At 37.5% G+C, this 121,896-nt stretch overlaps 1 protein-coding gene across 1 annotated transcript; it reads left to right on the forward strand.

Moving 5' to 3' along the window:
* On the forward strand, window positions 39,925-117,634 carry TANK (TRAF family member associated NFKB activator). Its single transcript, XM_021075290.1, is given in 9 exon segments — window positions 39,925-40,073; window positions 63,596-63,743; window positions 81,880-81,988; window positions 83,037-83,169; window positions 83,984-83,987; window positions 106,262-106,335; window positions 107,137-107,252; window positions 112,784-113,349; window positions 116,788-117,634. Coding segments are annotated over 8 exon segments (1,278 nt in total). The 5' UTR covers window positions 39,925-40,073; window positions 63,596-63,644; the 3' UTR covers window positions 116,965-117,634.

The raw sequence follows: 121,896 nt of genomic DNA on the forward strand, positions 1-121,896 counted from the left end.
AATTCTACAGAAGAGGCAGCCCCAGAATTAACTTTTGAGAACAGTTTTATCCAGTCCCATCAATAATTCAGAAATATGAAAAGTCTCAGAAATGCAAAATATTAACTGTGGAGTGTTAAGCCTGAACTAATCTCTGAATTGGACTATTTGAAGTTATGACTATTCCAGTTCCACCTGGATTTAACTCAAATAAAAGCTCAAGTACCATGCAGCTCATTGAATTCTCTTGGGTATCCAGGCTTGGTCCAATCTGACTCTTCCCCTAAAGTGCAAAGGCTTTCAGGCCTGAATCAGCAGCTATAGAATTTATAGAAATTCTGAGAGTTAGGCCAGCTATTAACTCTTCAGCTCCATAGGGAGAGAAGGAGCACTTCATAGGATGGGAAAAGTCGAATATTTACCAGAAAGAATGATGGAAGTTGATAGGAAGTGAGAGGAACCAGATCACAGTCCACTGCCACAATACAGAACACAGCTGGACAATCGACCTAACACTTGTTTCAAATGCAGCTTAGTGACGGGTGCTTGAAGAAATACTTGTCAGCCATCCCTGTCAGAAACATCTTTATGGATATCAAAAGTCGTAGTCTAACAGGCACTTCTGCCCTCTGGAGAACACAGCATGTGTGCCATACAAAGACCACAGACCCTGGAGACAGCCATACCTGAATTCAAACACTGATCTGCCATTTACTCTCTATGTCCAAGTTACTTAGCCTCTTGGGGCTTGCTTTGTCTTCTGAAAAATGTATAATTCACAAGATAGTTGTGGAAAATGAAATGAGAAAGTCTAGTCCAGAACAGAATAGGCTCCTAATAAAAGTTAGCTTCTCAAGAATTATATCTATATCTGTATATACAATTATATATACATATATACAATCATATATATATACCTATAAATATGAACTGAATTACTATGCTATAAGCCTGAAACTCACACGGTATTTTAAAACAACTATACTTCAATAAAAAGATAAAAAAGAGTAGTCTGGAGAAAAAAGTAGCTTCTTGCTCCTTTTCCTCAGAGGAATTTGAAAACTAGGTGTTAAGGTAATAAAGAGTATCTCCACATTTCCAAGATTAGCCTTTTGTGGAGCTGCTCAGCTTCAAGGCAGTCTAATTAACACCCACTCTTCACCTTCACCCATGTGTTCATCAGTCTCAACACGGTTAATCACTAGCAGGAGGTCACAGAGCAGATCCAGGCTTCCTGATTCTTAATCCCAATTTAAACTTCGGAATATCTGTCTGTGACAAGAAATTTAGATAAAGTACAAATTCTTTATTTGCAGTTTTAGAAAAATATAGAGCACTTCAAATTCATGCCCCCCCCACTCCAAGTTCTAATGCAATAAAAAGATATTTCTAATTAAATGTTTAATTTTTATATTTATGTAGTATATATTTATGCTATAGTGGAGCTGCTTTTTTTTACAGAGTGTAAATACTTATTATTTTTTCCCCCTGCAGATCTTTATTTTAAAGGTCTTTAAAGAAATAAAATATCAAAGACTTTGCAATGATGTTTGAACAGAAAAATAAACAGAAAAATTTTAAAATACTGATACTCTGGACATACCTCAGACCAATTAAATCAGAATCTCTTGAGGTGGTACCCAGACACTGGAGGGTTACTAAGGCTCCCCAGATGATTTTAATGATCATCCTGAGGGAAGTAGGATGGGAAAAAAATGACTGCTTCTCTCTCCCCTTTTATTATACCTCTCGCCACTGGTTAACTGCCAAGTCCCAACTCCAGCCAAGGCATTGGTTGGGATTTAAGAAGGACCGTGTCATCTCTTCCCAGGAAGTAGCCCGATGAGTTTGCACTGAATTTCCAGGCACAGGCTGGCAGCATTTCCTATGACACAGCTGTTCCTTTCAACACCTGATGACTGGGCCTTGTCCCATGTCCCTGCTGCACTGGGCCCCTCTTTTAAACTTGTGCTAAAAATGCCTCATCTTATAGTCAAGGTAGACTTTGCTCTGTCTGATAGTCCTTTGGGTCCTGGTTTCCTTGACAGAGCAAGAATCACCCAGGGATCTTGTCAAATGCAGAGCAGGGCCCTAACATCCTGCATTCCTAATAGTCTAGTGGTGCTGATGCTGCTGATCTGTCAACCACACGTAGGTGGCAAGGACATGGACGGTCTTTTTCATCTCCAAATTCTACAGAAGAATGGCAATTCTGTTGTGTCAAGACCCTTTTTCTTTTGTGGGATATTCTGTTTGCTATTTCTGGTATATTTGATGTTGAGTCTTTGGGTAGAAATGTATCCCACAATTAAAGCATGGCTCCTATGGAAAAGCACAATCCAGTTTACGAAAACCCACTTTTAAATTCGGTACACAGAAAGCACTATGGTGAGAAGAAAGAGCTTTTCTCTATAAATTAACTGATAGCTAGAATTTGGAGTAGTATGTGCTAAGTATCAAATGAGCATATTGACCATGTTAGTGAATACACAGCCACCACAAGTATATCCCACTACCTTTCCTCTGGAGCCTTGGCAAATATCAACGACCATTCATAACATTCTTTCTTTCTTTTTTTTGGCCATGTCTGTGGCATGTAAAAGTTCCCAGGCCAGAGAGCAAACCTGTGCCATAGCAGTGATCCAAGTGGTGGAAGTGATACTGCTGGATCCTTAACCCACTGCACCACAAGAGAACTCCATAACATTCTTTCTTTTTGAGCACGTATTTAGCCTTAGAATCCTTCCTAATATAGCAACCTACCACTGTAGCCAATATTTGCATCCCTCGTATGGATATAATGAGAGTTTAGAGGAGGAAAAAATCAATTCCAAGAGGAGCATTTCCCAAAGGGAGTTGATTTTGATTTAATCTGACCAGATAATTCAATAGCATCTCTTTGTATGCATAAGTGCATAGAAGTGTTTAAGAACACTTGTGATAAAGATCTTTCTAAGAATGATACTTGCATGCTGTATTGCTATATAAAATAATGGGAGTGATATTCAATTCACTGTACAGTGCATAATTATTTAACATTTGTAATAAAAATGTTTCTAAGAAAAAAATAGCATCTCTAGGAGTTCCTGCTGTGGCATAATGGGCTAAGAATCCAACTGCAGCAGCTTGGATCTCTGCAGAGGCTAGATCCCTAGCAGGTACAGTGAGTTAAAGGATCCAGCATTGCCCCAGCTGTGGCTTGGATTCAGTCCCTGGCCTGGCAACTTCCATAACCTCCATATGCCATGTGTGGCCATAAATATATATGTGTGTTCATATGTATTTATATATATATATATATATAGAGAGAGAGAGAGAGAGAGAGAGCCTCTCTTTGTAACACCAACATGACAGTGATAATAAATAGTATGTTTAAATGTTCCAACACTTAAGATAACATTAAATATTCATTTTATCTGTAACCATGTAACTACAGTTTGTGCTTTATCAATACTTCTCATGAAATCCTTGATTTTTGTCTTCCTGACTTACTATTAACAGCAACAAAACAACAGCAATAATTTCAAATAGTACTCAAAAATAGCTTTGATAGAAAACCAATAGATGACATTTATGATGGTCAGCAGCTCCTACTCCTGACTTAGAGAATTGGGTCTGGAATTTGATGCCACTTTTTTCCACATTCTGTTTGCTATTCTCTCTCTCTTTCACTAGGTTTCCTGTTTCTTTGTCAATTGGCCTATCACTCAATAGTGTGGCTTAAATCAGAACTTTCCAAAATGTTTTGATTTTATATACTACTAATATTTTCCAAAAATATTTTGGAGACTAATAATATAAGGTTGTTCATCCATAATTTGTTAAGCAAAAATATAAAAACAAATCATTATCATCCACTAACATTATTTTATTTTTAAAAGCACATATTAATACCAAAAAAAAAGGAGGAGGGAACAAATCTCAGAATAAAAAGCAATTCTTTAAAGCATATAAATTTAGGAGTTCCCACTGTGGCGCAATGGAATCAGTGGCATCTCTGGAGCCCTAGGATGCAGGTTCAATCCCTAGCCAGACATAGTGGTTTAAAGGATCCAGCGTCAGGTCAAAACTGAAGCTCGGATGTGATCTCTGGCCCAGGAACTCATATGCCATGGGACAGAAAAGAAATTTAATTTTTAAAAATAAAGTGAATAAATTTAGATTTAGAGGGAAAAAAAATAGCTACATTAACCTTCTCATTTCACATAGTCTGTTAAAAACTTTATCATAGACAATGGCCCATATGGGTACCACAGGCTTAAGTAACGGAGCTTTGGGCAGCAGGTAATATTTTCTTAATCAACAACAAAGACTAAGGTCTTTGCTCAGGGAATGAATTGGTTTCTTTGAACTAAGCTTCAAAATCAGTCCCTGTCTGAAATAGTCCTGTACTTATCATGCTTCTTGTGCTCTGGTGGAGGACATCCAGCTATCCCTGGTAGACCAGTTTCTGTATCCATCTGCCCCAGCTCAGCTTCCTTCCCTCACCAGCTTGTCCATATTGATAGGTTCTATCCTGTCCAAGAACGGCAATCCTCTCTCCCTTCAATTGAGGAAATGCCAGGTTATGGACAGAAAGAGTTGTCCTTTCTTTGGTTATTCCAGAATGTGAATCTCTGATTTCTATCAAGTTGTTTTACTGTGTGGGCTGCATTTATGAGCCTGTTTATAAGGCAGCCCACACAGTGTAAATACTTAGAAGAGAACAAGTCTCTGAGTCTCTGTCAGGTCTTAGTTCTGCCATCACTTTTAAGAAGTTGTGTTGGCTTTGAAAATAAGGCAAAACAACTATGTTTTCTCCCATGTTTTAAACTGGCTTCAATGACAGTAAAAATAAAATCAAAGAAAAGATTTGGGGGATTAGAGGTTTGTTAACTTTTGAAATCTTTACTAGCAGGCAAGCTGTGAAAACCGTGGCAGGATCCTTCCTGGTGAGTCACAACAATGGGATGAATCATAGTCAAGCAAATTCAAGGCCACAGACACCGGAACTCAAGCAAGGGAGAAGCAGGAATCAGGCCAAGACTGTAATTTTAAGATTGGAAATATGATCATTGAAATAAGAAGTAAAGCAGAAATAGTACAGGCCACAGGCTGAGTCTGGTGATCACGCCAAAATTAGGAACACAATAGATCAGAATTAGATCATTATTTGAGATCAGGAATATAAAAGACCAGAGGTAGATGGAGAAAGCCCCTTGATTCCCGCTTTCTGGAAAAGAAGGCCTAAGGGACTTTAAATAGACCTAGGAAATCTCTTCCATCAGCTGTAGCCTAACAAAGTAACTCTCATTTGCTCAGTCTATTCATGACCTGTCTTGTGGGAACCACCCTGAAGGAATGATGAAAGTCTCTCAGACTAATTCTACACACCAAAATGGTTCAACCATGTTGACTAAAGCAATACTGCAAACAACTCCATAAATTAAGCCATTGTGTTCTAGTGCTAGATATAGCCTGAATCTACACTTTGAGTTTAAATCATCTCAAAAGTATAATTCCTGACGTGTGTAGAGGTAAAAGTAGCCTTGTTCCTGTTGACTCTAATTTTCATCTAAAGACCCAGAGCAGAGAACAATAAGAGCCCCCATTATCTATAAATTTGCTCAGGTGTCACCCAAATAACTAATCCAGAAAAACAACCGCCAAAGTAAAAGAAGGCAAGATGATGAATCCTGACAAGATTATAGTTGGCCCAGGGTTGGGGGGCAGGGGCGTGCAGGACAGGAATTAGTCAATGAAAGTAATCATTTGTTAAAAGTTTCAAAAGGGAGTGATGACAAAAAGACAAAAGATAAATGCTGGCATGGATATAGAGAAAAAGGAACACTTGTGCACTGTTGGTAAGAGTGTAAATTGGTATAGCCACCCTGGAAAACAGTATGGAGGTTTCTCAAAAAATTAAAAATAGAAGTACCATATGATCCAGCAATCCCACTTCTGGGAATATATCCAAAAGAAATGAAAACACTAACTCAAAAAGATAGCTGCATTCCCATATTCATAGCAGCATTATTTACAATAGCCAAGACAGGGAAGCAAACTAAGTGTCCATCAATGGATGAATGGATAAAGAAGTTGTGATATACATATTACATATAAATATAATGGAACATTAATCACCCATACAAAAATGAGGAAATCCTACCATCTGTGACAGCATGGGTGAACTTTGAAGGCATAATCCTAAGTGAAACAAGTAAGACAAAGAAGGAATAAAATCTCACTTATATATGGAATCTAACTTAAAAAAAACTACACCAAACTCATAGAAAAAGAGATCATGTGCTTACCAGAAGCAGAAGGTTGGGGAGGGAGGATTAAAGGAAGGAGGTCAAAAGATATAAACTTCCAGTACTGGGGATGTAATATACAACATGAGACTATAGTTAATACTGCTGTATGACATACAGAAAAGATGTTAAAAGAGTAGATGTTAAGTTCCCGTTGTGGCTCATCAGGTTAAGAATCTGACTAATATCCATAAGGATGTGGGTTCAATCCCTGGCCTGGCTCAGTGGGTTAAATGATCTGGCCTTGCTGTGAGCTGTGATGTAGGTCGCAGATGCGGCTGGGATCTGGTATGGCAGTGGCATAGGCTGACAAGCTGTAGCTCCAATTGGACCCCTAGCCTGGGAACTTCCATATTCCGTAGATGAGGCCCTGAAAAGGAAAAAAAAAAAGAGTAGATACTAAGAGTTCTGTTCTCATCACGAGGAGATTTTTTTTTTTCCCTTTTATTTTTGTTGTATCTGTAAGAGATGATGGATGTTAACTGAACCTATTTTGGTAATTATTTCACGATATTTGTAAATCAAACCATCATGCTGTACACCTTAAACTTATATGAGAGGTATGTCAATATTTCTCAATAAAACTATCGGGGAAAGGAATAATGATTAAGATACATAGGAGTTCCCTAAACTCATTGGGTTAAGGACCCAGCATTGTCCCTGCTAGAGTGAAGTTTCGATCCCTGGCCTGGTAATTTCCCCATGCTGCAAGAGGGACCAAAAAAAAAAAAAAAAAAAAAAAAGTACCAGCTTCTATTACAGTCTCCTCAGACTTTCAGTAGAATTTACCCTCTTAATACTTTATGAGTGAATGAAAATCCTTGCCAGATAGCCCCTGTGGGTGATCTATTGCCCCCAGAATATCAACTTCCATAAAACTGAGCATCTCTTCCCCACCACCATGGATCTGTTCTCTCTACATCCTTCATCTAGGTTGTAGTGTGATTATGGAGATTCAATGAAATAAGATATTGGCATGCAGCAGCTAGAATGGTATCTGGCACAGAAGTTACTCTCAGTCACTGGCACTACCATCTTTCCAGTCATCCACTTAGAAACCCAGTAACATTGTCAACAACTACCTTTCCTTAATTCCCCACACTTGATCAGTCCCCATATTCTACCGATTTTAGAGTCAAATAATCATTCCTGATGGGTCCCCCTGATGGGTCATGCCTCTAATCTCTCTTCTAGACTAGATCATGATGCTTTATACTCTCTGTATCCCACATACTAGTACAAAGTATATTTTAGTACCATTTCCTCTCAATTCTCAGAAATAGTGTGTATATACAAAAGTTATCACCTCTAGATGGCAGAAAAAAAATTAAATGTATTGGGAAATCCCAACAAATAAATATTTGAAGTACTTTGCTTCAAAAATTTACAAGGCTCCAAAGCTATCCCAGCTGTGGTGCCACCTGTTTCCAGATCACGCCCCTTCACTTTGGCACCCAACTGGAAAAAACATTTCCCAGCACCACCCCTTCCTGCTGGGCAATCCACTGGATTAAAACCGTGGCTCTTATCTAGGCAGCTTCCCTGACAAGTGCCCACTATATTCTAGCCAATTTTATTCAAAGCTACAAATCCAAGCCCCAGGGAAATATTCTCACTTTCAGAGGAGACCCAAGTCATACACCTAGTCTAAGTAAGTGAATGTTCCACTCATTCGGATAAATATAGATTCTCTCTTTAAGAGAGACTGTGTCATGTGGTAGAAAGAGCCTGGGCTCCAGAGTTCAGCCTCAATTCAAATACTGGTCCCACATTCATAACTGTGTGACACTGCCATCTCTGTTTCTTCATCTGCAGTGTGAGAACAAAAATCTACTTAATAGTGTGGTTGAGATGAGTCATTAAGATAATGTATTTGTATATAGCAGCTAGTATGTCACCTGGCATAATGAAGTTTCTTAATAAATGTATTTTTTATCTTCCTTATTAATATTTCTTTTTGGCTCTCTTGTCTTGTGCCTTGAATTATTTTAAGCATCTTGGGGAAAAGCTTGGAGTCCTGCCAGTCATGACTTTAGCTTGTATGGAATATTTTCATAAAATTTCTTTGTTTAATATCTTGGAATTAATTCTCATAAATGGTCAGGGTATGTCCAAGGTATTCAATTGGGTGGTTTCCATAAGTTTCTGGGTTGGACTCAGTTTAAGAAAAGAATGAATGCCCAAACACTTTATCCTCTTGTTAATGTGAATAAGAGTCTTGTTACTATAGGAAGTTTTTCTTAGCATACAGTGCCAAACAGTAAATTCTTCTTTCATATGTATCATTGACTTTTAAGTGCTTAGCCCTGGCATAGCACTTCTAGATGGTGAGGGTACAAATTATGGGCAAGACATGGCCTCTGCTCTCAAAATACAATGAATAATTATAGAACAATGAAGACATATATGATATATCTAAACCGTCAGAAGAGACAGAAAAGTTTCCCTAATGGTAGAGGAAAGTTTCAGCTTAGGACAAAAAAAGATTTCTAATTCAAGAACAGAATGTCCACAATGAATTTGCCATCAAATACTAAATTCATTGTTTTTTGTTTTGGTTTAGTTTGAGGTTTTCTTGTTTGTTTGTTTTTGCTTTTTAGGTCCACACTTGCTTGCATATGGAAGTTCCCAGGCTAGCAGTTGAATCAGAGTTGTAGCTGCTGGCCTACACCACAGCCACAGCAACGCCAGCTCCAAGCTGCATCCTCGACCTATACCACAGCTCAGAGCAACACTGGATCCTTAGCCCACTGAGTGAGGCCAGGGATTGAACCTGCATCCTTGTGGATAATAGTTGGGTTAGTTACCACTGAGCCACAATAGGAACTTCCTAAAATTCATTATATTTATTTCAAGTTGGATAGTTTCATTTTTCTTCTCTAGAACCCCAACCTCAGCCTTGCACACTGGGCAAGAGTTCATCTCTGCAGCCCAACATGCATACAACCACCCTTTGCTCACATTTTCATTCCCCACCTTTACTGCCACTCCACCTTCTTTTCCTCTCAATCTTCTCCTGCGTCCTATCCCCTCATGAACAAGCTCTGTGTAAGAAATGTTATCATGCTAAGGGATAGAATCGAAAGTCATTGGTGTGTTAGACATGGCTGGCATCTTAGCCATCACAGATTACCCTTCCTTCATCCATCATATGTAGTTGAGGATTTTCCATCTTCTACTGTCGTTCAGCTATTCATAATTTCACTTCAAAGATATCTAAGCCACTCTGTCATATGCAAAGTTCCCAGGAACTGTATTTACTACTAAATTTCCCTTATCCTTAAGAATCTTACCCCTGCCTCTTCTCTATGTAATCAGTTTAGACAAAACAGAGAAATGGACAAAACTGTCTTTTGTGCTCCTAGTCTCTTCATTCGTAGCCCATGTTCCTCTTCAGTGACCATCTCCATCCTGGTTCCTCAAAAACTTCTCATTTCCCTTATCAGTAGTTATGGTTAGAGTCTTCAGTCATCTTAAGGTTTGATGGACCATAACACTGTAACGTTTCTTCTTCATGATCATTCTATTTTCATTGGAGTCAAAGTCTCATATTACAAATAAAGATCTAACCTATTTTGGATATCAGTCAGAGGATCTGAGGAGCCCCAAGATTTTGGTAGGGACCACACCTGAAGAGATATTTTATAATTAACACCTGTTTTACCTACCTTCAAGTAATCTAGATAATATACTTAAATAAAAGCTACTGCTGACTATTGACATCACAGGGTAAAATGAAAACTAATCCCCTGATTTCAAACGTGTGCCAGCTAAACCCATATTTCCTCCTAGTTCTGAAGCCATCTTTGTTGTCTGCCCTGGAAAAATGGAAATGGAATGTTGAAAAACTTGTTTGCAATGAGCATGATGTCAAGCTTTGTCAGTATGGGGAAGTGGAGAGACACTGAAAGAGGAACCGGGCTTCTCTTACTGGTTCTGGCATTTTATATTTGCCTCTTGTTCTTATCTCATGGCTGCTGGCTTCATGTTCTGGATTCATCCAGGGGCGCTCATGCCCATCAAATTTCTGTGGCACATGTACAGATAATTTCTCATCACATTTCATTAGCATCCCAATTGACAGCTTCCCAGTGAATCTCATAGGTATCTCAGAAGCCAGTTTCCCAGCTTTGGCCCACCTGCACTTTGGAGGAGTGGTTCCTGCTTGGCAAGTATCTGTGGTTGAAAAAGTTCTCTACAATCCAGTGGTCCACAGCCATACATTTTCAAATGTGGCCTGAATCTCAGCCTTGAAGAAAAAGGGCTCTTTTCCTCATTTGTTCCTTCCCGGGGTACCCTCCCTTAGTCCTAGAATATTCTTTTGAGTTACCTTTACCCTTCAAAATCACCATCTCTTATAGTAATAATTTATGTAAAATTTTCTCTGTTTAAATTACTCCATGGTAGTTCTCATCATGGCTCAGCGGTTAACGAGCTCAACTAGCATCCATGAGGATGCTGATTTGATTCCTGGCCTTGCTCAGTGGGTTAAGGAGCCAGTGTTGCCATGAGTACGGTCAGGGTCACAGATGTGCCTCGGATCCTGCATTGCTGTGGCTGTGGCATAGGCAGACGGCTACAGTTCCAATTCAACCCCTAGCCTGGAAATCTCCATATGCCACAGGTTCAGCCCTAAAAAGACAAAAGACAAAAAAACAAAAATTAGTCCATGGTGTCTATTTCCTGATTGGCCTCTCAACTGCTATAGAAGGGAGAAAGAAAGATCTTCATTCCTGAGGAATAAACCTTCAAAGCATTTGTTTAAAAATCCAAAGAATGCAAAGAACCAGAGAGATAGTTTGACTTGATTACAATAAACGAGATAGAAAAAAAGGGCAGTGAATATTCAAATATTAGGAAAAAATATTCTCATATTAAACCTGCAACAAAATAAAGCAAACTAAAAAAACAAATATCTTGATTACAATATCTCGATTACAATATCTTGATTACAATAAATGAGATAGAAAAAAGGGCAGTGAACATTCAAATATTAGGAAAAAATATTCTCATATTAAACCTGCAACAAAATAAAGCAAACTAAAAAACAAATTTAAAATTCAAAACTAAATCCGCAAGGCCTTAATCAGTTGTCAAGTTTCAGTATCATTGTGCCCAAATGATTATCTTCTGTATTTAGTTTTAAAAATTATCTGGGGAGATCAAGGAAGAGGAAGACTTACTAATTAGGCTTTCACACTTGTTTTCTGCAAAAAATATTAGCACAAAATAGGTCAAAACAGGCCTTGCTGGCAGCATAAGGCCCTGTAGTCATGATACTTTCCACATGTGTTCAGAGTTTCACCCTCTGATTGGTAGAGAATAAGAATCATAATACCCATCTCATGGGGTTATTATAAAGTCAGTACCTAGGAGAGTACTTGCCTTGTAGTAACTTCTCCAAAAGTCCATTTTTTGTGGCTATTGCTGTTATTCATGACTTCTTTTTTTACTCTATTGATATTATAGCAATAAGATTTCAGTTGTTAGTAATAGAAAATCCAACTCAAACTAGCCTAAACAATTAAAAAATGGCTTTGAGGACTATATAATAGAAAACTCAAAAGGTAAAGGGAAAGTGAGCTCTGTATTCCAACCAGAGTCCTGGAAATCACCCAGGTTAGGTTGGCTGGGGTCACATGCTCACCCCAATAGCAAAGTTCAGGAAAATGTAATGTATTGACTGGCTTAAGCCAATCCTACTTAACCCATGGAATCAGGGATGGAGTTTTACCAAACAGCACATAGGCTATAACGGGGAAGAGGAAAAAATAACATGGATGTTGCATAGAGAAACAAAAAGATCTTCCTTAAATAATTTAACTTCCTTCTTCCTAGTTTTCCTATAATGCTTATATAAATTCACACCGTGATTTTACAGAAACAGTGAATAAAAATATAACAAAGAATAAACAACAAAAATCTCATATCATCCCATTATAGGCTCAGTGTTGTAAATGCTTTAGATATATACTCATTCATTTAATCCTCAAAACAACCACAAGATTTAGGCCAAGGAGCAATGCAAGAATGGAGTCAGGATTTGGAACCTAGGCAATAAGGCTCCAGTAACTGCATGCCTAACCCTTCTGCAAGACTGTCTCTCAACAAAGAGGTGATTTTTTATTTCTTCTAATCTGCTACAGAAAGGACGTTGGTTCTATAGCACTCTGCATGGAGGTGATCAGCATAGAGAAATTGATGAATGAGGACTAATGAGTAAATGAATGACACAGGAAGGAGGTATTCCTAGAAAGTTTTTTTTTTTTCCCCATTCGAATGACATTTTAAAACCTGTAACCCAGGAGTTCCTGTCGTGGCACAGTGGTTAACGAATCCGACTAGGAACCATGAGGTTGCGGGTTCGATCCCTCGCCTTGCTCAGTGGCTTAAGGATCCGGCGTTGCCATGACCCATGGTGTAGGTCGCAGAGGAGGCTTGGATCCCGCGTTTCTGTGGCTCCGGCGTAGGCCGGTGGCTACAGCTTCGATCAACCCCTAGCCTGGGAACCTCCGTATGCCGCGAGAGTGGCCCTAGAAATGGCAAAAAGACAAAAACGAAACAAAACAAAAAACTGTAACCCAAAGACAAGAGACTAAGCACATAGGCCTTTTGCCAATAGAGTAGTCTGAAGTTCTCCAGTCATGGAATCACTCAGCTCTCAAACCTTAACAGCATCCTCAAATTATAAAGTCAGAGATGATGAAATACTTTGGATCTAGGATCTCTAATTCCAGTGGAAAGATGTCAACACCATCAATCAGCTGCCTGATATTGAGAAAATCAATCTGAGTCTCAGTCTCTTCCTCTTTGAAGTACAGGAATATAACAAGGTTATCTAAAGAATAGCATGTACACACGCGCGTGCACACACACACACACACACACACACACACACACCCCTATACCTCTAGCACTACCTCAGTTTTTCCCATTAAACAATAACTTGTGATTTTACTTGGAACCCATCTTTATGGAATTTTTCATCATGGCTCTGGCATCCCACCAAACATGATGGGATTTTATTTATTCTTCTGTTTACCAGTAAACAGAAGAATAAATAATACACAAGGAATCTTGAAATCTTTTTCCAAGATTCAGCAAGTTAATCCTCCCAACATCCCCCCTGGAGTCAAGCTAAATCGCTTTCAAAGGTCAAACCTTTGAAAGCTTGACGTATTATATTTAAGCCATAGAAAAACCCAGAGTTTATGAATTATCCTTTCTGTCTCTCACTCTTTTCTCCTCTCTAATTTCTCTCTTACTGTCACTGTGTCTTAGAGGTTATAGATGGGCTAACATGTTTTTTATCTGATTTATATAGAATTACAAGTATGAATTATTAATCCTGCCAAGATTAGAAACTATATCAGGACTAAATTACTGTGCTGTGTGCTCTCACATAAAATTATTGATGACCTTAATCATCTCATAGCAATTTCAATTTCATGAATTTATAAATCTAAAATAAATATGTTTTAGATAATGCAAAATTTGTTTTCCACAACTTATAAATTCCAGACCTCTGTGAAGGATCCAAGTAATTTCTATTTTCTTCATTCTAAAATATAAACCACTTTCTGGGTTTCTCTGTTCAGAAAGAAAATGCCTGTGGGACTCATTCTTTAACCTTAAACAGGAGCAATTCTAGTCCATAGATCAAAATAAAAGGGCCATTTGGGCAATAAACTAAATGTATTGCTACCTTGATCACTAAAAGAGAAAGTAGAATGCATAATACTTGAAACAAACCTTTCCATGATGAGGCGCCTTCATTCCCTGATGAAATTCTGTTACCTTATAAAGATTTTTTATGTTCACCTTGTACCCCATGGAAAGTATCACGGTTTTTTTTTTTTAATGAGACTTAGTAAGCTATCTATAACAGATTAGAAGGGGAAAGAATTGAAGGCTAAGTAAATCTACAGAAATAAAATGTGCCCTGCCATCTTCCTCAACTAATGGCAATTGAATCTGCACCAAGGCTTACCTTTTTTCCTAAACTGGCATTTGAGAAAAGGCAGCAAGTCTCATACCTCCTCCACTTCTCAACATAAGCCTCACTTCTGTACCATCCCGTTTTCCCCTTCTCATTCTCCTTCTGTCTCCGATTATACCATTCTTGGATGCCAGTCCTAAGGCCAAACAAAGTAGATGGGGTATTGTTTTTTTTTTCATCCTTCGGGAGGGGAGGGAGCTAGGGGTACGTTATTGTGATTAACACTCCTCTGATTCCTGCTTCTTTGATGTGTTTCCTCAGTGTGACTAACTAAAATGCTCTTTTTTTCTTTGTTTTAGGGTCAGAGGCATCCCTGCCACATGGCACACAGATTTAGGACTCCTGGCAAAGTTTTCAACAGATAAGACTCCTTCACTCCAAAGTCCATCAGTGTGTGTTATCTGAAATATAGAATGGTGAATGGTGTATGTCTGTCTGCTTGTCTTTTTTTCCCAGGAGACTCCGAAGCAGAGTCAGAAAGAGTTCCTACAGTTCTGAAGCTAAAGACTGGCTCACACAGTTTGGTGCTGCATAGGGGCACTCATGCACCCTTTTTTTTTTTTTGGCTCTTTAGGGCCATGCCTATGGTATATGGAAGTTCCCAGGCTAGGGGTTGAACCAGAGCTGCTGGCCTGTGTCACAGCCAAAGCAACGCCAGATCCAAGCCGTGTCTTCAACCTACACCGCAGCACACAGCAACACCAGATATTTAACCCACCAAGAGAGACCAAGGATTGGACCCACATCCTCATGGATACTAGTAGGGCTGGTAACCACTGAGCCACAGCAGGAAATCTACTCATGAACTTTATTAACTGACATAGTGTCTGCATTGACACAGGTAGCCCAGGAAAAAGAAATAGTGTCTATTGTAACTTTTACTTATACGCTGTAAATGAAAAGGTCATAATCCACAGATTTGATGAAAACACACTACTTATACGGACAATCCTCTGTAATGTTGCAACCGAAGAGCTCCACTCAGAGAAAAAGAATGAGTCAAACAAACAAAGAGGACTAGATCTGGGTTTAGATTTGAGGGTCTGAAAAATCCAAGGAACAAAATAAAATTTCTGATTCCATATCTGGGATCTAGGTACATGATCTGGGACATAAATCAGAATCTTCAACAGCTCTATTACCCTGCCCTACCCCCAACCACTCTTCTCAAGGAGATAGGGCATAGATGGGGCTTGAATTCTTTCAGGCCCTATGAATGCGACTGAGCAATTTGCTTCTTAAGCATCTTACATAAATAACAGATAAAATTCATCTAGGTGCCCAACTGGAGGCTTGCAGTTCTAATGTTCAAAGTCCCTATGACAATGCCGTCTGAAAAATATTTGACTTGAAGCCAATGTAATGACACTCAACCCACTCTGGTGAGCAATTTTGTAAAAGGCATCCATTTCAGAGACTCACTCACATACTAGAGAAACAGTATTGTACTACAGTCTGAGATACCACAACGATTTGTAGCAGAGTTCTGGTATGATGTTAACCTTTGAATTACTCACTCTGGGAAGAGGCCAACTGGCCTACAGAATGCCTGAAGATGAAAAGCTACCCACCATAAATAGGAAAGTACACCTGCCTTAGTAACTCTGAAAAGATGCTCTTGAAAACCAAAAACCATACCAGGTAGCTGTTAAGCAGGGGTTGGAGATGGCCTATTCTCAGTTTGTTAACTTCTTGTCAGGCTGCAAACTTTCAAAATTGGACATGAGAAGGAACACACAGTGATAGAAAATATCTAGATTTCTTTTCACCACCTCTAAATGCTTTCAGTGAATGAAGGAATGAAGAGAATGAAGGAATCTGTATTCGATAAAGTACATTTTAATGGACTTCCTACCTGCACTATAGTGAAGTTGTTAAGAGCATGGAGACAGATGCTTAGGTTTCCATTTACTGGCTACACGTACTTGGATAACTTAGTTAACTTCTTCATGCTCCAGTTTTTGTATCACAGAGTACCTTCCTCATAGGGCACCTATAAGGATTTTTTTAAATTTTTTTATTGTAGTTGATTTACAATGTTCTATCAATTTCTGCTGTACAGCAAAGTGATCCAGTTATCATATATACACATTCTTTTTTTCACATTATCCTCCATCATGTTCCATCACAAGTCATCAGATATAGTTCCTGCCGGGCTATACAGATATTCTGCTGGGCTATACAGCAGGATCTCATTGCTTATCCACTCCAAATGCAATAGTTTGCATCTACTAACCCCAAACTCCTAGTCCCTCCCACTCCCTCCCCCGCCCTCTTGGCAACCAAGTCTGTTCTCCATGTCCATGAGTTTGTTTCTTTTCTGTAGATAGGTTCATTTGTGCTAAATAATATGATACATGTAAAGCACTTAGGGTTGTGCCAGGACCACAATAAATGTTATATAGGTATTAGGCAATATTATCTCCTCTGAGATTTTGGAGACTTTCAATATTGCCAAGCAGTATCCATTTATCCTATGCTTGATGTCCCCTGGAACATGGAACTCATTATGTCCCAAGTTTGACTTACTATTATTCTTACTATTATAATGATCTTTCCATCATTTGTTTTCCTTTTAGCTGCGACTTAGCAATCTGACGTCTACCTTGGAGCTATATAAAAGAATTTAATTGAATTTAAATATTGTTATGTCCTTCTCATTTTCAAGTTACACATCTTTCATTCCTACAATCATACACATGTAACATGGATGAGTATTTAATAACTAGTTTGTCTATGGTCTTTTTAAAGAGTGGTACCTGGAAAGATGGATCTGAAAGAAGAACTAGTGCTTCCCTTATTCTCGAGGTAATTCAAAAGTCCTATTCATCTTGGAATTTTTTAATATCCCCATATTGCCACCTCAAGTAAAAGAAGTTATTTTTGTACGACCACTACAAATTGCATCTCCCCAGCCTTTTCTGGGCTTATGCAATTTTTTTTTCATTTTTTGTTTGTTTGTAGGGTGGTGGATGGTTGTAGGATGATTGTAGGTTGTAAATTGCAATAACAACTATACAACTTTATAATTACTGTTGTTATGTTTAATGTGACATTAGCCCATAACATGAGTTTGTCAAGCTATTTTTGGATGTAGCTCTATTAATCTTCATTTCATCATATATCACAGAATGTCCTCTTTTTTTTTTTTTGATAGCCAAAAATATGTAGCCATCATACCATGAAGATGACAGAGTACTGGGGAAGCCAGAGTCCTCATCTCAAAAATAACAGACCTAATATATCTTTTAAGTCCTCTGGCTATGGGTGTAGCTCACAGCTTTGTTTTTTAAGGATAGATGCCCAAAACCCTAAAATGTTGTCTATCTAACTATCACCAAGACTATCAATAACCCTCAATAATGTTGAAAAAGCAAATTAAGACTTTAGAAAAAATTTACTTATAAAGCTATGCAAATGAGCAAAAAGCAACAAGTTTAGCCTAAAAGAAATCCGAGTAAATTTACTGAGACTATGCAAAAAGGTACAACATTGATTTTTAACCCTTGATCCTTTGGCTTATTCAGTTCCTGAATGTCTGGGCATCTGTTCATGAGTCACTCCAGTGCTAAGAACTGCTTCTCTGACAACACAGCACCTTGTACGAATCTCTGCTCTCATCTTTAGCAATGGCAGAGGTTGTTTGCCTGTCTGTTCCTTTATAAAGATCACGAGCTCCTCAAAGGCAAGGAAAAGCATTTTAAGAAATCCTACACTCAGCATGGAATCTAACACATAACAGATAATACATGATTATTGTGTAAATAATTAAGCCAGCATGCAGATGACAGGTCCCTACTGCTACACGGCCCATCATTAACTTAGGTTACAGCTTAAGTAGAAGAATTGCAAGGAATAAAAATCTTTCCCCTTTCCTATCTCCTCCTTACTTCCACCAAATCCCCTTTCCTTGTTCACTATGGCCCAAAACGCAATTAAATAAGAACACTTTAATTCTACAACTCTTTAAGACTTAAGACGAAAATATCCCAGCTGGAGCCATACTTTGGCATAAATTTGTCTTAAGTTGCAAAGTAGTGATACCAACTACTGCCCCCAGTGAAGTTTACAGAGATTGGAGGGGTAGCCTAAAAAAGAGTATCTATCGCACCCACAAGTCTGAGCCCTGCTGTGGCTATGAGCCAATGAAATCCTGGAACATCAGCCCACTAGCAAGTAGAGGCTAGAAAATTCTGCTCCTCCCACAAAAACCATCCCTACAACATGGATTCATACTGCAGGTGTCCTTGTGATTGACTGAACCAAATTTCCCAATTAAACACCTACCCCACAGAGCCCGGCTGTCTAACTAACTTCTTGGCCATAGTTACAGACACCTGGGCCCCCTCCTGAAGGAGGAAGCCTATCCCTGCATCCCAGTCAGCAATGAAGAACACTGGCTTTTGTGCTCTGCACTGTCCCCAGGGAAGGGGAATTCTTCTTAGGGAGGCCTTTCACCCAGAACTGCCTTGAGAACTTTGGTGTCCCACGGTGGTGATTTCTTCATTCTTTATGCACTTCTGCCTGAATGAAAACCTAGCTTTTGCCTCCCATCCTCTAATTTGGGCTTGGAACTCTCCCATCCCCTGTATCCCTTCTTGTTCTGACCATTGTGCCCTAACCCTTGCCAATCCTGGCTCAGTACCAATTTGCTCCTTCCTCTCCCCACAGAAATCTCTGTAGATTTATCTGCCCCGGTCACATGGTTTATGACTCTGAGAGGAAAAAAGGAGGAGGAGGGAATAGGAAAAGGAACCACCAAGACAACAAAGATAAAACTTCCATCCACCTCCCACGTTTTGCCTAGAATTGGAACCAGTCCATGGCATAGGTTTTTAATTCCATGCACACAGCCAAAATTTCCTCAAAAAGTGTCTCTGCTTCCCTGTCTTGGCCTCAGGACCTTCTTGCAAGTGGTGATCCACCAGCCTGAGGATCAGCAAGTTCTGCCAGAGTTTGGACTTATGCCAAGCTGACATGCCAAACTAAATAGACAAGGGAAGAGGCCCAGAATGGAGAGAAAAAGGGGCATATCCCTGTCAATACATCAGCACTGCTTTAAAAATACAACTAAACAAGCAAACAAACAAAAACCGAAAAATTGTTTAGTTTTTTGTTTGGTTTTTTTTTTGTTTTTGGTTTTTTGCGTTTTAGGGCTGCATCCATGGCATATGAAAGTTCCCAGGCTAGGGGTACAATCTGAGCTACAGCTGCCAGCCTACACCACAGCCATAGCAACACAGGTTCTGAGCCACATCTGCCATCTACACCACAGCTCACAGCAATCCCAGATCTCCACTGAGGGAGGCCAGGGATTGAGCCCACAACCTCACGGTTCCTAGTTGGATTTGTTTCCACTGCGCCGCAATAGGAACTCCCCCAAAACTGTTTTAAAAATCATGCTCATTCAAAAATGTAAATTCTTGAGAAGAAAATTTTCCTTCCACCAATTGCTATCTCCCTTTTTTGTTTTGTTTTGTTGTATTTGCAGTATCAAACAGGTTTTTATTTTTCCATTACATATAAGAAAATTTAATGTTTGATATCAATAAGCTAATTATAAAATACAAGATGCTAAAGGAAATTAATACATCTTATAGATTTGATAAGTAAATGGAATGTTTTTAATTATAAGCTTGGTAATCACTTTAGATTAATTCAGAGGTACTTCCTTTTTATAGAATAATTTCTTAATGATTAGAAATAGCTCAAGTTTAACATCTAATTTAAGAAAGGTTGGTGTTTTAAAATGGGAAAGAAACCAGACAGTATCAAAAGTTCTGAATTCTAGTTCTTCATGATGGAGGATAATATGAGAAAAAGAATATATGTATGTTTGATTGAGTCCTTTTGCTGTACAGTAGGAATTGACAGAACAGTGTAAATCAACTACAATGGAAAAAAAATTTAAATTTAAAAATTTTTTAAATAAAAATAAATTCTAGTTCTTTATATTAACCGTGAGCCTTTGCATAGATCTCAGAGTCCTCATCCACAAAGTGCAGGAGTTGAACAAGGAGACTGATCAATAGCTACAATCCATTTCCTGGTCAAGAACTTGATACCCTGAGAGAAATACATTCAGACACAAAAGATGAATGTGAATCTGGGTGCTGCCTCTAACATTCTTTGTGTCTTTGAGCATTTACCCTCTCCTGTTTCCTCATCTGTAATAAAAAGGAAATGGAACAGATGGTGTCTAAGGACATTTCCCAGCTCTAAAATTTTATAACAAAGAAAAATGGTTGGGGTGCATATGCCACCTTCCATTTGCATGTAGAACTTGATGTTTTGCTCCAAGTAGCCTGAAAAAAATATGTGCATTCGTAATTTGTTTCCCCAGTGTGCTGGCATATACAGTTCTTCACATAAACAGCAAATCTTAATTCTCAGGGAAAAGACTCTTGAGCTTCACCCCTCTCTTCTAAGTACCTGGCTCTGGAATTCAGCATAAACTCTATTACTAGGAGACTTCATCCAGTGGCCTCTATAGACCATGAAGCCAAGACAATTACACTCAAATCTGGTCTTCACCTCCTGTTGATAAATGTACTGCTTAGGTCAAAAAGTGACTTCTTAAAATCTATAAAAGTCATTTAATCAAATAAGCTTACTTTTAAAGGTTCTTACATGAAAATGTGTTTAATCCAAATATATTTGAGGGTTTATAATTTCTGGATTTTTGTGAAAATGTCCTAACTCTTCAAGTAAAGCGTCTTTGCTTCAAAAGGAAGTCAGAGCTACAGTCACAGTGGTTTACAGAATATTTTCTGGTAGTCTTTGCTTCATTTCAATATCTAGCCATGATTGGCTGTTGATAGTTACAAAAAAGGAAGTCTTCAAGTCAGGGGATTTCTCAGTGGAAGTTCCCAGTTTAACGCAAGGGAGATCTGAGGACCGTCTGGGCAGCACTGCTAGAGCCTGCAGAGAAAGCTTCCAGACCCTTTACTTTTTTAAGGAACAATATAGTCCATGAAGGAAGACTTGTAACCTGGAGAAGAGGTAATCAAAACTTTAGTACTTTCTACTGATTCTCAAATTAGCAAGGTGGCCTGGATGTCTTAAACTGCAGTGTTGCAGATTTGTCCTACAATTGCTTCTGTTAAGTGAGTAATTTATGACATGATATAATGCCTTTTATTCATTGCCATAGCTGCCATAATTAGAAATTTGGCCTCTAAAAATGGGGTCCCTAGCCAAGACTAAGGGGAAAATTTCGATACTGTGATCTTTGTGCGTTCTTTTCAACTTTTAAGATAGAATTTATGTCTCTATTTAAAATGATTTTTTTAAGTTTGTGTCTGGAATATAGCCTTTTCCAATGAGTATTATTTACAACATAGACTTAAAAGGGATATATTTGGCATAAGTTAAGTTGTATATAGTTGACTAGGTTGAAAAGCAAACTAATGCTACATATACTCATACTTTTTTGGTTAAATTTTTAAAGATCAATTCCAGCCTGATCCAGGGTATTTATTCAAACATTAACTCACATTTTGTATTTTTCCATCTTCTAAGAAATACATGTTAATGAATGTTTCTTTACAGTAAAATATCAACCTTAAAAATGTTGCATTTTCTATCTTGGAAGATGTAAATTTACACAATAATATAAATCCATTCTTATTTTATTGCCAATTGGCCTTTATTTTCACAAAAAGTACATATTAAAAGTTGTGTAATATTTTCTCAAGAATAATCCTAGGAAAAGTTGACAGTTCAAAAAGATTAAACTCCAAGAATCATCACTATTGTTACATTAATAGCTGCCATTTATTGAGTGTCTGCTGGAGTAAATAGTCACAGAATCTTCCAGCTAGTCAGTGGTAGAGCCAGGGCTTAGCTGTAAATCCACATCACTTCTTTTTCATGGCTCTCTGTTACCACTGCTCTGCCTTCTCATAAAATTTGAAAAGTGTTTTGAGAGATCTTATCCCAAAGGATGAGGGGAAGGACAATATTTGGTCAGGGTCACAGAGAAACCAAGTCATTCAGAGAAACTTAGAAATCATATCTAGGGCTCTGTTGTCTTCACTCACCCTCCCCATGCCCTCCTTCCCTCCAGGGCACACTTACACCTGTGCACAGGTGCATATATCAGTCTGTCTCCATGCAGAAGGGGGAACCTGAAGCTGGACACCACATCCAAACTGACCTAAATTCCTGCTGGCAGCCAACTAGGGCCCTAAAGCAGCGTCCAATTATTTCTCTTAAACACTTGTTGACAATGAAAGAAATGACCAACTGGAAGATTTAAAATAAATCTCAAATCCTTCCCCAAAAGCACCAGTTGGAATTTTTTGAAACATAAAAGTATTAATTTGAAGGAAACCATCATCCTTACAGTACAGAACCTTCCTATCTGCAAACATTCTTTCTCTTCGTGTATTAAGGCCTCAGGAAACATAGGTTGTTTGTTTATCATAAAATGTATTCCAAAATATTTTACCTTCTTCATGTGTGAATAGGGATGCTATCTTGACAGGGACATTCTTTTCACTGTATATTATAACTAATTACTGCTGACATTTAGGAAATTTTTTGATATCCTAATTTTGTCTTGTGTCCAATCATTATACTGATACTTTCTTTATTCTAAATTATTTTAGGTGATTCACATGTGGTGCCTAGATAGGAAAAATATAATTTTGTCTTCTTTTTTTCTCCTCAACACATTGGCCAGAACTTCTTGAACAGTGTTTAATAACAGAGGAGATAGCAGCCAACCTCGTCTTGTTCTGATCTCAGTGGGAATTTCCCTAGTGGTTAACATTAAGTATGACGTTGGCAGTTGGTTTGAAATAAACACATTAATCATAAAAACCAAATAGCTACCAAATATACTTCTAACCCTGGTTTGCCAAAAGTGTATCAAAACTTCACGTTAAACTATATTTATTGTTTTCTTGCTATCACCAGAGACAGCTGTATGGGTTTTTTGTTTTTTACTTTAAATTATAAACTGCTCTCTGTTACACAATAGAGTAAATGCACTTTTTAAAAGATTACATGTTATTAGAGTTTCCTAGTGGTTCAGCCAGTTAAGGATCCAGCACTGTTGCTGCTGTAGCTCAGGTCACTGCTGTGGCATGGGTTCAGTCCCTGGCCCATGAACTTCCCCATGCCACCAGCATGGCCAGAAAAAAGAAGAAAAGTCCACGCAATAAAGGATTAATTCTTTCCCAAAAAAGTACATGTTATTAAAAATCATCCCTCGGTAATAAAAGTAGGTTTGTAGTTATAAAGTGTATTTTGTTATTGCTCTGGTTAAGTAAATAAATCGGTTGATCAAAATAAGCTAAACTTACACGTTTCCACATTTTCTCTTCAATCCACATGCTTAAACGCCTCTCCTCTATTATTTTGGCTTCACAATTCAGTTCACAACTCAAATTAACAGAAAAGAATGAAAACAATGTGGCAGAGCCAAAGAACCCTATCAAGGCAGAGCAACCAGACTCTCAAACAAAGCAGCTGTTCCTACATATTGTGCAAAAAGCTTTCTCCCTATTTTAACAGTGCTAGTTGACCACAATTCAGTTACAACAAAGAGTGGTATGTGAAATAGGTGTCCAAATTGATTAATCTTATACCAATTAATGGTGAGAAAATATATGTCTGGAATTTATTGAGAATTTTTGCATCCATATTCTAAGTAAAATTAATCTGTATTTTTTATTTTCTGATAAAAATACGAAAACTTTCCATGTTCTAAAAAAGTTTAATGGGAGTTATCAGCTCCTTGAAATGTTTAAAGAGCAAATCTTCATACACTTTGTCCTTAGCATCCAATTTTGGAAGTAATCTTTAAAAGTTTTTTCAGTATTTTCAGCTATTACCTATCCAGGTTTTACGCTATTTTCAAACAATTTAGGTTATTCATGTTTTTAATAAACAAAATTTCATCAAATTTTTCAAATGCACTAATATACATGGTTTTTACTTTTTTGCCATCTTCAAAACCATATGGATAACCCTTTCATTATTAATTTTGTCCTTTTTTTTCTCTCTCTTTTTAATGACTGAACATATCAAAAGGTTAATCTCTTGGATGTGTCACTTTTACGGTTAGCTCTTTTAAATAATTGGCTTTGCTTTTATCTTAATTACTATTTTCTTACTGCCTTTCCCTCTTTTTAGACTACTTTAGTTTTCTCAGTTTTAGAGATGAATGCTTAGCTTGTTCATTTTTTTTCTTTCTTATTTTGTAGTGAAAGGCTAGGAATTTTCTGAGTACCATTTTAACTGCTGTTACGTTTTTGATATGTCGTTTTCACATTATTATTATTTGATTTTTTTAATTGCAGTTTTAATTCCCCTTTGATCCAAGAGTTATTTAGGACAATAAAGGGTTTTGTTTGTTTGTTTGTTTTAGTTCATAGACTTTATCTTTTTAGAACAGGTTTAGATTTAGAGAAAAATTAAAACACTACAGAGAGGTCCCATGTATCACCCTGCCTCCTTCCTGTCCCCCACCCCTCAAAAGACACAGTTTCTTCTATTACTTTTTTCCAATTTTATGTCTTTTTTTGTTATTTATTTTATTTTCTAAGTTTTATGGAAATGTAGTTGAGTTACAAGAGTTACAAGGTTATGATAATTTCTGCTACACAATAAAATGATTCAGTCATACATACCCTCTATTACTAACATCTTAATGTATGGTACATTTGTGACAAATTGAGGGACAATATTGATACATCTTTATTAACAGTTTATAGTTTATGCAGAGTTCTTTATTTTTTTCCTTTTTTAAAAAATTGAGGTTAAAATTCACATAATGAAATTAAATATTTCATAGTGTTCACTAAATGTGAACAATTCAGTGGCATTTGGTACACTCGCAATGTTGTGCAACCACCACTTCTACCTAGTTTCAAAACATTTTTATCACCCCAAAAGGAAACCCTGTACCCATTAAGCAGTTGCTTTACATTTCCTGCTCTCCTCAATCCCTGGCAACAACCAGTTTGTGTTCTGTCTATATGAATATACCTGTTCTGAATATCCATATAAGTGAAATCAAGACTTTGTCTAGGTTTTTTCACTTAGCATCATGTTTTAAGATTCATCCATGTTGTAGCATGTATCAGTACTTCATTCCTTTCATTGTCAAATAATATTCTATTGTATGTATATACACAATTTGTTTATCCATTCATCTACTGATGGACAAGATAGTTGGGCTATTTTCACTTGGCTACTGTGAACAGTGCTGCTATGACCATGCATTACATTGTCTGAGTATGTGTTTTCAATTCTATACCTAGCAGTGGAATTGTGGGGTCATATGGTAATTCTGTTTAACTTTTTAGGAACTTGCACTGTTTTCCACAGTGGCTAAACCATTTTACATTTCCACAGGCAATGTACAAGAGTCCCAATTGCCCTCCATTCTTGTCAACATCCGTAATTTTCTGGGTTTTTTAAATTATTATTATCATAGTCATGCTAATGGATGTGACATGATACCATATCATGGCTTTGATTTACATTCCCCTAATTACTAATGTATAGAGCATCTTTTCATAAATTGTTGGCCAATTGCCTTTTTTTTTTTTTTTTTTTTGCCACACGTGTGGTGTGTGGAAGTTCCCAGGCCAGGGGTCAAACCCACACCACAGCAGTGATACGAATTGCTGCAGTTACAGCGCCAGATCCTTAACTGTGCCTCAAAAGAACTCCTGTAGATTCCCTTTGACGACATCTATCAATGCACAAAATTTATTTTTAAAAATTTTTATGAAGTCCAATGAATTTTTTTCTTGATTTTTTTTTTTTTTTTTGGATTTTTAGAGCCACACCCAAGGCATGTGGAGGTTCCCGGGCTAGGGACTGAATAGGAGCTGTAGCCACCGGCCTACTCCACAGCCTTAGCAATACTAGATCTGAGCCTTTTCTGCAATCTACATCACAGCTCATGGCAATGCCAGATCCTTAACTCACTGAGCAAGGCCAGGGATTGAACCTGAGTCCTCATGGACACCGGTCAGATTCGTTTCTGCTGAGCCATGACGGGAACTCCTTCTTGATCTTTTGTTCATGATTTGGTATCATACCTAAGAATCCATTGGCAAATTCAAGGTCATGATGACTTACCTCTTATCTAAGAGTTTGATAGTTTTAGCTCTTATATGTAGATTTTTGTTCCATTTTGAGTTAATTTTGTACATAGTTTTATTACTTTGTGGATATCAGTTGTTCCAACATCATTTGAGGAAAAGACTATTCTTTCTCCTTTGAATGGTCTTTGTACCCTAGCCAAAATCAATTGATCATAGGTGTAAGGATTTATTTCCAGACTCTCAATTCTATTCCTGTGTTCCATATGTCTATCTTTATGCTGGTATCACACTGTTTCAATTAGTGCAGCTCTGTAGGTGAGTTTTGAAATTGGGAAGTGTGAATCCTCCAATTCTATTTTTATTTTTCAATATTTCCTGGCTATTCAGGGCTCCTTGCAATCCCATATGAAATTGGGGATTTGCTTTTTTTAACTTCTGGGGGAAAAGAAGCCGTTGGAATTTTGATACAGATTACATTAAATCTGCTGATCATTGTCATCTTAACAATATTAATTATTCCAATCCATGAACACAGAACGTCTTTCTATTTATTTAAATCTTCTTTAATGTCTTCCAGCAATGTTTTGCAGTTTTCGGTACACAAGCCTTATTGCCTCTTTGGTTAAATGTATTCTTAACATATTACATTCTTTTGGATATTGTTATAAACTAAATTGTTTCTTTCTTTTTTTTTTTTTTTTTTTTTTTGCTTTTTAGGGTGGTACTTGTGGCATATGGAAGTTCCCAGGTTAAGGGTCTATCAGAGCTGCGGCTGCCGACCTACACCACAGCCACAGTAACATGGGATCCAAGCCACAGCCAACTTACACCACAGTTCAGTTCACAGCAATGCCGGATCCCCAACCCACTGACTGAGGCCAGGCACCAAGCCTGCATCCTTACTGCTCATTACCGCTGATCCACAATTGAAATTCCCTTAATTTCCTTTTTGAATTGTTCATTGGTGACATTGAAATACAACTGATTATTGAGTGTTGATCTGGTATCCTGCAACTTTGCCAAATTCATTTATTAGTTCTAAACAGCTTTCTTTTGGATTCTCTGGAATTGTCTACATGTTAAATAATGTTATCTATAGATAGAAATAGTTTTACTTCTTCCTTTTAAATTTGGACGCCTTCTATTTCTTTTTCTGATATAATTGCTCCAGCTAGAAATACCATGACAATGTCGAATTGCAGTAATGGAAGAACATGCCCTTGTCTTGTTCCTGATCTTAGGAGGAAATTTTTCACCATTCAATATAGTATTAGCTGTGGGTTTTTCATAAATTCTCTTTGTGAAAGTTTCCTTGTATTCTTAGTTTTCTTTTTTTTTTAATCATGAAAGAGTGTTGGATTCTATCACATGCCTTTTATCAATCAATAGAGATTATCACATAAGGATGTTTTTCCTTTAGTCTATAATGTGGTGTATTGCATTGAATGATTTTATGTTTACCCACCCTTGCATTCCAGGGGTAAATCACACTTGGTCATGACGAATAATCCACTTAATATGCTGCTGGATTCAGTTTTGTGGAGAATTGTTGCATCTTCATCTATGAAGAATACTGGTCTTTAGCTTTCTTTTCTTGTAGTATCTTTATCTGGCTTTGGTATTACAGAAATGCTGGCCTCATAGAATGAGTTAGGAAATATTCTCTCTTCCTCTATTTTTTTAAGATTTTTGAGAAGGATAGTGTTTGGTAGAATTCACCAATGAAGCCATCTGGTCCTGAACTTTTTTTTGTTGGGAGGTTTTTGATTACTATTTTAATCTCTTTATTTGTTATAGGTCTATTTAAATTTTTAATTTCTTCTAGATTCAGTTTTGGTATTCTGTGTACCAGGAATTTGTACATTTCATCTAGCTTATCTAATTTGTTGGCATATAATTATTCACACTATTCTCTTATAATCCTTGTCATTTTTATTTGGGATTATAATGTTCTCACTTTCATTTCTGATTTTAGTTATTTGTTATTCTCTGCCCTTATAAGTCTAGCTAAAGTTTTGTCAATTTTGTTGATCTTTTCAAATGACTGACTTTGATTTCATTGTTGCCATTGTTTTTCTATTCTTTTTTCACTCGTCTCTGCTCCAATCTTTATTATTTCCTTCCTTCAGCTAGCTTGGGATTTAATTTGTTCTTTTTTTCTACTTCCTTATGATGTAAAGTTAGGTTATCGATTTAAGATCTTTCTTTTTTAATGTAGACATTTACTTGTATTAATTTCCCTCCAAGTACTGCTTTCATGGCCTATAACTTTTGATATGATTTTTTTTCATTCATCTCTAAGTAAATCTAATTTCCCATGTGATTTCCTTTTTAAACCATTAGTTGTTTAAGAATGTGTTATTTGACTCTGTGTATTTTTTTTCTGTTTTCCTTCTGTTATTGATTTCTAACTTCATTCTATTTGGCTGTAAAAGATACTTTACATGATTTCAATCTTTTAAGTTATACTCGTGGCTTAACATTTGATCTATCCTAGAGAAGGTTCTATATCCACTTGAGAAGAACGTGTATTCTGCTGCCGTTGGGTGGAGTTCTCTCTATATATATTAGGTCTAGTTGGTTTATGCCATTATTCAAGGCTGCTATATCCTTTTTTGAGCTTCTGTCTTTCTATCCATATTAAAAAAGGTATAGTGACGTCTCCAACTGTTAGTGTAGTACTCTCTATTTCTCCCTTCAGTTCTACCAGTATTTGCTTCATATATTTGGGAGCTCTACTGTTTTGGTGTTACATTGCAATATCTTCTTGATAAATGGTCTTTTTTCTTACATAATGCCTTTTTTTGTTTCTTGTGACAGTTTTAATTTGAAATCTATTTTGTCTGATATAGCCACCTCATATCTCTTTTGTTTACTATTTACATGGAAAATCTGTTTTCATCCTTTTACTTTCAACTTTCTTGTGTCTTTGGAGCTAAGGTAAGTCTCTTACAGACAGTATATAGTTTAATCATGTTATATTAGCCATTCTGCGAAGCTTTGCCTTTTGATTAATAAATTAATCTATTTACATTTAATTATTGATAAGGAAGTGTTTACTTCTGCCGTTTTGTTATTTGATTTCTGTGTACCTTATACCATTTTTCTGGTCCTCACTTCACCCATCACCACTTTCTCTTGTATTTAATTGATTCTTTGCTGTGTATCACATTATTCCCTTCTCATTTTCTTTTATTTATTTATTTTTTTTTAGATATTGTCTTGTGGTTGTCATGAGGATTGCAACAAGAAACTTGAATTTATAACAATCTAATTTGAATTAATGCCAACTTAGCCTCAATTATATAAAAAAGTATACTCCTATACAGCTTAGTTCCCTCCTTTACATTCTTGTAATCTCAAATTTCATCTTTATACATTGTGTGCCCATTAACATAGATTTATAGTTATTTTTAAGCAGTTTCCTTTTAAATCATGTAGGAAATAAAAAGAGGAGATACAAAACAAAAATACAATCATGCTGGCTTTTATATTTACCTATACAGTTGCTTTAACCAAGTGTATTTCTTTGAATGACTCTAAATTATTGTCTAGTGGCCTTTCATTTGAGCCTGAAGTACTCCCTTTATAGGGTAAGTCTATTAGCAACAATCTTTCTCAGCTGTGTGTGTGTCTCATAATGTCTTAATTTTTCCTTTATTTTTGAAGAATAGTTTTGCTGGATATAGAATTCTTGGCTGACACCTATTTTTCTTTTCAGCATTTTAAATATGTCATACTACTGCCTTCTGGCCTTCATGATTCCAAAGTGAAACTGGCTGTTAATCTTACTGAGGATCCCTTGTATATAATGAGTTTCCTCTTTCTTGATGCTTTCAAGATTCTCCTGTTGTCTTTGGTGCTCAACAGTTTGATTACAATGGGCCTCAGTTTGGATATCTCTGATTTTAACCTACTTGAGCTTATTGAATTCTGGGCAGATTCAGTCTTTCATCAGATTGGGAAGTTTTCAGCCATTATTTCTTCAAATATTTTTTTCACTCCTTTTCTCCCACTTCTCCTTCAGAACTACCATAATGCATATTTTGGTTTGCTAGATGATGTTTCACCAGTTTTCTAGGCTCTATTCACTTTTCTTTATATTCTTTTCTCTTTATGCTCCTCCATCTCAACAGTTTTAATTGTCCTATTGGCACATTCACTAACTTCTTTTACCTGCTCAAATCTGTTGCCAAACCCCTCTAGTGAATTTTTCATTACACTTACTATACTATTCAGCTACAGAATTTCTATTTGGTTCCTTTTTATAATTTCTATTTCTTTATTGATAATCTCATTTTGTTCATACATAATTTTCTGATTTATTTTGGTTCACTGTCCAAGGTTTTCTTTAGCTCTTTGAGCAAATATAAAACAATTTAAAGTAAGAGATTTTTTGACTTCCTGTTGTGGAACAGCAGGAACATATGTGACTAGTATCCATGAGAATGCAGGTTAGATCCCTGGCCTCACTCAGTGGGTTAAGGATCCGGCATTACTGTGAGCTATGGTGTAAGTCACAGATGCAGCTCGTATCTGGCATTGTTGTGGCTGTAGTATAGACCACCAGCCACAGCTGTAATTTGACCCCTAGCCTGGGAACTGCCATATGCCACAGGTGTGGCCCTAAGGAAGAAAAAAAATCAACTACATGTAGAACCACCTACTTAAGTTACAGATATTAACTCAACAATTGACCTTGAACAACATGGAGTTGAATTGCATGGATTTTTTTTCAATAAATATGTACTACAGTACTGCACAATCTGTGATTTTTTTGAATCTACAGATGTAAAACCATAGATGTGGAGTTATATCTGGATTTTCAACTACTTTTTGGGGAGGGAGAGTGTTCGTACTCCAATCCTCATGCTGTTCAAGTGTCAACCATATTAGCTAATATTTATTGGGTTCCTCCTATAGTCCAGGCCCTGTTCATATATTATCTCATTGCACACAAACACACACATACACACACACACACACACACACACACACACACACACACAAACTTTGAGGCAAGTATTATTATAATCTACACTTGACAGAAAAAAAACTAAAGCTCAAATTTAATAAAGACATAGGATTAGAAAATGGTGATACCAACATATGAATGCAGCAATATTAATGAAAACTCTCATTTATAGCCTACATGCATTAACCTATATCAGCTCGAGTTCATCTTTGCAAGGGCAATGACCATCTAGGCTTCAGACTGATGGTTGCAAGTTTCTTTAATATCAGTTGCCATCCTAACTTCAAAAGCATTACACTTGGGATTTCAAGTTAATGCAAGTCATAAAAGTAAAAGGATGGGGTGAAATAGGAGCCCATAATTATAACCTGGAAGAGAAGTCAAGTAAGGCCCTTCCTGCTTAGAATCAGACCATTCACCTGAGGCCTCAACAAACCAAGCAAATGTGAAGGGATCATGTTCTAGGATTAGAAAAACATATTAGTAAACACTTGAAAAGGGAGCATTTGAGGTATTGAAGAAATCAGAAGAGGCAGGATATGAGTCTAGAGAAATAAGAAGAAGCCTTATATTATCTTTAGAGTTTGGATTATATCCTAAGATTAATAGGAAGTGACCTTAGGTGCTAAAGGAACATAGTTACATTTAGAATTTGACAAGAGAAAAGGATAGGAGAACAGTTAAGAGACTAGTATGGTAAATATGAATTGATGATGGCCTGAACAAAAGGCGTCAATAGAGACAGAGAGTGACAGTGAGGACAACGTGTGACAATGGGGACAGAGTATATGCATGCAAGAAAATGTTGCAGAGGAATACTCACAAGAGCTACCTTATTGGATGACTGAATAAATGCGAGAAGGAGGAGTTTTACTTCTTTGTTATGTAACAAAGCAATATTTTCTTTTCTCTCTTTCTCTATTAATATAAAAGAATAAACACACAATTTTTAATTCTACTTGTAGTTATTTACCTTTATATTTTTAAAAAAATCTAAAATATGTAAAATTATCAGTAGAATGAAAGCCTTTCTATAATTTCCTTTTTTCCAGATATAGCAGATAAGAAAAAGAATATATTAGAGCTTTCTTATTCCTGCCACCACTCTTCGACCCTATTGAGGGTTTTTTGGTCTTTGTTTTGGTTTTTTTGATCTTGCCCATGGCATGTGGAAGTTCCCAGGCCACGGCTGAACCTGAGCCACAGCAGTGACCCAGGCTGCTGCAGTGACAATGCCAGATCCTCAACTTGAGAACCACAGGAGAACTCCTATTTCTACTTTCTTATCTTAGTCTAATATCTTGTTTTAGATTTTATCTCTTGTGTCAGAGAAAATACAAATTGGATTCTTTCCATTTACCTACGCTTCTGTCAAAGCATTTTCTGAAGTGTTCACTTTCTCAGGATTTGGGGGGACTTTGTTCTTCTTCCTTCATGGAGCACAATCTTTTCAAAGCAATACTTTGTCTTATATTACACACATATTCCAAGTTTGTATAGCCCCTGTTAACTAAATGTGTGGATTTTATTTGATTCTTCTCATTATCTGCCTGATTTCTACTAGTTCCTTGGCACAGATCTTGAGTTGGGAGACATATGAACATGCATAGTTCACAACTTTTGGACTTAAAGCTAGCATTTATCAATTTTGTCACTACCTATTGGCCTGAGGTGAGGTCCCTCACCTTTATTGCCTAGTTATTTTACTATGAGGAGGAGAATTCCCTGTTAACCAGAAAAAAATCATTGTTCTTTTCCTTGAGAGGAGCCATATATGAAAGATTAAACTCCCAGAGGGTCAGAGACACAGCTCTGTCTGCTCAGTTCCTCTATTACTTGCTTCACATATCCTTAGATACCGAGTATCACATCTGTCCACTCTCAGTGGAGTCATGTGGTATACTCCAAACCATAGCTCCAAAATGGACAATAAAAAGAAGTACTGATGGGAGTTCCCATCGTGGTGCAATGGTTAACAAATCCGACTAGGAACCATGAGGTTGCGGGTTCGATCCCTGGCCTTGCTCAGTGGGGATCCGGTGTTGCTGTGAGCTGTGGTGTAGGTTGCAGACGCAGCTCGGATCCCACGTTGCTGTGGCTCTGGAGTAGGCCGGTGGCTACAGCTCCGCCTCGACCCCTAGCCTGGGAACCTCCATATCTCGCAGGAGCGGCCCAAGAAATGGCAAAAAGACAAAAAAAAAAAAAAAAAAAAAAAAAAAAAAAAGTACTAATGGGAGACAATGGGGCAACAACATGTAAAATACTATCTGTAGGTTACATATAGTGGTGGGGTTACTGTCAATTTCACTGGTAAGTGCCATGAGAGACAGCCTTTCTTCTTCTTTTTTTTTTTTTTGGCTGCACTTGTGGCATGTGGAAGTTCCTGGGCAGGGGATCCAACACAAGCCACAGCAGCAACCAGCTCCTTAACCTACTGGGCCACAGGAAACTCTACAGATAGATTTCTAACTCTGCTTCAGAGTGGCAGATTTGCTCACCTTCAAATCTTCAGACAACAAAGTTCATGTCCATTTCAGCCCTGCAGTTCTTGCAAATTCTGTCAGTAGGATACATATTATCAGGGTTACAGCTACTCTGGAAGACTTAAGCCCAAGGTGGTGAGGCTTGGCAAGTGAGCACCTACGTCAGCTGGGTGCCCTGGACAAGGGCACAGCTTCTCAGCCATACACACTGGGCCTGGTCATCAATCTGCCTTTTGATGCTATTATGAGTTATCATATTTTCTTGATTTTTTCATTAGGCATTGAATTTAGAGAGTCTGAGACACAAACAGCTAGTCCAGATGTCATCCTATATCAGAAGTCAACCAGAATCTATTAATAGTGATATTTCACATCAAAGATTTGACTGAGATCATTGATGCATACCTGACATTCCAAGTTGTAGTAAGTGTTTATACTGTCATCTTTCTGTGTTTCTAGATTTATATTCAGAACTCTCTCTAAAGTATTAAGCAGTTTTGAAAATAAGTCCCAAAATAATTTTAATAAGCCTGCAGTTCTCATCTTCATTCCACTTTACCCTCCAGTACTGCTTGTTATAATGATAAGAGAAAAACTGGAGTAACATTATGTCATTTTGAAAGAGTTATTCCTCAAATAAATGTCTCAACTCAATTTCTAACCTTAATAAAAACATACTGCACAAAAACAAATAAAATAAAAAAAAAATAATGAGTTCCTGTTGTGGCTCAGTGGGTAGCGAATCCGACTAGGAACCATGAGGTTGCGGGTTCAATCCCTGGCCTCGCTCAGTGGGGAGCTGGTGTTGCCATAAGCCATGGTGTAGGTCACAGACGAGGCTCCGATCCCACGTAGCTATGGCTCTGGCGTAGGCCGGTGGCTACAGTTCCGATTAGACCTCTAGCCTGGGAACTTCCACACGCCACAAGAGCAGCCCTAGAAAAGGCAAAAAGGCCAAAAATTAAAATAATATAAAATAAAATAAAATAAAACTATATGCAATTATAAAAAGTCATCATTTTTTTTTTTAAAAAAGGAAAATGTTTGATGCCGTTGTAGCACAAAACTTATCCATGTACCCCACCCAGGCATTCATGCATGTTTCACACATTGGAGAAGTATGCAGTCACTTCTCTTCATGACTTACAACATCATGGGAGTGGAAAGAAATACAAATATACATTTAAGAAATGTGTATATTTAGGAGTTCCCCCTATAATGCAATGGGATAGGCGGCATCTTGGGAGCATTGGGACACAGGTTCAATCCTTGGCCCATAACAGTGGGTTAAGGATGCAGCATTGCCACAGCTGCAGCTTGGGTGGCAACTGTGGCTCAGATCTGATCCCTGGCCTGGGAACTCCATATGCCATGGGATGGGAAAGAAAGAATGGTAGGAAGGAAGGAATATTTAATTTGCTCTTTCCTTATTCAAAGTGTTTAGCACTTTTATATTTCAAAATGCTCATGACTTCATTTTTACATTCTGAGTTTTTTATTAAATTCTACTATTTTAATCAGAAATAGTCTGTGTTCTCATCGTGGTGCAAAGGAAACAAATCTGACTAGGAACCATGAGGTTGCAGTTTTGATACCTGGCCTCGCTCAGTGGGTTAAGGATCCCACGTTGCTGTAAGCTGTGGTGTAGTTTGCAGATATGGCTAGGATCTGGTGTTGCTGTGACTGTGGCGTAGGCTGGTGGCCACAGCTCCAATTAGACCCCTAGCCTGGGAACCTCCATATGCTGCAGGTGTGGCCCTAAAAAGACAAAAAAAAAAAAAAAAGAAAAAGAAAAGAAATAGTTAAGACAGCTCTTTCAATTTGCTCAAAAGCAGTGCTTAGGTAAGTTAGACATCATTAAAATTAAATTTTTCTGCTGTGCAAGACACTAGGAGAAAATACTTTCAAAAGATATATCTGGTAAAGGTCTGCAATCCAAAATATACAAAGAACTCTTCTAATTCAACAATAAGAAAACAATCCAGTTTTAAAAATGGGCCAAAGACCTTAACAGGTATTTTGCAAAAGAAGATATACAGGTTGCAAATAACCATGTGAAAAGATGCTCCACATCATATGTCATCAGGAAAATTAAAATTGAAGCACAATCAGATATCAGTACACTCCACAAAATCCAGAACACTGACAACACCAAATGTTGGCAAGGATGTGGGGCAACAGGAACTCTTATTCATTGCTGGCGAGGATGCAAAATGGTACAGAAACTTAGGAAGACAGTTTGGAAGCTTGTTACAAAATTAAACATACTCTTGCCATGCAACAAAACAATAATACTCCTTGGTATTTACCCAAAGCAGTTGAAAACCTACATGCACACAAAAATCTGCAAACTAATGTTTGGAGCAAATATATTTATAATTCCTGAAAGTTGGAAGCAACCAAGATGTCCTTCAGTAGGCGAATGGATAAATAAACTTTGGTACATCTAGACAATGGAATATTATTCAGTATTAAAAGGAAATGAGCTATCAAGCCATGAAAAGACGTAGAGGAAATTAAAATACATTATTGCTAAGTGAAAGAAGACAACCTTAAAACGTTACATATTATATGGTTCATGACATTCTGGAAAAGGCAAAACTATGGAGACAGCGAATAGATGAGTGATTGCCAGAGATTAGGGGGAAGAAGGGATGAATAGGTGGAGGAGCACAGAGGATTTTTAGGGCAATGAAACTATTCCAGTATTGTAAGATACTATAATGATAGATATAAGTCAGAGTATACAGAGTGTACTAGTACACTCTAGTATCATATGATACTATAGTTATGAACACGCCATTATTCTTTGGTCCACACTCTCAGCCAGATATAATCATGTTCCAGTCAACATGGAGAGTACAACACCAACAGTGAACCCCTAATGTAAACTATGGACTTTGGATGATAATATGTCAATGCAGGTTCATTAATTGTGACATATGTACCACTTTGGTGGGAAATGTTGATAATGAAAGTCTTATGCATGTTACAGGCTAGGGAGTCTGTATCTTCCTCTCAAATTTACCGTGAACCTAAAATTATTCTTTAAAATTCTTTTACAAAAAATTTTGTATTGTTGGGAGTTCCCGTTGTGGCTCAGTGGAAACGAATCTGACTAGTAACCATGAGGATGTGGGTTCAATCCCTGGCCATGCTCAGTGGGTTAAGGATCTGGCATTGCTGTGAGCTGTGGTATAGGTCATGGACGCGGTTCAGATACCGAGTTGCTGTGACTGCAGCCTAGGCCGGCAGCTGCAGCTCTGATTTGACCTCTAGCCTGGGAACTTCCATATGCCTTGGGTGTGACCCTGAAAAAGAAAAAAAAAAGTGCAGGGAGAAAGTGAGGCAGTCAGAACCCCATCCTCCTGAGATATTATCCTAGGAGGAGCAAGATCCTGAGACAATATAACTAGAAAAAGAGCTCAAGACTCCAAAGCTAGGCTTGAAACTTTCAATATGGAAAAGTATCATGGACGGACTGAAGAACTGTCTAGGCATGGTTTGGCCAAGATAGCTAGGACAGGGGTGTTCTCAACTTGGGAAATTTCGTCTATGGCTATAGAACTCCCTTCTAAAGCAGGCTCTTCCTGACAATGATACATAGTATTCATGGTTATTTTATCTTGGCTATCAAATTGCTATTTAAACACCCTTAGTACATTTGTGCTTGGTGATAAAGCCTTTTGCAAACACCATTAACCCCTGTCATATATATGCAAAAATAGTGAGAATTTTTTTCTTTTTTTTTTTTTTTTTTTTATTTTCCCACTGTATAGCAAGGGGGTCAGGTTATCCTTACATGTATACATTGCAATTACAGTTTTTCCCCCACCCCTTCTTCTGTTGCAACATGAGTATCTAGACAAAGTTCTCAACGCTATTCAGCAGGATCTCCTTGTAAATCTATTCTAGGTTGTGGCTGATAAGCCCAAGCTCCCGATCCCTCCCACTCCCTCCCCCTCCCATCAGGCAACCACAAGTCTCTTCTCCAAGTCCATGATTTTCTTTTCTGAGGAGATGTTCATTTGTGCTGGATATTAGATTCCAGTTATAAGTGATATCATATGGTATTTGCCTTTGTCTTTCTGGCTCATTTCACTCAGGATGAGATTCTCTAGTTCCATCCATGTTGCTGCAAATGGCATTATGTCATCCTTTTTTATGGCTTAGTAGTATTCCATTGTGTATATATACCACCTCTTCCGAATCCAATCATCTGTCGATGGACATTTGGATTGTTTCCATGTCCTGGCTATTGTGAATAGTGCTGCAATGAACATGCGGGTGCAAGTGTCTCTTTTAAGTAGAGCTTTGTCCGGATAGATGCCCAAGAGTGGGATTGCAGGGTCATATGGAAGTTCTATGTATAGGTTTCTAAGGTATCTCCAAACTGTTCTCCATAGTGGCTGTACCAGTTTACATTCCCACCAGCAGTGCAGGAGGGTTCCCTTTTCTCCACAGCCCCTCCAGCACTTGTTATTTGTCGATTTATTAATGATGGCCATTCTGACTGGTGTGAGGTGGTATCTCATGGTAGTTTTGATTTGCATTTCTCTTATAATCAGCGATGTTGAGCATTTTTTCACGTGTTTGTTGGCCATCTGTGTATCTTCTTTGGAGAAATGTCTATTCAGGTCTTTTGCCCATTTTTCCATTGATTGATTGGTTTTTTTGCTGTTGAGTTGTATAAGTTGCTTATATATTCTAGAGATTAAGCCCTTGTCAGTTGCATCATTTGAAACTATTTTCTCCCATTCTGTAAGTTGTCTTTTTGTTTTCTTTTGGGTTTCCTTTGCTGTGCAAAAGCTTTTCAGTTTGATGAGGTCCCATGGGTTTATTTTTGCTCTAATTTCTATTGCTTTGGGAGACTGACCTGAGAAAATATTCATGATGTTGATGTCAGAGAGTGTTTTGCCTATGTTTTCTTCTAGGAGTTTGATGGTGTCCTGTCGTATATTTAAGTCTTTCAGCCATTTTGAGTTTATTTTTGTGCATGGTGTGAGGGTGTGTTCTAGTTTCATTACTTTGCATGCAGCTGTCCAGGTTTCCCAGCAATGCTTGCTGAATAGACTTTCTTTTTTCCATTTGATGTTCTTGCCTCCCTTGTCAAAGATTAATTGACCATAAGTGTCAGGGTTTATTTCCGGATTCTCTATTCTAGAATTTTTTAATAGTGTAGAATTAAACAAATAGTAGTTCATCACCATGGAAGCTTCTAAAAGTGCTACATGCATTCAGCCAGAAGCAATCATGTTCCAGTCAACTTGGAGAGTCTCAGCCTTCAGTGCTCTCGGGAAGCTTCCACATATACTATGGATTTGACTGCTCTTTTCCTGAAAGGGGTCCTAGAGATGATCTTGGTGGTGGGAAGAGGCCAGATTGACAGGAGTGATTCCAGACAACACTTTTCACTTGCAGAGCATTCTAAAGTTTACCACGACTTTTGTTTAAATTTTCGATTGATTCTGCAACTGTCCATCCAGTGAAGAAGTTTTCATGGTCCTCATTTGTCAGATTTTTAAAAATCAAAGTTCATTAGGTTAAACAACTTGCCCGAAGGAGTAGTTATCAGAACTAAAACTTTTCTGAAGCTATCTGTGTAAAATTTCTATTTTGGAGAATATTCAAGCACAGTTAGGAAACGGAATAATGGGCGAGTTGTAAGTCATGGGAAATTTTCTCATAAAGATTTAGTTGCAATTCATGGAGCACCTTTCAACTTCAGCAAGTACATTTAATGAAGTGTTACTGGTTTGTGAAAAATCGAATGGGGGTGTGTGTGTGTGTGGTTTTTCTCAAAGTGTGAACCTCAATCGCCTCAATCACATTCACATGAGGATCTGTTGAAAATGGGGGTTCCTGGGCTTCACCCCAGTTGCTCTGAACTCTGGGAATCTCTAGGGGTGAATCTACATGTTCAGCAGGCCTCTCAGGTAAATCTCAGTTTACATACTGTGTGGTATTAGACACTGTTATTTAATGTTTGGCAGAAATTTTGCCAAGACCCCCAGGTCACCTTTAAACTTGACAATGGAAGCCTTTTCTGTGGCTGTGGTTTTCCCCGAGAGGCAGGGCGGAGTTGCGCTGGGCGGGGCTTGAATGGGCAGGGCGGGCGGGAGGGGCCAGGTCTGGCGAGGTGGAAGGTGAAGGGTTAATGGCTCCGCGCGCAGGCGCTGCCCTCTGAACTGGAACGGAAAACAATTTCCGGTTGGATTCCCCCGGCCGGGTGCCGGAGCCCTGTGGCGTGCGAGGCCGGTGCGGACGCCTTGAACTGTGAGTAAGAAACTTTGTGAGCGAGCTGGTGTGTCCGAATCCGTCGGGCACGGCGGCGGCGCACTTGTGTGTGTGTGTGTGTGTGTGTGTGAGCGAGAGGCATGCGCTGTCCATATGGGCGCCGCAGGGAGAGAAGCCGAGGAGCTGCAGAGACAACCGGTTCTTAGAGTGGGGAGGGACTTACTGTTAGTGAAATGACCTAGGTCAGCGTCCCAGAGAGGACCCGGAAGGGGCTTTCCGGGCCCGCAACGTCAGCTCAGCAAACAACTGCCCCCTCTGCGTCGGCTCAAGGGGAGGGATCCACCGGGATTCCGCGCCGTGCTAATCTCGGGGACTTGAATTCTTGGCGGGCCAACTGGGGAAGCAGGGCCTGCGATGTCAGGGGGAGTGGTGGACCCCGCGCGAAATGTCCCAGCCTCCGGTCCTCACAGGGGCTGTCTTCCTCAAGCTAGTACTGCCGTTGTTACTCTTTCGAAAACTTCCTAGGTTCTTTCTGTTGTTTTTCCCAGGATTATTGCACAGTTCCGCTCTCAGCTTTCCTGCAGAGTGTCATCAGAGCCTTGTCAATGAGAAGTTAGGAAACTTCCCCGAGGGTCACGGAGAGAATGGGTGGGTGGCTGAGGCGGAGAGAGCTGTAGCACACCCTGCCCCCACGGAACTGGGAGTTAGACGGAATCCCCAGCGCGGTGTAAACTGACTAGCGAAGAGTTACCGGTATAACAAGCCGTGCTCGTCACAAAGTGAAGAAAGAAGGGGGAAGATACCCAAACCAGAGTCTTTGTGGCTCTTAACATGCTATAACAAGCAAAAGTAGAGCAGTCTTGCTATCGAAGTGTCGTTTATCTCAGATTCCTTTGACAAGTTATATCTTAAGAGGGAAGTGGTGGTGAAGGAAGTGAAGTGACATGAAAGTAAGGAAAAATAGTGATCTCCCTCCCTACCAAGGTTGGAATGCACATTTCAGTCGAAACGTAAGAGAGAAGCAAAGCTATGTATTCTGCTGGAAAATTATCTTGTCCCTTTCATTGGGGAGGGGAGGAAAACCCTAAAATGGTAGAGACTTGTATAAAGCAGAAAATGAAACTCCTTTGTAACCCTCTCCCCAACCATAGGTGCTCCAACCTTTCACATCTCTCTTATGTGTAGGTAAACATACTGTTTTGCCTTCTTATGAAAATGAGATTTTATATGCATACAGTTCTATTATATGGTTTTCAGATAAAAAATGTGTGGTGGAAATCTTACCATATGTAGCTCTACTTGATCTTAATGTCAGCATGGTATTGCTTTGCCTAGACCATATGCCTTTACCATAACTGTAGTTAACCTTTGGCCTGTTTATATATTTGTCCTTGTTCTTCAAAATTATTTGTATTTCATTATGATACAGATATATTAATCCTTTGTGAATTACATGGCAAATACTTTCAAGAACCATCAGTCTTTGTTTTTAAATGCTCAGGCTTTGTATGGCCTAAGAATCAGTCACCACTGAAAAATTATTAAAATAGTTTCCTATCTTGTCTGTTACTTTTTATAGTTTTGCATGCTTTACTCATAAAACTGTATGCAAATTATTTTTGTACATTGTATAAGATAGAGATTTAGTCATTTTTCCTGAAATCATTTGTTGAAATCAGTTCTTTCCCAAATGACTGGAAATACTATCTTACTATAGTAAATTTCCATCTGAACATGGGTCTTTTTTTGGATCTTCTGTTGCTTTGCTCTGTTGTGTCCTCCTATATACGTACCAATCTCGATAATTAGGCACTTTTTAGTAATTCATAGAGCAAGTCTCTCTTCATTTGCCTTTTTCAAAATGTCTGTGATTATTACATTCCCTCTCAGGTAAAATTTAAAGTAAGCTGTTGAATTTGCTTTCATTAAAATTTAAGTCTTTGGGGGGTTTCAGCTACTCACTAATAATGTTTTGTTACTGATATGTAGATGATTTATATATCTGGCCAACTTTCTAAACTTATTAGTCTTATTAGTCTTATTAGTTTTAAATTCAAAATTCTTTTGAATTTTCTAGGGAAACAATCATCTGAATGTAATCTTACTTTTTTCTTTATATTTCTTTCTTTCATTGATTTAATAACTATCTAGCTTCTCCAGAACAGTAATAGGTAATAATAGTGATTCTGGCCTTCCTTTTCTTTCTTTCTTTTCTTATTTATTTATTTATTTGTTTGTTTGTTTGTTTATTTATTTATTTTTTAATGGCCACACCTGGGCCATATGGACGTTCCCAGGCTAGGGGTGGAATTGGAACTGCACCTTCCAGGCTATGCAACAGCCACAGCAACTCCCAGCTGCATCTGTGACCTATAGCTGTAGCTTGTGGCAATGGCAGATCCTTAAACCACTGAGCAAGGCTAGGGATGGAATCTGAATCCTCATGGATACTAGTTGGATTCTTAACCTGCTGAGCCACAGTAGGAACTCCATGGCCTTCCTTTTCTTATTTCTTAGTTAATGGATGTTTTTACTGTGTCATCATTAAATAAGAGTTTTTCAATAAATTTCAAATAATTTTATTTATCAAGGAAGTGTCTTTAATATTTCTAGCTTACTGGAATTTTTGCGGAGAATGGATTTTGGATTATGTCTAAAGTTGGGGGGTTTTTTGTTTTGTTTTTTCTTTTGGTCTGTACATTGGCTAGCACTTTGAGAGCAATTTTAAATAATAGATGTTGAGTGTTCATTTCATGCATGTATTTCTTGTTAAGATGAAGTCTTTTCATTACTACTTAACTAGACATTTTCATCAGGAGTAGAAGTTGAGTTTTATCAATGGTGCTTTGGCATCTGTCATGGTCTATCGTGTGCTTTTGTTCCTTGACCTATTGGAGTGGCAAATTATTTTAGCAGAGTTCTGGTTTTTGAACCAACCTTACACTTGGTCGTTGTGTAATATATAAGTGTATAGGTTTCTTTTCGGTAACGTTTTTCTTTAAAATCAGTAATTGAGTTTCATCCTTAATCGTCTTTTTTCTGTGTTATCTTTGCCATAGTTTGATATCAAGATTATGCTGGTTTTCTATAAAGAACTCAGAACAAGTCCTTCTTTCTCTGCATAGAGGTAGTTTACATAGCTTAAAAGCTCTCTGTTCTTTGAAGGTCTGAAAGAATTGATGAAAACATTTGAAAGTATTGTGGTCGACCCTTGAATAATACCTCAGGGTGAGGGGTGCCAAGCATCCCAGTGGTTAAAAATCTGCATGTAATTTATAGTCAGCCCTCCGTATCTAAGGGTCTGCATCCTTAGATTCAACCAACTGCAAATAGTGTAGTAGTGTGTTTTTAATGAAAAAAAAATGCCTATAAGTGTATTGTACAGTTAAAACCTATGCTGTTCAAGCATTAGCTGTACTTTTTTTGTTTTCTGGCCATGGTATGCCACAGCTTGATGTGGGATCTTAGTTCCCAGACCGGGGATTAAACCTGGGCTGCAGTGGTGAAAGCACCACGTCCTAACCACTAAATTACCAGGGGACACCTGTACATTGTTTTTAAAACAGCAGTAATAATCAGCAGAAAGTTCCATAACTTTAAAAAGCTAACAAACAAAAACTCCTTAGAGTAGATGGGTGTGGGGAGTTCCTGTTGTGGCTTAGTGGTAATGAACCTGAGTAGTATCCATGAGGATTCAGGTTTGATGCCTGGCCTTACTCGGTGGGTTAATGATCTGACGTTGTTGTGAGCTGTGGTGTAGGTCACAGATGTGGCTTGAATCCCGCTTTGCTGTGGCTGTAGTGTAGGCCAGCAGCTGCAGCTCTGATTCAACCCCTGAGAACTTCCATATGCTGGATGTGCCCCCCGCGCAAAAGGGTATGAAACACCAATCATGCTGAGAATGAAGACCTGCGTCCTCATCCAGGTCATTTTTATCCCCCACTGTTTTTTTTCCTTTTTTTTTTTTTTTTTTTTTCATATTCAGGGAAAATGCTATAGGTAGGTTGAAACTGATAATAGTGTTTTACTGTTTTTTCTCTCCTTTATTCCAATTTATGAAAGAAAGGGTGTTGCTTCTACATGGGCAAGCTTTTCTATGCCCTAAAAGAAACCAAGAGTGGAGTTCCCTTCGTGGCTCAGTGGTTAACAAATCCGACTAGGAACCATGGGGTTGCAGGTTCGATCCCTAGCCTTGTTCAGTGAGTTAAGGATCCGACATGGCCGTGAGCTGTGGTATAGGTTGTAGATGCAGCTCGGATCTGGCATTGCTGTGGCTATGGTGTAGGCCGGCGGCTGCAGCTCTGATTAGACCTCTAGCCTGGGAACCTCCATATGCCATGGGTGCGGCCCTAGGAAAAAAAATACCCAAGAGTGAAATTCAGCTGAGAAAGCATTGGTTTCACTTTGTTGTCATCAGCTTCCCAATTTTGCAGGGAAATTTCTTGCTTTAGAGGTAGTAACCAAGCTGACATTCTACTCTAGCCAAATCCCCATTGGGGAGTTTTGAAATGAGTGGGTGAAGAAATATGCAAGCTCAGCATGCTTTTACTTAATTTAATATGAAATGAAAATCATTAGCACAGTCCAGGTATGTACATGGCCTGTGCGCACACATAAGAACATGGCTGACTTCTAAGGAATACAGACTATCTAACCAAAGCCCACTGTTTTACTCAGCTAAGGGTTTACTGTTAATATGTGGATAGTAGTATATTGTGTATTCTTTGCTAGAATTATTAAGTTTTATAAATGATTATTTCAGATATTTTCTGATTACTTTCAAAATTCTGACCTTAGATAATACAGTTTAAGAGTATACATCTGTGAACTGTGGAGACTTCAAGACATTCATAAATGTTATTTACAAAGGGTTGTGGGCATTGTGTCATTGCTTGAATATTTGAGTATCTTAATTTATTGTCTGCTAATCTAGAAGAAATAATTATTGACATAATTTGAGGGTGTGCCATGTAACAGAGACTTTGTATGTTTTTTAAATCATACCTATTATCTATAAGGAAATGGTAAATAAAAAAATAGATAGCTGTTGATATAAAACTTCATTATTCTGCCTAGAGTTGACCTTTGATCAACACAGGGGTTAGGGATGTCTATCCTCTATGCAGTTGAAAATCTGGGTCTAATTTACAGTTGGCCTTCTGAACCCAGGGTTCTTGTTCCGCCACATGGGCAGTTCCACATCCAGGGATTCAGCCAACCAAAAACATAGTACTGTAGTATTTATTCTTGAGAAAAACCCATGAATAAGTGGACCTGTATATTTCAAACCTGTGTTGTTCTAGAGCCAACTGTGTTTTCATGCTTTAGCTTAGTTATTCCTACTATTTCTTTATCCTTTTGTTTTCTAATACCTTTCTAAGCATGAATATTACTGTTCAGTTTCAACTTGCTTGTATTTAATAATGTCAAGCCACATTTTAGTTTCCACTTTCTGTAGGATTTATGTTGTGGCTACCATTCCTCACATGTTATCTCTTGTGCTTGCTGCTCTGGTTTTCAATCATGGGTAGAGAAAAAGCAGAGGCCATTATCTAGAGCAGGTAACAAAATCTCTTTATAGTCCAGAACCAAAATTCTGAATTATCTTCAAAAAGGATAAGAGAGAATATGAATTGAACTGCCTTGTGACGGGGTGGTTATTTAGTGTATAAAGCCTTTTGAGGAGTTCCCGTCGTGGCGCAGTGGTTAACGAATCCGACTAGGAACCATGAGGTTGCGGGTTCGGTCCCTGCCCTTGTTCAGTGGGTTAACGATCCGGCATTGCCGTGAGCTGTGGTGTAGGTTGCAGACGAGGCTCGGATCCTGCGTTGCTGTGGCTCTGGCGTAGGCCGGTGGCTACAGCTCCGATTCAACCCCTAGCCTGGGAACCTCCACATGCCGCGGGAGCGGCCCAAGAAATAGCAACAACAACAACCAAAAAGACAAAAAAAAAAAAAAAAGCCTTTTGAACTACATGCATTGTTTGACAGCTGTTCAAAAAGTTGAGGCGGGAGCTCTCATTGTGGCACAGCAGAAATCAATCTGACTAGTATCCAAGAGGACGTGGGTTCCATCCCTGGCCTCGCTCAGTGGGTTAAGTATCTGGCATTGCCATGAGCTGTGGTGTAGGTGGCAGACACAGTTTCCATCTGGTGTTCTGTGGCTGTGGCATGGGCCGGCAGCTGTAGCTCCGATTTGACCCCTCGGCTGGAAACTTTCCATATGCCATGAGTGTGGCCCTAAAAAGCAAAAAAAAAAAAAGGTTGAGGAGGATTGAAACAGGCAGTGGTACTAGGTCCTTTGCAGCTGAAAACAAGCCTTTGGGTCTTCTATAGTGCCTGTGTCATAGTTTTTCAGTCTCTAGTCTATAAAAACACTAGTCTATAAAAACATTTTTTAATTGTGGTAAAATACATATAACATGAAATTTACCACATTAGCCGTAGTTCAGTTGTGTTGAATGTATCCACACTGTTGTATAAGCAAGGAAAACATTTCTTAAGAAATTTACTTTTTTTTTGAGAAAAAACTTTGAGAGGTAAATAATAATGATAATGGTCTCATGGGAGAAATGTCCTAGAGAAAAACCTGAATTTTGGGAGTTCCTGTTGTGGCTCAGCAGGTTAAGAATCCAGCATAGTGTCTGTGAGGATGCAGGTTTGATCCCTGGTCTCCACTCAGTGGGTTAAGGATCTGACATTGCCGCAAGCTGTAGTATAGGTCACAGATGTGGCTCAGATCTGGTGTGGCTGTGACTGTGGTGTAGTCCTGTAGCTCCATTTCGACCCCTAGCCTGGGAACTTCCATATGCTTCACCTGCAGCCATAAAAAGAAACCTGAATTTTGTTCCTTTTACCTTCAAAGATATACTCTATATGATGATAATTATCATCACCAAATTATGAGAGTAAACAGTTTGAGCACCAGTGATCTATAATAGCCTTTAACCACTAATACTTTTTCTTTGCAAAAAAGAAGAGTCTAGTGAAAACAGGCTGTCTTTCAAATTATTATGGGAAGGAATTATTAGAAATTGAGTGGATTAAGAAAAATAATAATGAATTCCATTTTGATGGTTACTTAGTAAGTTGAAGTTATAAGAATCCTTGAGATCTTTGCAATAGAATGAGGTATGGAGAATTGTTCTCTTGAGCAGCAGGTAATCAGGCAATCAGTAGTAGTTTCGCTATAGAGAATGACTTGCTATACAGACGGAAAGCAGGGACTCAGGTTCCTTCAAGATAATATAGTCTTTTAAATTGCTTGAAGAAAATCAACTGTTCTTGTGGGATAATTAAATAGTTTTGCTGTTTATAGCCATTTATAGGTGGCTTTTACTGTAATGTAATTTCATGACTTTATGTATTTACTATCCCTAAACTAGAAATGCCTTTCCCTTGATATTAATGGTTTTCAACCTTTTAAAATCTGGTATTTCCTTTTTGATGAACATTAAAACACCACAAATCATAGGAGATATTCATATGTGCCCTTCTTTCACACGGAAGTCTTCTTTTATACCTCCTCATAGTGAATGTAAATTTTTTCTTGTAGTTCCCCCATCCAAATATATTCTGTAGATCCCTAATTTATATGATTTATGAGACAGATTTTTAATATTAAGTAGCCATTTAAACTGATGACTCCCCCTCCCCCATCTTTAGACTCTCAACACTGCCCCTACTCCGAGGAGAGGATACACCTTACATGGCTGAGCAAGCTAATTGGGCAGTGCAGTGTTTATGTTTACCTCAGATGAGTAGAATATCACATGCCTAACTTCTCTTTTGGTGTTATACTATTTAGTTTTGCACGTCAATCCATAGAATTTGATAGTTTGAGAGAAAGAAGTACTATTGAAGGAAAAAAGGAAGTTAGGCAAAGCTGAGACTCATGGGTGTGGTCTTTGTCTGTAAAGTCTTCTTTCAACTCTTAGAAAATAGCACAAAAAGTTTCACCAAATTCTAATACCAGCAAAGTGGAGAACCTGGTCTGGGGAGCTTTTGTTTTGATCATGGGATTGTCTTACCTTGTTTATCCTGATGCATTTAGTCAACCAGCTTATTTTAAGCAATTCAAAATCCTAATTCTGACACTGCTGGATCTATGATATTTAAGTTTCTTTTATTTCAGCTGCCTGGTTGGAACACAGTAACAGTATAATGCAGTGTGCTATGAATATATCCATAACTGAGATTTATAACCTGGAAAGCGAGAATAGAAATGCAAGCTGTCATTTTGGGGAATTGGCTTCTTGTGTTTATGGGACTCTTAAAAGTGGGAAGTGATCATAAGTAAATGTCAGGAGTGACAGTTCTCTTCCATTTCCTTTCTTTAAGTAAGGAAAACACATTTTTTAGTGTCTTTAAAGGTTTGCCTTAACCATCTAAGACAGAGGGTGTTCTTTTATTTATTTTTATGTGCTACATTATTGACTTAATTTCTTCTTTTTGCTTCTGTTACTTTTTGTGAGTAAGGAGGCGAACATAGAGCTACAATATAGAAAAGACAGGGTGTATCTCCAACTCACTTATTCACCTCTTTGTTTGCTCAGATGGCAACTTTTCTGAAATAGAATGTGAACTCTTATTATTATTCATACCCCAAGGGGTTGGGAAAAGCAGGTGATTTTCTTTTCTTGAGCACAGTGGAAGAGGTAACAGTTAACGCTCAGTGATCCTTCCCCCATCCTGAAACTGCTTTAGATTTAAACTGCCTCTTACCACAAGTGTGAACACTGGCAGAACACTTTACCCAGAAGCAGAATAGTCTCAGCAGTGGAGGGGAAAAGCCCAGCAGAGGACCCTTTCATACCTCTCAAATCACCCACACTTGCCTCTACCACCCCACAAAAAGTAGACCTTATTAAAGAGTTATAAATCATTGTCAGGGTGGAGGTAATGGGAATCCACTTTTAAGCCTGTGATTTTTTTTCAAACTTGAAATCCCAATGTATACAACTAGTCAGAGTTGAACTGCTCTAGTAGAATTGGGCAGTTGGTGGTAGAACATTGTTTGGCTCACACAGCCACAGCCTCAGTGGAGCTCCCAAGGTACCAGAACTTTGCTTGATTAATACTTTATTTATTCAGGATCGGTTAGTTAACTATCGCTTGGTAGCATAATGCTGGTTGCCAAAGGCAACAGGCTTAAGATATTTTTATCTATAAAATAAGGAAAAAAGTTTGTTTAAAAAGGAGGAAGGTGGAGTTCCCGTCGTGGCACAGCAGAAACGAATCTGACTAGGAACCATGAGGTTGCAGGTTCAATCCCTGGCCTCGCTCAATGGGTAGGTAAAGGATCCGGCGTTGCTGTGAGCTGTGGTATAGGCCAGTGGCTACAGCTACGATTGGACCCCTAGCCTGAGAACCTCTATATGCAGTGGCTGTGGCCCTAAAAAGACAAAAAAATAAAATAAAATTTAAAAATTACAAAAAGGAGGAAGGTGGGAAGAGTACCACTTAAGAAAATTTAATGCCTAGATAATAGAAGTCCCAGAAAGGGACATAAAAGGAATGAAATCACCCAGAAGTAAATCAGGAAAATTTGCAAGAACTGAAGTTTGAACTTGCACATGGGTTAAATATAAGATCAGGAATTAAAATGGCTCTGGACTTCAGCAAAAACAAATAGGAGCTAGAAGAGAACACAGCAAAGCTTACAAAATTCTGAGGAAAAATTACTTCCAACCTACAATTCTTAACCTGGAAAACTATCAGTTAAGTCTAAGGGTTAAAGATATTTTCAGTTATGCAAAGTCTCAAAAATTTACTTTGCAGACAGTTACCAGGAAGTTACTAAGGGGTTTACTCTACTAAATTGGGGAGTAAAACAAGAAGGATGGAGATTTGGGATCCTGAAAATGAAGGATTCAGCTAGAAAGAGATGAACAAGGGGAATCATCAAATTCAAGTTGAAAGGTCTCAGGATGAAGGCTTTCCTCTAGGCATAGAAATCAACAAGCCAAGGCTCGAGCAAGTCGGAAAGCTCAAGGAGAGATTCTTCTAAGAAGATGAAATGGATAGAATAATTGAGGTGTCCAAATGGATTGAGGTGTTGTATTAAAAATAATAAACAGATAATAAGAGGTAAAGCAAACAAGGTTTTTGGTTTTTTTTCCCATGGAAAATTTTTTCAGGAAAGGAAAAGGAGCCATGGTATATGGCTCAGCAGTGAATAGTAATAAGAAAGTAAAAGTGAAATGCAAATCTAAGCAAAAATAGGGTATAACTATATTAGGAGAATGAGGAAAATATAAAGAGAGGGGAGATTTTAGAGAGTTGAATCCTTATTTTGCATAGTAGAAGGACAAGTAAAATTGAAAAATCAGTAGTGTCAATATTAGCATGTTACTTAGAGATACAGAGATAAATACCAAAAAGAATCAACCAAAAGAGCTGAAAATTGTTGCCAAGGTGAAGCAGGAAATGGGGGGGGAGGAGAGGAGAGCAAGGGACTACTGTTTTTCTTAAGCCTTATAAAGCTGTTTGATTCATTAAAATATAAATAGGCTGTCTTTTGATTAAAATGAAATAAAAACCAAATTAGGGTGAAAAGAGCTTAACCTTTTGCAGCGTAGTTTCCTTATCTGGAAAAGGAAGATAATATAGGCCTCCACAAAGGGAAGATAATAAGGTAATTTATTTAAAGATGCTGAAGTAATTTTACCTCAGTAAGTGTCAGTCATTACCGCTGGCCCTAATGTTTCCCATGAAAAAATAGGGACCCACCACTATTGTTGGGATGTTTACTGTTCAAATGCAAGACTAAGATTGTCCTTGTGGTCCTTAGCTGTGTGCCTGTTCAGATTGAATTCATGTCATAGGGATCTGTGTCTTTTTTCAACTATCTGTAGATAGAGAATTTAAGTAGAAATTCGATAATTTAGAGTATTGATAGGGGGAACCTCAAGTTATAAGGACCACTTGGTAGGAGAAGAGCTGTGGTCACACTTAAATTTCTCTTTCAAGGAGTTCCCATCCTGGCACAGTGGAAATAAATCCCACTAGGAACCATGAGGTCGCAGGTTTGATCCCTGGCCTCACTCAGTGGGTTAAGGATCTCCAGCATTGCCATGAGCTGTGTTGTACATCACAGATGCCGCTCGGATCTGACGTGGCTGTGGCTGTGGCATAAGCTGGCAGGTGTAGCTCCGATTGGACCCCTAGCCTGGGAACCTCCATTTGCTGTGGGCGTGGCCCTAAAAAGCAAAAGAAAAAAAATTCTCTTTCAACATGAACTTCAGTGCAAATGCCGTTAATGTTGTCTGTTCCATTAATTGAGAGAACAGGTCTTTTACAGACTGATGAGATGTAGAAATTTCCTGGAACCAAGATCAACATAGTGCTAATCTGGATCATCTACCAAATTATCAAAATACTTTTTATTTTTTTAAATAACATCTACCTTAGCAACTGCTGTTTTTGTTTCTAAATTCTATACACTTTGGGAACAATTCAAAAAGCAGATCACTGCGAAACAGAAGGACACTTTATGAAAGCCTATTTCCCTGCCTTGGTGCATTTCTTTTACAGAGTACAGTGCTTTCCCAGTTATGACTTTACCCTCTGTGGCATTGATTCTAAATCTCTATCTAAATCTAAATCCCTCTTCATCCCCTCACCCCAGCCCCAACCAAATTATGATCCAAGACAGGATTTGCTGATCTCTTTTCTTTTAACCACACTGGATTATTCTAATGCACTGACAATTTGGGAACCCATATCCTATAGCATGCTATACCCCAGGCATTCTGAACTGGGGCACATGAGGGAACTGAAGTCCACAGAAAGGTTATGGTTTGTTCACTCTCACTTATCAACAAGCATATCTGTCTAGACTGGACATGTGTTCTGCACTCCAACCTAATTTTTTCTTTGGTTGCCTAGGCTTTTGAATTTTTTTGTTTCTTTTTAGGTCCACACCTGCGGCATATGGAAGTTCCCAGGCTAGGGGTCTAATCAGAGCTGCAGCTGCCAGCCTACACCACAGCCACAGCAACACTAGATCCAAGCCACATCTTTGACCTGTGCCGCAGCTCTTGGCAACATCAGATCCTTAACCCACTAAGCGAGGCCAGGGATCAAACCTGCATCCTCATGGATACTAGTAGGATTCTTAACAAGCTGAACACAGTGGGAACTCCTGCCTTTGAATTTTGATTCTCTGATTTGTACCATGAGGAAACTAAATAATTTTACACAAAATATGGTTTGGAATCTTTATAGCGTTTAAAATTTTTTTCTAGATGCAAAAGGAAATGAGATAGCAAATCAAAACTTTTAATAAACTGTTGCTTTTTCATAGTAGGACAGCATAGCAAGTGTTAGGATTTACTTGATCTGAATATTCACATTTGATAAAAACTGGTGTGGTCCTAAAAAGTGGAAATTTGGGTAATTTTGGCACAGAGGCAGTTTTGAAAAGCTGATTTGTTAGGCTACCTAGGGATTTTTAGTCCTGTCTTAAGGAGTATTCAACAGTTGGTTTAAGAGAGTATGTTGCATGGTTTAAAATATTTTATCTGGTTTTAAACTTTTATCATATTATACATTTAAAGTCATACCTTAAACACCTTGGAAATGACTGCAAATGGAGATCTGGAAGTCTCTGAAACCTTATTTATTTTCTCACTGGAGTTGTCTCATTTACTTCTAACAAAACAAGTTGTGACTTGCAAACATTTGCCAAACAGCCTCTAGGTGTCCTCAGGGAAATTAAAAGCAGGGGTATGAAGAGCTGTAGAGTTCTGTGCCAGTGATTAAGAGCACAGACTAGAGCTTATAACTATGTAGGCTTTTGTCTGTTCCCATTTCTCATTGGCCATATTCTCAAGGCTAAATGACTGCTCAGCAATTTAAACTGCAATTTAAGGGAAAACAGGCCTTTTTGTGAAAAGGTTCTCTGTCCCTCTGTCTCCTAAAGTTTTATTCTCTTTTCGTAGAAGAGCTCTCCCCTTTTATAATAGTTCTGATATAATAAATGACACAGTTTGGTGGAGGGACCCCTAATCTGTTAATTCATGAGATTTTAACTCCTTTTTTTTTTTTTTTTTTTTCCAAAAACAACTTTGTCCTTTATGAATCTGGTGCAGCCTTTGACATATACTACTATTGTCTTCTGACAGTGTCCCCCAGGAGATCTTTTTAAGATTACTGAAAATATTTTTTCAAACTTTTCCAGTTAAAACCAGAAGATAGGTACAAACTGTTCTACTCTTGTGAAAGGTCATTAATAATACCATTTCATTATCATAAATTTGGTAGAGTAGAAGAGAGAGACATAAGAAAAATCACACATTCAATCACTCTACCACAAAGTAATTTTTCTTGTTATTTAATACCGTATAAAGGTCAACAGAACAGAGTGTTAGATAATGTAGCAGACTTACACTAAAATGCTTTACTATTTTATACATGTCCTAGTTTTTCATCTTTTTTTTTTTTTTTTTTTTTTGTCTTTTTAGGGCCGCACGCATGGCATATAGAGAGATTCCCAGGCTAGGGATGAATCAGGTCTGTAGCCGCCAGCCTGTGCCATAGCCACAGCAACGTGGGATTCGAGCAGTGTCTGCAACCTACACCACAGGTCACGGCAATACCGGATCCTTAACCCACTGAGCAAGGGCAGGCCTTGAACCCGAGTTCTCATGGATGCTAGTCTGTTTATTAACCGCTGGGCCACAATGGGAACTCCCCTAGTTTTTCTGACATCGTCAAGATAGTAAGTGGGCCTCATCTCTTTTTTGATTTAAATTTGAGAGGAAAAAAAGTGTACATCTTGTGGTATAATAATGAGTATTTCTTCTTTCTCTCTCCACTATTTTCTTTTCAAAAATATAGGGCTTTTTTTGTTGTTGTTTTTGTTTGTTTTTGGAGGGTTGTTAATATTTTGGCCTGGTCGACTGTCAGCCAATATCAGAAGACATTAAAAAGAAGACTAGGAATATAAGCAGGAGGGAAGGCATACTTAGCCATCATTTTTTCTCTAGATTTTGTTATCACACAATTTGTCCATTTTTCCTGCCTATTAATTATGTCTCTGTTAGTGCTTTTGTCCAAAACTGAATTTATTATCCTCTCTTTTCCCACTCAGTTGTTCTTCCTGTTTGTCTGTGGCTGGCTAACATCACTTTTTGCCCAATATTTTGAAAAATATGGCTGGTGAACCATCTCTAACAAAAAAACACTTTACTTATTAAAATAGATTCCAGGTCTCCATCCTAGGTCAGCTAATTAGGAATCACTGGGGCCTGAATGCTTCCTTCTTGTGTATTGTACAGATCCAATTGGCCAATGAATCCTGTTGATTCTGCCTTTAAAATGTCTCTTGAATCCATTTGGCTTTCATTTCTCCTACTGTAGTTCAAGCATTCATCTTTGACCCAGAATAAAGCAATAGTTTTCTATGAATTCCTCACTTTGTCTCCCTCATTAGTTTATATTCAATGCTGATATCCAATTTATCTTTCTAAAACATATCCATATCCATCTCCTGCTTGAAAATCCTCCATTATTTCTTAATGTGGGTAGGTTAAAGTCTAAATTTATTAGAATGATATTCAGAGTCTACTGCAGTCTTAGTATGGTTTATGTAGTTAGTATATTCTGTAACTCTAGGGTGCTTCATTCCAATTATGGTCTACATGATGGTGCCTGTAGGATTTTTTTCAGTGCAGTGCAATCATGTATGGTGGCCCTGACTATCCTGTCTTAGCACCCTGACCTCTCCATCCTCTCTACACATACACTAGACTTACATTTTAGTGGTAGAATACTAGCTACCAGTCCCCAAGTGCACACTATACTAGTGATTTCTCGGGGCCTCTTCTTTCAGAGTGAATATTCTTTCCCTTCTTATTCTGTACTTGTTGAAATCCTTCTCATATTTCAGGGCCCAGTTTAAGTATAAGATCCTCTGTGAAGCCTTCCACAGTTCCTCTCATTTTAATTGTTCCTTCTGTTGAGCCTTTTTCCTGCCTATAATTTAGCAGTTCATTTTCTTCTTCTTTGGAGGTAAAAAAATACAACGAAAGGTACAAATCTTGAGTGAAGTTTTGGGTGAGTTCTTACAAATGCTTCTGCCTGTGTTTCCCAGACCTTTATCAAGATATGCTCATAGCATTTTACCCATTTATAATTGACCTGCTAATGTGATTAATCATTTTCATGTGTTTTTGCCCAACTAAATTATAAGCTCTAATTAGAGAAAAAGTCAAAGACTTTGAGTTTGTCTTTTCCTATGGGAAAAAAAGGAGCACCTACTATGTGTTCAACACTGAACCAGTGTTGAAGATTATACCAGTTAGGATACAGCTGAGCTCCTCTCTTAAGAGACCTCCCCCCCAAAGACAGTGGCTTAAACAAGACATGTTATTTCTCTCATGTATTATAGTTCAGATTACAAGATATCCAGATCTGGCAGCTCCACAATGTCAAGGACTGGGCAGCTTCATTCTTGTACCACCATTCTGGAAGTGTTGCCCTCCTCATAGTGTTTCAGGTGACTCACCACAATATTCTGTTCAACTGGGAAAGGGGAAAGGGTGAAGAGACCCTGTCTGAAAGTTACACTTACTTGCTCATAACCAGAACATAGTTACATGAACATCAGCTAAAAATCAGGAATACTAGGGGAGGAAAGAATGGATATTGAGGAACATTTAACATATATGCTTCATGTATGACCTCATTTAATCTTCACAATAACCCTAAAAATTATGTATAAGAAAACTAATACTGAGCGAAGCTAAGTAAATGGCTAGAAAATGACAAATATTAGATCAAAATTCAAAGTCAATCCTTTTTTTCATTCTACCTAGTAAAAGTAGTAAAGTTTTAGGAGGGAATATGTAATTGTTATTAAATAAATAAAGTCATTAATTTTTGCAGTTATATCACATTTTCATATCACATATTTTCACAGTATTGTATCATCTCTTCTAGGACACCCTGTATAACTTCGCTTCCAACTTCTCACCATCTTGAAATGAAATGCCATATCATCTGGCTTATAATTTAAATCTATTATATCATTTATGAGGAAAAAATAAATCACTGTATTTGCCAAGCAAAGACTTCTATATGCTGTATTGTTTAGAAAGGCTATCTAATCATAATGGTGAAGGAGATATATCATGTAACTCCTTTATTTTAAAAGCAAGGAAAGTAGAGGTCCAGAGAAGATAAGGATTTATCCTATATTTTATTACTACTCTTGCTTCTTCTCAAGCATCATGGGAAAACAGTAGCCTAATTAATCATTTCTATAAGTAAACATCATGGTTATACTTAAGAATTGGCTCAGGTTTGCAGAGGTGTCCTGATCTGGAAGTTCAAACTCAATAATGCTTAAGAGGAGTTCCTGTTGTGGCTCAGCGGTTAACGAATCTGACTAGCATCCATGAGGACGCAGGTTCGTTCCCTGGCCTTGTTCAGTGGGTTAAGGATCCGGCCTTGCCCTGATTGTGGTGTAGGTTGCAGACACAGCTCAGATCCTGTGTTGCTGTGGCTGTGGTGTAGGCTGGTAGCTATAGCTCAGATTCGACCCCCAGCCTGGGAACATCCATATGCTGTAGGTGCAGCCCTTAAAAGCAAAAAAAAAAAAAAAAAAAGGTTTCCTTTTTCTGGAGTTCCCATTGTGGCGCAGTGGTTAACGAATCCGACTGGGAACCATGAGGTTTCGGGTTCAATCCCTGCCCTTGCTCAATGGGTTAAGGACCCAGCGTTGCCGTGAGCTGTGGTGTAGGTCACAGATGCAGCTCGGATACTGCATTGCTGTGGCTGTGGCATAGGCCGGTGGCTACAGCTCCCTAGCCTAGGAACCTCCATATGGCGCTGGTGCATCCCTAGAAAAGACAAAAAGACCAAAAAAAAAAATAATAATAATAATGCCTAAGAAATATATATACTCCTGGCCTATTTTAGTGAAGAATGGGTATTATCATTATCAAGCACTGGAAAATATCTTTATAGCTATCAGAAACCTGTTTTAGAAAGGATGACTGGGGAGTTCCCATCGTGGCTCATTGGTAACGAACCCAACTAGGATCTTATGAGGATGCAGGTTCAATCCCTGGCCTTGCTCAGTGGGTTAAGGATCTGGCATTGCCATGAGCTGTGGTGTAGGTCCCAGACGCAGCTCGGATCCTGTGTTGCTGTGGCTGTGGTGTAGGCCAGCAGCAGTAGCTCCGATTCGACCCCTAGCCTGGAAACGTACATATGCCTCCATTATGGCCCTAAAAAGCAAAAAGAAAAAAAGAAAAAGGATGACTGCTATTTGATAGTCAAATAAAAGGAATAGGTAAAGTCATTCCTACCAATAATTCAAAACCCAAGTCAAATGCCATCTACCTGTCAGAGTCTTTCCTAAACCTCATAAATAGATGGGACCTGTTTCCTTTCCAAACTCTTATCCATTAGTTCTCTCCAGGTACTCATATATGTGCTGTAAGTTGCAGCGAATGGTGCCTTAGTGAGGGTAGGTTTCACTTCTATTTGGTTCTCAATGCATTGGTCCAGGCTTTGTTTTTAGTTGGCACTCAGTAAATGTTTTATTGAATGGAATATCCATCATGGCATTCTAGGAGAATACTGTGCTGCTAGCTTTAGTAAACAGTCCTTGAACCCAGAATTTCGAAGTGTTGGTCCCAGGCATTCACTTTTAGCTTGGCAGCTGTATGCAGGCCGTTCGTTTACCTCTTCTGAGCCTTATCAGTCAAATGGGAATATGAATAATAGGAGATGAAGAGCTAGTGAAAAAACTTTGTAAAAGGAACACAGCTCTAAGATCCCTAAAGCCCCTTGCTGCATCCCTCACAGTGCCTTACAGGTATTAAGCAAACAAGTACTTCATTTTTTCTAATTTAGTTGCATAATAATGGTATATATTTTATTAAAATCAAAGTTCGGCCCTAGCAGTTGACAAACCTTTCTTGGGGCTAGAAGATTTTACCAAGGTAAAAGAAAACAATTGCCCTTGTGCAGGCTGACTTTCCTACCTTAGGACAGTTTCATTATTTAACCAAGAATCAGTGAAAGAGAAAGCAGCCTGATGGCCAGGGATTTTCTTAGTGCTTCCTCCTGGACAGCACATGCTGGACCTGAGAGGCAGAACAGGAACTTGCTGCCCTCCATTTTCCCTCTTACCAGAACTACCCAAAGGAAAAAAAGGAGCTACTATCAGAGGAATAGAGGTGGCTGAGACAGGACTATCCTGGCTTCTGGAAGATTATTTTGGGGGTGGGATGCTTTGTATTCTGCTCACCCAGTTACCTTCTGGGGCATCAAGGAATTCGTCTTTTCTTTGTGTGGTATGAGGAAACTAGCAAACCAAACCCAGAAGTAAAGAAATAAACGCTGAAGACTTTCCTTAAAATACATTTAATAGAGTGACATAACCAGAGGAGTGTTTCCAAGGCAGAGGTTGCTCTAGCTTGGACCTCCTGAGTTTGGGGGATGAGAGTGTCCATTAAATTTGAGTTTGAACATGTTTATTATAAATAAAACTATTTCCCTGGAGCCTGGCAAGTTTTGCAGAAGGCATACCAAAATGTAACTGAAATGTGGCTGCCTCTTAAATTGTGAAATTAATTTTACACTTAACAAATGCTTAAAAAAAATAGTGGAACAAGTGGTTTTAAAGTTCAGGGTGTTAATATTTGAAATATGTCCAATTTAATTAGCTGATCCCAGAGACAGTTTCCTTTTTCTCTGGTCAGTGTCATTGATGTAACACCCAATTTTCTTCTTGGTTGTGAGATAGGAATTAACTGTATCATTTATTTAGTTATATTGACCTGAATCATATCTTTCCAGCATATATTCTTGTTTCAGGAAATAAGATGCATCCATGTGGAATTTACTCAGTAACTCTTCCTAGTGACATTTGTGTGATCTAATTCAAGGACCTGAAATGAAGGCTTACGATTTATTTGCATATGATGCAGCTATTTTTAGTACTGTATTTACATTTTTAAAAACAAGAATACACCTTCTTGATGAAACAGACAGGCATTTTTAGATTCACAGACTCAAGAACAGTAGAACAAAGAAGTTTCTTAGAAATCAAATCCAAACATCTTTTTTTTCTGGTATTGAAGAGATAAAAATGAGTCCAGAAAGATTTAGTAGCCCCGAACTAAGGTCTCAGGGTCAGTCAGTGGTAGGACAAAACAAGAAACTAGATGGGTTCCCAGATCAAGGCTCTTGTTTGTCCCAGATTTTTAAATATAGGTATGGTTTATATTGGCTTCTTTTTTTTCCTCTCCAGGGCCTCACTTGTGGCATATGGAAGTTCCCAGGGTCAAATCGGAGATGCAGTTACTGGCTCACACCACGGCCACAGCAACACAGCATCCAAGCTGTTTCTGCAGCCTACACAGCAGCTCTCGGCAATGCCAGATCCTTAACCCACTGAGTAAGGCCAGGGATCGAACCTTCGTCCTCATGGATGCTAGTCAGATTTGTTAACCACTGAGCCACGACTGAAACTCCTCCTACATTGGCAATTTTTACGACATCTGCAGCTTGTTAAGACAACCTAGCCACTTAGCTACTTAAATCATTTAATTTCTGAATGAGCATATTATAGTATATCATAGTCCCTGTAGCTAGGCCACCAGGAAACTCCATTATATATTTATTTTTAATTTCATGTGTGTTTTTCAAACCACCCTGAGTCCTTTGAATGATAATGGTATCTAAATAAATACTCAAAGTGGTGCTTTGTATTAATGCTAATTACTTATGTTTCCATAGTGTCCATGGCATATCAGAGATCCTGGCAATGTTAATTATCCTTACAATATTTCATCTTTTCAATCTATCAAAAGTAGCAGTGAAAACAAACTTCCTAAGTGGAATGCCTTAAAGAGTTATCATTCTTTCATTGCTGTACAAAGTAAAGACACTGTGATTCCCATGGTAAAAACTTTGACATTGTTTTTATTAAGCCTAGAAAATGATGTAAAAGTGTATTTAGTATCCTAAAATCAAAAACTGGCTGATAGGATTGAAATATTACCTAGGTATTTAAAAGAGTATTGTGGTTCATAGTCAACTGATTTTCAAAAAGAGTACCAAAGACATTTAGTGGGGAAAGAATAGTCTTCTTAACAAATGATGCTGGGACACATGAATAGCCATGTGCAAAATGAATCTGAAGCCCTACCTCATACCATATACAAATTAACTCAATATGGATCAAAGATATAAAAGCTAAAATTATAAAATTCCTAAAAGGAAATATAGGTGAAACTCTGTGTGATTTTGGATTAGGCAGTAGTTTCTTTGATATGACACAGGCAACAAAAGAAAAAAATAGATAAATTGGACCTCATCAAAATTAAAAACGTCATACACCTGAAACTGACAACTTTCTAAGTCAACTGTACTCCAATAAAAAGGGTTTTTTTTGTTGTTGTTTTTTTGTTTTTGTTTTTTTTTGTCTTTTTAGGGCCACACCTACAGCATATGGAGGTTCCCAGGCTAGGGGTCGAACTGGAGCTGTAGCCACCGGCCTAGGCCACAGCAACGCCAGATGTGAGCCACATCTGCAACCTACAACACAGTTTATGGCAACACCAGATCCTTGACCCACTGAGTGAGGCCAGGGATCAAACCTGCGTCCTCATGGCTACTAGTCAGATTCGTTTCTGCTGAGCCACAATGGGAACTCCCTAAAATTTATTTTAAAAAAATTGAAGGGAGTTCCCTTCGTGGCTCAGTGGTTAACAAACCCAACTAGGATCCATGAAGTTGCTGGTTTGAGGATCCACCATTGCCAGTGAGCTGTGCTGTAGGTCATAGATGCAGCTCGGATCCTGCATTGCTGTGGCTGTGGTGTAGGCCAGCAGCTACAGCTCTGATTCAGCCCCTAGCCTGGATACTTCCATATGCCTCAGGTGTGGCCCTAAAAATAAAAAAAAATAATTAGTTGATTAATTAATTAAAAACTTCCTTGTCAAAGGACACTATCAAAGAAATGAAAAGATAACCACTATCAAAGAATGGGAGAAAATATTACATACATATATGTGTATATATGTATACATACACATATATGCACATATGTATATGAAAAGTGGGCAAAGGAATTGATTAGACATTTCTCCAAAGAAGGTATTCAAATGACCAGTAAGCACTATTAAGATTCTCAACATTGGAGTTCCCATCACGGCACAGCAGAAACGAATCCGACTGGGAACCATGAAGTTGCGGGTTCGATCCCTGGCTTTGCTCAGTGGGTTAAGGATCTGGCACGTTGCCATGAGCTGTGGTGTAGACTGCAGACACGATTCGGATCTGGCATTGCTGTGGCTCTGGTGTAGGCTGGTGGCTACAGCTCCAATTAGACCCCTAGCCTGGAAACTTCCATATGCCGCAAGCGGGGCCCTAAAAAGACAAAAAAAAAAAAAAAAAAAAAAGATTCTCAACATCAAAACTATGATGAGGTACCACTTCACACCCACTAGGATTCTAGCACATAATTTTTTTTAACTCAGTGAATTTTACTACATTTATAGTTGTACAGTGGTAATAATCACAACCCAATTTTATAGCATTTCCATCCCATAGCACATAATTTTAAAATGGACAGTAATTGTTGATGAAACTGGAGAAATTGGAACTCTTTTACATTGTTAGTGAAAATATAAAATGATACAGCTCTGTGGGAACTTCTGGAACTTCTATAGTAGTTCCTCAAAAAGTTAAACATAATTATCATCTGACCTAGCATTTATCCTCCTAGGAATGTATCTAAGAGAACTGAAAACATAGTTTCATACAAATATGTATACACAAATAGTAGCTTTATTCAAAATAACCAAAAAATGGAAACAACCCAAATGCCCATTAACTGAGGAATGAATAAACAAAATGTAGTATGTCTATAAAATGGAATATTCTTCAAACATGAAAAGCAGAGAGGTACTAATATATGGTACAACATGGATAAACTTTGGAAAATTTATGCTGCATAAAAAAAGACACAAAGGCCATATATTTTATTACTCCAAAGTAGGCAAATCCTTGGAGTCAGAAAGAGGATTAATGGTTGTCAGGTAATGGGGGAAGAGGGGAATTGGGATTAACTGCTAATAGGTACAGGGTTCCTTTCTGTGGTGATAAAAATGTTCTATAATTAGATAATGGTAATGGTTGCACAACATAGTGAATATACTAAAAACTACAGAAGGGTATATACTTTAAAATGGCAAATTTTGTTATATGAAATGCAAAATACTAAAATGATTTTAAACATGTGAACCCAAACATAAAGATGTTATGAGGAGTTCCTGTTGTAATGAACCTGACTAGTATCCATAAGATGTGAGTTCAATCCCTGGCCTCACTCAGTGGGTTAAGGATCCAGCGTTGCTATGAGCTGTGGTGCAGGTCACAGATGTTGCTTGGATCTGGTGTTGTGGCTGTGGCATAGGCTGACAGCTACAACTTTGATTCATCCCCTAGCCTGGGAACTTCCATGTGCTGCGGGTACAGCCCTAAGAACCCCCCCCCCAAAAAAAAAGATGCTATGAAAGATTAGAGATGGGAAAAGGATTTCCAGTCACAGAAAGAAAGAGTAAGATCGTATCCCTCAAACGGCCTAAGAATGATGGAAATCCTTTGTTCAAAGGATTAAGAGGCTCTGTGATGTGGTTTTTACAGCTTAAAGGGAAAAAATCAGGGTCATTAGATGACCCTCTGCTCAGAGTCAAGGAATGTCTTTAGAGATGTTATGCAAATTGAGATGGTAAAACCAAATTACCTCCACTGAGTAAATCAGCTGTAGTTCAGAAATAGCAGAGAAATTGGAAAACTTAACAGAGTGGGGGTAGTACTGATGGGATGTGATTTTTCTTTTTTAATGTACAATCCAATGGCAACTCTCCCTAGATTTTGTGCTAAAATAAGAGCATTTTCACACATTTTAATTGCTTTGTGATAACAACAGTGTGAACTCCATCCACAAACATTTATTATCTACTTAATTTTGCTCTAATTTCATTATAGCAAGTATTCACCTTGTAAGTGGGAGTAACTCTCCATTTAGTAAAAAGAAATCTCTTCTCACATTGCTAATGCTGTGCATTTCTGTAATAAAGGATTAATAACAAATGGCCTTTTATATTTTTCCATTTTTAGGTTGCATTTATAGAATACTATTTGCAAAATAGCATCTTTAGGAACTAGAACCCCAATTGCTCCTTAAACATTAGTAAAGAATATTTTAAAATTGTGGAAGTTAAGGTTTCATAATATCTCAGATCAGGATTTTATTTATCTATTTACTTGTGGCTATGCCCACAGCATGTGGAAGTTCCTGGGCCAGGGATGGAACCCTAGCCACAGCAATGACAACGCTGGATCCTTAACCAATAGGTCACCAGGGAACTCCTGATCAGGATTTTAGATGAGACTTTTTTTGCCTTTATAAAACTTTATAGTAGTTTATTCTATAATGTTCATGCTAAACCATATAGAACTGTTCTGTGGTACCTTTTTAAAATGAGATTTATATAACACAATAGCTACCTAAATTGTTCAATTATTTTCCAGACCTGTCATTTACTCCAGTGTCCATAGTGATGCTACAGGACAGAGTGGAATGGATAAAAACATTGGCGAGCAACTCAATAAAGCTTATGAAGCCTTTCGGCAGGCATGCATGGATAGAGATTCTGCAGTAAAAGAACTACAGCAAAAGGTATGTGTTTTTGATTTTGAAAAGTTATTTATTCTGGTAAATGCAAAATATTGTTAGAAAGTGCTCTGAAGAACTAAAACACAGGGATATATTAATAGATGAAATTTAAGGATTTTATTTGCTATCTTTTAAAAAAAAACCATTGTGGAGTTCTCTTATGGCATGGTGGGTTAGGGATCCAGAGTTATCACAGCAGTACTGCAGTGGTGTGGGTGGGTTCTATCCTTGCCCTGGGAACTTTTTCATGCCGTGGGTGTGGCCAGTAAATATGGAAGTAACCATTGTGACCAACAGGAAGAATTCTTTTTTTTTTGTCTTTTTAGGGCCACACCTGAAACATATGAAAGTTCCTAGGCTAGGAGTTGAATCAGAGCTGCTGCTGCTGACCTATGCTACAGCCTCAGCAATGTGGGATCCAAGCTGTGTCTGTGACCTATGCTGCAGTTTACAGTAATGCTGGATCCTAAACCCACTGAGTGAGGCCAGTGCATCTTTGTGGATACTTGTCAGGTTCTTAACCTGCTAAGCCTCATGGGAACTCCAAGGAAAAATTCATTTTAAGGTGATTGTATTGAGGAAAGATAAGAATGTTCTCTTCCATAAATAATTTTTAAATAAAATGACAAATGGAAAGTCAGAAGTGTCACTGTCTCAGCTAGTTTTATTTTTACATTTTTATTTGGCTGACAGGAAGCCTGTACAAATCTTAAAATATCCTGAAACTAAGTTTTTATTAATTTATAATAGTCTTCCATTATTTAACTGTAACAGTTAAAAATAAAGTGTTTCAGTGAAATCCTTAATGACTTACCAGAAGTTTAGCTTTTTAAAGTTATTCCTGTACATATAAAATGTCTATTTAGTAATTTCAGTTTCAAAAGAAAGTAAATTGTAGGAAAGCTATACCCAGACAAAAATTATTTGGTCTAGTTCCCGGGCACATGTCTGTTATTTGTCCATGATGAGATTTTTCTCTGCTCTACAGCAAAATGAGAAAAATGAAAATAATGAGGTTTTTTTTTTTTAGTAATGAACTTCTTATAATGCTAAATTTATCCGATTTAAAATTCTGTCCTTGGAGTTACTGGTTACTCAGCAGGTTAAGGATCTGCTGTTGCCACTGCTGTGACACATGTTCCATCCCAGGCCAAGGAACTTTGCATGCCTCAGGTACAACCAAAAAAAATTTTTATTTAAAAATAAAATTCTCTCCCTTGTCCTAATATTATTCCCATGTTTACATACTGTTAGAATAAAGAGCAAAATTTTATTAACATATACAGTCAAATGATAATCTTGGAGTTTTTGTTTGCTTGTTCAATATCATTACTTTGTGTTTTGGAAGTCCTCGATACCACTTACACATTCTATGATTCTCTAGAAGGACTCAACAGGACTTAGTATACTGTCATACTCATAACTAAGATATATTACAGTGACATGGTAAAGATACAGAGCTAGATCATTAATGTAAAAGATGCCAGATGGATCTAAATAGATCCATGTTCAGATTTCCTATACTCTTTCCCTCCTGTGAAGGGTCACACAATGCACCCCTTCTTCAGCTTCACTCAATAGGAGTTCCTGTCATGGCTCAGTGGAAATGAATCTGACTAGCATCCATGAGGATGTGGGTTAGATCCCTGACCTTGAAAAGTGTGTTAAAGATCCGGTGTTGCCATGAGTTTTGGTATAGATCACAGACACGGTTCAGATCTGGTGTTCCTGTGGCTGTGGTGCAGGCCAGTGGCTACAGCTCCAATTTGACCCCATTTCTGGGAACTTCCATATGCCACGGGTGCAGCCCTAAAAAGACAAAAAAAAAAAAATCATTAAAAAAAACTGCACTCAACAAACAAAAAGTGTTTTGGCATGGGGGACCCTATTTGAGACTCAAGAGTTTGGGATTTTTATTAAGGGTTGGTTACATAGGCACCTTCTGTCAACAAAAATTTTAGATTCTCAGAAGGAAAGTAATTATTCACCATAAATCTCACTGTGTAGTCTAAGTAGGCTGGCACAGTACTTAGAAATTACCACTTAGGAAATGTTTTTGAATATTAATTTTCAGCCAGTGGTAAGCAACTAAAAATGTCTGTAATTTAATCTCTTTTTGGCGTGGAAAAAACCTTTACTGACAGCAACAATTATCCTAAAGAAGGGAAAGGGAAGTATTTTTTGTATATCTCAAGAATAGGCGAAGAAAGGAGCTCCCGTTGTATATCCAGGCTTTACCATGAATTTTAGGTGGTGCCAGACTTGCCGATTATTTTTTTCAGCAACTTTCTTTATATAGAAGTGGAAGAAAGCGTTGGCGAAATCCAAGATTAAGAGATTATAGAGTAGTTGAGAGTAGAAGAATTTCTGGTTAGGTAGCCAGAAAGTAATACAAAAGCTATTGAAATTATGTGCTTTGAGATATAAGCTAAAATCAGATAAAAGTAGTGTAGGAGTCTAATAGATTAAGAATAAAAAGAGTATGTATGGCTGAAGTGTTCATGAAGTGAGAGAAGCACATACAGAAAAGCAGAAGAATGTGAGAATTCAAAAGAATGGTTATTGTCAATGAGTAAATATTAATGTTTAGGATCTTCTGTCTTCATAATGAGTCGTGAAAGTGGGTAGCTGGAATGAGATTGAAAAATTCCAGAAACTCTTTTTAACACTAGAGCAGTTCTCCTAGAATGGTGGAAGAGCATTTAGAGAGACTGTTGTGAAAGGAAGAGCAAAATTCTTGAATGTGAGGAAATGACTAGTATCTTGGGAGAAAACTGTTTTGAGGAATGACTGTTATAATTGAATTCCTTGTGGATAGCCTTTTGCTTAAGTTTAAAGGAGTAATGGCCCAGATTGCAATGATGAAACAATATCATACTTATCTTTTTGTTCTACCGCATCTAATTCCATCACCCATTCCTTAGTAGGTTGATAGGACACTAGAGAGCTTCATATGAGGGTATTTCAGAGATATCTGTATCCTCAGAAGACAACATAGTTATTCCCATTTTAATGTGAGATGCCGGGCTTGGTGAAATTCAGACTTACTAGCCGTTATATTACTTATAGTACAATGAAAAAAGAGTTCTAACACCTGATCTTATTCATTATATTTTTTAAAGTCAACTTTTTTCTGAAATATTTTTGTGAGAATAATGCATACTTTTTGACGTTTTTAAAATTTTATGGAACATTATTGTTTTTTAAATTATAGAATTATCAAATGTACTAAGTGTAAATCACTAATTTGTCCTCATCTATCTACTCCCAGAAATGAGGTTGAACTTTGAAAAGTTCAATCAAACTAGGTATTCCTCATTTAGAATCTTTAGTAATAAGATGACATATACAAGTTATCAGACATCTTGTGTGAAGATAAATACAAATACCATTTCTACCACTTCCAAGATTTTCAGCCTGGATGAATGGAAGATTGATGATGCAACCACAGAAATAGAGGATGCTGATTTTGGTAAAGGAAGTTATTATTTGATTTGATTTAGATATTTTGATTTCAAGTATTTAGAAGATCACTGGGGAAGATGTTCAGCAGGCTATTGAATTATGGATCTTTGAAGTAAAGTACTAGTTGGAAATACAAATTTGGGAGTCATCTCTGTAGAGATGATACTTGGAGTGATAGGAAAAGGAGTACCAAGGGAAAAGAAAAAAAAAATAAAGGAAGAGAAGAAGAGAAGGAAGACAACAACCTTGGTTGGAGAAGTTGCCTGGCATTCTGATGGCAGAAAAGGCCCCAGGTAGTATACTGTGAGTGAGCCTAGCTGCCCTTCCTAACAGTATGCTTCAACAATTGGTGTATTGTTGAAAGATGGCCAACTAGGAAGTTTCAGGCCCTTTTTCTTCCACAAAAGCATCAAATAAACAACTACACAAACTGAAATAACTTTTTAGGAGCTCTGGAAATGACTCAGTGATCTGCACCAACCAAGGAAACACTTAGTGAAGAAAAAGCTACATTGTAAATGGTAGGAAATTTCATAGCATTCTCTTCGCATTTGACCCACCTCCTTCCCAGTGTGGCATGGTGCAGTTGGGAGGAAGTAACCCAGTTCCTGGTTCCCTCAGGAAGAAGGAAAGGAAGAAGCAGAGTTTTTGTCTCACTTTAATTGGAGCTCAGAGTTGAGAATGGCAGCATAGTTTGGGTCTCAGGCTAGAAGCTGTGGAAGGCAGTGGTGGGCATCATAGCACATGGAAACTGCAGGGAGGGGACTGCAGTAAACATTTGGTATAAGATTTTTGGGAGAGGGATACAGTGGAACATCTGAGCCCTGAGACGAAACTGGGGTTAAGACTGGGAAATTAGGACAGTTCCAAACAGCTGGGGAAAATCAGGAGAAAAAAAAAAATCATCCACACAGGCCCAAACACAATTCACACCCAGAAAATACCTGAGAAAATGTTAAGCCTTTACTGTGGATTAATCTCAAGGCTAATGGGCCTGCTGATTAGTGAATATCACCCACACCAGGCTGCAAACTGGAAGAGGTGACTCTTTGTTCAGATGCCTAGTTTTCAACAATTACAAGGCATACAAAGAAATGAGAACATGGCACTTTGAAAGGAGCAAAGTAAATTTCCAAAATCAGTACCTGAAGAAACACATGTATCTGACTTACTAGACAAAGACTTGAAAATAACTGTGGTAAATATGCTCAAAGAGCTAAAGGAAAACAGAATCAAAGAACTAAAGAAAATTAGGAAAACAATAATACGAACAAAATGAGAAAATCAAAAACAAGATTAAAAATATTTTTAAAAAGAACCAAATTCTAACCGAATAATACAGTAAATGAATTGAAAATTTCACTAGAGGCATTCAAGATCACAGAAGAAGGAATCAGTAAACATAAAGATAGGTCTGTTGAAAGATTGGAGACTGAGGAACAAAAAGAAGAATGAAGAAGAATTTGCAGAGCCTAAAGGACTTAAAGGACACTTTCAAGTGCAGCAATATATGCACTGTGGGGGGAAGGAGAAAAAAATTCTTTTGAAGAAATAAATTGTTTAAATAAATAATAAAAACTTCTCAAGTTTGAGGAACAGCAAATATACAAATTCGAAAAGCTCAACAAACTTCATGTAGGATAAATCCAAAGAGCCCTACATCAAGACATAATATAATCAAACTGTTGAAAGACAAAGATAGAATCTGGAAAGCATCAAGAGGAAGGTGACTTATCATGTGCAAGGGAGCCCCAGTAAGACCGTCACTAGATTTCACAGCAGAAACTTGAAGGCCAAAAGGCAATTGCATTATATATTTAAAGTACTAAAAAAAAAAAAAAAAAAAAAAAGTCCTTCAAAAATGAAGGAGAAAGTAAAAGTGGAAGGAGTTCAATACCCTGGACCTGACATACAAGAAAAGTTGAGGAGGAGTACCCCTTGTGGCTCAGCAGAAAGAATCTGACTAGTATCCATGAGGATGCAGGTTCAATCCCTGGCCTGGTTCAGTAGGTTAAGGATCTGGCATTGCCATGAGCTGTGATGTAGGTCGCAGTCATGGCTCAGATCCTGTGTTGCCATGGCTGTGGCTTAGGCTGGCAGCAGCAGCTCTGATTTGACCCCTAGCCTTTGAACTTCCATATGCCACAGGTGTGGCCCTAAAAAAAAGGCAAAGAAAAGCTGAGGAATGCCCTTCAACTTGAAATGAAAAGAGAGAGTGTGCTAGAGAGTAACTTGAAGCCAAGTAAAAGTATAAAGTCCTCAGAAAGGTAAATATACATACAAATATAAAAACATATTATTGTAATTTTGGTTTATAATTCTGCCTTTTATTTTCTATAGGATTTATAAGACAAATATATAAAATAATTTTAAGTCTCTACTAATGGGTATGCAGTCTATGTAATTTGTGACATCAATAATGAAGTGGGAGAACAGAGCTATAAAGACAGAGTTTTCGTATACATTTGTAGTTATGTTGGTATCGATTTAAGATATATTGTCATAACTTTAGGATATTATTTGTAATCTCAGTGGTAACCACAAAGAAAATATAGAATATGCACAAAAGGAAAGTAGAATCAAAACATGTCACTACAAAAAATTAACTAGGTACAGAGGACAGTAGTAGAAGAAATGAGGAACAAAAACTATTTGACATACACAGAACAAGATGAAGAAAGTAGTTACCTATCAGTAGTTACTTTAAATGTAATTCAGTAATTACTTTAATTGAAAGACATAGATTAGCAGAATAGATTTTTTAAAAAAGGATCCACTATATGCTGTCTATAAGACTCATTTGAGATTAAGAACATGCTTAGGTTGAAAATGAAAGGATAGGAAAAAATTCAATACAAACAGTAACCAAAAAGAGCATGTGTAGCTATACTAATATGGGACAAAACAGATTTATGTCAAAAATTGTTACAAAAATAAGGAGAGACGTTACATAGCAAAAAAAGATCAAGTCATCAAGAAGATACAACAGTTATAATCATATATGCACCAAACATTAAGACTTCAGAATATATGAAGCAAACACTTATAGTATTAAAGAAAGAAATAGCTAGCTCTACAGTAACAGTAGGAGACTTCAACATCTCACTTTCAACACTTCTAATAATAGATAGAACCAGACAGAATACCAGTAAGGAAATAGAAGACTTGAACATCATAGACTGGTTGTAAATAGCAGATATATAGAGAGTATTCCACCCAACAATAGCTGAATTCACATGTTTCTCAAGTTAACATGAAGCATTCTCTAAGATCAACAGTACTTTAGGCCATTAAAAATGACTCCATAAATTTAAAAAGATTTAAACTATACAAAGTGTCTTTTCTAGTCACAGTTAAATGAAACTAGAAATCAGTAGCAGAAGGAAAACTGGGAAATTCATACATATGCAGAAATTAAATATCACACTATTTATTTATTTATTTTGCTTTTTAGGGCTGCACTAACAGCATATGGAAGTTCCCAGGCTAGGGTTCCAATCAGAGCTGTAGCTGCCAACCTATGTCATAGCCACAGCAATGTGGAATCTGAGCTGCAGCTGCAACCTACACCACAGTTCATGGCAACACCTGATCCTTAACCCACTGAGTAGGGCTGGGGATTGAACCTGCATCCTCATGGATACTAGTCAGGTTCATTGCCACTGAGCCACAAAAGGAACTCCCAACACACTCTTAATTAACCAATAGATCAAAGAAAAATCACAAGGGAAATTAGAAAATATCTTAGAGACAAATGAAAATGAAAGCACAATACACCAAAACTTACGGGATACAGTAAAAGCACTACTGAAAGGGAGAAGATCTCAAATCAATAACCTAACTTTACACTTTAAGAAACTTAAAAAGAGCAGTTATTTCTTTTTTAGGAACCCACAGCTATCAGGAAGAAGGAAATAGTAAAGATGAGAACACTGATAAGTAAAATAGAGACTAGAAAACTAATAAAGCCATTGAAACCAAATTGGCTCTTCTAAGAGATCAACAAAACTGACAAATCTTTAGCTAAATTTCATAAAGAAGAAGACTCAGACAACTAAAATCAGAAATGAAAGAGAGGACAATACTACCAATTTTACAGAAATAAAAAGAATTATAGAAGTACTATATATAGGATTTCTTGCTGTGATGCAGGGGTTAAGAATCTGACTGCAGCAGCTCAGGTTGCTGGTGAGGTATGGGTTCAATCCCTAGCCCAGTGCAGTACAGTGGGTTAAAAAGGTCCAGGGTTCTCGCAGCTGCAGCTCAGGTCCCAGCTATGGCTGGGGATTCATACCTGGCCTAGGAACTTTTGTATATCTCGGGTGCAGCCATTAAAAAAAAACAAAACAAAAACCAAAAAAATAACCTGTAAACAATTGTATACAATCCACTTGGATAAACAACATAAAATTGACAAATTCCTAGAAACACACACCTAACCAAGATTAAAACATAGAGAAATAGAATATCTGAAAAGATTTGTACCTAACAAGGAGATTGAAACAGTGACCAAAAGTTGACAGCAAAGAAAAAGGCGAGAACCTAATGGCTTCACTAGCGATTTCTAGCCAACATTGAGAGAAGAATTAGCACCAGTCTTTCTAACATTCTTCCAAAAAATTGATCAGGATGGAATACTTTTAATTCATTCTATGAGGCCAGCACTACCCTAATTCCAAAGCCAGACAAAGACACTATAGGAGAACTACAAACTGATATCCCTTTTGAATATTGATGCAAAAATCCTCAACAAAATATTAGCAAACCAAATTCAGTAGTGTGTTAGGAGGATTGTATACCTTGACCAAGTGGGATTTATTCCTGCAATCCAAAGATGGACAAATCTGTCAGTATAATACACAAGTTTAACAGAACGAAGGGTGGTGGTATTCAAAACCACATGATCATCTTAGTTGATTCAAGAGAATCGATAAAATCCAACACCTTTTTTGATAGAAATGCTTAACAGACTAGGAGTAGAAGGAAACTATTTCAGCATAATAAAGGCCATATATGGAAAACCCACAGCTAATGTAATACTTGGTAATGAAAGACTGAAAGCTTTTTCTCTGAGATCAGAAAAAAAAACAAGGATGTTCACTTTGACTACTTCTGTTCAACATAACATTGTAAGTCCTACCCAAAGCAATTAGTCAAGAAAAACAATATCTGAATTGAAAAGGGAGAAGAAAAATTGTTTGTTTGCAGATTACTTAAAATTTATGTGTAGAAAATTCTGAAGATTCCATCAAATAAACTGTTAGAACTAGTAAACTCAGCAAAGTTTGAGATACAAAACAAACAAAAGTAAGTTGCATTTCTATTCATTAACATTAAACAAACTGAAGAGGAAATTAGGAAAATTCAATTTATAATAGTATCAAATGAATAATAATGTACTTGGAATAAACTTTACCAAGTAGGCAACAGACTTACATCCTGGAAAACTATGAAATGTTGCTGAAAGAAATTAAAAGAAGAAACCAACACACAGGAAAAATCTGTGTTCATGGTTTGGACCCTTACTTTTCACTGTATAAAAATTAAACCAGATCGAAGACCTAGATGCAAGAGCTAATACTATAAAAAAAAAAACTCATATAAGGAATCATAGGAGAAAAGCTTCATAACATTGGATTTGGCAGTGACTGCTTTGGTATGACACCAAAACCATGACAACAAAAGAAAGGTAAGTTGGACTTCATCCAAACTTTTGTGCATCAAAGGACACTATCAGCAGAGTGAAAAGGCAACCCAAAGAATGGGAGAAGATAATTGCAAATCATATAGCTGATAAAGGATTAATATCTAGAATATATAGAGAACTCCTACACTCAACAACAACAATTAAAACAACCTGATTAAAAAATAGGCAAAAGGGCATTCTATAGTGACCTAGTGGTTAAGGACTCTATGTTGTCATTGCTCTGGTGAAGATTGGATCCTGGCCTAGGAACTTCCACATGCCACAGGCACGGCCAAAATAATGTTTAATTTAATAAAAAAAAAAAAAAAACGGAAAAAGTATTGGTGAGGATGTGGGGAAATTAGACTCTTGTACATTGCTGATGGAATGTAAAGTGGTGTATCCACTGTGGAAAATAAATAGTGTTTCTTCAAAACAAAACATAGAATTACCATATAATCAAGCAATTCTGCTTGTAGGTATATACCCAAATTAACTGAAAGCAGGGATTCAAAGAGTTATTTGTACATCCATATTTGTAGTAGCCTTATTTACAATGAACAAAAGGTAGAACAACCCAAGTGCCCATCAATGGATCAGTGGATAAACAAAACACAATAAATGTGTATAATAGAATAGTTGGATTCATAGAGACAGAATAAAAGGGTGGCTCCTAGAAGCTGGGGTAGGGGTAAGGTAGTGGGGCCTAGTGATTAAAAGGTACACAGTTTCAATTAGGGAAAATGAAAAACTTCTGGAGATGGATGGTGGTGATGGCTGCAAACAGTATGAATGTACTTAATGCCACAGAACTGTACACTTACATATGGTTAACATGGCAAAATTTGTTACATATATTTACTACAACTTTAAAAATATCTATTACCAAAACCCAAAATTAGTATAGCCTAGAATTTTTCCTACTAGTGATGTTTATTGCTCTTCACTGGCATTCTTCAATTTGTACAAACTCATCTGCCTTTTACCATTTAATTGTCCATAATCTAGCCAGTTCTTCTCACAGTGTTTCTTCTAGTTTATTGCAGTTTAAGACTCAGAAGCTCCTCTTTGAGAAGTCAGTGTGCTATTCATTTAAGAACATTGTGTCAAGAAAAAGGTACCCAAGTATCCCAAATCAATAAAGGAGGCAGAGACAAATAAGGCAGGTAAGTGATGTTTTAAAATATTGGCGAAAATTACAAAAGCAGCACATGCTTATTGAAAAAAATGCAAATAATCTTAAGATATACAGAGTATCTTGGGGTCCTCTCCCTCACTCCCCAGAGGTAACTATTGTTAGTAATTTAATATATGTATATCCTTCTAGAATATGTGAATCATATTTTTCAGAAATGGAGTTATGCTTCCATAAATGAATCATATTTTTTCAGAAATGTAGTTATGCTTTTATGAATGTTTTAGGATTATGAAAATATATAATGGAAACCTGATTTAAAGTGGAGCTGGGGGAGTTCCCATTGTGGCTCAGCGGAAACGAATTCAACTAGTATCCATGAGGACATGGGTTCGATCCCAGGTCTCGCTCAGTGAGTTAAGGATCTGGTGTTGCTATGAGCTGTGGTGTATGTCACAGACGTGCTTCAGATCTGGCATGGCTGTGGCTATGGCGTAGGCCAGCAACCACAGTTTTGTTCGACCCCTAGCCTGGGAACTTCCATGTGCCTCAGGTGAGACCCTAAAAAGACAAAAAAAATTTTTAAAAGTTAAAAAATAAAATGGAGCTGGGAAGCCATGTAGGGAGAGTTTCCCCATAGCTACCCGTGGTCTCAATTTATATAGCCAGCAGGAAAAAGATTTCCTCAGTCCTCAGAGCAAAATATCCATCCCTTGCAACCAACGTTGCAACCCTGAAATGGCTACAACCCTGAATTCTCCTCCTCTAAACAAAACAACTTCCTCCGAGAGCCTAAAAAAAGGAGTTTTCCCTTTGGAAAAAAAGAAAAAGAAAGGAAGGAAGAAATGGAGTTGTGCTCATTTGAAAAAAGCTTTTTTTTTTTTTTTTTTTTTAATTTTACGACCTCACCCACAGCATATGGAAGTTCCTGGGCTAGAGATTGAATCCAAGCCGCGGCTGAGACCTACGCTGCAGCTGCGGTAATTCTGGATCCTTTTAACTGATTGCACTGGGGTTAAACTCACAGCTTTGCAGTGACCCAAGCTGCTGCATTTGGATTTTTAACCCACTATGCCAAGACTGAAACTCCAGGTTTTTGTTTGTTTTTGCTTTTAGGGCCACACCCGCGGCTTGTGGAGGTCCCCAGGTTAGGGGTCTAATCTAAGCTACAGCTGCCGGCCTATGCCATAGCCACAGCCATGCCAGATCCAAGCCGTGTCTGTAACCTACACCACAGCTCATGGCAGCACTGGATCATTAACCCACTGAGCGATGCCAGGGATCCAGCCCCCATGCTCATGGTTCCTAGTCAAATTCCTTTCCGCTGCGCCATGACAAGAACTCCTAAATTTTTTTTAATGTCTTTGTCTTCACCATCATCATCGTCACTAAGATTTATTGAGGCTTATGTTTGCAGAAGTGCTTTACAGTCATCTGATTTAATAATTGTATAGATCTTATGAAGAAGATGAGGAACTTTCCAGATGAGGAAACTGAAGTGCAGAGAGGTGAAGTGACTTGCCCACAACCACACCACTAATAAGTTGTAGAACTATGATTTGAAAAAAATTGCTTGACCATGGATTTCGTATCCTTAAATATGAAATCACAGTGGCTGCTCTGTTTGTTATCATTTCCCTGCCAGTAAGAAGAGAGAGAGAAGTGGGGAAGAGCAGACAGTTTCCTTTTAATGATGTAGTCCAGAATTTCTAAAGGTCAATTATTTTTTCGCTTTTTTTTTTAGGGCCGCACCCACAGCACATGGAGGTTCCCAGGCTAGGGGTCAAATCAGAGCTGCAGCTGCCAGCCTACCCCACAGCTACAGCAATGCAGGATCTGAGCCACATCTGTGACCTCCACCACAGCTCACGCAGCGATGGATCCTTAACCTACTGAGCAAGGCCAGGGATTGAACCCGCAACCTCATGGTTACTAGTCAGATTCATTTCCGCTGTGCCACAATGGGAACTGCGAGAGTATTTAAGATTAAAATTTGACATGATGATTGATTGGCAATAGAACTAGTAGATATTAAGGGTGGTTATAGCTTTCTAGATACATAGTGGTGCCATATACTCAGAAAAGGCATTCAAGAAAAGGATCTGATTTGTAAAGGTAGCAGGGGCTGAGGGCAGGATGTTAGTTGAGGGGCGATCATGAGTTCTGAGAAAGTAAAACTTGAAATGTTTTTCGATAGCACTTGGCCACATAGAAATAGAGTTCAAGAAGAGTTCTGCTAGGAGGAGAATTTAAGAGACTGGCAAATAACCAACCACTGGCGGTGAGATTGCCTAAGGGAAGAGTGTATAGCAAAAAGAGAAGCTTGGTAGAGCTAGATAGACTCACATGATGACTGGTGGTTATTTAGGGGCTTGAGCGTTGTGGTCAGGCAAACTCGGATTCAAATCCCAGCTCTACTACCTACTGAGAAATCTTGAGCAGGTTATTTCATAACTCTTTGTGCCTCACTTTTCTTATCTATCAAATGTGAAGAATAACCTCAGAAGTATTAAGTTAGATAGTGAAAATAAAGCCTTTGAGTCTGGTGTGTAGTTAAGTAGTCAAGTGAAATGATCATATGATGATAATGTGTTGAAAAATTTGGTTGCAGAACAGTTCACAGTTTTAAAGATACATATTCATGTACACAAAATTTGAAAGGGCAAATACCAAAGTGTCAGTAGTAACCTCTAAGGAGGAATGGAGTACAGAACAAAGCAAAAGACTGTCGCTCTTTACTTTGTACATGTCTTGGTTTTGTTATGGTGGTGATGGTGGATATTTTGTTGGTTTTTGCACTATTTCAGTAAACGTGCTACTTTTATAATTTTAACAACCATTTTGTTTCTTAATCATTTTTTCTCTTCGTAAACTTTGAACAACTAGATTTTTTTGTTGTTTTTTTTTGCTTGACAGAATGTTTTTGATTCAATGAAGGTACCACACTGATTTCTCAAAAAGAAACTTCTGAGTCCTCAATTATAATGAACTAGAAGAAGGACTGGTTTAGAGCATGAGGCGAATGTGTGGTAAGTCTGGTGACAAACTGCCTCTGTGCAGTGGTAATCAGAGCTTTAGGTAATGAATGTATGCACTATATGCTGTGGTAATAGATATGATGTAGAAACCTTGTTCATTATCAAAGGAAAGGAACTAACATTTGCAAAGAGCTTACTATGTGCCATATATTTATACATGCCATCTCCTTTAATCCTTCAAGTAAATACTATTTCATTTCAAAGAGAAAGAAACTAAGGCTCAAGAAGCTGAGTAAATTAATCAGGTCTGAAACACAAGCTTGTAAATAAAATTAATTTGTCGTAGATTACAATTTGGCATGCAGAGAAATTGGTGAGAGCACTGTTACCTAATAGTAGATAATCAGATTGATAATCTGTCAAATTTCAGATCTCTTAGATAAGTCTTGGTATCAAGAGGGTGAGAGAGGACAGGGTTTATAACTCAGTAGTTATTGGAGAATATAGCAGAGAGTGGATAGGAATGAGCTGTGTAAACCAGCTATTGCTATCCTATACAGTCTCATTTTTAACCTAAAATGAAGTTGATACTTTTAGTTTACCAAAGTTTCAACATAAGACAGTTTGTTTCTAAAATGTTGTGTATTGGGATAATTATTATTTAATTATCTTCCTTCATGAACTGTGGATCTTCTATTGAGAGCTTTCATGGTAGATAAGCAGATCCTTGAATAAAGCTTTGTACTCTTTGGTGATCTCGGAACAGTTTGAAAGGTTTTTAAACCAAGGCTGTTTCTTTTAATCCATTCAACATTTACTAAATTTCTGTTCTTTTTATATCTGGAGGAAAAGAATGGTAATTTTCAGAATATTGGAATTAGTTCTTGAGGAAGAGAAGAGATAGTGTTCGACCTATTTAAAGTATTATGGATGGCTTAAGGACACTTGAACCTTTTTTTTCCCCATCTAGGAAATAAGTGGTTGGAAAATATGAAAAATGAGAATTTTCAGTGTCATCAATAGGAAAAAAATCAATTTATAGAACTCCATTTTAATATTTATGAACCCGTGAAAACTTGTACAGCTGTATGTCCAAAATTATAGAGAATATGCTGCCTTAGATCTGAAGATGGATTGAAATTTTGCCTGGATAAAAGGACATTTCTTAAGATAAGCTTTTTGCTTTATTTATGATAGTCAAGAGTGTATATGAATAACCATTTTAGTAAATTAAAAATGTGTACTATATTGATCACTATTGTTGTAACTTTTGTTTCTGAACACTGAAAAGAATAGAGAGTACATTATGGCACAAGTACCTAAGTACCTGTTTACCTCTTTAGATGCTGGTAGACCACTTGTTTTGCTAGTCTTTGGAATTGGAAGGAGTGTCAATACACAGAAGCCAGAGTCATCTTGGCCAGATGGTGTTTGATACAGATGGATGGTTAGTTGTCATGCAGATCTCCTAGTTGGTAACTTGTTGCTGCCATCTGACTCAAAGAATCATTCACACACACTGGCTGTCAAAAGCATCTTCTCTTCTGTCTGTTTTAGCTGTCATGTCTGTGCTCTGTACAGAAGTGTTGACAAGACATTGCTGTTGTACATTTTCAATGTGGTTGTTAGTGATTTTTCTGTTTTGTAGGGTCTTTGGTAGTGCTGGAATGTACTTGCTTTGTAACTATATTGTTTTGTTTTGTTTTTTTTCAAAAATACTATGACAGTGCAACAATTATCTGATCTTTTAAGAAGATTTTTTTAGATAAGTTTATTAACATCTGTTCAATGAACAAAATCATTTAATAAAAAGAAAAAAAAAAAAACTTCTTGTTTCTGCTGGTTTCCAAACACTGAATTCTGCTGGTTATTTCCCAGCATGATGTGATATCCTCTTCTGGACTTTCCTCTCATAGCCTGTGGTCAAAACCTTTATACTATTTTCTGAGTATGTATTTTCTCTTCTCAAATTACTACCTTTTTTCTGATGGTGTAAGCTTCCACTTTTTCCCCAAAAAGAAGAAACATCTTCAGACATTGCCTTTTTTTTTTTATCCCTTTTCTGAAACTTTTCCTTTGTCTTTTTCATTTACTGACCAACTTCTCTTTTTTATTTCCTTTACAGAAATATAAGCAAAGCCTTTTCTCCATTCCTTCAGGTCATTTCTGAAGACATACCTATTTCTCTTATATTTCCTTAACAACTTAGTTTTATTTAGTCAACTGATATTTATTGAGTATCTCAGTATGTGCCAGGTGCTCTGCTATATACTTCAGAGAGACCAGGAGAAAATAGTCTTTGCCCTTGAAGAGGTCATAGTCTAAAGGGAAATCATACATATAAATAATTGGGCCAGAATGCTATAATGATATAATGTAAGTATGTGGAAAGAGTGGTAAAAGAACATGGATCATTGCTATTCTATTCCCTGCTATACTTCTAAGAGTATTTGTTTTTAAAGTATTACAGAATTTGCTTAAGTTTGTAAACCACTTTATTAAGTGGCTTGAGAAATAGCTCAAAACTTCAACTTGAAATTGTTGTTGATCTGTTGATTTTTTTTCCAATAATGAATACTTTTCAGCATTATTCATTTATTATGATACATTATATGCAGATGTGCTCAAGTATGTTTTTAAGCCTGAACTAGAAGATGAAAATTAACTGGCAGAGGCTTTCTGAGTAGGTTCCAAAAGGAAATATAGGCCATTTGGTTTTTCATTAAGGTGAGGAAATGTGTGTGTGTGTGTGTGTGTGTGTGTGTGTGTGTGTGTGTGTGTGTGTGTGTGTGTGTGTGTGTAGTAGTAGTAGTAGTAGATGGAGAATGGGCTGAGGCTTAAACAACAAACATTTACTCTGGGCCTGTCTCTAACTTATCAAATTTTTTTGTACTGGTTACTTAATGCTGGATAGAGATACCTATCAAAAAATAGTGAAAGAATGGGTAATTATTGGTTGATGTTTATGAAAAACTTTGAATTCTTTAGAAAAAGTTCTAAATACACAGAAGTAGAACAGACTGTAACATCAATGTATGTGCTGATCCCTGAGCCCTGATGGCTCTATATGGCCAAGTAAATTTAAAGTATTACAGAATTTGCATTAGAGGCTTAAATCTTTCTAACAGTCAGTGTACCCAGTCCTTTCTAGGGCTTGGATATAAATTTATGTAGGAATAAGAAATCTTATTCTGGGAAACCTGGCCTTAGCCTGGAATTTGGTATCTACGTTTCTGTTCTGAGACTCTTAGTCATAGGACATAGATACAGAGGGATTCACAAGATTCATTATTCTATTCATAACAATAAAATTTACTTGGATTTTCTCTTAATTGGATTCTTTATTTGTCTTTTTTTTTCAATAAGCACATACTGAATACCTCCAATGTATAAGTTACTTTGCAGAATTCTGTGGGATATCTGTATAAGACTTCCCTCAGGCAAGATGCAAAGACAACATACCACTTGGGTTACTGAACAGCTTTGTCAGTTACTCATGTTTTAAGTATAATACTTAGATTCTACCTTTTACTTGGGAAAGTGTATTTTGCTTCCATTTCTTAAGCTAATTTATTTTGGAAACTAGGAATAACTATGTAATTTTAAAGAACTTTAGGCTTATTGGTCTCTGAAAATAATAGAGTTTACTAATTTTGAACCTCATTAAGAATCAATTCAAAATCAAATATTTAGTATCTACTGAAGCACATTTCAAAATATTGACACTATTTCATATTTCAAGGAATTTACAACTTAGTTATTATTAACTTGTTATTCTAGTGATAGAAGTCAGTAAAGAATTCTCTATTATTTTTGGTAATATATTTTTAAGACTTGTACTAATTGATAATCATAATGGAACATTTCAGATTGCAGGTTTGCAACATTTGTATTCCCTGATAAAAGCTTGTGCCTTCTATCATTGCTTAATTCTTACAGCCATTGAAATAAAATAGCAAGATGAATGGATTAGAAATATAAGGGAAATCGTGGTATTTAAGATATCCACTAGAAATTAAATGTGTGTTCTCTTGACTTCTTAAAACTCAATCTTAGAAATTTCTGATCAGTATAATTTTGTAATTTGTACTTGTCCTTTGATTTTCATAGTGTTTTAGTTATAGCTACTTACTTCACTTTTTTGTACTCTAAATTCAAGGTATGTTATTTAGGGAGTTCTCTTGTGGCACAGTGGATTAAGGATCTAGCATTGTCACTACAGCGGCTTGGGTCGCTTCAGTGGCATGGGTTTTATCCCTGGCCCAGGAACTTCCACATGCTACAGGTACAACCAAAAAAATAAAATACCATGTTTTTGTAAAAATGTTTATTTAAAAGACATGAAATCTTAACTTTAAGTTAGTGGGTATCTTTATAAAATAATATAGCATCCATTTTATCATTCATGGTTTTTTTGGTCATCATTAAGGATTAAATTCTAAATTACAATTTTTATCCAAGAAATCATACATTGAACTCTAGTGACTAAAACGTCTTGAGATGATTTTAAAAATTTATGGTGTTTTAGGTGTTGAATTCCCTCATAGCTCAGTGGGTTAAGGATCCAGAGTATCACTGCTGCGGCTCTGCTTACGGCTTTGGCACAGGTTCAGTCCCTGGCCTGGGAACTTCTGCATGCCATAGCACGGCCAAAAAAAAACACTTACAGTGTTTTAAGTGTTTTAAAATTACTTAATGTTTGTAATGATTATAAATACATTTCTGGATCATAATTTTCAGTTCATAAATAAATGCTCCAGTACCTGGAAAATGGTAATAGGGGTAACTCATATCTATATGTAATTATTAATGGACAGTAAATACATTTACGTGTCTGTCAGTAAATATCAGGCTAACTGGTTTTTATGTCAGCAGACTGAGAACTATGAGCAGAGAATACGTGAGCAACAAGAACAGCTGTCACTTCAACAAACTATTATTGACAAGCTAAAATCACAGTTACTTCTTGTGAATTCTAGTCGAGGTATGTTCATGTTAAATTTTTATGTATTTCTTAAACCTCTTGGAGAAGAAAAATATGGAAGTCAAGTTTTTCTGTTTTATTTCTCTATTATTTCTCACTAGTACTGATATTTTAATAACTGTAGTACAGTTACATAGTATGTTTATTTAAGAAATGAACACTTGAAGGAAATGGCAAAATGGACAATCACATATACTATATGGTGGAACTCGAAGTTGATAAAACTTCTTAGTCAACACTTTGCTAATAAATAGAAAAGGCTTTTAAAATTCCTATTACCTTTTAAACCAAAAATTCAAATTCTAAGAATGCATCGTAAAATATTTCTTTAAGTACTCAAAGACATGTATGTAAGGATGCTCATCACAGTATAATTTCTAATAATGGAAAACTAGAAATAAATGTTCAGTTATAGTCATTCATATAGTGAACAACAGGTAAGTATCCAAAAAAAGTGATGATAATAGGTGTTCACTTCCTAACAAAAGATGATTCTTATGTGAATTTGTATACATTGGAAAAGAAAGTTTCTGATAAAATATAAACCAAAGTGTCAACAAGAATAATTCATAGATGATAAAAATTGTGAGTAGCTTTTAATTTTCGTTTTTCTTGACATGACTGTATTTTCTAAGTTTTCTATAATCAGGGAGTACTTATGCAAATAATTTTCTTAAACAAGAAATGCTTACCTGGAAATATGACTTAAATAAAAGTCTAATTGCTGTTGCTGGTGATAAGCTACAAAGAGCATACTTCCAGTGTTCTAAATTTTACGTATTTTATATACTACTGATATTGGAAGAGTAGGGGTTTTGTATGTTTAGTGGGAATGAAAGTAGAAAAATATGAAGCAAATATGCCGTAATCTAAATGAGCAAATCTAAATTGTCAAAGAAACTATTATCTAAAGAATTTTTAAAACTTAGCAGTTTAAAAATCACTGCTCTTTAAAACTAGGTGTTTGGATTTGTGTTCTCTTTACTTTTCCAGGTGGTACCAAAAACAAGAATTTTCCACTTATGTCCATGAGGTTTTTGTCTTTCAGATAACAGTTATGGTTGTGTTCCCCTGTTTGAAGACAGTGAAGCAAGGAAGAATAATTTGACTCTTGATCAGCCACATGATAAAGTAAAATCAGGAATACCAAGAGAAAAGAATCAAAGGTAGACTGCGCTGCCGTTTATTCTCTAATGGAGATAAATGAGAATTAGGTTCCACAGACTTATTGAATTATTTAGTCAGTATTCTATCACAGTTGGGATGGGCAGGAACAAGGGGAAAAGTGGATAAGATTCTTTTCAGTCCTAACACTGCTTTTGCAAAAAAGCAAAATTTGAGTGCCCATACGTAGCACATCTTGCTCATTTTATTTTCTTAAAGTACACACCCCACTAGAATTCTAAACAGAAATCCTATATATATAAAGTGACTTGCGTGTTCCTAAATATCTTTGAAGCATTATTTCCAAGTAAAATAAAGGCTTAAATAAGTTAAATAGTAAGACACAGATGATACTGAGCTAGAAAGTAATATTCTAGTTTTTTTATTTGCCTATGCTGAATTAAAAAACAAAATCTATTTAACTAGTTCAAGCAGAAGTCTTCATTGAAGCAATATGGAAAGGAATATTTTATATCTGTAGAGAGACATGTTCAAGGATGTTCATGCTACGTTGGTCAGAAACAACCTAAACATCAGTAGCAGAGTGGTACATTTTTACAGTTAAATATTTTAGGAATATTAATATACCTAAATTTCAAAAAGTGTTGAATAAAAAAATAGAAATTACAAAATGATAAAATGGGGAAATGTATGCAGATTTTTAAACATATAAAACATTATGACATCATTTATAAAAACATAAATATGGAGTTAAAAGTATAGAAACATGCAGGGATGTTCATTAGAAAAATTAAGTTGAGGGGAAGAGACTGTGATTCTGGGAAAAGAATAAGAGTTTCAGTTGTATCTGTAACTTTCCGGTTTTGAAAGAAAAGTTCTGAACCAAATACGGCAAAATTGTAATGCTTGTTAAATCAGAGTGGTGGATATATAGACACATTATTCTCCATGTTTTTCTGAATCATTGAAATTTTATATGTAAAAATGAATTTTTTAATGAGACGAGTTGGGTTTTTGTGGGATGAAACGGCTTTTGCATAAAATAAGGTCTTCTAGCAAATGAGGACTCAACATACACAAGACAATTATGTGAAGCATGTAATATTTCATTTCCCTCTAAATAAGGTAGGAGATTTTAACTTTGTGTGTCAAGGTTATTCAGTTACCAGTCCCATAACTAATACTATCTTAACTTGTTTTTATTTAATATCAAATCTGAGAAATTCAGAGAAGAAGTTCTCTTTTTCTTTTTTTTTCTCTTTGTCCACACCACAGCATGTGGAAGTTTCTGGGCCAGGGATCAGAACCTGAGCCATAGCAGCAACCCAAGCTGCAACAGTGACAACACTGGATCCTTGACCCTCTGAGCCACAAGGGAAATCCTGAGAAATTCAGTTTGACACTTTCCCCATAAATAAAAATTTAAGAAATGGAAAATTCCCTACAGTATCTCCCAGTTCCTATTCTTTATTCAGAATTAAATTGGTTTTTTATTTGACTATTCAGCTCTCTTCACCCTTACTCCAATTTCCATTTATCCAAAAATGTTAATAAACACAAGAAACCACACCACTGGAACATGTTTAGGTTTATTTGCAAAAGACAAGATTCAGAAACAGTGATTCCGACTTAGAATTTCATATTTGAGCCTATTATAGTAAATTTAAAAATGATTGAACTATAAAATGCTGACATAAATTTAGTGCTTATGCAAATATTTGCAGCCCATTTTCCTGTTTCAGTGACTTCTTGTTTTTTTTTCAGTGACTTCTAAATTTCATTATTTACCATTAATTTTTAGTCAAAATTATTTATTCCAATTATAACATCTATTTGAAGATAATAAAATATCTCCATCTCAGAATCATAGGTATTTTTGAAAATAGCAACCTTGATTAGAACAAAAGGGATGACGTGAAAGGCTTTAGGTATGTTAATAATTTAGATTATTCTAAACTTTGATAATTTGTTATTTTTGAAAAGTTTAGAGTTTGTCAATTAGTGTTCAAAGGGAACCTTCAACAGAATTCTTTTTTAAATTACATTTGCTTTAATTTTATAAGATGTCTATATCTCTAAAATATATATTTGAGTACCTGGGCTGAAATTTAGTGTAAATAACAGAAATCATGTCAAAGATGGCTTATTTCCAAAAAATTAATAATGTTGCATCAATTATTATTTCATGGAAGGCTAAGAAAAAATATATAAAGCTCCAAGTAAAAAATAAATCTAAACTCAGCGAGAAGTTCCCGTGTAGCACAGAGGAATCTAATCCGACTAGTATCCATGAAGATGCAGGTTCAATCCCTGGCCTTGCTCAGTGGGTCAGGGATCCTGTGTTGCCATGAGCTGTGGTATAGGTCACAGAGGCAGCTCGAATCCTGCATTACTGTGGCTGTGGGGTAAGCCGGCAGCTGTAGCTCTGATTCACCCCCTAGCCTGAGGACTTCCATATGCCATGGGCGCAGCCCTCAAAAGCAAAAAAATAAATACATAAAATAAACTCAACGAGTTCTCTATCTTTACTAATGGGGAAAGACTTATTTAACAGGTACATATTTAATACTTTGAATAGCTCATCAACTCAGTCTTCTTGTACTATAATAAAAATTAAGGAGTTCCCGTCATGGCTCAGTGGTTAACGAATCTGGGTAGGAACCATGAGGTTGCAGGTTCGATCCCTGGCCTTACCCAGTGGGTTGGGGATCCGGCGTTGCCGTGAGCTGTGTGGATGCGGCTCGGATCTGGCATTGCTGTGGCCTTGGCGTAGGCCAGCAGCTACAGCTCCAGTTGGACCCCTAGCCTGGGAACCTCCATATACCACAGGTGTGGCCCTAAAAGAACTAAAGACAACAACAAATTAATTAACAGTCTTATATTTCAGCTTTTTTGTCTTACCATATATATCTAAAGCCAAAATGCTAATGAGCACTAGACATAAAAAAATTAAAGAGAAGAAGAAATATCTTCTAAAAGAATGGATAAATTGGATTTATTGAATATTTAAGAGCTGGCTGTATATTCATTGTAAAAAATTAGGCCTAATTTAGAAAACTACTGGCTGGTTGAAATTAAAATATTTTCCATTGGCATATATGTTGATCTGTGCTCATTAAGTTATAATTAAATTCACTTTTAGCTAATACAAGTGAAATCCTTTTCTTAAGAATTTTGAATGATGTGGATATATTAAGGTTTTTCCAAAATGAAAAAAAAAATTTCATATTGGTTGCAGTTTTGTAAAAGCATGCATGTATACACAAGACATGCATGTATACGCTAGAAAACTGCTACTAACCACTTATATTCCTTTTCTCCTCCTGTTTAGTGGGTAGTTTGAAGATTTCTTTTAAACTATCTCATTTAGGACTTGGTTAGATTATTTGAGAAGGGAAAGACCCCTAAATATTCTATCAAATGACAACTATGGCTTCTTTGGAGAATGAGACACAGAGTAGAGGGAAAAGGAGTATGTTGAAGGGAAAGAGGTCCTTTTAGAAAATTATATTTGAGAAATATGAAATTTATAGTTCTGTTCACGATAATCCTACACAAAGAGTATGTTAAGAGTCCTTTGATTTCAGCATTGCCATGAGCTGTGGTGTAGGTCACAGATGCAGCTCAGATCTGGTATTGCTATAGCTGTGGTGTAGGCCAGCAGCTGTAGGTAGCTCTGATTCAACCCCTAGCCTGGGAACCTCCATATGCTATGAATATGGCCCGAAAAAGACCTAAAAAAAAAAAAAAAAAAGAATAGAAAAAGTCCTTTGATTTCTAAAAGGACATAGAGAAGTCAGGATAGCAGAAGTTGTATCACTAAATGAATCCTTAGTACTGTTTGTAGGTTAGAGACATTAGAGGAGAAGTACTCAGTTTAATGGAATACCTGAGTTTTACCTCCTGTACACCACAGCAGTTTGCACATTCTTTTTTTTTTTTTTTTTTTTTTTTCCTGTCCTTTTAGGGCCGCACCAGTGACATATGGAGGTTCCCAGGCTAGGAGTCTTATCGGAGCTACAGGTGCTGGCCTACACCACAGCCACGGCAATGCCAGAGCCAAGCTGCATTTTCGACTTACACCATAGCTAACGGTAACACCAGATCCTTAACCCACTGAGAGATGCCAGGGATTGAACCCGCAACCTCATTGTTCCTAGTCAGATTCATTTCCGCTGCACCATGATGGGAACTCTCGAGTAGTTTGCACATTCTTGATGAGATAGGACTCATTGTATTATCTGTCATATAACAAAGGACCCCAAATTTACTCCAATACTTAGCAAAACTATTTATCATCTTACCTTTTATGAGTCAGAAATTCAGGAGTGACTTAGCTGGGTGGTTCTGCTTGGGATCTCATGTGATCGAAGTCAGGATGTGCGGGCCAGGGCTTTCAGTCATTTGAAGGCTTGACTGTGGTTGGAAGATCCACTTCCAAGATGGTTGTTGGCAGGAGACCTCACCAAATGGGCTCTCCTCACAATGTACCACCTATCTTCCTCTGAGTAAGAAAGTAAGAGATCCAAGGAGGGAGCCACAGTGCTTTCTAGTCTAGTCCCTAAAAAATCACATACCTGGAGTTACTGTCATGGTGCAGTGGTTAATGAATCCGACTAGGAACCATGAGGTTGCCGGTTCGATCCCTGGCCTTGCTCAGTGGGTTGTGGATCTGGTGTTGCCGTGAGCTGTGGTGTAGGTTGCAGATGCGGCTCAGATCCTGAGTTACTGTGGCTCTGGCGTAGGCTGGTGGCTATGGCTCCGATTAGACCCTTAGCCTGGGAATCTCCATGTGCCTCGAGAGCGGCCCTAGAAAAGGCAAAAAAAAAAGAAGACAAAAATAAAATAAAATAAATAAAAAATAAAAATCACATACCTTTGCTTCTACTTCATCTGTACATTGGAAACAAGTCACTGAATGCTCCAGAGACAAGAAAATAAGCTCTCGAAGACTATCAGAGATTTCGTAGGCATATTTTTAAAGCATTATAAGGATTGTAGATTGTGGTGTACAGAGGAGAGTACCAAAAAATCCTGTTAGTATTAATTGCAGATGAAATAAATATCATAGCTAATTATCTTGAGAATAATTTCAACAATTCTAATATGAATATAGACTTTCCAGAGGATATTAACGGAGCAGTGCTTTTTTTTTTAATTTAATTTTTTTTTTATGGCCTCACTTATTGCACATGGAAGTTCCCAGACCAGGGACTGAATCCAAGCCACAGCTGTGACCTATTCCAGATCCTTTAACCCACAATGAGCAGTGCTTTAGAGAACCAAGAAACTGTTGCATGTTATTACTTACTCTTTTTTATAACCAATTTTAAAAATTAAAAATATTTGTATATAAGAAATCAAATAACAAAAATGCACACACTGGTTCTTGGCAAAAACTACTATCTCATGTTCAAGACACCATTGTCAGACATAGTAACGTATGTCATGATAGCAGTTATTACTTAATGTCATGATAGCAGTTATTATTTAACAAATTTTGTATTTTAATATAAATACAAATTGGCATTGTTTAATTCACTTTTTTAAAAAAGCTGGGATTGTAATATACTGGGTCATTTTTATGATCTTGAAAACAAGATTTTTTTTATAATACTGCTTCTGGGAAGCACTTCACTTGCCAAATTAAATGCTATCCTAGGTGACTAGGGTTAGATGAAAATTTTTTTCCTCATCTTTCTATCCCACTTTTTGTTGTTGTGGAAGTTACAACAAAGGTGTAGAGTGTTTTGACATAAAATATGTAGAAAGCAATAATATAGAATACATAAGAGTTTAGTGATATTGGTAAATTTTCTTCACTCATTCATTCAGTAACTCTGAACTGCCCTCTAACTGATTTAATAACCAAAATAGGCCTCATTGAATATTGTAAAGTTATTTCAGATTCTAGGATCCAAGATGCAAAGTAAATATTATATGAGTTTATTCGAACTTTTAACTGTTTAGAGACCATGTGTTTATGTGTACAAAGAGCTGTTTTTATCCTTTATTTCTGATTATGTATATGTATACATATATATAATTTTTTTTTCTTTTTGCTGCACCTGCATAATGTGGAAGTTCCCAAGTCAGGGATCAAACCTGTGCCACAGCAATGACCTGAGCTGTCACAATGCCAGAGCCTTAACTGCTAGGCCCACCAGGGAATTCCTATAATTTATTCTTTACACATGTCTTTTTTCATCTGAGTTACATGCTTTAAGCAAAAGTTTAAAAATACAAAGAATTCAGTTGTTACTGACAGATGCCAGGCACTTGGCATATTTCTAATGTAGCTATCATTGTGATTAGATCAGCAGATAACATGGTAACCTTGAGGAGAAGGAAAGATTTTTTTTAGGTTTAGAATAGTAAAACAGTGATGGAGCTGTGGAGCTGCCATCAGTGCTAACATTAAGGAAATAAGATGTGCTGTACCTGGCAGTTGCAAGTAAATATAGAACCTCTGACATGTTTGAAGAAAGCTGATGTGTAAAAATTCACTTGTCAGTCACTTAGACAAGAAGTATTTATTGAACTCCTTCTATTTGCCCAGTCTTGCTAGTCCTCGATAGGAATAAAAGAAAAAAAAAAAAAAAAAAAAAAAAAAAAGACAAGACAAGATCTTCCCCCTTTAAGGAGCTACAGTCTGGTTGGGGAAACAGATTTGGAGACCCAAAGCAATTAGCAAGCATTTTAAGACAATGTGAAGTCCTAATTACAACAAAATGAAATCCTAGTTATCATTTTATGCATAGATAAAGAATATAGGATCTTCCCCTTGTTGGTATAGTGGGTTAAGGATCTGGCATTGATGCAGCTGTGGCACAGGTCACAGCTGCGGCATGGGTTTGGCAATCTCTGGCCCAGGGATGCAGTCACAAAAATTGAGTTAGAATGTTCTCTGCAGCCCTGATTTTTCTTGATCAAGGCATAAAGGCTGTTTTTTCGATTTCAGTAAGTTGGATCTAGCCCTCCAAAACAGTATTATTTCTTTTCTTAATATGGTATAATGTATCATCCTAAAAGTTCTCAAAATCTGTTTTGAAGATACTTGTTTTTCAGAGTTAAAAATGCTTCTTGTGATATGTTGTGGTTGGTGGCTTTGGGGTATTTTGTGTGAAGTTTTTTGTTCTTGTTGAATTATATGAACACACAGATAAGAGTGAGTATTTTAATAACTTTCTTTTTTTTTTTTTTTTTTTTTTTTGTCTTTTTGCCTTTTCCAAAGGCTGCTCCCTCGGCATATGGAGGTTCCCAGGCTGGGGGTCTAATTGGAGCTATAGCCGCTGGCCTGCGCCGCAGCCACAGCAACTCGGGATCCAAGCCACATCTGCAACCACATAACAGCTCACGGCAGCGCCAGATCCTTAACCCACTGAGCAAGGCCAGGGATCAAACCCGCAACCTCATGGTTCCTAGTTGGATTCGTTAACCACTGAGCCACAATGGGAACTCCCTAATAACATTTTTATAAACTGTGGATAGTCTTTTTTGATACTACACTCAAACTTGGCAAGTGGTAGTTTCTTAATGTTAGTTGCAGTATAAAAGCTGAAACCAATGAACTTTTTTCTATGTTAAAAACCATTGATCTGTCTTATATTTTGTTGTTTTTTTTGTTTGTTTGTTTTATTGAGGTATAGTTTATTTACAAGGTTGTGATAATTTCTACTGTACAACAAAGTGACCCAGTCATACATATACATATGTCCATTCTCTCTCAGATTCTTTTCCCACTTAGATTGTCACAGAATACTGGGTAGAGTTCTCTGTGCTGTATAGCAGGTCCCCTTTGGTCAATCATTACATATATCTCTGTGCATATGCCAGTGCCAAGCCCTCAGTCCATCCCTCCCACCCCTCATCTGTCCCCATTGATAACCATAAGTTTTTCAAAGTCTGTGAGTCTATTCTATTCTGCAAATAAGTTCATCTGTATAATTTTTTTTAGATTCTACATGTAAGTTGTATCATATGTTTGTCTTTCACTGTCTCACTTCACATAGTATGATAGTTTCTAGGTCCATCATGTTGCTGCAAATGGCATTATTTCATTTTTTATGGCTAATATTTCATTGTTTGTATGTATCACATTTTTATCCATTCCTCTGTTGATGAACACTTAGGTTGCTTCCTTGTCTTGGCTATTGTATATAGTGCTGCAGTGAACATTGGGGTGCATATATCTTTTCAAATCATGGTTTTCCCTGGAGAGATGCACAGGAGTGGGGTTACTGGATCATATGGTAGTTCTATTTTTAGTTTTTTTGAGGAACCTTCATATGGTTTTCCATAGTAGTTGCAACAATTTACATTCCCACCAACAGTGTAAAGGGGTTCCCTTTTCTCTACACTCTCTCCAGCATTTATTGTTTGTATGCTTTTTTTTTTTTTTATGAATGATATTTATTTATTTATTTATTTATTTATTTTTTGTCTTTTTGCTATTTCTTGGTCTGCTCCCACGGCATATGGAGGTTTCCAGGCTAGGGGTCCAATCGGAGCTGTAGCCACCGGCCTACACCAGAGCCACAGCAACGCGGGATCCGAGCCGCGTCTGCAATCTACACCACAGCTCACGGCAACGCCGGATCGTTAACCCACTGAGCAAGGGCAGGGACCGAACCCGCAACCTCATGGTTCCTAGTCGGATTCGTTAACCACTGCGCCACGACGGGAACTCCTGTTTGTATGCTTTTTGCTGATGGCCATTCTGACTGGTGTAAGGTGGTACCTCACAGTGGTTTTTGGCTATCCGTATTTCTTTGGAGAAATGTCTATTTAGATCTTCCGCCCACTTTTTAATGGGGTTGTTTGTTTTTTTAATACTGAGCTGTGGGAGGTATTTATATATTTTGGAGATTAATCTTTTGTGAGTTACTTCATTTGCAAATATTTTCTCCATTCTTTGGGTTGTCTTTTTGTTTTGTTTATGGTTTCCTTTGCTCTGCAAAAACTTTTAAGTTTAATTAGGTCCCATTTGTTTATTTTTTTTTAATTTTCATTACTCCAGGAAGTGGGTCTGAGAAGATATTGCTGCAGTTTATGTCAGAGAATAAGTGGTTGGCCTATTTTTTCAAGTTTTATAGTACCTGGTCTTACATTTATGTCTTTAATCCATATTTTTATGTATAGTGTTACAAGCAACTGTGGTCAATTAATCTATGACAAAAGAGGCAAGAATATATAATGAAGAAAAGACAGTCTCTTCAATAAGTGGTGCTGGGAAAACTGGACAGCTGCATGCAAAAGCATGAAATTAGAACATTCCCTGTATTGTATTTTGAATGTATCTTTAATATATGTGTGATTTTGTAGCATTATAAATTGGTCACTTGGAAACTGCTGATTCACTGGACTATGCAAATCTTCCAAATATTGACTTATTTCATGATATAATATTTTAAATTTTTTCATGGACAGCAAATCTTGTTTTCCTTAAAGTAGGAAACTAGCTTCATTTGCTTTTTAGGAAACATCTGAATAACCATAGCTTGCATAATAGTCATTCTTTCAAGTAAAAATGGCATTCCATTTAAAAAGTGGCTAGTTCAGCTTGCAGCTCAAACATTGCACAAGTACTTTTTCCCAAGACAACCCTGTACTTTAGTATGAAACAGAAGTCCTTGTGTATACTTCCCATTTTTGTCACACAGAATATTAAAAATGGTAACTTGGGCTCAGACTTCAATAAAGTTATTAATTTTTACTGTGTCTTAAAAGACATTCTTTGTGTGTATATATGTGTATAACCGGGTCACTTTGCTGTACAGCAGAAATTGACAGAACATTGTAAATCAACTATAATTTTAAAAGAGACATTCTTAGGTGAAACTGGCTTCTTTTTTTACTGAGTACATGGCATTGAAAAATATAATGACTACAGTTTAGTATCATGGCCTTGGTCATACTCAGGTACCAGGAGTTTTACTCACCATTGCTTTTGTACCATCAGTATAAATGCCAGCACAATTTTAAGAAAGGCAAATAATATCTAATACTATTGTCACAGTTGTTGACCCCATGAATTTCAGGGTCTTGGATTTGATTTTACTCTACCTACAAGCTAATTAGTTAACCGGTTGCTATTTCATGGATGCTGGAAGAAGATTCAAAACTCCTGGATCAGAGAAAAATGGTCTTTATTACTTTTAGAACAGCAAGCAGCTATAGCATTATATTTGCATTGATTCTGTGGTAGCGGGCACAAGGTAGACACACAGATGGACACCTGCACATGCAATGGGTTGCATTAAAGGAGAGGAACATTAAGTTTGGGAAACCTACCATTTTTATAGCAAGCAGTAAGTACCCTGCTTGTTGGCTGAGAAGGAGATATTGCCTCATTCCTCAAGTTTGTCCTTTGCAAACACAACCTTGAAAAATGTCCCAGGTAAATAACAATCAGAGCCTTACATTCTTTTGTTTGTTTGTTTTGGTTAGGTGGGGTTTTTTTTGTCTTTTTAGGACCACACCCATGGTATATAGAGGTTCCCAGGCTTGGGGTTGAATCGGAGCTGTAGCCACCAGCCCACACCACACCCACAGAAACGCAGGATATGAGCCATGTCTGCGACCTACAGCACAGCTCATGGCAATGCCAGATCCTTAACCCACTAAGGAAGGCCAGGGATCCAACCAGGATCCTCATGGATACTAGTCAGATTCGTTTCCACTGTGCCACAACAGGATCTCCTTACATTCTTGACATGCACAGTGAAAATGTGCAGGGATACTCAGGGCCCATGCAGGTCCTCTATACTAGCAGTGAATCCTTTGAAGGGCTCTCAAGACCCCCAGTGAACTTAGACTATATTTTGATAACCACTGGTTTTACCAGATTATATTTCCATTAAAAAATCATGTTGCCTTTTTTCTTTTTTCTTTTTTTTTTTTCTTTTTTTCCACTTTTTAGGTCCACACCCACATCATATGGAGATTCCCAGGCTAGGGGTCGATTTGGAGCTACAGCTGCCGGCCTACACCACAGTCACAGCAACGCCAGATCCAAGCTGCGTCTGTGACCCACACCACAGCTCACAGCAATGCTAGATCCTTAACCCACTGAGCGAACTCAGTGAAGCTAGGGATCAAACCCTCATCCTCATGGTTCTTAGTTGGATTTATTTCCGCTGTACCACAAAGGGAACTCCCATGTTACCTTTTTTCTCAGTAAGTTACTTACTTTTCATCCTACTGAAAAAATGTCATGCCCTAAGAATACTTTAGCAAGTCCACAGTTACCCTTATTTGTGCATGGAGATCATATTGCTTGCTCATCAGTCCCTTTCACATTTACTGAGTAATTGTTTTACATCTTTATACTCTGAATCATTATACCTGTAAATTGCTTCTGGTTACCTGTCCATACTTACTGTATTAAGTCTAGAGCAAACTGAGTTTTGACTCTAACCTGTTAAAAGATAGTGTGGTGCCTGATGTATTTCTTGAGTTGTTCCACAGAACCCTAGACCTCTGAAATGCTGCATACTAGGTATTCTGTATAATTTTTAAAGGCACAAGAATGTCTTATAGGATCCAAAGTCAACAGTTAGAAAACTTCTTACTTCATTTTACTACAGAATCACTAGCTAGCACTTTCCCCAATATTGTATTTTATAACTCTTATTGAATATTCCCCTTTAAGATATTGCTAGAATTCGATGGGGGAGAGATGGAAAAGACTCACCTGATTTTTCATTTGCACCTAAAGTGTTATGCTCTCTCAATGTCTTCATTGCTTGCTTAAGGCACTCTTACCATGTTATGAAAGCCCTCTTTTTCCCTGAAAGATATTCTTTTCTTTGCCAATTAAGACTTCTTTCCATACACTTGATACATTAAGTCAGGTAGATAGATAGATTCTAGAATCCTAATAAAACTATCATAAAGTAGTTCCCAGGCATTCTATAAGTCATTAACTTGTGATTTTTTTTTTCTCCACTAAGTTCCTTTTGGAAAACCAAATAATTCCAATAGCTTTTGTTTGGATAGCTTTTGTTTTCTCTCTCCCATTGTGTTTATCAATAGTGGTGTGGTTTTTATTCCATATTTGATGGATTTTACCCACTATTATTTCTATCCCCAATAGCCCTTCACTATTTAACATTAAGATTAGCATGTTCCTGTCTACATTGCATCCAGATAATGAATTGTCCAGATTCCCTGAAAGTGTCATCTGGAATGTATTGCGGCTGAATGGCCAATGGCCACAGTAAATCTTGCTTTCCTTCTTGATGCTGCTGCTTGAACATTCTCTCCTCCTCTTTTCATGCTGCAGCCTCAGAATCTCTATTCTTGTCCCTAAGTCTTGTTTCTCATCTTGGCCTGAGGACAAAGTGAAAACTTCTTTATAAAGCTGAATCTAAAGCTCTCCCTTTTTTTTTGATAAATGTCCATTTCTTTTTTACATGAAGATAATAGATCTTTATAGTTATTTTTATTTACTGTTTTTCTTGGCAAAGTAAAAAGTTAATAGCCCTTTATCAGACCCCCCATTTTTGTTTTGAATTTTACTATTCCAGGAAAGCCTAATCTCAGATTCTTTAAGGTTTTATCTTTCCCTAAGATTTTTTGATGCTAAGGAGAATGGCCTTACATTAATAAAGGAAAATGAAGATTACCAGTGTGTATCAGATTTGAGGAAAAGGTGATTATGTTGTCTTTTAAAACTTAGTGCTCTGCAATAGCGAATGAAACAAGTAAAAATATATTGGATTGAAAGAGAATTAAGAGTGGCTCTCAAGAGAGAGTGAGGCTAAAGATACAAACTTTAGGAAATGAATACTCAAAAGCCTTAACCTAAGAATGAATAATAAGAAACGTGTATAATGAGGAAGAACAGTGTCTGAATCTGAGAGAAAGCCCTCATTTTTGATCCAAAAAGAACCAGGACCAATGAAAATAGCAAAACTTAAAAAGAAAACCTAAATATTATACTGGTAGCCAAAAAATGTCTCAAGAAGGAAGAGCTCTTCACTAATGTGAAATGTTGTCAAATGAGCATTAAGCAGAAGGCAAGCTTTAGAAAAAGTCATTGGATTGGTGATTAAGACATCTCTGGAAAATCATGGTGAACCCTCAGGAGAATGGAGGGATTAAAAAAAAAAAAAAACAGTTTGGAAGTTCAGCTTCTGTTACAGAGGAATGAGTACTGAACAAACCATCCTCTACAAATAACAGTAATAACTGTATGACATAACAACAACAACAACAAAAAAGAACAACCACCTGAGGACTTTGGATATTAACTTTGCATATTTTGAAGAGTCGTCAAAAGGTAGAGCATGTAATTGGCTCAGTGGGTATCTCAGTTTTCTGTGGTTTTGTCCTGAGGGTGGCCACAGTTGCAGTGACTGAAATTCCACTTGAAAGCCCTCCACCATTCTGGCTGGAAGAACCAGGAAGGAAAATGAGCCCAGGATAACCGTGATTGCTGTAGAGTGAAGGAAAGAGCCCTAGAGAGGAGAGAGCCAGAGGAAGAGAGCTCGAAGTTTTGTGTATAAGCTCAGCCCAAGTCTCTGGCTCTCCCAAAACCCAATGATGTACGGGCAAACTGAAAGTTGTTTGCAGCTAAGGCATCAGAGAGTGAACTGAGATCTGAATTGCTGTTCTTCAAATGAGTGACAGTTTTTAGACTGAGTTTAACCAACTTAATTGCCTGCAAAAACAAAAATATCACCACCCTTTGGCACCATGTAACATAATGACTCCCCAGCATAAAATTCATAGTATTTGGGGTACAACCCAAAATTATTCATATTTGGCAAGTCAAGAAAATGTGACCCAGTTTCAAGAGAACAGATACCAATCCTTAGATGATGCAGATATTATCAGACAATGATTTTAAATCAGCTACTTTATCTATGCCCAATCATCTAGTAGGAAGTAGTTAAGGAAGCAAGAAGAGGATTAAGGTTTTGAGAGGATAGAGTTAAGAGTGGGGTATCCATGGTCATGCTTTGTCAAATGGTTAACATTTAATAACAAGTTTGAGAAATACTTAAAACTATGAAATTTTGGTTAAGAAACGTTGCCAAATTGCCACTGCGAACAAGTAAGCTTGTTTGACAGAACTTGAGTACATCTACCTAGGTGATTTGGGGGTGTAAAATTCTTCTTGGACATTCTTGAGCACAAAAAAGGCTTTACCAAAGGTTTTTTCCCCCAGGCAATATTTAAACATCAAAACTTGGCTTATAAATATGCCTTACTGAGAAATATATTCATTGTATGACAGGTTTTAGAATCTTAAAATAGTTTGCATCAGTGCACTATGTAAATGTTACCCTTCTTTATCTACCACACCATGCTAGATAACCTTACTACTTCACTTCTCTCACAGCCAAGACCTGTGCCTGAGAATTTAAGAGCCTGGGGCAGTAAGGCTTGGGTTCCAATCACAGCTACTCCACCAACTAAACTGTAGACAAAATACTTGACCTCTCCAAAGCCTTAGTTAATATAGCAAACTTTAAAATCAAAGTACTTGGAGTCCTGTTGTAGCTCAGCGGTAACAACCAGACTAGTATCCATGAGGACACAGGTTCGATCCCTGGCTTAACTCAGTGAGTTAAAGATCCAGCATTGCCGTGACCTGTGGTGTAGGTCACAGACTCAGCTTGAATCTGGTGTTACTGTGGCTGTGGTGTAGGCCAGCAGCTGCAGCTCTGATCCAGTCACTAGGCTGGAAATTTCCATATGCTGTGGGTGCGGCCATAAAGAAGGATAAAATAAAATAAAAGTAGTCGTTTCACAAGACTATGTAGATTAAATTAAATAATTAATACATGCAAATAGCTTAAATAGCAGCTATTTTCATAAAGATATTTTCTGTTCACCATGGAAATGATATAAAATCAGTGTAGAAAATGAAAAGGGTTTTCCCAAACCATTTCTTTTTTTTTTTCTTTTTTTTTTTTTTTTTGTCTTTTTAGGGCTGCACATGTGGCATAGTGAGGTTCTCAGGCTAGGGTTGCATTGGAGCTCTAGCTGCCGGCCACAGCCATAGCAACTCGGGATCCGAGCCAGCCACATATGTGACCTACACCACAGCTCACAGCAATGCTGGATCCTTAACCCACTGAGTGAGGGCAGGGATCAAACCTGAGCCCTCATGGATACTAGTCAGATTTGTTTCCGCTGAGCCTTGACGGGAACTCCCCAGATCATTTCATCTTAAATGTAGCGTTCAGAGAAGGGGTGAGGGAAGTATGGGAAACCTTACTTTTTTTAATTGGTCATTGAAGTTACTTTTCCATTTTGCATAAGGTCATACCTACAATTAGATATTTCTTCCTATTAAGAAAATAAATCCAGGGGAGTTCCCGTTGTGGCTCAGTGGTAATGAATCCGACTAGTATCCATAAGGACACGGGTTCAATCCCCGGCCTCACTCAATGGGTTAAGGATCTGGCGTTGCCGTGAGCTGTGGTGTAGGTTGCAGACCTGGCTGGGAGACGTTGCTGTGGCTGTGGTGCAGGCTGGCAGCTACAACTCCGATTTGACCCCCTAGCCTTGGAACTTCTATATGCCACATGTGTGGCCCTAAAAAGCCAAAAATAAATAAATTCAGGAGGATATATATATATATATATATACAAGGAACCTAATACAAAGTGAAAGACTAAAAAGGCAGTAGGAAAGTATTAATCTCATTCTGCTTCAAAATTCATAGAATTGAAATTACAGTAATTATTTTTCAGTAAAGTTTTGAACATTTTTTTAATGTTTTATTATAACATTGAATTGATAGAAGTTTTTTGGGATTTACATTAAACAAGAACCCTGTAAAGAACTTGGAAGTAATTTGGATATTTAATTTTATTTTTATATTGTTTATTTTCTTACCACTTCCTTCAAAACTCTGGGATGGATCCCATTTTGCCCTGGAATTGTTCCCACACTGGCAGTGGATTTGCCTAGCACACTGCATCATGTGGAACAGGCAAGGCTCCTAGGATTTGTGCTCCTGCCTTTCTGAATTTTCAGTTATTGAGAGTGAGAGAACCATATATTTCACATGGCCATAAGTGAGATACAAATAAATACAATTTCCTTGTAGTTCTTAAAATTACTTTTGTCCTCAGACTTACTATGCTTTTATATTCTTATCAAGCCTCTTGTAATTTTTTTCTATTCCTATTACTACCTTCATCTCTTCCCTTCCCTTTCTCTGCCCTTTTCTCATTTTCTCCGTAATTCAGCCATATTTAGTGCTTGACTTCACCATAACTTATATCTCTAAAACTGGTAAATTCGGAGTTTCCACTGTGGTGCAGCAGATTGTTAGGGATCCAGAGTTGCTGTGCCTCTGATTTGGATTTGATCCCTGGCCTGGGACCTTCCATATGCTGTAGGTGTGGCCAAAAAAAAAAAAAAAAAAAAGGAAAGAAAGAAAAGAAAAAGGAAATCTGGTAAATTTAACCTTAGTTTCTCTTTTAACATTTCATTCTTAGTTTTAAAAATCTAAGAGAGGAGTTCCCGTCATGGTGCAGCAGAAATGAATCCGACTAGGAACCATGAGGTTTCGGGTTCGATCCCTGGCCTCACTCAGTGGGTTAAGGATCCAGCGTTGCTGTGAGCTGTGGTGTAGGTCGCAGATGTGGCTGGGATCTGGCTTTGCTGTGGCTGTGGTGTAGGCTGGTGGCTACAGCTCCAATAAGACCCCTAGCCTGGGAACCTCCATATGCCATGGATGCAGCCCTAGAAAAGACGAAAAAAGACCAAATAAATAAATTAAATTAAAAAATCTAAGTGATAAATGAATTTTAGAGGGAATTTTTGATGTGAAAACTGGAATAACGTCATAGTCATTGCTATAATTCAAATACGTACCCTTGAAAACTTAACCCTTTATTCAGTATGAGACTTTTAAAGTTTAGATTCCTTCCATATGAGAGATATACCTATAGGTGTTAATGAGTTTGAATTGAATTACCTTTAAAAGTTCTGTAACTCAATTTAATTTTGCTGACTTTAGTTGCTTAAAATCTTTAAGAAAAAAACATGATTCTGATTAAAATTTTTTATTGCATTTCTTTTCCCCTAGCTTTATGGAGTTATAAGTTGACAAATAAAAATTATATATATTTACAGTATATACAACATGATGTTTTGACATGTGCATACATTATGAAATGATTACCATAGTCAATCTAATTAACATAGCCATAACTTCACAGTTATTTTTCTTTTTTATTGTAGTGAAAACATTTAAGATTTAAACTCTAAAATGTTCAAATTTCAAATATACAATATAGGAGTATTAACTATAGTTGCCATGCTATACGTTAGACCTCCAGAACTTATCTGTCCTGCATGACTGAAACTTTGTACTCTTTGACCAGCATCTCCCCATTTCCTCTCCCCCAAATCCTGGCAACTACCATTCTTTTTTTTTTTTTTTTTTTTTTTTTTTTTTTTTTTTTTTTTTTTTATCTTTTTTTAGGGCTACACTTGTGGCATATGGAAGTTCCCAGGCTAGGGGTTGAATCAGAGCTGCAGTTGCCGGCCTATGCCAAAGCCACAGCAACAGTAGATCCAAGCCTCATTTGCAACCTACACCACAACTTACAGCAACACCAGATCCTTAACCCAGTGAGCGAGGCCAGGGATGGAACCCACATCCTCATGGATACTAGTTGGATTCTTAACCTGCTGAGCCACAACAGGAACTCTAGCAATCACCATTCCGCTCTGCTTCTATGAGTTAAACTTTTTTTAGGTGCCACATATAAGTGAGATCACGCTGTATTTGTTTTTCTGTGCTTGCCTTATCTTATTTTACATATTGTCCTCCTGGTTCATCCATATTGTCTCAAATGACAGGATTTCTGTCTTTTTATTCCCCCACCCCCTTTTTTTTTGGCTGCACCTGCAGCATGCAGAAGTTTCTGGCCAGGGTTCAAACCCAAGCCACAGCAGTGACAACACCAAGTTTTTAACCACTAGACCACCAGGGAACTCCATGATTTCCTCCTTTTTCAAGGCTGATTATTCACACACACATACAATATTCTATTGCGTATATATCACATTTTCATTATCAACTAATCCATCAATGGACATTTAGATTGAATTAGTTTCTTGGCTATTGTGAATCATTTCTGTATTTCTCATGTGGATTTATAAAATGAACAAAGTACTTTCATTTTTAGTAGCAAATATTAAAAAGGCAGGCATTGGGGAAAATGTACATTTCTTTCTTAGAAATGTTGATATCTAACAGCTTTTAGATTCCAACACAAAATCATTTCCCAGAGTTCCCTTCGTGGCTCAGTGGTTAACAAATCTGACTAGGAACCGTGAGGTTGCGGGTTCGGTCCCTGGCCTTGCTCAGTGGGTTAAGGATCCGGCATTGCCGTGAACTGTGGTGTAGGTCGCAGATGCGGTTTGGATCCCATGTTGCTGTGGCTGTGGTGTAGGCCGGTGGCTACAGCTCCGATTCCAACCCTAGCATGGGAAGCTCCATATGCCGCAGGAGTGGCCCTAGAAAAGGCAAAAAGACAAAAAAAAAAAAATTTACCATTGTTTTTGCAGTAAGAGTAAGAAAGTTTTGGACTAATGAAATATTAGCCACTTTTTGTTTTTTTCTCCTTCTTAAATATCATTACATATTCAACTAGGCCTTGAACAGAACATTTTTTTATATAATACGCATCTATGAAAAGCTTAAATTGATTTACACTAAAACAAATTCTCCCAATTTACATAAGAGGAAATTTAAGGAATCATTTCACAACGTCTTCCAACTGTTTCAAATGGGTTTATCTTAATGATTTAGTTGAATGACTTCTCCAGTGCCATACTGGAAGTGTAAATGAAAAATACGACGTGTAAAACTCTTATTTCAGTATTCATTCCACAAGTTCGCCATTTCCAAACTAGTACTTGGAACAGTTTATAATGTTAAGTATTTTAAGTTTTAGTACCTCAAAATAAATTCGTTTGTTGAATGATTTAATGTTTAAAATCTCCTAAAATAAAATATTCAGAGTTCTCTTGCTTTCTTATTTGAAGTTGCAATAACTTCAACTTCCTGTGGTGCAGGGTCCACCTGGATAATATTTGAAAATAGGAAAATATAAGTTCTGTCTTCTAATATTTACTTATTTTTTGGGATGCTCAACAAACTGTAATCTTCATTAGGTAAGATAATTTAGCATTTAAAAGAAAGTGAGTTTCTGGGGAAAGTGTTGGAGTTGCTATTGACTATACTTATCTTAAATCCTTTGGGGAAAAAAAACATCATTTTCAGAAAGTTGTGTCAAATTGCCACAATGGAAAATAATAACATTCTACACCTACTCTGGATAAAACTCTACTTTAAAATGTCTGTCAGAGAATTCCCCCCCACCTTTTTTTTTTGAACTGACATATTATGGTCTCTTTTGAAATTTTTTCTTGGGATGAAGGGGTGTAAAACTTTCATTTGGAATAGATTTACTTGGTGCAAAAGTACAGTACATTGCTTAGTACACTCAGTAATGATTTTCTTCAACAATAATAATAACAAAAATTTTAAGCAGAGCTATTCCTCACCCCAAAGAAGCTTGAAGACCTTCATTTAGATACTTCGTTGGCATACCCCCATCAATTGAGCCAAGGAATCTTTTCAAGATACATTCCCCCATACCAGTTATCAAATCTAAACATCACAGAAGTAAGTCAACACCAGTTATTGTGGTAGGTCAAACAAAAATTTATTTTTCTTTTTCTACCTTTTCCTTCCCCCTTTTTTTTTTTTTTTTTTGGTCTTTTTGCCATTCCCACGGCATATGGAGGTTCCCAGGCTAGGGGTCCAATCGGAGCCGTAGCCGCTGGCCTGTGCCAGAGCCACGGCAACACCAGATCCGAGCCGCATCTGCGACCTACACTGCACAGCTCACGGCAACACCAGATCCTTAACCCACTGAGCAAGGCCAGGGATTGAACCCGAAACCTCATGGTTCTTAGTCGGATTGATTGACCACTGGACCATGACGGGAACTCCTCCTTCACCTCTTTCTTCTCGCCCTCACCTGAGTTTTTAGATTTCTTTAACTGTAGAACCAGTCATTTCTATTTTTTGTCAAAATCAGTATTTAGAAAACTGGAATAGTCTTCATTACTACTCCCTGTAGTTATATCTTTGTTTTCAGGCTAAAATTACAGAGCACTTATTTTTGGTTCTTTCTAGCTCCTAATAAAATTTTTTTTCATGTTGAGAATTTCTTAAAAGAAACTAATCATTCCATTTAATTAATCACTTGTTTTGTTATTTACTATCTTAAATTGTCACATCTTCTCTGATTTTGTTGCTATTGATATAAATATAATATAACCTAAGAGTTTGTTTTCATAGTTGTAGCTTCCTAAATGTTGCTTAGCTTTAAAATGTTGACTTTTTCCTAGTCCACACTAAAATCCATTGAATGGGAGTTCCCGTCATGACACAGTGGTTAACGAATCCAACTAGGAACCATGAGGTTGCAGGTTCAATCCCTGGATTAAGGGATCAGTGGGTTAAGGATCTGGCATTGCCATGAGCTGTGGTGTAGGTCGCAGACGTGGCTCGAAGCTGGCATTGCTGTGGCTATGGCATAGGCCATTGGCTACAACTCCAACTAGACCTCTAGCCTGGGAACCTCCATATGCCACGGGAGTGGCCCTAGAAAAGACAAAAAGGCCAAATAAATAAATAATAAATTAAAAAACTAAAATCCATTGAGTATTCTAATTGCACATAGCACTAAAGAACAACCTTGCCTAACATTTTTAAAAACAAATTTCGAATGTGAAAGTATCTTCTGATATGATTGCTTTTATAAAGCTTAAAAATCAATTTTAATCCAGAAGAAGACACGGCGTAAATGTTTGTCAGACAAGAAATATGCAGCAGCAGGAGTTCCCGTCGTGGCGCAGTGGTTAACGAATCCGACTCGGAACCATGAGGTTGCGGGTTCGGTCCCTGCCCTTGCTCAGTGGGTTAACGATCCGGCGTTGCCGTGAGCTGTGGTATAGGTTGCGGACCGCGTTGCTGTGGCTCTGGCATAGGCCGGTGGCTACAGCTCCGATTCGACCCCTAGCCTGGGAACCTCTATATGCCGCGGGAGCGGCCCAAAGAAATAGCAAAAAGACCAAAAAAAAAAAAAGAAATGTGCAGCAGCAAATGATCTTTATTTTAGCTCAAACCGACAACATAATACATAAAATAAAAAAACTGTTTTGGTTGCCAAGATTATATTCTACTAATGATAACACTATTTTAGAGATGTTAAGCAAATGCTAATGTTTAGAAAAAGCTGGAATAGTAGCAGTAAACTGAAAAAAATTGGAGAAGATAACTAATTTTAAGAGAAACAAACTAGAGCCTTGAATCCTGGTTTAGGGAAAACCTGAAGAACAAACTAGACTCCTAAGAAATTGAAAGAACCTTTTAAAAAAGCAAGATTTTTAGGGGTGGTGTACTCAGATAAGAAACAGTGAATAAAATCATCCATTTTAAAAATAGCTGTATTGACCTTAATTGAATAAAATCTGAAAGTCACCTAAGTCAAACACTGGTTTGAATTTGAACTTAGATAAGACCTACACAGTTTTATGTAATAAAATTTATAAATTATAATCTATGGTTAAGTTATAATTACAATTATAATCTATGGTAGAATTATCATTTATGATTGAACAATATTAGAACTTCTTCAAATATTTGAATTTATCAATTTGTAGCTTTAAAAGCTACACAAAGTTCTCTAGGTATTATTGAAGTTCTTTTTGAAATCTAAACTGCACAGTAGATTATTACATGTTCTTTCATGTTGACTGTCAGATAAATGTAATACCGGTTGAAGCCACAGGGTGGGAGTGAAAGGCAAGAACTTGTGTTAAAGCAGCTTAAATACATAATTGTACTATCTTTAAAATGCTTGTTAAATGCTAAGGAGCTGTAACTTGATTTTCTTTATTCCTCTGATTCAGCTGCATTTCTCAGCAAAGAATCTATAACAAAATACAAAGATCGATTTAAATATTTAGCCAATAATGGAAAAGAAGTGAACAGAGGGATTTTTTTTTCCCTCAAGTTTCTAATCATGGCAGATGCTTGGTGATTAGAGTGGCAATTTGATCAATATATGTATTTGAGGAAATTTCTTGAATTATCAGTACTGCAAATAGTAATTGAAGAAGTCACCAGAAATACTCATGTCTTCATCTTATTTTTCTACCTTCATTTTCCTTTTTCCCTGAACGTTCTCCTTTAAAAAAAAAAATTAAAAAAGAGTTCCTTTTGTAGCTCAGTGGGTTAAGAACCCAACATGGTATCTGTGAGGATATAGGTTCAATCCCTGGCCTCTCTCAGTGGTTTAAGGATCTGGAGTTGCTGCAAGCTGCAGCTTCAGTTCAGCCCCCAACCCAGGAAATTAACATGTGCCAGAGGTTGGTCATAAAATAATGTTAATTAATTAAAAAGTCCATTGTAGGAGTTTCCTGGTGGTCTAGTGGCTAAGGATTCAGCATTGTCACTGCTGTGGTCTGGGTTGGATCCCTGGCTAAGAAACTTCTATGTGCCATGGGCATGGCCAAAAAAAATGTGTGTGTGTGTGTGTGTGTGTGTATATATATATATATATATATATAGTACTATATATATATATTAGTACTTTATACATGTGTATACATGTGTGTGTATAAATATAAGCTAACTAAACCTATTTTTCATGTGTGTGTGTATAAATATAAGCTAACTAAACCTATTTTTCAATGAAGCAGATAAATTTTCCATTGTGTTCTATTAGCCCTTTCTTTTTTTTTTTTTTTTTTTTTGTCTTTTTGTCTTTTTGTTGTTGTTGTTGTTGCTATTTCTTGGGCCGCTCCCGCGGCATATGGAGGTTCCCAGGCTAGGGGTTGAATCGGAGCTGTAGCCACCGGCCTACGCCAGAGCCACAGCAACGCGGGATCCGAGCCTCGTCTGCAACCTACACCACAGCTCACGGCAACACCGGATCGTTAACCCACTGAGCAAGGGCAGGGACCGAACCCGCAACCTCATGGTTCCTAGTCGGATTCGTTAACCACTGCGCCACGACGGGAACTCCTATTAGCCCTTTCTTATTTGAGTTTAGAAGCAGTTTAAAGTGGTAATCATTTTATATCTTTAAGGTAAGAAGACAAGAGATTTCCTCAAGAAAAGAAACTGTACCAGGGAGTCTTGGCATTCCTTTATTCCATGAAAGGTAGTAATGTACCCCTTTTTTTCTAACTCTACAAATATTGAAATATATTTTAATGTACATATTTTTAAATTTTAGCAATTGTAAGAGAAAAGCAGCCTTTTAAAACTAGAAGAGACCAACTCAAGTTTCCTCTCTGCTAAAATGACCTAAATAAATCATTCAATGAATAGCAGAGATGGGTCTAAAAACTGAATTCTCTGAAGTTCTCATATTTTAGTAGGACAAGTGTTATGGCCACATTTTTTTATATGGATGTATCTTAATGTTAACCTTGTCAAAGTGAGGAATATTTCATTTTCTTCCATGTAAGATATTTACAGAGGACAAAAAGTCAATACACTGAAATTTCTAATGTAAGAATGAGACATCCAGCATAAGTGTGATATATGAATAAGTAGATATGCTAGTCTGCACTACATTTATGTATTAGAACTTTAATTTATCACTTACTTTGTGCCTGGCTCTCCAAATATTAAAGTTGTTTTAGGAAACATTTTCTAGGAATTATAAATGATTTTTTTTTAAACTTTAACCTTTCAGTAACTACATTGTGCTGCATTAAAAGGTGCTATGTAGTTCTTTTGTGGCACAGCAGGTTAAGGATCTGCCGTTGTCACTGCAGTGGCTTGGGTCACAGCTGTGGCACAAGTTCGATCCCTGGCTCAGGAATTTCCACACATGCTGCAGGCCTGGACAAAATAAATAAAAATTTTAAAAATAAAAAGTGCTATGTATATTTAATCATGGTTTTTAAAATTTGAAGCTATGGCCTTACATTTTAAAATACTGATTTATTTTTAGGGGTTATGTAGAGAAGACTTTCTGGGATCTGAAAGAAGAATTTCATAGAATACGCATGCTAGCAAAAGCACAAAAAGACCACTTAAGCAAACTTAATGTAGCAGACACTGCAGCTGGTAAGGTTTGATTTAATGTACAGTAATATTAATTTTATTGGTTGTAATTGATTTATTTTTTATTGTAAAAATATTTCTATTAAGTTCTGAGGATCTGTAACCTGTGCCTCTCACCACTTGTAACAGGTAAGTACTGTTTAAATTCTGTAATGTACTACATTATGTAATTACTGACCTTTTCCCTCTTTATTTTGTATGGCACTATATAGATTGAATTGAATGACATTATTACTAATCATCATAATGAGAGATCCCACTTGGAAAAATGAATATAGGATAGATCTCTCAAAGTCTTCAGTTGCTATTTGTGGTCTTATTAAACATTAATTGATTCATTGGTAAGCAACTCTGAAGCTGCACTACCATATATAACCTAAGTAAAATTATATTGGGTTTGTTTTAGCTTCTTCCTGCAAGTTAATTGGACACCATGGATAGATTCTTGTAATTTGGTTTGAGAAATAAAAATTTCACATTTCATGAGGCCAGTTCTGTTAGAGGCACAAAGTACAAATTTAGTATAAAATATAACTTAAGGAGTTCTCATCGTGGCTCAGCGGTTAACAAATCCAACTAGGAACCATGAGGTTGTGGGTTCGATCCCTGGCCTTGCTCAGTGGGTTAATGATTCAGCGTGGCCCTGAGCTGTGGTGTAGGTTGCAGACACGGCTCGGATCCCGCATTGCTGTGGCTCTGGCGTAGGCCGGTGGCTACGGCTTCGATTCGACCCCTAGCCTGGGAACCTCCAGATGCTGTGAGAGTGGCCCAAGAAATGGCAAAAAGACAAAAAATAAAATAAAATAAAATAAATGTATATATATATAACTTAAAAGGAATATCCGTTTTATAGATATGTTGCAGAGTGTTTTTTCAAAAGTCCCACCCTTCCCTAAAACCCCACATTGGCTTCCTGATGTTTGCTTAGTAGTTTGATATGATAGCAAAATACTGGGGTTGAATCTGGCTACCAAGCACTTCCGTAAACAAAAGGAAGGTGAACAGATCAGTTATAATGATAAATTCTCATTTACCCTTGTGATTTGAGATATTCTGCATACAATTCCCAAGAGATGTGATTTACAGTTTTCACTCCGAAAGATGTTGCAGTAGTACTGACTAACACTCCTTTAATTAAAGATCACTTTCTGTTTCTTAGAGCTCTTATAGCTAGGCTATTTAAAAATCATCTTATAGTGTAAATTCACTTTTTGCTTACTACGACCATTTTATTTTCAGAAAAGGTACCAATGTGTGTTGGAGAAGCAGAGTAATCTTTGCAGACAAACATAATTTATTTCTTCCTCTTCCTTCCCTCTACTTCCCCCAAGAGAACGCTAATTTTTCTACCTTAATTTTTATCATTTTCATGAGAAATTAATCTTTTGTTCAGGCTAAAGACACTAGATACTTAAGTAAAATAATTATTTCTATTTAAAATCTACTAGCTATAGAGACATAATACCTAGAATTCATAAACATGGTTTTTTGAACAGCATATTATCAAAACATTGTAATGGTGACATATTCATTGCTACACAGAGAACCTACCCCATTATCAATGGCTTAATACTTTGACCATTTTTAAATTGCACAGGTCTAAATCTGAGTATATATCTGTCAAGTAGAATACTAAGTGTTTAATTTCAATTTCTTCCCCACTAAAACTGCTTCCTAGCATTATTCTTATGTTTTATATTTACTGTGTCACAAATAATAAATACAACATTATTCTTGAAATGTTTTAGGTCTTTTGTGCTACATATCCCATAAAGTTTTACTAGGTCTAAACCAACGAAAATATCAAATATTATGCTTCTAACAATGGTAGATCAAAGGGGAAGAAAGAAAAGAATTTTGGAAAAGGATGCCTACTTAGGTTTTTTAGAGGTGAACTTTACACTGAATACAGATATAAAGAAACTATTTTTTTGTTTATGACCACACCACAGCATATGGAAGTTCTGGGCCAGGGATCGAATGTGGCAATGTCATATTCTTAACTCATTGTGCCACAGCGGTAACCTCTGAAGGAACTGTTTTAAATGTGATTTGCACAATACAGCTGGAAAGAGTATATTTAACATTATTATCCCCTATGTTTTTTGTTAAAATTTTATTTTTTACTTGTAGGTAAATGGATATAATTCATGAGTTGCTGAGTTAGTAAAATTGTACATTTCCTTGTTATTTTTATTCTTTTCATTCACATATAGCCTTGAGAAAGGATAAAGAGAAAGTACATATTAAACAAATGTCACTTCAAAAAAGGTACTGTTTGGTCCATAAAGCAGGGTCATATTTCAGTGGAGATCAAGAGGGAAGGATATAGGATTAGAGGTTAAAACAACCATCATATCTTTTTCTTCTGTCAATACACAAGGTAATTAAGCTGAGAAGTAGTCTAAATAGTAACTCATTGCTTGAGGAGATTAATTCAGAAGATTGTTTTAATGTACTGAGGTATACCATCTAGCTATATTGACAGAAAATATATGCTTTATTATACCTGTTTGGGTTTTCCATATTTTGTTCATAAGGGGGATCAATCTACTACTGGAAAAGAAATTCAAAGCACATTTCTGTCATTTTAGAGACTCTTCTCTATAACGTAGAAATCAGCATGTTCCATTTAGCATAACGGTTTAGAGCACAGGCTCTAGAGTTAGGCTGCCTGGGTTCCAATTGTAGATGTACCATTCATTCATTAGCTGTGCAGCCTTGGAATTAACCCCTCCATGTCTCAATTTTTTCACATGTAAAGTGAGGATAATATAGTGCCTACCAGGCGATGATTTTAAATATTAAATGATTATAAGTGTGTGGCACGTAGAAGTGCTATTAATGTTAATGGTTGTTATTAGCAGCAGCAGCAGATTCTTAGCATTCACCCTCTTCTCCTATTGAGAACATTTTGATAAGTGTTTCCTCCTCGGGTGTTAGAGAATTTGGTTACCTCAACGGTTGGTTTTCCTGATTTGTTATTTGCAATTAGTAATTGTAATCTACAAAGAAACTACTGTTTCCTAGAATATCCTGCCACCCTTAAATCTACTACAAGGAAAAACAACTATTTGAGAGTTAATGGACTTTAAGAACCTCAGAGGACAAAGAAAGCCTGCTAGACAGTTGATTTTGGTTTCAATTACTGTACCACTCCTAGTCACAGACAGATCAGCTAATAAATATAGATGACTGTACTAGGCTCTGTGGGAAAAAGAATGCATAGTCATTCATAATGCATTTATTGAGGACATACTGTGTGCAGGCACTGAGAAGAACACTGGAGATAAGTGGGAAACAAAATATAGTTTAGGACCTCAAGAAATCTACTCTTAATGGGAGGAAACTATGTTCGCAAATGCAATGCTGAATGCTTAGTCCTTAGGGCACCCAAGAGTCCTGCCTAAACCAGTCTTGGGAAGCCAGAGAAAGCATCCAGAGAAATTAATATCTAAGCCAAGAAGTGAAGGACAGATGAGAGTCAGGCAAAGAGTAATGGAAGGGAATGTTGCAATGCTGAATGCTTAGTCCTTAGGGCACCCAAGAGTCCTGCCTAAACCAGTCTTGGGAAGCCAGAGAAAGCATCCAGAGAAATTAATATCTAAGCCAAGAAGTGAAGGACTGATGAAAGTCAGGCAAAGAGTAATGGAAGGGAATGGTTCGGGCAGTCTGCATAGCATGTGCAAAGGCCCACAGGTAAGAAAGCATGGTTATTTGGACAGCTGTACCAAATCCATTATAGCTGCAGTAAGGAGTAGAACAGGTATGGTGAAAGAGGAGAGCATGGAGAGATGATCAAGGGCCAAGCATGAACAGTTTTACATGAGTTTTAGGGCTAAAGGTCTTGGAGAGCCATGAAAAGGTTTTATTAGGAAAGTAACATTTATTAACAATTTATACTTTAGAAAAACTAAGGCAGGGTCGGGGGAAAGCAGTGGTTGAAAACCACTCTATTGTCTAATAGAGCGGATATGAAAGAAATTTAGTGGCAAGGAAGCAGTTCAAAGGCTGCTGTAATAATCCAATAAGAGAAGATGGTATGTACTAAAGAGAGGCAGTAGATATATAACAGGGTGAACCAAAAAAGCTGTTTGCATTGTACTGTAATCATGTCCAAACAGAAAACATCTTGTATTGGAATGTTCTATGACAAAAGAGAGAAAGGTGTCATGAGATTGCAAAGCCCAGAGGAAGGGAAAAGAACTGACATTTGTTAAGTGCCTACTAACCTGGACAGACACTGTGTGTGGTGCTCTGTATACCTTGTCTGCTTAAATCAGCATCATTGGTTAATGTACAGCTTCACCAATGATGACCTTTTTAAAGTGCTAATTTTCAAAAAAATGTTTACCATTTGTCAGTTTAATGACAAAATATACACATTACCAACCAGCAACCTCACTGCCTTCTTGAAGAAACAATGTGGAGCATAATTTAGCTTTTTCTAATGTCTTGGTATCATCAGTGACCATTGTTTGCCTTGAAAAAAGTAGCCCTTATTTGCCCTACACGAAACTAGTGTTTTCCAAGTTCTTATATCTGCTTTCTTATTTTTCTTGTCTTCTTCATGCTTTCAGCTCTTACTGATATCTGTTTTCAACAACTCATATCCTTTTACCTTGTTGTTTGTTGCTTCTAATCAGCTCTGAACTAGGAAGGCATCACCAAGCTTGTTAGATTAAAATGAGAATAAGAGCAAAAAATCATCTGTAGGTCTTGTGGTTCTTAAGTCTGACTCCTCAAAAATACTGTTTACTTACTTTCTCTATGTCCTAGAGAGCTGAATTTGTTGGATAAGTAGCTTCTAGATTAATGAGCATTGGAGGTCCTGGTATCTACCTGTTATCAACAAAGCCTTTTTTTTTAATGAGAAAAATCATATATTCACATATGGTTTTCTGAACATCTTAAAATCTTCTTCTGCCTCCACAGTCTTCTCTCTCCCAACACCCACCACCACACTCCTTCACATAGATTATTGAGAGTAGACAATGGCTAAGCTGATTGGCGATCTGCTTTGTCACACAAAGATATTGGGAGTAAATGACCTAATTCCTATAGATTCTTAACCTGTGTGTGTGTGTGTGTGTATGCCTATATGTATATGTATATATATATATATATATATATATATATATATATATATACGGTGCAGTTTCCATTACTGGTGCAGTTTCCATTACTGACAAAATGTTTAAAAGTATACATACACTACAAGTAAATGTTTTTTAAGTGTAGAGCAGTGTAACTGTGAACAAGACATAAAGCTTATAGCACAAGACCTAAGAAAAGACAAAGTAGTTAAACTGTGACTAATAAGCTGTGTTCCAATTCACCAATTCACCCGATGCAGAAACTGCTAATGTTTCCGTGTAAGATGGTAGCGAATGCAAAGAATTCCGGTTGTCTTCAGTTGCTATAAACACCAATAGAAAAAAATAATACTCATCTATCCAAAGCTAATTGAACATTCAGATTTTTAAGAATGATTGAAATGCAACTGTTTTCCTTTTGTGTCTTTTTCCCTGCAGAGACACAGTGCTCTGTGCCTGTACAGTGTACGGATAAAACAGATAAACAAGAAGTGCTGTTTAAGCCTCAGGCTAAAGATGATATAAATAGAGGTGCACCGTGCGTCACATCTGTCACACCAAGAGGATTGGGCCAAGATGAGGAAGATACCTCTTTTGAATCACTTTCTAAATTCAATGTCAAGTTTCCACCTACAGACAGTGACTCTGCTTTCTTACACAGCACTCCAGAAAGACCCACTGTCCTTGGTCCTGCCACATCTGAGGCTGTATGCCAGGATAAATTTAATATGGAGCCCAGAGACAACCCGGGAAACTTTGTTAAAACAGAAATTGAGGGGATTGACTCCATAGCTTCAGCTATACAAAACCTTAAAACAACTGACAAAACAAAACCCTCAAATCATGTAAATACTTGTATCAGGACAGCTCCGGATAGAGCTTTGTGTTTGTCACCTGGAGACCATAATGCATTATATGTAAATACATTCCCACTTCAGGACCGGTCTGATGCACCTTTTCCTTCACTCAATTCCCCAGGAGAAGCTATCCGAGGACCAGAGCAGGTAACTGTTTTGCATTAACAAATATATTATGTGTGAACACACATTTTGCCATGCATGCACTGATATGCATCTCTTTCAGGTTATCATACATTTTTTTTAAACTAATGATTAGCCAAAGTTAAGCTTTCAGTTAAAAAAAAAAAAAAAAAAAAAGACCCAAGTCCTATAATAAATGACATGAAATTATAAAAGATATATAGTGAAGTTCTGTTATAAAATACTTGAAAATTTATGGCACATTTAAAAATACATATAAACCTTAACTATATCTAGTGTCCTTTATTCAAAGCTTTGTACTCAGCATTAGTGTTATAATAGAATTCTTTATTAAATTTCATTCTGTGAAGGATATGGTTTTATCAAAATTTTGTGTATGTCATATTTATCTTTAGAAGAATGCATGTACATAATCACATTGTATATGTCTCTTTCTCAAAATAAGTGAACTGTCTTTCAAATATTGCTTATATTCTTAGCTTTACAGTACATAGATCTGTAGGGTTTGATTTTTGGTTTGTTTTCTAATCTGGTGCTATACATAGCCTAATATATTTTTAAAATATTCTCTACATATGTATGATTTTAATCAAAAACTTGAGTATTTCTAAAGCTTGCAGACTACTTACAGCTCTCCCCAACTCCCACCCCAATCCATCCCTACCCTCCTGTTTACTCAGGTTCTATTACAGAGCGATTCTTTAGGTTTGGAAAAAAAGGGGTTTTTAATGCCTGAAGGCAAATGAAAAATATATAATTGCTACAATAAACATAAGCTTGTAAAAAATACAGATTGGTACAGGTGTCTGTCTAATATAACTTGAAAACATTCATTTGATTTCTCTTTTGAGAATTTATTAAATTTGAGATACTTAATTTACAAAAAAAAACTACCAACAACTTGATTAATATGCTTTGGCTTTATAAGTACTTTTATAGATTATAGATTTTTAAATCATTACACAAAGAAGGCAATAGTCAAGCTGTGGTGTATTTTAGCAGTGAAGAAAAGTAGGCATCTCTGACAATAAGCTTTAATCGTGAACTCACTTATTTCTACACTGTACCTTGTTTCACATCATAATCACAGTTATAGTTACTAATTAATGAAACAAATTAAACAATTTCATTTATTGCAAGTAGAATTCCTGTGGAGCTGTGAAGTACATCAGTTCTAATGCTTGTTACTTTTACTTTTTTCTCCATTATATCTCTTGCTTGTTCTTTTACTGGTGTGCATTCATGTTTCAGTAGATGGCACCCTGCATTGTGCATTTGCTTTCTATGCTACAGCAAGGGAAACAGCTGGTATGTGATTACAACTTAATGGAAAAGTATTCAGCTTAAAAAATGCAGGAGAATTGGTGTTGAGCTGTCACAAGACATGGGGCATAAGGTTAGATAATTGATATTTTGGCAGGAAAGGCAAAGAAATTCGTTTGCTTTGAAGGCCATGTTACAGTTTAGGATTGAAAGAATATTTCTTAAATGGATTTTTGTTGTTTTATTTGTTTTAATAAAGCTACTATGAGAAACACAAAATTCTTGGGTTTTTGATAATAAAAGGACATGAAATTTTGATTGCATGTTTCAAATTTTTACTTTTATATCAGTTATTACTAGTTAACATCATTTTTATACATTCAGCTAGCATAGTCAAGTCTAAAGTATATCTGTTTACCTTTAGTCTATGTGATTTTCTTTTCTTCCTACTTTTGCTGAGTCAGTGATTGGGATCCCAACTGAATTCTATGAAAAGATCAAATCTGACCGAATAGCTCCTAATAGAGATAGATAAGTATGGACCTTGAAGATAAATTGGCAGTAGAAGATTGCCTTTCAAATTTAGAAGTTAAATTGCTTCTGAATCTATTTCTTACAATTTTATAGATCTTAAAGTATCTTTAATGCAGTAATTTTTTATTTATATCCATATCAATTTCCCATGAAATGGTGCAGATTAATAAATTGTACGTTTTAAACAAAACTGCCAACACTAAAATTTAAATCTCGTTAACTCTGTTATATGCTCACAGTTAATACTGCTTTTCTTTTATCGTGGAAGAAAGCTTTTTCTAAAGAAAATTATTTTACCCCAAATTTCGAGTATGTATTTTAAATATTGCTGTTATTTGTAATAAAATGCCACTTCTCACAAAAAGAAATGAGTCAGTGTTATTATAAGCCCTCTGTACTGATATTTGAATGCATCTTGGTGCTTAGACAGACTTTGTATATTTACACCAACTGTACACAGCTGTCCAGTAAAATGTTTATAAGACAGTGATGTCGTGAAACCCAAATGCTTCAATTAGTAATATACTGTTTATGTAATGATTGGTTAACTAGGATGAAAGAGATTGGTTAAGGGAATGAAAACTAATGCTGTAACAGGAGTTGGATTAGAGCCGTTACTTTAAAAACATATTAGTAATAAGAACTCAAAGGGGTCTCTAAGTTGGCTTTTTGAGGCGATTTTCTTCAAAGTGTCAGAATTTAGCTATGTCAAGATAAAAATGCAAATTTCAAAAATTTGGTTTACAGCATTTCAGGAAAACAAGATACTCCAGTCAACATTTATTGAGCACCTATTCTTGAACTAAATGTTTTATTCTTACCATTCTAGATGTTTTGGTTTTTTTTAAAATAATAATTGTATATGCTGCTTATAATAATGGAGGTAGTTCTGTTGAATTATGCTTTTCTGTAATTCTTTAATTGGACAACTATTGACAGACCTCACTTTATTTAGCCACAAGAAAGGGTTAAAAAGGCCAAACTATGCACTGTAACAGGAGCATACATAAGAAGTCGAAAGAATGCATCGGATGTTAGATTTTGTTGAATGATGTTAGATTTTGTTTAAAAAACAACTGATCAATAGCATTTGTTTCATCCTTTAAAGAAAATGCATTTTCAAAAATTAGAACATTTTTATATGATTTCTTCATTGTGTATTTGCTTAAAGTAGTGAAATTTAAATTGCTATTGATTCAAATGCATGTGCACACACATCATGTCTAGTGTGCTCCATATTAATAAATTTCTTATAACTTAAGGTTTTCAATGTAAGATAGAAAAGATAGAATTTAATTTTGTAAAAGCCTCAACTACTGACTGTTGCTCCAAAATTATTGCCATTGTAATAACAGGTATTAAAACATGGTAGTGTCAAAGCTGGAAGATTTTTTAATGTGTGAGGATAAAGTGCATGAATGTGTATTTTAAGTGATTCTTAGTCCAAGTTAAGTTATGCCCTTTATGAAAAAGAATTGAGTCATGTCCTCATGCTAATCCTATGGAAAGGTAATTTGCTTTCATATCAGGGAATTTCATATTATATGCACATAACCCATTCAAAATATTTGAATTTGAAATTCAGTGCAAGTTGATTTTAAATACAAATAACAGAAGATGTTTTTGTTTATTTGTTTCCTGCAGCCCGTTTGGAAGCCCTTTCCTAATCAAGACAGTGACTTATCGGTACTAAGTGGCACAGGCTCAGAACTGCATATACCTCGAGTATGTGAATTCTGTCAAGCAGTTTTCCCACCATCCATTACATCCAGGGGGGATTTCCTCCGGCATCTTAATTCACACTTTATTGTGGAGACTTAAGACGCATTGGAAAACAGACATATCAAGTTCTGTGTGGTAATTTGGGGTCTGTAATACTATATACTTGATTGCAAACTTAGCTCAAGATCATTTATTGAAAAATCCAGTGTCACAGTATTTGGCTTTTTTCATAAACTTATAGTGTAACTTTCTTATCACCTTTTAAAAGATCATTCTGTACAAAAACTGTAGTTCGTTGTCTTCATGTTTACAGTGTTTATTACCATAATTCCAAATTATATGTGACTTACAGAATTGCATAATAATTTATGTCTTTTTCAAATATCTAAGCTCATTGCTTGGATTTCTGGCTAGATCTATTGAATTTGGTGATGTCAAATGTTTATGGGTTTTCATTTGTTTTCATTTTAAAATTTAGATTATTTATGCTATAGGTGTCCTTTTTGAATAAACCCATGATTGTAGGGAAGATAAACATCTGAGTAAATATCAAACCCAAGACATTTGTTGCTCAGTGATAAAAGCACCGGTAGGATTATTTAAACACTTGAGTGCCTGGTTTTTTTTTAATAATAGACATTGTTTTAATTTTTACTATTTGTATAGCTACATGATGAAATTAGTTAAATATTTAAAAAGTTACTTATGTTGTGATCATTAATGTGTTCTTTGTTCTTGGATAAAATAAATCACATTTTTGGGAAATTTATAAAATTCATGTGTTCTTTAACCTGATGGACAGATGATACCAGATCTGGTGACATTTTAGTACAACTAGTAGGTCACTCTGAATTTTAAAATTATTTTTCAAACTACGCTTGCTAAAGAAACGTGTGTCTTTAATGGGAGCAAATCTAAAACCCTGTAAGGACTATCCATATTTATTAATTTATATTAAAATGTTCACATTCTTGTTGAGAAATTGTTAATTCCTTGTTTGCATCATGATTGATGACCAGTGGGAGACATTTAAGAGAGAGAATACAGAATTCAGAAGGCTGCAGAATTTTGTTAAAATCAGACTTGCCTTTCATTTTTCTTCCCTGTGATTCTTTTAGGTTTCTCTTCCCCCCACCCCACTCCCAATTTTTTAAAATGTTTTGAGGCATAGCTTCTATTTTATGAAGTACACATTGATTTGCAACTTTCAAAACAGAAATTTAAGCCCTCTTCGGAGCAAGTGTTTTAGAAACCCAGAGGGTTTCAGATGGGGAATTGGAGCAAGGAGGCCCCTGTGCCACAGTGAAAAGTCTTAACTTGTGTAAGAATGAGACTAGTGCCTCGACTTCTCAGGGTGCCAAGCACATCACATTGACATCTTCCTCACCAAGGTGACATAGTGATTATTAGGCATTCACTGTGAAGGGTTCTGAGGCATGCACATCTTTCTTTCACTGCCACTGGGGCTGAATCGAAATGCCTAGACAATTACCAAGTCGTTTCCCTTCCCCCCAGCGCCCTCCCACTCAGCCTCCCCTCTCACTCATTTCACACAGACACACACACACAAACGCAAAATTAAAAACTTCCCAGCGTGTACCAGCCAGAATATACCACTGCACCTATCTCATGAAAGGGTATTCTTTTTCCTTCCTTTTTTCTAGGTGAGGAAGTGTTCCTCTCACACAGTTGACGTCTACTAGCCTGCTGACAGCCGAAGGAAATTATGGCCCAGAAAGTGACTCAAATTGAAGTCTATCACTGAGCCCTCTTCTCCAGTCCACCCTTTCCCCACCTCCACCACTTTAAGCAAGCAGGGAACTCTTGTTTTCTTTTGGCTTCCAGCGCTACCCCAAGCTCCAACTTCCGAGGGCCAGAGGCCCTCTCGAGCCACAGGAGGGCAGCCCGGAGAACAGGCTCGGGCCCATACTCCAGAGGTGGCGCTGGCTGCAGCCAGAAGGGGGAAGAGGGGTGGGGGGAACCCGCCAGGTCTTCCCTCTGCCTCTGAATCCCGAGTCGTGTAGGGGCTGCATCTTGGCATCTGCTACGCGTGGCCGGGTAAGAACAGCTCCCAGGTAAAAAAGCTTCACACTCGAAACGCTGAGTCTGAAAAAACCACCCCCGCCGAGGCGAGGCAGTTGTGAGCGGGATGCCTGAGAAGTGGGAGGTGAATGTCCTCGGGAGGGCCCCCCCGGTGCAGCTTTCCCCGGAGGCTGAGGCTGCTGCCAGCGGGGACATCTGCTTTCTTACACTCCAGCCTGGCTCACCCCGCCCCCTCAGCCCCGGGTTGCGTGGTTATTTTACCAACACGGGGGGAGGGAGAGCTCGAGGAGGTAGAAAAGGGGTGGATGGAAGCTCGGGAGATGTTCTTCCCACTCCCCCACGTCCCCTCCTTTTTTCTTCACATCTTTTAACCTTCAAGGTAAAGACTTTATAAATATGAAACGGTGAGCGTGTCCGCTGGCTCCCAGGCCCGCCTTCTGCTCGCCGGGCTTTCGGGTGCGGGGCCTTGCCCTCCTCTCCAGCCTCCCCCGAGGCGGCCCGGGTTTCGGCGGTGCCGCCAGGCGCAGGGGCCGGCCGGGTGCGCCCAGCCTGTGGCGCCTGCTCTCCCGGGCTGCTGCCTCGACAGCTGCTTGTAGCTACAGTAATTAGACTGTCAGTGCTTGTTAGAGGAGAGAGGGGAAAACACGCTTCTGACAGCAGATTCCGAGACTCCCCAGTTTGTTAATTTCTAAGAGATCTTTAAAGCATTAATTGAGGTCTCCCCAACTCTCCCCTCCCGTCCCTCTCCCCTACTCCTCCCTTCCCCAAAATATCTTTAGGGGAAGAGAATTCTCTCCGCGTGGAAGCAGTGTTTCCCGCAAAACTGCAAGCTCGCCCCCAGCTCACGCACACGCACACGATTTTACATATACATCTATATGCACACATGTATAGGCGGAAGGTTAACTCGGCAGAGGCCTCGTCCTAAGAGGAACCGGGATTGCATTTAAAATAATAATAATAATAATAAATAAATAAGTAAACTAGGAAGGAAAGGGGGGAGGGAAGCAGAAGTCGGGAAGAAAAGAGAAAAGCAGCAGGCTGATTACGAGGTGTCAAAACTGCCAGGAGCAAGAAGGTGATAGCAATCAGGGGTGAGAAGAGTGCGGCATTCGTGCGGGGCAACTAATTATCCGTCTCATTTGAGAAGAGCAGCATTTGAGGCAGCAGCGTTCGCCTGCTGAACGGTGACAGATTGGCGCGGAGGAGAGGGGAGGTGTTAAAACAATGGAGCCGGGCGCGCGAGCGCTGCTGCATGCTAATCAGCCCTCCCTCCGCCTGCCTGCCGCGCTCCCTCCTTCCTCCCGGCCTCCCTCCTCCGCGCTCCCCCTCCCGCCTGCGGCGCTCCCTCCTTTCCAGCGGGCCTGCGGCCGCCACCACCGGCTTCCTGCTCCCTCGCTTTCCCGCGCGTCCTTCCCGCCTCTGGCACTGGAGCCCGGGCCGGCCTCAGCGGCCGGCGAGCCCCAGCGCTGTCCTCCGCGGACGTCCTCGCTACCCGGGCCGCACGCGAGCGACCGGGCAGCGCTGCCCTGCGAGGCGTTCGGACTGAGGGCCCGCGCCCCGGGCGCCTCTTGGGAGTGGGTCTTGGAGAAGAGGCCGGGGAACCTACATTCTCGCGCCCACCGCTTTCTGCTGGCGAATTGAACGTGGTGGGCAGCGATTGGGAAGCCAAGCGAAGTCAGGAAGGGCGAGGGGCGGCCAGGGGTGGGGAGAGAGTCGGGGCAAGAAGGCGGAGAAGGTCCGCAGACCGATGGCAGCTGCCCCCCCACCCGATGCTGACGCCGCCCGGAGCAGCCGAACGACCCCAGCAGTGTCTCCCTGGTAGAGCCCCGCAAACCCAGCTGGGTTGGAACTAGACGTGCACGATTTCTTAAGCACCCGGAGGAAGACAAAGGGCCTGAGCGTTAGTTGTGCGTCTAAGGCTTGACCTCCGACCCCAAGACTAGACTAATAGGCTTCCAGACCCCTAGAGCTACCCCTCTCAGCTGTCGCGGGGGAGAGAAAGCCTTTAAGGAACCCGCCACCCTCCCTCTGCCCTCCGCTGCGGTGACCTGAAGCCGGAGGGGCCGGGGCCTTTCAGGCAGCACAGCTTCCCCACCTGGCTGCTCCGCTCCACGCTCTGGCCTGGGAGAAGTTGGTCAAAGCCGCAGGGCCGTGGCTGCCCTTGGACAAAGAATCCACCAGACCCTGAGTCTCTGCTGCATGGGGTCTCCTTACACCTGTTGAGGCAGGCCCGGGACCTGAGTTTCTTCCTGCTTACTGAATTTAAAAGCTGATTGTTGAGCTTAAAGCGTTTGCTTAAAATACGCTAATAATGTTCCTACGTTTTTACTATTACCGATTTACATAAACTACCCTTAGAAATTAAAAACATTGAAGCATTGACATTCTTATGGATTAAGTAGGTTAAGTGAAACACGGGTACGGAGAAATGGTAGGAATTTGGGCTGAATGAGAATGCAGTTCCTTCTAACGTGTTCCCTGTTATTTAGCTAACCAGGTGTCCAAATTAACGTAACAAAACTTCCTTCCCCCAAGCCATACTTGGAAAGAGAAAGCAGCTGAAAGATAATCCAGGCAGTATAATTTTTGTTCTGCTGACCTTTATCGTTGGACAACTTCACACACACAATTGTTTTAAAAAGAAATCAATATAAAAATGTGAAAGTTGGATAAAGCTGTCATATATACGCAAGGCTTTCACTTATATTACTCTATTCTTCTCTATTTGTAATGTTTCATAATAAAAGTACAACACATAAAATGACCTGGGTAAGTTTTGGTATTTTCTATCTTCATCCCTGATCGAGTCATATGAAAAATTGCACAAACACACAGTGATTTTTTTTTCCTTTTAGAATATGCCCAGGCATACCAATACAATAGCTGGATGCAAAATTGTAAGGATCTATTGAAATAATACAGAATGTTTGGAAGTATTAAAACTGAGAATTCTTAAAAGAGTTGTATATAAAGAATTGTGTGCAA

The sequence above is a fragment of the Sus scrofa genome, chromosome 15, assembly GCF_000003025.6.
Source record: "Sus scrofa isolate TJ Tabasco breed Duroc chromosome 15, Sscrofa11.1, whole genome shotgun sequence".
NCBI classification, from domain to species: domain Eukaryota; kingdom Metazoa; phylum Chordata; class Mammalia; order Artiodactyla; family Suidae; genus Sus; species Sus scrofa.